Source organism: Mesoplodon densirostris, chromosome 10, assembly GCF_025265405.1.
Source record: "Mesoplodon densirostris isolate mMesDen1 chromosome 10, mMesDen1 primary haplotype, whole genome shotgun sequence".
Classification (NCBI taxonomy): Eukaryota; Metazoa; Chordata; class Mammalia; order Artiodactyla; family Ziphiidae; genus Mesoplodon; species Mesoplodon densirostris.
In genome coordinates, this window is record NC_082670.1 from 70,228,192 (window position 1) to 70,337,646 (window position 109,455).

General features: G+C 51.5%; 5 protein-coding genes and 2 long non-coding RNA genes across 30 annotated transcripts; 4 read left to right on the forward strand and 3 right to left on the reverse strand.

Annotated features, from left to right (window-relative positions):
- Positions 1-17,766: 17,766 nt before the first annotated feature.
- Positions 17,767-28,551, forward strand: LOC132496751 (uncharacterized). The gene is made up of 4 exons (XR_009533528.1): positions 17,767-17,844; positions 19,902-27,704; positions 27,900-28,059; positions 28,203-28,551. It is a non-coding gene; the product is annotated as an uncharacterized LOC132496751 (long non-coding RNA).
- PLXNB1 (plexin B1) lies at positions 19,222-48,179 on the reverse strand. 21 transcript variants are annotated; one of them, XM_060109213.1, is made up of 39 exons: positions 48,030-48,178; positions 47,797-47,909; positions 41,209-41,259; positions 39,023-39,981; positions 38,111-38,293; positions 37,704-37,832; positions 37,477-37,577; positions 37,049-37,181; positions 36,644-36,800; positions 36,229-36,337; positions 36,044-36,152; positions 34,948-35,628; positions 34,623-34,745; positions 34,309-34,431; positions 33,923-34,016; positions 33,665-33,837; positions 33,368-33,519; positions 31,475-31,580; positions 31,162-31,298; positions 30,679-30,855; positions 30,281-30,452; positions 29,850-30,092; positions 29,004-29,180; positions 28,778-28,926; positions 28,183-28,283; positions 27,870-28,087; positions 27,555-27,733; positions 27,336-27,402; positions 26,974-27,120; positions 25,993-26,161; positions 25,610-25,713; positions 25,451-25,535; positions 25,045-25,217; positions 24,738-24,898; positions 24,500-24,647; positions 22,563-22,627; positions 22,346-22,421; positions 21,275-21,349; positions 19,222-19,977 (listed from the first exon to the last, which is right to left on the reverse strand). In XM_060109213.1, exons 1-39 carry the CDS (start codon positions 48,122-48,124, stop codon positions 19,873-19,875), a joined length of 6,519 nt encoding a protein of 2,172 aa, XP_059965196.1. In that variant the 5' UTR covers positions 48,125-48,178; the 3' UTR covers positions 19,222-19,872. The 21 variants fall into 21 exon arrangements, with proteins under 21 accessions (XP_059965196.1, XP_059965195.1, XP_059965185.1 ...); XM_060109212.1 differs by having other exon boundaries at positions 25,045-25,229; XM_060109202.1 differs by having other exon boundaries at positions 22,346-22,627; positions 25,045-25,229; positions 37,049-37,175; positions 48,030-48,179.
- Positions 48,180-48,255: 76 nt separating this feature from the next.
- On the reverse strand, positions 48,256-56,468 carry CCDC51 (coiled-coil domain containing 51). Of its 3 annotated transcripts, none has more exons than XM_060110989.1 (5): positions 56,247-56,468; positions 55,852-55,909; positions 50,980-51,299; positions 49,769-49,933; positions 48,256-49,216 (listed from the first exon to the last, which is right to left on the reverse strand). In XM_060110989.1, exons 3-5 carry the CDS (start codon positions 51,289-51,291, stop codon positions 48,461-48,463), a joined length of 1,233 nt encoding a protein of 410 aa, XP_059966972.1. In that variant the 5' UTR covers positions 51,292-51,299; positions 55,852-55,909; positions 56,247-56,468; the 3' UTR covers positions 48,256-48,460. The 3 variants fall into 3 exon arrangements, with proteins under 3 accessions (XP_059966972.1, XP_059966974.1, XP_059966973.1); XM_060110991.1 differs by having other exon boundaries at positions 50,980-51,178; positions 56,247-56,467; XM_060110990.1 differs by lacking the exon at positions 55,852-55,909.
- LOC132497636 (uncharacterized) lies at positions 56,375-58,529 on the forward strand. The gene is made up of 4 exons (XR_009533623.1): positions 56,375-56,481; positions 56,591-56,646; positions 56,729-56,816; positions 58,312-58,529. It is a non-coding gene; the product is annotated as an uncharacterized LOC132497636 (long non-coding RNA).
- A 3,436-nt stretch (positions 58,530-61,965) lies between these two features.
- ATRIP (ATR interacting protein) lies at positions 61,966-78,324 on the forward strand. Its single transcript, XM_060111248.1, has 13 exons — positions 61,966-62,262; positions 64,099-64,229; positions 64,911-65,081; positions 66,663-66,781; positions 68,171-68,328; positions 69,586-69,681; positions 69,999-70,128; positions 70,318-71,007; positions 76,340-76,476; positions 76,634-76,725; positions 77,200-77,280; positions 77,500-77,752; positions 78,166-78,324. The coding sequence occupies exons 1-13, from the start codon at positions 62,016-62,018 to the stop codon at positions 78,231-78,233; spliced, it is 2,373 nt and encodes a 790-aa protein (XP_059967231.1). The 5' UTR covers positions 61,966-62,015; the 3' UTR covers positions 78,234-78,324.
- A 69-nt stretch (positions 78,325-78,393) lies between these two features.
- Positions 78,394-80,299, forward strand: TREX1 (three prime repair exonuclease 1). The gene is made up of 2 exons (XM_060111249.1): positions 78,394-78,964; positions 79,275-80,299. Exon 2 carries the CDS (start codon positions 79,296-79,298, stop codon positions 80,238-80,240), a length of 945 nt encoding a protein of 314 aa, XP_059967232.1. The 5' UTR covers positions 78,394-78,964; positions 79,275-79,295; the 3' UTR covers positions 80,241-80,299.
- A 224-nt stretch (positions 80,300-80,523) lies between these two features.
- On the reverse strand, positions 80,524-100,848 carry SHISA5 (shisa family member 5). 2 transcript variants are annotated; one of them, XM_060111250.1, is made up of 6 exons: positions 100,657-100,848; positions 97,080-97,236; positions 88,485-88,568; positions 82,157-82,272; positions 81,794-82,006; positions 80,524-81,712 (listed from the first exon to the last, which is right to left on the reverse strand). In XM_060111250.1, the coding sequence occupies exons 1-6, from the start codon at positions 100,793-100,795 to the stop codon at positions 81,633-81,635; spliced, it is 789 nt and encodes a 262-aa protein (XP_059967233.1). In that variant the 5' UTR covers positions 100,796-100,848; the 3' UTR covers positions 80,524-81,632. The 2 variants fall into 2 exon arrangements, with proteins under 2 accessions (XP_059967233.1, XP_059967234.1); XM_060111251.1 differs by lacking the exons at positions 88,485-88,568; positions 97,080-97,236; positions 100,657-100,848 and adding an exon at positions 83,667-83,769.
- Positions 100,849-109,455: the final 8,607 nt, after the last annotated feature.

Below are 109,455 nucleotides of genomic sequence, written 5' to 3' on the forward strand. Positions count from 1 at the left end.
GGCACGGAACCTCCACACTGTTCTCCATAGTGCCTGCGACCAGTCTCCATTCCCAGCAACAGCGCTGGAGGATCCCTTTTCTCCATGCCCTCTCCCGCAGTCATTCTTTGTAGACTTTTGATGAAGGCCATTGTCACTGGTGCGAGGTGATACCTCATTGTACTTTCTTTTTTTTTTTTTTTTTTTTTTGCGGTACGTGGGCCTCTCACTGTTGTGGCCTCTCCCATTGCGGAGCACAAGCTCCGGATGCACAGGCTCAGCGGCCATGGCTCACGGGCCTAGCTCCGCGGCATGTGGGATCTTCCCGGACCGGGGCACGAACCCGTGTCCCCTGCATCGGCAGGGTCTCATTTGCTGGCACATCCTGCCCAGCTCCCCGATAGTTTGGCCTTTGGACCCAAGACTGCTCACGCTCCAGGCATGTGATACCACTCTGGTCACCGAGGCCTGCCCAGAATATAGTAGACACTTCTTTTCTTTTTCTTGTCTTTAATTGAATTTTTATCTTATATTTGAGTATAGAGGATTTCCAATGTTTTGTTTGTTTTTGGTGTGCAGCACCTTGATTCAGTTATACCCATACGTGTGTCTGTTGTTTTGTGGATCTTTTTCCCACATATATCAAGGTTATTGCAGAGTGTCCCCGTGCTGTACAATAGGTCCGTGTTGATATATCTAGTTTACCTATCTTAGTGTGTATATGTTAATATTAGCCTCCCAATTTATACCTCGTCACCTCCTCAACTTTCCCTTTTTTTTTTTTTAACTTTCCCTTTTTTTAACCATAATTTGTTTTCTATGTCTGTGAATTTGTTTGTTTTGTAAATTAATTCATTTTATTTCAGTTTTTAGATACCACCTCTATGTGATATTATGTGATATTTTTCTTTCTGTTTCTGCCTCACTTCACTTAGTATGATAATGTCCAGGTCCTTCCATGTTGCTGCAAATGGCATGATTTCATTTTTTTTCCAGCTGATTAATCTTCCACTGTATACGTGTACTACATCTTTATCAATTCATCTGTCAGTGGACATTTTGGTGGTTCCTGTGTCTTGGCTATTTTACATTGTGTTGCAGTAAACGTTGGGGGCATCGGTGTTTTGGAGTGATGGTTTTCTCCAGGTATATGCCCAGGAATGGGACTGCCAGATCATATGGTAGCTCTCTTTTTAATTCTTTAAAGAACCTTCATAATGTTCCTTATCGTGGCAGTACCAATTTTCTTCCCCACCAACAGCTTAGGAGGGTTCCCATTTCCCCATGCCCCCTCTGGCATTTAATGTTTGTAGAGTTTTGGATAATGGCCATCTTTCTAGTGTTATGTGATATCTCATTGTTGTTTTATTTTGCATGTCTCTTACAGCACTTTGAACACCCTTTCATATGCCTGTGTCTATCTCTATGTCTCTTTTGGAGAAATGTCTAATAGGTCTTCTGCCCATTTTTTGATTGAGTTGCTGTTTGGTTTTTTTTGCTTGTTTTTTTGGTTTGTTTTTGTTTGTTTGTTTGTTTGTTTTTGCAGTACGCGGGCCTCTCACTGCTGCGGCCTCTCCCGCTGCGGAGCACAGGCTCCGGACACGCAGGCTCAGCGGCCATGGCTCACGGGCCCAGCCGCTCCGCGGCATGTGGGATCCTCCCAGACCAGGGCACGAACCCGTGTCCCCTGCATCGGCAGGTGGACCCTCAACCACTGCACCACCAGGGAAGCCCTTTGGTTTGTTTTTAATTGAGCTGTATGTGCTATTTGTAAATTTTTGATATTAATCCTTTGTGTTTGAATCGTTTTCAAATATTTTCTCCCATTCTGTGGGTTTTGAATTTAATTCGGTCCCATTTGATTTTTTTGTTGTTGTTGTTTCCATTAATGTAGGAGATGGATCAAAAACCTTATTGCTGTGATTTCTTTCAGTGTTCTGAGTATGTTTTCCTCTACAAGTTTTATAGTATCTCGTCTTACATCTAGGTTTTTAATCTATTTTATTTTTTTTGTATGGTGTTAAAGAAATTCTGATTTCATCGTTTTACATGTAGCTGTCTTGTTTTCTCATCACAAATTATTGAAGATACTGTCATGTCTCCATTGTATATTCTTGCCTTCTTTTCCTAGATACATAGACCATACGTGCATGAGTTTATTTTTGGGCTTCCTATCCTATTCCATTGATGTACATTTCTGTTTTTGTGGCAGTAGTATACCCTCTTGATTACTTTAGCTTTGTAGTATTGTTGAAGTCAAGGACCCTGATTCCTCCAGCTCCCTGTTTTTTTCTGAGGATTGCTTTGGAAATTCTGGGCATTTTGTGGCTCCATGTAAATTTTAGGATTATTTGTTCTAGTTTTCTGAAAAATGTTATGGGTAATTTGATAGGGATCGAATTAAGTCTGTAGATGGTTTGGGTAGTATGGAAATTTTAACAGTATTCAATCTTCCAATTGAAGAGTATGGGATATCTGTCCATTCCTTTGAATCATCTTCAGTTTACAGTGTTTTATACTTCTCAGTATCTAAGTGTTTCACCTCCTTGATCAAGTTTTTCCTAAGTACTTTTGAATGCAATTTTTTTTTTTTTTTTTTTTTTTTGCGGTATGCGGGCCTCTCACTGCTGTGGCCTCTCCCGTTGCGGAGCACAGGCTCCGGACGCGCAGGCTCATCGGCCATGGCTCACGGGCCCAGCCGCTCCACGGCATGTGGAATCTTCCCGGACCGGGGCACGAACACGTGTCCCCTGCCTCGGCAGGTGGACTCTCAACCACTGCGCCACCAGGGAAGCCCTGAATGCAATTTTAAAAGGGAATTTTTTTTTACTTTTTCTTTCTGATATTTTATTTTTAGTGTAAAAAAAATGCATTAGATTTCTGTATGTTAATCTTGTATCCTACTACCTTAATGAATTTGTTTATCAGATCTAATTGTTTTTGCAAGGAGTCTTCTGGGTTTTCTATATAGCATATCATGTCATTTTCATATAATGAAAATTTTACCTCTTCCCTTTTAATTTGGATACCTTTTATTTTTTTCTTATCTGATTGCTAAGGCTAGGGGTTCTACTACTATGTTGAATAGAAGTGGTTAGAGTGAGCATATTTGTCCTGTTCCAGCTTTTAGGCAGAAGACTTTCAGGTTTTCACCACTGAAATATGTTGTATTATGAATATTACGTTGGCTGTGGGTTTGTCCTAAATGTCTTTTATTATGCTGAGATATGTTCCCTCTATACCCACTTTGGTGAGTTTTTATCATGAATGGATGAATTTTATCAAATACATTTTGTGTCTATTGAGATAATCATGTGGTTTCTGTCTTTTCTTTTGTTGATGTGGTGTATCACTTTGATTGCTTTGCGTTTGTTGACACTGGGATGGATCCAACTTGATCATGGTGTATGATCATTTTTATGTGTTGTTGGATTTGTTTTGCTAATTTTTGTTTAGGATTTTTGCAGCTATATTCATCAAAGATATTGGCCAGTAATATTCTTTTTTGATAGTGTCTTTGTCTTGTTGTGGTATCAGGGTGATTGTGGCTTAATAGAATGACTTTGTCTGTGTTCCCTCCTCTTCAATCTTTTTGAAGAGTTTGCTAAAGATCAGTATAAGTTCTTCTTCGTATGTTTGATAGGATTTCCCAGTGAAGCCATCTAGTCCTGGACTTTTGTTTGAAGGGAGTTTTTAAAATTACGGATTCTGTTTCACTTCTAGTGATTGGTCTGTTCAAATTATCTATTCTTTTTTTTAAAAATAAATTTATTTATTTATGTATTTATTTAATTTTTGGCTGCATTGGGTCTTTGCTGCTGCACACGGGTTTTCTCTAGTTGCTGAGAGTGGGGGCTACTCTTTGTTGCGGTGTGCGGACTTCTCATTGCAGCAGCTTCTCTTGTTGCAGAGCACGGGCTCTAGGTGCACAGGCTCAGTAGTTGTGGTGCATGGGCTTAGTTGCTCCAGGGCCTGTGGGATCTTCCTGGACCAGGGCTTGAACCCATGTACCCTGCATTGGTAGGCGGATTCTTAACCACTGTGCCACCAGGGAAGCCCCTATCTATTTCTTCTTGATTTAGTTTTGGCGGGCTGTATATTTCTAGAAACTTGCGCATTTCTTCTAGGTTTTCCAATCTGTTGGCATATTACTGTTCATAGTATTTTCTTACAATTTTTTTTGTTTGTTTTGTATCTGAGGTGTTGGTTGTTATTTCTCCTCTTTCATTTCTTATTTTGTTTATTTCAGTCCTCTCTCTTTCCTTCTTTGTTAGCCTGGCCAGAAGCTTGTTACCTTTTTTTATCCTTTCCAAAGACAAGCTCTTGGTTTTATTGATTTTTTATTGTTTTTTAGGTCTATTTTATTTATTTCCTCTCTGATCTTTACTATTTCCTTCCTTCTGCTGACTTTAGGTTTTGTTTGTTCTACTTTTACTAATTCTTTTCTTTTAGGTGGTAGGTTAGGTTGTTTATGTTAGGTTTTTCTCATTTTTTGAGGAAGGCCTATAATGCTATGAACTCCCCTCTAAGAACTACTTTTGCCGCATCCCACAGATTTTGTATGGTTGTGTTCTCATTGTCAGTTGTCTCAAGGTATTTTTAAATTTCCTCTGGTTTCATCGTTGACCCATTGGTTTTTTAGTAGCATGTTGTTTAGTCTCCATGTAATCCTTTTTTTCCTCCTTTCTCTTTCTGTGGTTGATTTCTAGTTTCATGCTGTTGTCGTTAGAAAAGGTGCTTGAAATAATTTCTATCCTCTTAAATTTGTTGAGGCTTGTTTTGTCACCTAGTAGGTGGTCTGTCCTAGTGCACTTGAAAAGACTGTGTATTCTAGTTTTTTGGATGTATTGTCCTGAAACTATCAATTAACTCTAACAGTTCTCTTGTGTCATTTAGCGTCTCTGTTGCCTTATTTTTTTATATATAAATTTATTTATTTATTTTTATTTTTGGCTGAGTTGGGTCTTCGTTACTGTGCAAGGGCTTTCTCTAGTTGGGGCGAGTGGGGGCCACTCTTCATTGCGGTGTGCAGGCCTCTCACTGTCGTGGCCTTTCTTGTTGTGGAGCACAGGCTCCAGACACGCAGGCTCAGTAGTTGTGGCTCATGTGCCCAGTTGCTCCATGGCATGTGGGATCTTCCCAGACCAGGGCTCAAACCCATGTCCCCTGCATTGGCAGGCAGATTCTCAACCACTGTGCCACCAGGGAAGCCCTCTGTTGCCTTATTGATTTTCTATCTGGAGGATTTCTCTGCTGATGTCAGTGGGATGTTATGGTCTCCTACTATTATTGTATTCCCGTCAATGTCTCCCTTTATGTCTGTTACTGTTTGTTTTATGAATTTAGGTGCTCCTATATTGGGTGCATATATGTTAATGAGTGTAATACCCTCTTCTTTTATTGATCCTTTTTTATCATTATATAATGTCCTTCGTTATCTTTTTTTATGGCCTTTGTTTCAAGGTCTATTTTGTCTGGCATGATTATTGCAACCCCCAGTTTCTTGCCATTTCCATTTGCATGAAATATCTTTTTCCATCCCCTCACTTTCAATCTACCTGTCTCCTTTGCCCTAAAGTGGGTCTCTTGTAGGAAGCATATTGTAGGTTCTTGTTTTATTATCCAATCCACCACTCTATGTTTTTTAATCAGAGCATTTAGTCCATTGAGATTTGAGGTAATTATTGATAGGTATGTATTTATTGCCATTTTAAACCTTGTTTTCTAGTTGATGTATTTCTTTTCTTTTTCTTGTTTTTCCTTTTGTGATTTGATAGCTTTCTTTTGTATTACACTTGAGTTCTCTTCTTTTTTCGTGTTTGTGCATCTACTGTAGGTTTTTGATTTGTGGTTACCCTGGTTTTCGACTATGTTAACTCATTACTTTATGTACTTGCCTTAGACTGATAGTCATATAAGCTCAAACACAGTCTAAAAAAATCTATATTTTCTTACTTCCCTCCCCCACATTTTATGATTTTGATTCATTGTTTTACATCTTTGTGTTTATCCTTTTGCGGTTTATTGTAGTTATAAATCATTTTCATAATCTTTGATTTTTTTAAATTTAGGTACTGGCTTATTTAAGTGATCTACAATCCTTTAATATATTTGCTTTTCCTATTGTGATTTTTCCTTTCCTATCGGTTCTTGCTTCTTTTCTATTTAGAGAAGACCTTTCAATATTTCTTTTAGGATAGGTTTAGTATTGCTGTATTCTTTTAGTTTTTGCTTGTCTGAGAAATTATTTATCTCTCCTTCTATTCTAAATGATAATCTTGCTGGGTAGAGTATTGTAGGTTACAGGTTTTTCCCTTTTAGGACTTTGAATATATCTTGCCACTCCCTTCTGGCCTGCAACGGTTCTGTAGAGAAATCAGCTGATAACCCTATGGGGGTTTCCTTGTAACTAACTCTTTGTATTTCTCTTGCTGCCTTTAGAATCCTCTCTTTATCTTTAATTTGCCATTTTAATCATAACATATCTTGGTGTGGGTCTGTTTGGGTTCATCTTGTTTGTGACCCTCTGTGCTTCCTGTACCTGGATATCTCTTTCCTTCTTTAGGTTTGGGAAGATTTTAGCCATAATTTCTTCAAATCCACTTTTGATCCCCTTTTCACTTTCTTCTCCTTCTGGGATCCCAATTATGATTGGCACATTTTACATTATCCCATAGGTCTTGTATGTTGCTTTCATTTTTTAATTTGTCTTTGCTCTTCTGATTGATTTCTATTGTTTTTTCCAGAACACTTATTGATTTTTCTGCATTATTTAGTTTGCTGTTTATTGCCTTTAGCTTGGTTTTCATGTAGGCAATTGAGTTGTCTAATTTTGATTGGCTCCTCTTTACAGTTTCTACCTCCTTATTATAGGAACTGCATTTCTATTGATAGCCTTTCTTAATTCCTTCAGCATTTTTATTGCCTCCCTTTTGAACTTGAGGTCTAATAGACTGGAGAAATCTGTTTCATTGTTCTTTCAGGGGATTTTTCTTGTTCTTTTAATTGGGAGTGGTTTCTCTGCTGCTTCATCTTCTGACTCTATGAATTTAGGAGAAATAGTTATCTACTGTGGTCTTAGAGGGCTATTTTTATGTGGGAGTGTCCCTGTGTAGCCTGCATGAGTCTAATGTGTTTGATATGAGGGGTGTCCTTGGTATGGATGCCTGCCATATATTTCTTAAGGGTGTGCTAGCCATTTATCCCCTTGATAGGGTGTGTGATTGTTGTTGTGGTGACCAGAGCTTGCACAGGATATTGGGTGCGGGCAACTCTTTGTTCTGTGGTTGTCACAGCCCTCTCGGGGGTAGGGTTTTCTCCCCAGTTGTTGGCATAGAAGCCCCCAGATCTGGTTCTAAACTGTAGTTTGAGGTAGGTAGGCAGGACTGGAGCACTCCCATTGGGAAAGGAGCCATGAGTACTCCCCTGCAGGAGCTCTCCACCAGGGAGTGCGCTCTGAGATGTTGCCTGTCACCCAGAGTCCACACTCACAAAGTACACTCTTGTTGGCATGCCCTCAGCCCCACCTCAGCTGTGGGAAAGCTGGCAAGGACGTCCCTTGGGCACTATGCTCACAAAGCTGCCAGGGTAAATCCCCAGAAGCAAGCATCCACCGGGAATAGGCTCAGATTGCTGCCCCGTCTCCACGTGTGGACAACCCACCTTGCGTGCTCCCAGAGCTCAGAGGCAGAGCTGTGCCCACTGTGAGCAGAATGAGTCTGCTGTGGTGGGCCCCGCCCCTCCCTTCATGCATGCTTTTGACAACGTGGCTCCTATGGCGGACCCAGGCTCTGTTGTGCGCACACCCCTAGTTGTGACCCAGACCATTCTCCAGGCCCTTCAGGCTGTCTCCACGCAGCCAGACCTAGTCCTCACACTGGGTCTGTCCCTTGAAGCCTGAGTTTCAGCACCCAGCCCGTGCGCTCCAGCAGACATGCATCTCAGGCTGGGGAGTGCAGCGAGGGGGCCAGGACCTGTGGGTTGGTCTCTCTGTCCTGCCTGCAGGAATCCAGCTGCTGCACTCTCCTCTGAGGCTCCCTGTCTGTCTGGGCTGATCTCCCAGCTGGTGAAGAGGGAATATTCCCCCTTTCACAGCTCCCTCCCAGGAGCACAGGTCCCATCCCCAATTCTTTTTCTTTTTTCCTTTTGTCCTACCGGTTACATGGTGGTCTTTCTTGCAGCTTTGATTGTATGAGATCTTCTGCCAGTGTTCTGTAGGTATTCTGTGAGAACTGATCCACATGTAGATGTACTTTTGATGTCTTTGTGGGAAGAGGTAAGCCCCGTGTCCTTCTATTCTGCTATCTTGATCCAATAAATTCTTACTATATCAGTAAGTGAAATCATGGAAGGATAACTGGAACCAGCACAGTGCAGAAGAGTCACAGTGAGGGTGAGAGTGTGAAGTCAGATATTAGAAAAAGAGCACCAAAGAGGGGAAAGTGTAGAAGAGGGCATGTCAGGAGTGGAGAGCTGAAGAAGTGAATTTGATGGAAATGTGTGAGGAGGGAGTAAAAAAGGAAATACAACAAGAAGAGATTTTTTTCACAGTTAAAATGAAATGAGACACAAAGTGAGGTGGCTGTAGCTAAGATTAAAAGCAATGCAGGAGTAAATGATAAGAAGGAAGAGTTGATTCAAAGAAATAGAGGTGGGGGAAGGAATTTTGTGATAGAAAATATGCTAAGGTGAGGGAAGCCAGAGGAGACAAAAATAATAGAACAGCATCAGAAAAGGAATGTGAGAGGAAATGGGTGTGTAGTCACGGAGGCAAAAAGACAAGACAGGAGGAGGCCTTTGTAAGGAAATTCAGCCAGTTTACTGATAAGCAGGCACACGTGGATGGAAAACAGGGCAAGGAAAAGAGATTTTTAAGGAAAAGAGAGGGATGTGCAGCAGCTGGCCCTGCAGTGATGCATTAAGTAGACCTGATGACATTAACGTATGAGACAAGAAGTGAGAACAGGCGCATTAAACTGAACCTCCATAATTTCCAAGCATAGGAAAAGCTGGAAATGGGAACAGAGCAAAGTGAGTTCAGAGCCTAGGACAACCTAAGGAAAGAAAGCAATGGATGGTAAGAATACGGGCGGAGAGAGGGGCAGGCTCAGAAGAAGGACAGAGGAGGGGGGACAGGACAGGAGCTGAGCAATAAGGAATCAATGTCAAGCAAAGACAATATAGCGACCTCTCCACCTTTGCTGTTGGCTGGTGCTGCTCAGGCAGTTGACATGCATTGGGTGATTTCGGCCTCTAGAGGCCGGTCTTTGGGAGGAGAGGCAAAAGCCCCCACCATGGTCAGGCACGTGGGTGGAGGCAGAGCTGGTTGAACCTGGGGGTTCTGACGACAGCAACGTTGACCAAATTGCTATATAACCCCTCAGAAAGTATCTAAGACAATTAGAATAAATAGAGGTCAGAGAGCAAAGGTGGAACAATTTACAAAGTTGCAAGAGTAGGATGGCTTTAGAAAACAGGAAAAGAAATACAAAGAATGCAATGATCTTAGTAGGAAAAGAGAAGAATGTTTAAGGTAGTGAGAGAATAAAAATTGACATGGGTTAAACAAAGAGAACAATGAGAAAAATAGAAAGTAAGATAATACGTGAGAAAGATGACAGAGAATACTCAAATGGAAGGAGAATGAAAAGAACATTTTCAAAGGTTTTGAAAGAGAAATGAGAGAAGGGGCTTCCCCAGAAGTGTATCCCCACATCTCCAGCTCAGGCCTGAGAAGAGAGACTTGGCTGGCTGGTGTCCCTGAAGCTGAGAATGCTATGGAGAGTGATCACATGGTCCAGGGGACAGGAGGGCGACCTCATCCCACAGTGGGATGTGATTATCATGTCACCCAAAGTGGATCTTACCAGATCATGGTAAGGTCTCTAACATTGCGTCAAATTAGCCTATGGTGAATTAGCCTGCCAAAAAGCCTATTGTGAAATATAGAAGCTAATTACATTTTGGGGACACCACCTTTTCCAGATGTGCATGTTGTGTGAATGAAAACTCTGTGATATAAACTCAGGATGTAAGTCTACTCTGTTGAAATAATACGTTACAAGTCAACTTGATGAAATACAATATAAAATTTTAAAAAATGATTAACTTCTGCAAATATATGAACTATTTAAAGGAAAATGAAATAGATTCTAGAATGGCATTTAAATATCTACCACAATTATTTAAGGGAATATTCATTTATGGTATACATATAGGTATAACTAAATCACTTTGCTGTACAGCAGAAATTAACACAACATTGTAAATCAACTACAGTAAGAAAATTGCACAAGGAGAATATTCGTGTATGTGGATAATGACAGAAAAATGTAAACAAGATAATATTAGAGTGGGCAATCCATAAGTTTGTCGACTTATTCTTTTTTAATAAATTTATTTATTTTATATTTTATTTTTGGCTGCGTTGGGTCTTCGTTGCTGCACGCAAGCTTTCTCTAGTTGCGGCAAGCAGGGGCTACTCTTCATTGTGGTGTGCGGGCTTCTCATTGCAGTGGCTTCTCTTGTTGCCTAGCATGGGCTCTAGGTGCTCTGGCTTCAGTAGTTGTGGCTCACAGGCTCTATGGTGCAGGCTCAGTAGTTGTGGCATGCAGGCTTAGTTGTTCCGTGGCATGTGGGATCTTCCCAGATCAGGGCTCGAACCCATGTCCCCTGTATTGGCAGGCGGATTCTTAACCACTGCACCACCAGGGAAGTCCCGATACTGTAGTTTTTAAACTATAGTTGATTTACAATGTTCTGTTAGTTTCAGGTGTACAGCAAAGTGATTCAGTTATATATGTGTGTATATATATATATATATGTATAAATATGTGTATACATATATAAACACACACTTTTTCTGACTCTTTTCCATTTATTAGAAGATATTGAATATGGTTTCCTGTGCTATACAGTAGGCCCTTGTTCTTTTTTATATATATAGTAGTGTATATATTTTAATCCCAAACTCCTAATTTATACGCCTTCCCCTTTCCCCTTTGGTAACCATAAGTTTGTTTTTGATGTCTGTGAATCTACGTCTGTTTTGTTAAAGAGTTCATTTGTATCACTGTTTTCAATTCCACATATAAGTGATATCCTAGGATATTTGTCTTTCTCTGACTTACTTGACTTAGTGTGATCATCTCCAGGTCCATCCATATTGCTACAAATGGCATGATTTCATTCTTTTTTATGGCTGAGTAATATTCCATTGTGTGTGTGGGGGGGGGAGAGAGAGAGATGTCATCTTCTATATCCATTCATCTGTTGATAAACATTTAGGTAGTTAGGTCGCTTCCATGTCTGCACTATTGTAAACAGTGCTGCCACGAATGTTGGGGTGCATGTATCTTTTCCAATTAGAGTTTTCCTCTTTTCTGAACATATGACCAGGAGTGGGATTGCTAGATCATATGGTAGTTCTAATTTTACTTTTTTTTTTTTTTTTTTTTTTTGCATTACCCGGGCCTCTCACTGTTGCAGCCTCTCCCGTTGTGGAGCACAGGCTCCGGACGTGCAGGCTCAGAGGCCATGGCTCACGGGCCTAGCCTCTCCACGGCATGTGGGATCTTCCCAGACCGGGGCACGAACCCATGTCCCCTGCATCGGCAGGTGGACTCTCAACCACTGCGCCACCAGGGAAGCCCCTAATTTTACATTTTAAGGAACCTCCATACTGTTCTCTATTGTGGCCATTACCAATTACATTCCCACCAACAGGGTAGGAGGGTTCACTTTAATGATATTGTATCATTAATTAAAAGAAACAATGGAGGTTAAAAACTCATTCAAATAAATTTATATAATACTCTTACCAGAATATTGCTTTCAGGAGAATTAACATTTTTCTTTCTTGATGTTGTAAAATGTACCTTAGATTAATTGACATAAACTTGATAAGTAGAATAAAATGAAATATTTTAAAACCATAATTTTACGAAATTGAGTTATTTGTAGCAAGGTGGATGGACCTAGAGACTGTCATACAGAGTGAAGTAAGTCAGAAAGAGAAAACAAATACCATATGCTAACATATACATATGGAATCTAAAAAAAAAAAAAAAAAAAGTTCTGAAGAACCTCGGGGCAGGACAGGAATAAAGGAATAAAGATGCAGACATAGAGAATGGACTTGAAGACATGGGAGGGGGAAGGGTAAGCCGGGACGAAGTGAGAGAGTGGCATGGACATATATACACTACCAAATGTAAAATAGATAGCTAGTGGGAAGCAGCCGCATAGCACAGGGAGCAGCTTATGCTTTGTGACCACCTACAGGGGTGATATAGGGAGGGTGGGAGGGAGACGCAAGAGGGAGGAGATATGGGGATGTATGTATATGTATAGCTGATTCACTTTGTTATACAGCAGAAATTAACACACCAGTATAAAGCAATTATACTCCAATAAAGATGTTAAAAAAATAAAACAAAATAAAAACCATAGTTTTAAAAGTAGTAAAGTCTGTTAATATGGAAACGAATATGTTTCCGGAGTTACAATGACTTCTAAAAAGAAAAGAAACTGTAGAAAATGTGTGACTTACTGATAGAAGGACAAAACCATTCACTCAGAAGCCCAGCTTTTAACTGTACCTTAGTAACTCCTTAAAGGAAATTATTACTTGATAATTTACACAATAGATGTTGAAAGGTATTCAAATAGACTTTAAGGGAGTAAGTATTACTAGAGATAAAATGTTCAAAATGATAAAATGATCAAAACACAAAGATATACAAATTGTAAATATTTATAACTCGCTTCGAATATGTGAACCAAAACTTGACAGAAATAAAGGAGAAATGCATGAAGCTACTGAAGGGGTGAGGAGTAGATAGGAAACCACAGGACTGAATGAAGTACACGGAGATGGTGGAAGAAGCAAGAAGCACAGAAGGACCTGCACTGGGCCACCCAAAACCCAGGAAACTGCTCCAGTAATGGAGACAGGAAAGCACAGGGGCCCAGACCACATGCACGAGCCTGAGCACAGGTACACTCATAGGGAAATGGTAAGCGTGGAGGAGAAGGAGGTGAGGCAGTAAATGGTATCTGCCCTCCTGAAGCCACTACAAGAGGTAAAGTTTACACCACCATGTTAAAAAAAAAAAAAAAAAGGACATGAAAAGATCTTCAGCATCCCTAATTCTTAGAAAAATGCACACCAAAACGACAACAAGGTATGATCCGGCACTAGTCATCATAAAGTCTACAAACAGTAAATGCTGGAGAGGGCGTGGAGAAAAGAAAACCCTCCTCTGCTGCTGCTGGGAATGGAAATGGCTACCAGCCACTATGGAGGACACTATGGAGGTTTTATAAAACACTAAAAATAGAGCGATTATAAGATCTGGCAGTCCCACTCCTGGGTGTATGCCGGGAGAAAACCATCCTTCGAAAAGACACCTGCAGACTTCCCTGGTGGCGCAGTGGTTAAGAATCCGCCTGACAATACAGGGCACACGGGTTCGATCCCTGGTCCGGGTAGATCCTACATGCTGCAGAGCACCTAAGCCCATGCACCACCAACTACTGAGCCTGCACTCTAGAGCCTGCAAGCCACAACTACTGAGCCTGAGCACCCAGAGCCCGTGCTCTGCAACAAGAGAAGGCACCGCAGTGAGAAGCCCACGCACTGCAATGAAGCCCCAATGCAGCTAAAAATAAATAAATAACATAAAAAAAGAGAGATAGAAAATTAACCCTTTAAAAAGAAGAAAAAGACACCCGCACCCAACATTCACTGCAGCACTATTTAAAATACCCGAAGCATGGAAGCACCCAAAATGTCCATCGACATAGGTATGGCTACACAAGATATGCTACATATATAAAATGGAATATTTCTCAACCCCAAGAAAGAATGAAATCACGCCATTTGCAGCAACATGGATGGACCTAGAGATGATCCCACTAAGTCACACAGAGAAAGACAAATATCATATATCACTTATAGGTGCAAACTAAAACTTGATACCAATGAACTAATTAACCAAACAGACTCCCAGACGTAGAAAACTAACTTAGCGTGACCAAAGGCAAAGTTGGGGTGGGGGAGAGATAAGTTAGGAGGTTTGGATTAAAACATACACCCTAATATGTGGGATAATCAACAAGGACCTACTAGACGGCAAAGAGAACTCTCCTCAACACTCTCTAATAACCTGGAATGGGAACAGAATCCGAAAAGGAATAGAAACATGTATAACTGAATCAGGTTGCTGTACACCTCAAACAAACACAGCATTGTAAGATACAAATTACATTAGAAGAGAAAAATGAAAACAAGTGCCTACTCTAGTCCCCTCAGGCCTCAGCTGCCTGGGCTGGTGTCACATCCCTGGAACCTGAGCAGGCCTGGGTCCCAAGGCTGGACTGTCGTGGGGCTGAGGGAGCTAGCGGCAAGGTGCCAGCAAGTGAGCCCCCCTTGTACCTGGAGTGCCTGGTCCCCTCTGGGTAGGACCACAGTCTCCAGATCCAGGTGGACCCTCCTCCAGCTACACCAAGCCTATGGCACCCCCAAAAAAGATGGACACTCTGGACTGAAAGAGCTTTGAAAGTCTCCCTGTCTCCCCATCTCCTGGTGGGGGGGTTTCCACTTCCAGCCTCCTTCCTTAGAGTCTCTCCAACTACCTAGGACATCACCCTCAGCACAGCACTTTTGCAGGGGTTGGGATTTGACTGGGAGGGTGAAGGGTAAGGGGGAAGAAGTAAAGAGGCACAAGCCCTCGTGTGTTTCTTCTGGCACTTTGCACTCTGATTTACAACCCAGGAACATGACTTTTGCTAGGCTCAGGTTGCCCGAGTTACCAGAGTCGGGCATGAAGAAATGCTGCCGCCTTGTGGCCGTTTTCCGTAACAACAACCTTAAAACCAGTACTTAGGGGAACTTAATATTCACAAGGCCTGTGGGGCTCTAAATGACCCCTGCCTTCGAGAGATATCGCGCGATAAGTAATAGAAAAAGAATTCAAAACAGGGCCGACTTTCAGAAGCCAGTTTCAAGAGGTAAAATTTTATTCACATTAAAAAAAAAACCACATGAAATGATCCTCGGCATCGCTAATTGTTAGAGAAATGCAAATCAAACCGACAACGAGGTATCATCGAGCACCAATCACCACAAAGTCTACAAACAATAAATGCTGGAGAGGGCGTGGAGAAAAGACATCCCTCCTCCGCTGCTGCTGGGAATGGAAATGGCTACCAGCCACTATGGAGAACACTATGGAGGTTTTATAAAACACTAAAAATAGAGCAATTATGAGATCCGGCAATCCCACCCCTGGGTGTCTGCCCGGAGAAAACCATCCTTCGAAAAGATATCTGCACCCCAACGTTCATTGCAGCACTATTTACAATACCCAAAGCATGGGAGCACCCAAAATGTCCATCGACATAGGTATGGCTACACAAGATGTGCTACATATATACAATGGAATATTTCTCAACCCTAAGAAAGAATGAAATTATGCCATTTGCAGCAACATGGATGGACCTGGAGAGGATCCCACTAAGTCAAGTAGGTCACACAGAGAAAGACGAATATTATATGATGTCACTTATAGGTGCAATCTAAAACATGATACCAATGAACTAATTAACCAAACAGAAACAGACTCCCAGACTTAGAAAACTAACTTATCATGACCAAAGGGGGAAAGTTCGGGTGGGGGGAGCGATAAGTTAGGAGGTTGGGATTAAAACATAAACCCTAATACATACACACACACACACACACACACACACACACACACACACACGATAATCAAGAAGGACCCACTGCATAGCACAGGGAATTCTACTTGATAATCTGTCCTAATCTATAAGAGAAAAGAATCTGAAAAATAATGGATATACAAATATGTATAATGAATCATTTGTTGTATACCTGAAACTAGCACAACATTGTATATCAACTATACTCCGATAACATTTTGAAATTAAAAAAATAAGTAAGCTTAAACGCTTTTGTACAGCAAAACATCCATAAACGAAACAAGACACCATATGGTTTTGGAGAAAATATTTGCATATGATGGAAATTTGAGGGATTAATTCCCAAAATATACAAAGAACTCATATAGCTCAACATCAAAAAAACAAAACAACCCAATTAAAAAATATGCAGAAGACTTAAGTAACATTTCTCCAAGGAAGGCATCCTGATTACCAACAGGCACATGAAAAGATGGCCAACATCACTAATTATTAGAGAAATACAAATCAAATCCACAATTGATGTATCACCTCATACTCGTCAGAATGACCATCGCCAAAAATTCTACGAATAGGGACTTCCCTTGTGGTCCAGTGCTAAAGAATCTGCCTTACAATGCAGGAGACGCAGGTTCGACCCCTGGTCAGGGAACTAGGATCCCACATGCCTCGGGGCAACTAAGCCCTCGCGCCACAACTACTAAGCTTGTGCACCTCAACTAGAGCCTGCGTGCAGCAAACTACAGAACCCACATGCTCTGGAACCCACGCACCATAATTACAGAGCCCACACACCCTGGAGCCTGCACGCCACAACTAGAGAAAACCTGCACGCCACAACTAGAGAAAAGCTCACGCACCACATGATCCTGCATGCCTCAGTGAAGATCCCGCGTGCCGCAACTAAGACCCGACACAGCCAAAAATAAATAAATAAATAAATAATAAATCTTCTTAAAAAGTCTACAAATAATAAATGCTAGAGGGGGTGTGAGGAAAAGAGAACCCTCCCGTACTCTTGGTGGAAATGTAAACTGGTGCAGCCACTATGGGGAATGGTATGGAGGTTCCTTAAAAAAGTAAAATAGAGTTACCATATTTTCCAGCAATCCCACTCCTAGGCACACATCCAGAAAAGATGAAAACTCTAATTCAAAAAGATACACCCACCCCAGTGTTCACAGCAGCACTATTTACAATAACCAAGAAATATCCATGAACAGATGAATAGATAAAGAACATGTGGTATACGTATACAATGGAATATTACTCAGCCATGAAAAAGAATAAAATAATGCCATTTGCAGCAACATGGATGGACCCAGAGATTATCATGCTGAGAGAAGTGAGTCAGACAAAGACAAATATCATACATCGCTTATATGTGGAATCTAAAAAAGTGATACAAATCAACTTATTTACAAAACTGAAATAGACTCTAGACATAGAAAACAAACTTACGGTTACCAAAGAGGAAAGGAGGGAGGGATAAATTAGGAATTGGGGATTAACGGATGCATACTACTACATATAAAATAAACTAAAAGGACTTACGGTATAGCGCAGGCAACTATATTTAGTATCTTGCAATAACCTATAATGGAAAGAATCTGAAAAATATATATATATCAATCACTTTGCTGTACACCTGAAACACTGTAAGTCAACTATACTTCACTAAAAAAAAAAAGATACGGAGCTCCTGGTCCTCTAACTGGACAATTACTCCGATATTTAAGTTGGTGAAAGTTCACTTAATGAAGCAAGTCACTCCCTAATCTCCTTAAGGTGTCCCCAGTGATGAGAAACGAAGGTCCTTTGCATACTAACAAGTTTATGGGTAATGTAGTAGGTGAGCGCACTTTTTGCAGTCTTGATCAGAATAAAGAGATTGATCAACCTGAATGACAAATGTCCTACACTGACATTGTGGCCAAGACCCAATTAGAATCCTTAAGTTATGTCAGGTTTAGAATCTCCACTCGCAGCTGTGGTGTTTGAATGAAGACTTAGAAGTTCCTGTCTTACTGCACAGGTTTGTGTTCTTTGTATCTTTTATTAGAACAGCATTCTGTTGAGGGCTGAGACATGAAAGTGAATGACTCGGAACATGTTCAATACTCACAGCTGCCAGGTGTGCAGGTACATGGTTTTCCTCTCCCCAGAGCCCTCACCTACCCCGTTATAGGCCTCCTAGGACCTGTAGGAGCCTGGGCCCTGAACAGAGGCATGAGTCTGTCACGGCCCCTGTGGTGCCAACCAGGCTCCCTCCCTCCCTCTCTGGGCCTGCTTGACGTCCACCCCAAAGTGAATTCCCCATTAGCCCTGCTCCCTGAGACTGTCACAATGGGGGATCAACTCCATGGTTTGGCCAGATGAAGGAGTCAGACCCGTTCTGAGCCACTACAAAGACCTGGCAGGAGCATGCATTTGAAGTACTAAAGCTCACACACCGGAATGACAGTGCCTGACTGCTGGCTGACCTGTCTCTGACTGTGGTCTGGACATCAGGCAGAAATGAGGAGGGAAGGACCTTAGAGCAGAGAATAGCTGTGGTGACTACAGTGGGCATGGACACACCAATGTGGCTCCTGCCATCTTAGGGACGAGGACCTTGAGAAGGCATTATTTAGGGCCATAAGAGGGAGGGAAGAGGAGTCTTCCTGGACTCATATCAGCCTGTGTCTCTTCAAACCCCCAGTGAAGACCCCTAAGTTGGGAGGTGGGGCCTCTGTGTCAGAGGGGAAGGAAGGCTAGGGGGTCTCTGGGCTATAAGCAGAGAGCCATGGGGGAGAACCTTGTGAGGACCTGAAGGCTGGAGGGCCATGGACTCACCTCTGTTCAGTAGTCTGGCCTCCTATGGAGGCCAAGGGTGGTCTCAGTCAAGGGGGCATCAACCCCCAGCCGTGTAGACCCAGCCAGCAATACAAGATCCAGCTGAGACAGTCTCGAAGCTCACCTCCAGCTACAAATCAGGAAACCCAAACAAGGTGGCCTTCACGCAGGCAGACAGTTGGGTTATCTGCGCCCAAAATACCTTGACTTAGAAGACAACCCAGTAACCAGAAGCCCCTCAGAACAGCGCAGGCTACAGGGGTTCAGGGCGTCTAGAAACTACCGAGGAAAAGGGCCCCAAGATCCACTCCGCCTGGAGCAGTGATGCCATCCTTTCCCAGTTCCTTTCACAACAAATGCAACAGGAATGGAGAAATTTGAACACTCAAATTGCCGATAAGGCAGACCTGCTTGAAGAAACCAGAGATCCCTGCACCTTGGGTTTCAGGCCCCCCAGCCCCATCCTGGATGGGGTTCTCACTTCCTTCACAGCAGCTTTGACTCCAGCGAGCCCTGCGCAGGAGTCAAGGAGAACCCAGCCAGCCCTGTGATCTGGAGCATTCTGTGGGCGTCATGAGACCTCCCGGAGGCTGCAGATCCCATCTCCCCATGGTGCCTGCCAGACACAGCTGCCACCCTCCAGCTAAGGGAGCGCTGGGCCAAGCCCACATCTCAGACGCCAGACAGTGTGTTATCCTTTAATGAAGAGCCAGGTCAGTAGGGCCACCATTCTCCCCGAGGCCCCCCTGCAGCAGACACCCCTCACTCCTGGCTGCCTCGGTGGCAGGGTGGCCCTGAAGCAGCCAGCCCTGCTGAGAGGTCAGTTTGCAGTGGCCTAGGAAAGGCATTCATCTCTCGGACCTAGGAACATGGCAGCAGCAACATGGCCAGAGGCAGCTAACGAGGTCAGGGATGGTGGAGGAGGAGGGCGGGACAGGAAGTGGGGGCTCTCCTCCTTCCTCTCTGAATCCCCTGGGATAAAGGCCAGTGTTCAGGAGCAGTACAGTCTCCCCAGGGAGAGTGGCCCTTCCAGCCACTCTCTGGAAGCCCTTAGTCCCCAGTTTCCCTCAGACTAACATCACACAGAAAGTAGCCCGCAGGGTCACTGGCCTCAGGGTCACCACTCCATCAGCCTCAAGGCCCCAGGCCTGCGAGATGAGTCCAGCAGGGCCCAGGCCAGAGCCACCAGGAGACTTGGAGCCACCTTCCACTAACTCCGCTGGGCAGGCACTACAGGCATCTAAGAAGGTGGTCTCTCCCTCGTGGTTCCGGGGCTGCCCAGGCCGGGCTGCCCAGGCGGGGCTGAGGCACAGCAGGCCAGGGCTCTCCAAGTCCCTACAGATCTGTGACCTTGTTTTCTACAGCCGCTGCGATCTGCTGGAGCCGATAGCCCAGCTGCATCTTCTGGGCCGTGCCATCTTCCTCCAGGGCAGTGATGATCTGAAATACAGAGACCAACTCAGCAAGGGGAGACCGTCAGCCTGCCGTCTGCCTTTGCCACAGACTTCAATAGCCTCCACAGCTACCGCAGCAGGTGTGGGTAGGGGCCCGAGAAACCCTGTGAGCTGCCGCACTCACTTCCTCAGGGCCCCCCTCAGGGAGGGAATGATGACAGCAGAGTCACTGTGGGGTTTTAAGGATTAGTGAGGTAGGGAATGAAGTACTTTACTCAGTGCCTAGCACTCACGGTAATGCATATCGCCTCCGCGGTAAAATCGTTTTGAGTGGAGGCCAACTTCACCCACCATGCTGGTCTTCTCCGCCACAAACCCCCTGGAAGCCCTGCTCCACCCATCCTGGCTCCCCCGCCCACCAGGCAACAAGCAGTTCCTAAATTCCTACATGCTGGGTGCTGGACAAGGAGCAGGAACCCGGCAGTGCTGACAGGTACGATCCCTGCCCTCATGGGGCTCACTGGAGGGGAGACAGGTATTGAACAAACACGGACAACTACATAACCACAAGGGGGGCTGCCACAGAGGGAAGGGTGGGAACAGGAGGGGCTCACCGGCCACGCCTCCACAAGGGGACAGCTGTGTCACACGGCCCTGCCTCCCCCACACCAGCACCCACACCGCTTGGAGCAAGGCACCTGGACTTCACGCTTGCGCATCAGTCCTGTGTCAAATGCCTGTCCTCACTCCAGGCCTGAGCCATGAGGCAGGGCCCTCATCTCTCAACAGCAATGGCCACATCCCTGGGGCCACGCAAACACCAGGTTGACTGGTGGGCGCTCTGATCCTGAGGCCCAGCCCAGGAATCCCCCAGAAAGCCCCCTTACCGGCTCTGTTGTGCCCTCATCTGCCCCAGACCCTCCTCTCTGGCAGCGCATGCAGCCCAGCCAGGCTCACCGCCCCCAGAGATGGCCCGCACAGCACACTGCCACATGTGGTCTCAGGTAGGGCTCAGAGCGAGCGCCAGGTCGGGGCACAGGTGGCCACTGTGTGTCCCTCCCAGCACATCCTGCACACCATCTCCAGGCCCTGGTAGATCCCCAGCCATCCATCACCACCACCATGCCCAGGAGCCTGGCTGAGGAGCCCGGATGGGAAGGGCAGCAGCAGGTAAGAGCCGGGCCACTACCAGGAAGCACACCTGAAGAACAAACACTTCCCGAGCCCAGGGCTCAGCCCCCCTCCACCACTCTGTGCCTGGGGGAGACCCAAAGGCCCCACACTTGCGTCACAGAGCCAGTCACACCCTCACATCATCCTGACCATGCCCAGGTTCTGCCCACCTGGTCATAGTATTTGTTGATATACTTGTAGAGTTCGTGCAGGGCCACTCGCACCCCCAGGTCTCCAGAGTAGTTCTAGGGAGGAGAGACAAGAGGTTACAGAGATAGGGGGTGCTGCCAGCCACCAGAGGAGGCCCAGGACCCCAGGCAAGGCGAGTGGGGAAAAGGGGGCTGGGAGGTAGAGGAAGGAACAGGGCCCTGCATTGGGAAGCAGAGCCCCTCCACAGACAGGGGATGCCAAGCTAGACGTGCTAAGCTGGGGACGGGATAGGACCAAAGGGCCTCCTTGGTGGAGAGACCCTGGATCTGTAGTTTCACCATGGCCTGGGGTCTCCCCTGGGGCTCGGCTTCTCTCCCCCTCCAGGCTCCAGCTGGGACCCTCTGGCATCCCAGGCGATCGCAGAGCGAGGCAGAGTAGGTGCTGCTCACAGGCTGTGACCCAGCATTTTCCTGAAGTCACACCCAGGCCCCTCCATGGGGACATCTCTGAACCTCAACCTCCTTTTCAGGACAATGGAGTTGATGTCACCTAACTTGTAGAGCTTTCATGGGAATCAAATGAGAAGTGATCAAAGCCCCCACGCACGGCAACACCCCAAAACTATAGCTGCTGTTGTTATTGTGGTTGTGGTCATCATCATCATGGTTTCAGATTTACATTGTTTATATATAAATTCCCTGGACTGGACTGTTTGGAGGCTGTTGTAGGAGTAGGTGGGGGCATGTCTATTGTGCCAAGGACAGCAGAGCAGTAGGAAGACGTGGACAGGCTGACCCAGGCAGTCCTGGGGCTGAATCCCCGCCACCTTGCTGCCTTGGAACTATGGTCCACAGACCCCGAGGGGCTGCAGACATCTAAACACCTGGCTTCGTCAGGCCAGGTGGCAGCTGCCAGGACAAGGCCCCTGCTGCTCTCTGATGAGACACTGGGAGCCTTGGTCTTTTACAGAGGCAGCGGGAACACTGTGTTGAGGCCCCCAGGGCTTCCCTGCAAAGGAGCAGTGTGAAGGGGGCAGGACCCTTGTGGCAGAAGGCCTATGCCCAACCCAAGAAGCAGAAGGAGGGCCATACCCGGGACAGCTCGGCCAGGATGGAGTTCATCTCTTGATCACTGGCCGGGATGGTCTGTCTGATGTCTGCGTAGTACCTGCCAGAGATCATGGGTCCGGCAGCCGCTGGGGAAACAAACCCCTCTTCACCCCACCAGGCCCACCCCTGGGCCTCAGCTGTAAACACCCACCAGTCTGTCCACCCATTATCCCCCCGATGCAATCCCTTTCTCTCGTACCTTTCCACCATCCGTTTGTACCGGGGAATATCCCGAGCATACAGAAGTTTGTTGATGGGAGAGTCCTGGGTGCCAGCAGGTGAACAGTGAAAGGAAAAGAAGGATGAGAGCTCCTGTTAGGGTGACCAGCTGTCCCAATTTTCCCAGCACTGTTTCAGTTTTAAAACTAAGTCCTGAATTGCAGGAAACCTCCTCAGTCCCAGACAACCTGGATGGTTGGTCACCCCACCTCATTCCTTCTGTCACCCCTCCCCCAATGTCCCATCTCTGCTGTCACCACCTTGAGCTTCCCCCCATCTCACTCCAAGGTCATCTCTCAGCTCCACGTGCCTCCACCCGGACCTGGCAGGGAACTGGCATGCAGGGTAGGAAGGGTGCAGTGCCGTGTGGAGCCCTAATACTGCTTCTCCAAGTCCTGTTCATTCCCCATGTAATCATTTTAAAAACCAGGAAACTAACCCCGAAATTTAATTAAATTGCCCCAGACCACCTCACTCCTGTGTGGCTGAGCTGGGATTTGAAGCAGCTCTCTCAGACCAGGGCCCACAGTCTAACACAGCCAGATACATCCTGTACCACCGAGCTGGGCTCCAATCCCAGCTCTGTCCCAGTGGCCGTGGGCAGCACACTTCCATCCTCTGGACCTGCCGCCTCACGCTACAGCTGCTGGGAGGGTGAGGCAAGACTGCACTGCCCCGTGAGCAAGGGCGTGAGCGCTGGGCCTGAGGCAGGATGCCTGCTTCTCAGCAACTCTCCATGGGTGGCCCTTGGCATCTGGGTTTGCACTATTCCTGAGCTACCCAGGAAGCATTTGCAGTGCTGCTGGGAAGGGGAAGCAGTGTGAAGATGAGGCAGAAGAACCCAGCTACCATACAGCACACACCCTGGAGGTGACCCCTGGGTCCTGGTGTGGCTCTGTGGTTCTCAGCTCATCGCAGGCAGAGTAATGAGAGCAGGCAGAGCAAAAATGGCTTCCAAAAGACAGCACTACAGAGTAGAACTTTCCATCTTGTTTCCCCATGGAGATCTAGAGCTAGATCTCTCAAAAGGTCCCAGGCCCAGGGGTCGAGGCTAAGCAGAGTCCATTCTCATGCAGAGCCACGACAGCCCTGCCTGCTGGGTGCCTGAGCAGTGGTGGTGGTGACCCCGTATCTGTCACAGCACTCTCTGGGTCCTGACCACTGTGACAACATACCTCCCCCTCTCTCTGCCACCAGGCAGCCCTGACCACCTCTCCTCCACGCTTCCCAGCTCCCCCGTCAGCACATCCCTCCTCGCCTGGCCCTCCCCTGGCTTCTGCTCCCTGTACTGCAAGGGCTGGCAGACACTTCCACTGCCCTTGGGAATCAAATCTCTGAGGCAGCCTGGAGCTGCTCTGCAATTGTAGAATCCATGGGCTCACCTCCTGCAAGTCTCAGCTCGCCACCGCCAGAGGCCCAGGACACGTAAGGAACCCCTCCCTCTTCCTCACCCCCATATCCAACCCACAGCTTCTGCCTGCCCAGCTTGAACCTGGCCACCGCTCGTCCCAGGGACAACACAGCTTCCTCTCTGGACTCCAGGCTCCAGTCCATCCACTGCACGATTGCCAGGAGGCTCCACCTAACTCAGCTCTGACCACCCCCTTTGCCGTCGGGGTGAGCCCTCGCCAAGTAGCCCTGGCCTCCTGCCGCACCGCCAGCACTCTTTGCTCCACTTAACCCTGTGAATCAGCACACGTGCCCCCTGCCCTTGCTCATCCCTGAAGGCTGAGGCACGGCCACCTCCTAGGGAGCCCAGGGACAAAGCCTGGCCCCAGGCCTGCGGTCAAAGGCCTCGCATATCCTCCTCCTTGACATCCTCAAGAAAGCCTGGAGTCTGTGCACCACAGCACTCTCCATCCCCAGCCACGCTGCCCCACCCACCCAGACCCTCCCGGTCCACCCCAGCCAGCTCACCCGGCCCAGCTTGTGGTCAGCCAGGGTGCAGGCATCCATGAAGGTCTGTGCAATGACCAGGAACACTGCATCCATGTTGTCAGATGTCTGCACGTCGAACACAAACTGCGGGTTTTTTATGATATTGATCCAGAACCTCAGCGGCAAGCTGCGGGCGGGGCAGGTGTGGCCAGTGAGTGTGCTGGGGAGACAGTAGAGAAGACCCCGCACATGCTAGGCCCGCCCGCACCACCCCCACCTGTTGGTCTTCCATATATGGACAGTGTCCTGGTCCGAGATGCCATGCTGCTGGGCCTGCTCGTCCAGCAGGTCAAAGAAGTACTTCACAGCAAGCGGCACGGGACGGCTGGTGCTGAGAATCACCTGGAACAGGTCATCCACAAACTTTTGCAGGGTGCCCTGCGGAGGAGGGGAAGCACAAGAGATGCAGTCAGCAAGGGGACCTCAGCCCAGCCCAGCCTCAGATGCCTCGTGACACCAGGCCTGTGCGAGCCCCACACACCCCCAAATCCCACTACCTGTCTCGTCCCTGCCCCCAGCCCCACCTTCATGGACAGCAGGCGGGTCAGGTAGATCTCAGGGATGGCCTTGGCTCGCTCCCGCTCCCCGCCCCGGAGGCTGCCCCTCCGAGGCCTGGGCGGCTCCGGCTCCTCGCTTGGCTTCACCAGGTGCCAGGGCCGGATGCCCCCCTCGTCCACATCTTCCAGCATTGGGGTCCCTGTACCAAGACCTTACAGCTTGTCACCCCTCATCAGGTGCCCCCTGCCCTAGACCCCCGGGGTCCTGCCAAAACCTGGGAGTGGGGGCACCTGATTAAGGGCTTCTCTGGGTGGAAGGGAAGTAGACACAAGCCCACCCTGAGGTCCAGAGGACCTTCCCCCGTTATTGGAGACTGGGCAAAGCAAGGGTAGAGGACTGCGATGGCAGGGGCGGGGCAGGGTAAATACTCACTCTCTCCAGGGACGTAATCCTGGCTTTCCCGGAGGACGTGCTTGGTGAGGCAGGGGACGAGGGCCACAGTTGCTCCGTCTGGGACCTGTGGACCACAGTTGGTGACCCTTCCACCAGCCCACCCCACCACAGCCCTCCCCCAGCTCCCACCCCTCCCACCTTGTAATGCTGCAGGGTGTTCAGGCGCCTCCACAGACCCTGGACCTCAGAAGTCACGTCCTCATCAGAAAGAATGAGATGCCCGGCCACCCCAGACCGCCACTCTGCAAGGACAAGGTGGGCTTGGTCCAGGGCTTTCAGGATACCCTCCCTGCAGTGGAACCTGTACCCTCTTCTACATGGACACTGGCCCCTCCATCAGGGGCAACCTCACCCAACTTCTCTGAAGTCCAGAAACAGGGGCCCCTCACCAGGTGACAGGTCATCCCTATAGAGGTGTTCCAGAGCCCACATCCCCTGAGTGATAAGCTGACCCCGCAGAGCTGGTATAGGGCCAGCCTAGCCCTGGGGGTCCCCAGACCACCCTTCCCCTCTGCCCTCACCGACGTCCAGGGTGCGGGGGTCTGGCCGCTGGGCGAGAGGCACTCCTTTATAAAGCTGGTCCAACATCTTTTCCTTGGCCTGGGAGATGGTGTCACAGTCCAGGACCTTCACGGGCACGCCCTGGGCTTCTCCCGCTCCAGGCCCCACAGCCAGTAGTGCATTCAAGGTCTGTGCACGATACATAGGAGCGGTCAGGGCTCACGCCACGTGTGGGATGACCGAGATGCAAGGCCAAGGCCAGGGACAACCCATAAGGAAGCCACTGCCTCTGACCTCCAAGCACCAAACAATCACTCCTTGCCTCTTCACCCTCCTGCCTCCTCAGGGACAGCAGCTCCCTCCACTCTGTGGCCCCAGCACCTGGCACAGTGCACTAGTGTCTGCTGGGTGAATGGCAGAAAAAATGGGAGAGCACAAGTTCCTCTGAACTCTGATCCTCAGGCTCCTGGTGCAGACAGTTAGGCTGAGGCACCTGAGGAAGCCCTCATAGGAAGTGGGGTCTCCACTAGCCAGAGGAGCAGGCCTGGCGGAGCCTGAATGGGATTTTCCCAAAGGAACTCCACGTGGGCCACGAAGGGGAAAGTTTCCCAGAGGGAAACAATGGGCAGGTCTGCCAGGGTGACTCCCAGCTTGGTGGGCACAACCATGCCCCTGGCAGGATGCTGAGACCATGATCAGGCAGACACTCAGGCCCTGACACAGCATGGACCCGGATGGGCCCCGGGCAGGGTTGGCTGCTCCCTAGACTCTGTATGTGGCCACCCTGACCCCACCCCAAACCTGGGGAACCTCTGAGGTCCTATCTTCAAGGTCTGGTCCTCAAGCCTCTATCCTGCAGCCAGCTGGAGGTTAGGCTGGCTCAAACCAGATGCAGACACCCACACAATCGTACGTGGTCACCCTCCTCACCTTCATGGGAGACTAACTCACCAGCAGGTTCTCTCTCTCTCCCCCTCTCTCCCTGTCTCTCCCCCGCTCACCAGGGGACGGTACTCCACGTCCTCTCGGAGCAGGCGGTTGTCATTCAGGGTGTATTTGGCTTTGCCAGTCACGCTGTCTACCGGCCCCTTGTCCACTTGATGCTTAATTCCACGGAAAAGCATGTACAGAGGCTCCCCTACCGAGTCCTGGGTGAGTGGCGGGCAGTTAGGACGCTCGGGGCAGGGGACAAGCATGGGACGGAGGTGCTGGGGAAGGGGACAGGATGCAGGCCGCAGAAGGCTTAAGGTGACTGAGGACATGCCGGGCAGGGGTGCCCAAGCTGTGCTGGGGCAAGAAGTTGTGTGGTTCAGAGTCCTGACTCTCCCTGGAGGGGAGCCCCACCCACCTCTGCCTCACTCACCCTCACGAAAGTGTAGAGGCAGATCGACATCCAGTTGGTGAGCAGCTTCTCCACCACGGTCTCTGTCCTGGGATGACAGGAAAGAGGGGGCAGAGTCAGCAGGCGGGGACCCAGGGCTTTCTGTTCTTCAGACCCCAGGCCCCAGAGGGCCTGACTCAGGTCTTGGCTCCAGCTGTCCACGGCCGCCTGGCCCCCGTGGCGTCTGACGGGCATACAGACCTGCGCAGCATCAGCTTGGGGTTCTTGGCCACATACTGGGCCACCAGGTCACTGAGCAGGGTGCGCAGGATGTCGGTGAAGTACTCAAGCTTCCCATGCAGTGCCACGGTGAGCAGAGATGCCACGTAGGCGCGGTCCCGAGCTGAGAAGGTGCGCTGGCTCTCCAGGGTGTGGATGAACTGGCACCAGGGAGAGGGGACGGGTGGGCGGGGAGGGCAGATTCAGAAACGGAGGGACTGAGGAGGGATGGGGCTGGAGGGTAGGGGGACCCCCTCCCCACCCCTGGAGGGCCCAGATAGGGGGCAGGGCCGGCACCTTGATGAGGAAGAGCTTGCTGTTAAGCAGGTTGGAGAGCTGCCCCAGCCCTTGTTCCACAGTGGGCCGCCTGCTCTCAGGCACGCCCAAGTCCCGGTGCAAGGGCGACTCCTGGTGCCCAGGGAAGAAGACCCTCTCGGCATACACCTTGTAGTCGAGGAAGGGGATGCCGCTGCCCAGAAGGTCACTGGTAAGATCGGTCATCTCGGTCATAAGGTCTGTTGAGCAGAAGCAGCCAGGTTTGGGCGCAGATCCAAGGTGGTGGGAACAGGCTTGGGCAGAGCCCTGGAGCGTGGGGTCTTCACAGCCTCACCTGTGAACTCCTTCTTACAGCGGTCCCGCACGCTGCTCTCCAGGTTCTCCAGCTGGATCTGCACCTTCTTATAGTCCCTCAGAGCCTGCTTGCTCTTCCTCCTGCTCAGCACCAAGGTCAGGGCAGGGAAGGCCAGAGGAGGCCCGAGCCCTTGCTGGGTCCCACCGGGCCCAGGCCTGCCCAGGCCAGCACAGTCTAACCCCGCCATGCCCAGCCAAGTCAGGGCCTAGTCAGAATAATTCAGCCTGTCCCATCCCAGGCAAGTCACACCCACCCACGACTCATCTAGCCCAGCCTAGCCCAGGGATCAGCAAACTATAACACGGCCATATCTGGCCCCTGGCCTGTTTTTGTAAATAAAGATTTGTTGGAACACAGCCATGCTCATGTGTTTATATGTTGTCCGTGGCTGCCGCTGGGCTATAATAGCAGAGCTGAGTCACTGCCACCAAGACCGCCTGGCCCACAAAGCCTGAAATAGTTACTCTCCTGCCCTTTATAGGAAGTGTTTGCCTATCCCTGGTCTAGTCTGCCCCTTCCCAATCCAGCCACACCCTGCTACCTGCCCAACCCAGCCACATCTGGCTGCACCCACCTGTACATGAGGACAATGATGATGACACCCAGAGCCAGAAGAGAGGTGCCCACCCCCAAGCCCACCTGGGCTGCCATGGGAAAAGCCACAGGGCTCTCGCCATCGTACTGCACGTGGCCCAGGGAGAAGCGTAGGTTCCCCATCTGCACCTGCACAGGGAGCCACCTGTGAGCAAGAGGTCAGCGCACGCCCGATGCCTGCCCCAGCCCAGAGCCTGCCCACTGACCGTGAACTCAGGCAAAGCGTCAGGCATCTCCCGGAGGGCATGGTGCCGGTGTAGGGGCTGCTCCACAGGGGGCTCGCAGTACAGGTGGTGCCGGGTCAGCGTCTTCACCATGCAGGGGCCGTCCCCTATCATGGCCACCACCTCCTCCTTGGACATTGCAAGGTCCAGATTCTCCCCCTGGAACATGGGGTCACTGATCGATCATTCAGAACTCTTCCTTAAGGGGAGGAGCTGATGGTCACTCAGATCCTATCTCCCCAAATGTGGGACGGATGGTCCTGAGACCCACCCCCAGGAGCAGGGCTGATGGTGCCTCAGCACCTCTTGTCCTGCACATGGGGTGACAGCCCCATGGATGTTTCCCAAGCTGCCCCCTGACCCTTTTCTGCCCCTCCCTATCCTTCTTTCTTGAGTCTTAACTTCTCCAGAGCTAAAAATCTGGAGAATATAAAGCTGTCCCCAAATCCTACCCAGTGACCTAACAAAGCAGAGCCCCTGCTACTGCGTGTCAGTACACACGCCAAGTATTTGTCCACATGAGACAGGCTGCCAAATGAGCATCAGCCAGGCGCCACTGTGTACCTCGCCGCCACTGCGTGTGCCGAACTATTTACACATATCGTTACTCAGACACCTGCCATGGAGTGTGTCAGAACCCAGACCACAGGACCTAAGCCCCAGCCAGGTGTGTCGGGCTAGGCAGCCTGCCGCCAGCCCCCTCAGCACTCGCCATGTCCATCCACTGGCCCTTGCTTTGCTGTCATGCCCCCTCTGCCACACACAGCTGTACCATCCGGCAAAGTCGAAGGGTCTTGGGGCCCTGCCAGATCCCACTAGGAGCAGTACCTCCACAGAGAGCACACTCCCAGGCTTGTGCCGGAATGGTGCGGTGGGGTCCTCGGGGTTGAGCGGCTGCAGAGTGGGGTCGGCCTCATAGGAGAAGGGTGTGGGGTTCAGTGTTGCAAAGTCAAAGACCAGGTTGTCAAGGATGAATTCCACACGGACCCAGGGGTCCTCAGGCAGGCCTGGGAGGGCCGGCGTGCGGCACGTGATGAGCTGGGAGGAGTTCACGTGGCAAGGCTCCTCAAACTAGGGCAGAGGGAGGGAGGACAGGGAGGGCCCGCTGAGGGTGCACAAGGGGGGGGGGTCCAGCAAAGATGGGGACACAGCCTCCACTGGTACCCACCACCCACGGCTGTCTAGGGGTGGGGGGGATGAGGGGCAAGGTGGGCGATGGCTAGCCCAGTGCAGGCAGGGGATGCCCACGGGGGTCCTACGTGAAGGCCGCCACAGGAGGCTCCGGGGGAGCACGCCGTCTCTGGGATCACGCGGCGCCTCCACCCAAGGCCCTGGCCTGGCCCTGGCGCTCTCGTGGCCACAGTCACTCGGATTCTTGGTGTCTGTACCACGTCCAAATTCTGGCCACGGACCCATATCTCACGTCCTCCACTGAAAACACAGCCCATGAGCCACTTATGGCTTATGTGAACAAGGCTTTAAAGCACAGCCCAGTCCCTGATGTTAGGTCAGCTCCAACCCAAAGCCCCACGGCCCCTCTCCCCACCAGCAGCATGGGAGTCGAAGCCCCCGACAAAGAGCCCTACAAACCCCCATATACTGGAGCTGCAAAGACCTCCCAACCGCAGGCCATGCAGCCATGCCCTCAGCCCAGCACCTGAGGAAGCTCTTGGCGGGGCCAGCAGAGGTGACATTGGGGTCTGATGTGTACTCAAAATGGCTGTGATGAAGCCTCCGCTCAGCGGCCCCAAACCACACAGCCACGGGGAGTGTGGCAGGCGTGGGGTGTGGGCTGGTCTCACACCGCAGCTGCTCCGCCTGCTGCTCCAGCAGCCTGAGAAGGGAGGGAGAAGTGGCAGGCAGGCCCGACTGGGCCAGAGGGGCACAGGAAGGGGGAAGGGGTGATTCCAGGACACGGGACCCACTCGGGCCGCAGCTCACTTCCCTTCAGTGCTGATTGCAGTCTCCACAAGTGACCCTGGAGGCTGCACTCCCACGAAAGCCCCAGCTTCGAGAGGGGCCGGCCGCTTTCTGATGGAGCAGACTTGGCCCTCCCCCTTTCTGCTCTCCCTAGTATCCCACCCCTCCATCTTCTCCCTGGAGCTCAAGGATTTTTGCAGAATGAGGAAGCGGCCCTCACAGGTGACAAGGCTGGTCTCCAACTACCACTCGGATGTCCTCCAGCCGCCCGGTCAGAAGCTTGGAGCCGTGCAGGGTGAGGCTGGTGCCCCCGGCTCTGGGGCCTCGGGCTGGGAAGACGGAATGCACTTTTGGGTCCTGTGGGAAGGGGTCAGGGAGAAATAGACAGGCATCAGGCCAGGAACAGGGAGGCAGGGGGAGCAGACAAGGAGGCCCTGGGGTAGGGAGCCCCAGGGAGGCGAACCAATGGGCTGGGAGGAGCCACCTAAGGGGATGGCCCATGGGTAGCTGGTGGGGACTCAACTGTCAGGCACCTGGTAGGCAAAGTCATGCTCTGAGACGCCGCGTCCTCTTCCTGGCACCTCCACCGTCACAGCGCCTGCCACCTCCTCCCCGCTGGCCCCAGTGATACACACAAGGCTGTGGGCACAGGGCAAGCTGGGGTGCTGGGCCACACTAAGGGCCCCTCAAACTGACCCGGCCACCCCCTCCCTGCCCCACTACATCAGGTGTTCTCCCTGGATCCCGAGATTGACAGAGATCCTCTTGCTTTGGAAGGAATTTCTTAACGACTCACCAGGAGGCTTTGGCCTCTGAGAATTAATATCTGTGGTTCAATCATTCAAGTCCAACCCCAGAGCCCCGTGACAATGAGAATTTCTCTCTCTGTGGGGCACCAGCCCTGGTAAGGCTGGTGGCAGGGGTGGGTTGCCGAGCTAATGAGTGGGCCTAACCGGCCACCATCACCGTGGGCACAGCACCAGTTACAAGGTGGTGGAAACTTGATTTCCTCATGAAAAAATGTTCCCGAAAGCCTCTAGTCAGGTCTGGGGATGGACGTGAAGGGAAAGTGAGCAATCTAAGAAATGCTGGTTCTTAGCCAGGAAACAGAAGCTTGGGGCAAATTAATCTCCAGAATGTGAAGCCTGCAGTGGTTCAACTCTTTGTGACATTGTCACGGTCACTGCAAACACCCCCAGAAAACAGAACAAGCAAAGTGTGAACTACCCGGGAGAGGCTTCAGCTGGAATGTATTTTAACCACTTTATAAATCAGTTCAGAAAGTACTTTAGTCTCATGGTTCTAGAATCATTAACACTCACCGAAAGTTCTCAGTCATAATACATTCAGGGGGGAAACAACATGCTCTAGCAGAGTCTTGTTGAAAATAAGACTGCGGGGTACTTGCCTGGTGGTGCAGTGGTTAAGAATCCGCCTGCCAATGCAGGGGACATGGGTTCAAGCTCTCATCCGGGAAGATCCCACATGCCGCAGAGCAACTAAGCCTGTGCTGAGCCTGCACTCTAGAGCCCGCAAGCCACAACTACTGAGCCCGCATGCCACAACTACTGAAGCCTGCGCGCCTACAGCCCAAGCTCCGCAACAAGAGAAGCCACCGCAATGAGAAGCCCGCGCACCGCAACAAAGGGCAGCCCCAGCTTGCCGCAACTAGAGAAAGCCTGCGTGTAGCAACAAAGACCCAACGCAGCCAAAAATAAATAAATAAATACATTTTTTAAAAGAAAGAAAATAAGACTGTGGGACCCCAACACGGGCCTACAGATCCAGACCTCTGCAGGAAGTGGAGGGAGGTGGTCTAAGGATCTGCTCTGGGGGGTTTTGGACCAACTCTCCAGGTAACCCTGACATTTGGCGGGTTGGAGACCTGCTGCTTGTGGATGTCTCCTTCGCTGTGTTCTGCGTGTGCACATTTGGGACCCTGCAACTGCCAGCCTTGTAAGCCACAAGCCCTGGGAAGGTGGGAGGGGTCCCAGGGACTGGACAGAGGGGCCTGACACTCAGCAGGTGTGTCACAAGTCTATCCCCGTGAGGAGCCTGCCCAGGGCAGTGCCTGGGGAAGAAGGGTCAGCAGGTGGGAAGGTCAGCCGCGGAGCACAGCTGTCTGGGATCCGAGGAGCCTGCTACCGCAACTATGCCCGAGGTCCCCGGGTGAGCACACCTAGGCAGTGCCAGGAAGCAGAGCCTCCTGTCAGCTCTGAGCAGTGACTAGACCCAGGCCAGAAACCTGCAGGTCTGTGCACAAAGCCAAGGCCTTGATAGTAACCCCAGCCCTGAGACACTGTGATCAGAACCAAGGAAAGGGGGAGGGGGAGGGCAGACGAGTAGTGGGTGGATGGCCCTAAGCAGGAAAGCCAGCCGTGAAGCCCACGGGGTGCCCCCTGCTCCTGTCAGTCCAGCCCACTCACCTGCTGGACACCTCGTACTCCTGAGCGTCCACAGCACAGGGCACTCCAGCCACCCTGACCGTGTCCTGCACGTCCTGCACATGTTGGCCCAGGTTGGAGCCCCTGATGGTGACACGGGTGCCTCCGTCTACAGGCCCAGTCAGTGGCTCCACCTGTTCCAGGACAAGGACGGCTCACCTCCACTCACCTGTTGACCTTTGGCAGTCTGGAGAGACAGCCCCAGCCTCCCACCTTTTGGGCCCCTGAACCCACAGCACCCCGAACCCCTTGAAGGGATGCTCCAGCATTTCAACACACCGAGTGGATGAGGGGTGCTGGGCACTGGGTGACCACAGCCTCAGCCTCGCCACAGGCCTCCCGGGCCACGCAGCGTGGATGCTCCCCCTTGCACCACACACAGCCGTACTGGGGCATGGCAGTTTGGCAGCGGCTGCAGTCCTCGTGTCCCACGGAACAATCATAAAGCACCACTGGGGGTGGAGAGACGAATGTGAGAGGCAGGTCAGGAAGAGCCCTGTTGCCACCAGCCAGTCCCAGCAGCCCCGGGTCACTCACCGTGCAGCCCATCCACACTGTCCACACGTAGATGGCCGGCCCGACGCAGAAATAGCCCCACGCGGAGCTCTGGCTGCAGAGCCTCATAGCTGAGCTGGAGAAATGGGAGTGGGGTCAGAGCCCAGGGTTAGGGGAGGCGTCAGGCCTGGGGAGACGGTGGTCAGAGAAAGGACCAAAATGACTCATGGGAACACAAAGCCAGCGGCCAGAGCTGGGATACAGGACCCCATGGGGCACAAGGTCAGAGGTCAGAGCCGGGATACTAGTACTCCCTCGGGGTCAGTCAGTCAGAGAATGGGCTGGGATGAGTGCGGTGCAGCCAGCTAAGCTCGGTAGCCAGCCTGTGGCCAGCACACCCTTGCCCACCCAGGACTCAGGATCTGTACCTGGTGCTGCTGGCAGGTGACGTGGCACCGGGTATCTGGAGGCAGCTCACATTCGACCCGGGCCTCAACCACCACCTCGTGGCCCTCCAGCTCCATCACACACTCATGGTCTCCTGGGCTGTCCTGGGGACAGAGGACACGGCTACAGGGACAGCTTCAGAAGCCAGGCCTGGTGAGCCCCACAGGGCCCCAGCACAGTCCCTGGGTTGGGATTGAGACCTGAGGCCGTGCCCTCCCCTGCTCCCCGGGACTCGCGCATAGTTTGCCAACAGCCAAGGAGGCCACAGCAACAGCTGCAAAGAGGACACACTCACCTGGAAGAGGCGCAGGTTCCTGCCCAGCAGTCGCACTTCTCGCTGCACGTGGACTGGCATCAGGCTGGAGCCCTGCACGCTCTCCACACAAGGGCAGGAGCCTGCCCCCAAGGTCGTCTCCTCCTGCAGGCACCAAGCGCCAGGCAGTCTATGGAGCCCACCTACCGCCTCATCCCTTTCCCAGGCAGAACCCCGGGGCCAGGCCAGCGTGAGGCAGCGGACGCCCCCCTCCCCTCCATCCTTCCCCTGCAGAATCGCGAGGTGGCCAAGAGGCTGCATCTGTCCCGATCCCCTCCCGAGGCCTCCTTCCTGGGCCGGGTCTCACCAGCTCCCAGAGCCCAGGGGTGTCGTACTGGTAGTCAAGGCTGGACAGGAGGATGAGGGGGGCGGGAGGGCCCTCGTGCTCAGCAGAGTCTCCATCACCTGAGAGGAGGGTGGAAGTGGAGAAGGCGGGCGTGTCACCCCCCGTCCACTCGTCCGCCTCGGGCAGCTCGCCGCCTTCTCTCATGAGCCAGTCCAGAGCAGGCTTCGTGGAGCCAGCGGCCCCTGGGAAAGTGGTGGCGGGAGCCGTGCCGGGGGGCTGGTCCAGGGGTACTGCAGAGGGGAGAGCCTCAGGGCCAGGCTCTGCAAGGGCGGGGGGCAGTGCTGCTGCATCTGAGGGCGATGGGTGGGAGGCCAAGAGGTCCTCGGCGGTGGCCATGGGTCCGAAGGCCGTGGGGGCAGGGACAGCGGTTCCAGGCCTCTGGCGGGGGCTGGGAGGAGGAGGGGCCTCGTGGAGAGGTGAGCCCGTGGAAGCAGAGGCAGGTGTGGGGCCAGGACCTGCCCACGGCCCCAGGGGGCTGAGCAGGGAAGGCCTGGCCCCAGGGTGGACATCCAAGGCTGTGGCTGTGGAAGGAGTGTCCACGGGAAGGGCGTCAGGAGCCGGGGGGACCGTGGCCCTGGGGGCTGTGGGTGGGAAGGAGGTGGGTGCGTCTCTTGCAGGAGGGGCTGGGGAGAGGGGCGGGCTCTGAAGGGGGAGGCAGAGAAAGACAGGGAGGGCCACTCAGCAGGCAGGTGCGGGAGCGGGCAGCAGGCAGGCAAAGGGTGTGTTAAGAGGAAAGGAGACCAAGGAAAAGAGAAACAAAAACAGCCCATTAATTCTCCAGAGGGGAAGGGGAGGGCGCGCTCTAGGGGCGTCTATGGCATCTGTGCCAAGGTGGGGCACAAGGCCAAACCTCCCCTCCTCTCAGCTACAAACGTCCTCTCCTGAAACAGGTGGGACGTTGACAGCCGTCCTCCAGTGAGTCCGTCACACACAGCAGCTCAGGTGCTCACGACAGAGCACCCGGGGCAGGCAGACACACAGACCCCGGGCTATGAGAGAAACCCTCACAATAGGGAGCCCGAACCCCCCCTGGGGCCTGGTCAGGAGTTGGGCTCACCTGTCGGCTGACCACCATGGGCCCAGCATCACACGAGGCCTTGTGCGTGCACAGGTGCTGCCAGACGCACCAGTTACACCCCCAGAGACTTCTCACACAGGCCTGGCACCTGCACAGAGCACAGCCATGGGGTGGGGATCGCCACGGGGCAGCCCAGGGGCTGGGGGTCAGGGTGAGGAACTCACTGTGCAGATGGGCGGAGCAAGGTGACAGCCAGGCAATCATAGAAGGAGAGGGAAGCCTCAGCAATCACGACGGCGCCAAATCTGAGCTCCAGGCTCACGGAGACGTGGTCTGCAAAGGGAGGAGTAGGCTGGGCTGAGGAGCAGGAAGGGGCCCTCAGACCCCGAGCTGACGTCCCAGACCACACAGGGTGAGTTTAGCACTCCGACCAGGAAGGGGTGCCCAGGGTCGGGAACACAGTCCACAGGGTAGAAAACAGGGACTTTAGGGGTTGGGGACCAGAGGGGGGCCTCAGAGAAAGGCATGGCTTCAGGACCCTTTGCCTGGATTCACACCTCATCCTGATCACACCCCTTGGAGCAAGATGGGAGGAGAGTGGGGCTCCCAGGCCCTGGGCTGGCTCCTTCTCTCACCCACCGGCTTCTCTTGGCAGCTCTGGAGCCTCACTAGGGTCTGGGGAGGGGCACATCACACCAGAACTGGTCAGCAGGGCAGGACTCTGGTATTCCCCAAAGTGGCAGGAATAAGACTCCCCTGGCCACAGGGGTGGCAGATCAGGTACCGACAAGAAAACCTGCGAAGAGAGGCCAGGACACGCTGTTGGAGCCACTGGGCAACAGATCAGGGCTCCGTTTACAGGCTACCAGCAGCCACCAGCCCCCAGTGATCACAAATACCCTCCAGCCTGGGTTAGTAACAGATGAAGAAAGCGAAGCCCCAAGAGAAGCGACTTGGGCAAGGCCATATGGTATTTAAAATCCAAGGTTGCGACCCATCACCAGAGCTCCCCCCAGCCAGGGCTCCGCCTGCTCTGGTCTTCACCTCCCTCCTCTCCTCACGGCTGATGTTAGCAGGACTCAAGGTTGCCACTCGCAGACAGCCCACCTCAGGCTGGAAGCTCCACAGCCACCGCTCTAAGCCCTGGCCCCGAGAGCACTCAGAATGGCGACTGCACCTGGGCAAGAATAACCCGTGTCCACCTGTGACCCTCACGGGGCCACTGGCAGTTCATGGGGCAGGGACACCTACAATCCTAGGGACCTGGGCAGGATCCTCAAGTGGGCCACGACATGCCTGGCAAGTCAGGGTGGAGGATAGGGGTGAGGGTAGGGCATTGGGGCACCCAGGGGTCAAGGGTTGAGAGTCAAGGGCCAAGGACCAGGAACACTGGACAGGGTAGAAGAATTGAGGGCATGAGGCTGGGGTTGGGGTGGGGCTGGGGAAGGGGCCAGGGTCGGGGGAGCGCTGACCTGCCGAGGAGCACACACCACCCACAGTATGGGTCCCTGTGAGCCAGGCAAGATGCACAGTCCAGGTGCTGAGCACAGGAGGCCACGGGAACCTTGAGAAGCTACAGCAGCAAAGAGGACTTGAGGTCAACAATCCAAGCACCAGTGGCTCCCCACATATGGGCCCCCAGCTCCCCTGAGGCCCCTCCCAGCAGTCATGCCCTCCCTGGCTGGCGCATGGCACTCACCGTGCTCTGGGTCATGACATATAGGTGCTCGAAGGCCCCATCAAAGATGAGGTCTCTGCTCACCGCAGACCCGTGCTGGATGATCCGTGTGGAGTACGGGTGGCCATCACTCCCTGGGCCCAAGTAGACCTGAGATCAGAGACCACAAGGTCTGAGGCCCAAGGCCCTCCCCTCTCGCCCCAGTGAAATAATTTACAGGTAGAATTTCCTCCTAGAGAGTACAGGTCACACCACCTAGCCCCAGAAAGAGAAGCACAGGTCATCTCTCCCAGCCAGGGCCAGGGGCACATCACATATCACACATCGCAGCCCCAGGGGTCTCAGGCGTAGCTCTGCCCAGCCTGGGTCCCCAGCAGCCTGTCGCCTCCAGATCCTGGGGCAGGGCCCAGTACCTCCTGTGGACTCACCTTATGCAGCTGCCCTTGGCTGTCACCCAGGAAAGCAATGGTGTGTCCATCTTCCACAGTGATCGCCACGGCTGTTAGCTGAACCCCTGGCCACTCCAGAACTGGTGTGGCTTCCAGGGGGACACGGCTGGCCATGGGGCTGGGCGTGTGGTCTGAGCCACAAGGGTAAGCATCCAGGGTGTCCTGCAGGCAGCAAGAAGCACAAATAAGGCCCTCCCTGGATAATGTCCCCTGGCCCCTCCTCCCTGGACAACCCCACCCCTTCTCCCAGCGTCTCTGCCAGCTCTTGGCTCTCCCACAGCTGCATTCTTAGCCTTGCCTCAGTGGCTTACCTCCACAGTCTGCAGCGGCTCTGTCCCCCTCTTTTGATCCCCACATGTCTGGGGCCCCTCTTTCTCCCATCCCTGGCCTGGGGGCTGCTTCCTCCAGTTCATGCACTCAGCCTTCTCCTGGACCACTTTTCCAAAGCCTCTCCAGCTTGCATTCTCCTCTCCAGGTCTACTAACCTGGGTCTCCTCCCACCTCTCACTGACTCAGTCCCCCTATATGTGGCTTCTACCCTTTTCATCCATCCTGAGACTAGAGTCAAACAAGTCTCAACCTCACCTGCCTCTCTCGCTCAAGAACCTAAAACAATAGATTCCATCCCCCCTACATTCTGGGTCCCTGCCCCATTCCCAAGAACCTCAAATGCCCTTTCAGTCCACCTACACAAATGCCATCCCTTCAGCACCTGGTCCAAACCCACCCCTGCACAGCTGGCTCTCTGTCCCCCTGAATGCCACTCTTACCATAAGGTACCCCTCCATTGCCCAGACACAAAGGAATCACTTAACATCCGTTGACCTGATCAGTAAATGCCTGGCCAATGGCCTCAGAGACAGGGAAGGGCTGGGCGGTGCCAGGACTCACCACCGGCAGCTGAGCACAGTCGGAATTGACATCATACTCAATGTAGGCCACCTCGGCCCCATCCTCAGCGTGGCCCTCCCGAGTGTAGCAGGCATCGCGTGTGCGATTAGCAAGGCGATCCACCTCATCCAGGGGGAAGGCACAGAGGGCAGAGGCTCCAGATGCCCCGGCAGCTGCCAACGGGGGCCGGCCCACAGTGGGGGGAGCGGCCGAGGAGAAGGCTGCAAAGAGCACCTCCCCCCGGGCCACCTCCGCGGACATGGCGACAGCCGCAGCCTGGATCAGCCCGTAGCGGGCCCCCTGACAGGCCAGAGGCAACTCCACGTAGGAGTAGTAGTGCTGGTCCCGGAGGCAGACACGGGACACATAGGCACGGAAAGCTCGAGACTGAGCCTGCAGGTCCCGCCGGAGAAACAGAAAGTAGGCACTGGCCCCGCGTGCAAAGGCGCTCACAAAGTGGTGGCTGTACTCGGAGAGGCGGCCCACAGCTAGTTTGGCCGTCTCCTCGTAGGAGAAGGCAGCCTGGGGGTCCAGTGGCCTTAAGGCGCGGGTAGTGATGGGAGGGATGCCACCCCCCACACCCCTGCTGGTGTAGCCCCGCCCCACAAAGAGGAGGGGCTCCCCAGCCGAGCCCTGGGCCACCAGTCCCACCGTGGTGACGGCAGGGTCGTTGGCGGCCACATACTGGGTGTCCCCAGGTCGCTCTGGCCGCAGCAACAGCTGCCCGAGCTGCCCCAGGCGGCGCTGCTCACAGACCCCCTGGTGCACACTGCCACACACCACCAGGGCCCCGGGGCTCACCAGGAGCAGCTGGTTCGGGTTGTTGGTGGGCTGGGCCTGAGGGCACTCATCAGGCGTCACAGGTGGCAGACAGTCCCTGCTGTCTAGCACAGGGCCAGTGGACACAGTGGCCTCCAGCTGCAGTTCAGGGCTCAGCTGGAACAGGAAGTTGGTGGCCCCTAGGTAGAGGGTGCCTGAGGTGGGATCCCGCGCCAGGTGCTGCAGATGCGTACCATTGGGAGTGAAAGCAGTCGGTGGAGGGGGCTGGAGGGTGAGGACCCACCCGGCCCAGAGTGCCTGGAGAAGAGCTGGGCCGAGGGCAGGCATGGTCACCTGGTAGGGAGAGAGGTTGAGCGGGGCTCATGTGGCCACCTGAGCACCGTGGGACCACTGGTGAGGAGTAGGACTGTGACACTGCCAAGACGCCCCTCCTAACTCAGGGAAGGGGGAGCAGGGAGGACCAGGCTTAGATGGCACTGTGGTTAGGATGACCCCAGGACCACACACTAGCAAGGGGTCAGGAGACATTTTCCTGGAAACTTCAACACTGCCCATTCGCTGTAAGCACTACTCTCAGGAGACCTGCACCCCACACCCCTCACCCTGCCCTGCCCTATGTCATAACAGGGTCCAAGGGTGAGAGGCTAAAGGGGCAGAGACATGGGAAACATCCCATTCCCAGGGACTAGGGCCTGGAAGGGGCAGGAGAGCAAGGGATGGGAAGAAGGGACCCAGAACCCCAAAGAGAGAAAGGCACCCTCTGCATGGATGTCAGTCTCCTGGGCAGAAAAAGGGAGGGCAAGGTCTCATAGGCCACCTGCATGTTAGAGTGGGGTAAGAATTGGATGAAGGGCCTTTCAGGCTAGGAATCCAGAAGGGTAATAACCACAGAACCAAAGGGCCAGAGAGATGGGGGTGGTTAAGGCTGCCAGGGAGGGCGTCCCTGGTGGCTCATTGGTTAAGAATCCGCCTACCAATGCAGGGGACGCGGGTTCGAGCCCTGGTCCGGGAAGATCCCACAGGCCACAGAGCAACTAAGCCCGTGCGCCACAACGACTGAGCCTGCGCTCTAGAGCCCGCAAGCCACAACTACTGAGCCCACGTGCCACAACTACTGAAGCCCGCGTGCCTAGAGCCCGTGCTCCGCAACAAGAGAAGCCACTGCAATGAGAAGCCTGCGCACCCGCAACTAAGAGTAGCCCCCGCTCTCCGCAACTAGAGAAAGCCCGCATACAGCAATGAAGAGCAAACACAGCCAAGATAAATAAATAAAATAAATAATTTTTTTTAAAAAAAGGCTGCCAGGGATAGGGCCTAAAAGGCTAGCTAGACCCCACCTTGGAGAGCCCTCAGCAGAGGTGGGAGTCACACTGCTCCCAGACACCTAGGTGTGAGGTCAGGCTCACCTGGCAAGGCCAGCTGGATCAGGAGACAACAGCAAGCCCCGTGTGAGTCACCTAGCCAGGGAGAGAGCAGAGCATGAAGCTGGGGGCTGCACTGCAGGCATGTGGGCTCCCCACCACGGCGGCAGCAGAAAGGTACCTCTCCCGGCTGCCCAGTCTGCTGGTGGAGCTGGGCCCAGCCTGGCCCTCGGCCACCAAACACATTCCACAGGGACGCCTCCTCAGAGCCCACAGAGAGGGGGAGGGCAGCAGAACCAAGCACCCTCAGGGCCTGGGAAAGGGCAGCTAGGAAGGAGCTGCACGGCTGGCAGGGCCCAGTCAGGCCCCCACTTTAGTCCTGTGCCCACTGCAGCCCGTTCTCGGCACTCTCCCATCCTCACCCTCTGCCCAAACTCTGCCCTATCAGGGTACCCTGGTACATACCCTCCACACAGGCCCAGGGCTAGCCTAGCCCAAAACCATCACCAGCACATAAGCAGACACATGCTCGCACACACCAAGAAGCATACATACCACCCACCCTGGATGCACACACCCACACACAAACACATGGGTGCGAGCACACACACAGATGCATGCACATACAGCCTGTGCATACCGCACGGAGACACATACCCAGAAACACAGGCAAACGTCCCACACAGACACGCTACCCACCTGCACAAAGACACGTCCACAGAGAAAAACTCTTTACACAAAGAAACATGCACTCCACACAGGCACATCACATGCACCCACCCACCCAAGACATACACACCACCACCCACTTTCAGACCCCACACACACAGACTCACGCACACTTCCCTGGTTTGGGCCCTAAGTCCTAGAGGGCTGCAGAAGCCAGGCCATCTCTTGCTATCTCCTCTCCTGCAGGTCAGAGCAGAGCAGGGCTGGAGGGTGGGGGGCAGAGGGGGTTGTCCTAAAGGAAGTCACCATACTAGATGTGCCCCACATCCCCAGGACCTTTGCAGACCTTGAGTGCCTGCTCTCCTCACAGACCCCTCCTTGCAGGCTCCACCTGAAGCCAGGTGAGACCAGCCACCTCTCCCAGACCTGGATGGTCTCCAGCCAGGAGCACCAAGATTGGTAAAGCGCAGGGGACAGGCCATGCATCCCAAGCTGAGACACTTCCCCTACTTGCCTGTGCCCAGGCGGCATGGCCCAGCCCCTCCCACTACCCAGCTGCCAGTCTGCCTGTTCACTCTGTTCGCAGAGCTTCCCAGGGTCCAGGTTGGCTCCTTCCAGCCAAGGCTCCCGGCAGGGTGCTCCTGAGGCTGGCCCAGAGTGAGCAGGGCTGGGCGTAAGGCTTGGAGGAGGGTCCAGCAGCCTGGTGGAAGCAGAGTACTGTGGCCACGGCCTGGCTGGGCAGTGCTCCCAAAATAGCTTGGGGGTTTCCATTTTTAGTGTGCAGAGAACAGGGCAGCTCTATGGGAGCAGGAACAAGGCAGCCTCTGTTTGCCACTGAGGGGGTAGGAGGAGGGGGCCGGCAGGGAGAGTCGTGAACCCGGCGAGAAGCCCAGGACTGTGGCAAGGCCAGGCTTCCCAGGAGCCCCCCACCTTGTTTCCAAGGGATGGGGGGAGAAAGTTTCTTCCTCTGGGAAGACAGAGTCTGCCTGAGGATGGGCAGAGGCCATCTCCCATGCTCAGCCACTGCTCAGTCCCTCCTACCACCTCCCGCCTAGGGATGCGCCTTGGGCAGAGGGTCTGACCCATCATTCGCTTACAAACATTTGCTCAGCGCCTACTTCAAGCCAAAGTTCTCCAGCCCTCAAGGGGCAGCAACCAGGACAATCCCTAAATGTAAAATCACAGCTGGGTCGAGAGGCCCACAGGAAGCGGATGGGCAGGATCAGAACAGCTCCTGGCAAGGCCACATAGGATACTGGAGGCCGACTCACGCTGGGAAAAGTGTCAGGCTTCTTCAATCACTGCCACAGGGCCGAGCAACCCTCGCCCTTCCCCACATACCATGGGTAGGAGGAGGACAAAAAGAAGAAGGGCACATATTTCACTTAACCTCTGCCACCGGCCATAGGGCAGCTCCCAGCCCCTCCAACTTACCCCCTCCCACCTCAGGGGAACTTCAAGCGATGTATCGGAGTACATCCCTCCTTCCAGAGTTTTTGGGGCACCCCAGTGCCTGGAGTATAAAGGTCAAGCCCTCCAGTCCACATGTTCTCCTGTGCGATCCATGCCAGCGCTCCCCCGCACATGCTCTTCGTTCCTGCCAGCCTGAACTGCAGGCTGTTTCACACTCCTCCGTGCCCACTCCCTCTCTATCCCATGAACTCTGGTGCCCAACCATCACCTCCCAGGGAAGCCTTCCCTGTCCCCCCAGGCTCCTGAGGAGCCCACTGCACGTGGCCGGTGGACATCCCCAGCCACCACCCTGGTGTATATTGCAGCTCTGCCTTGGGCTCTCTAAGCTTCAGGTTTCCCATCTGGAGAATGGGAGGCGGGACTGCTCTGACCATTAAACGTCATATGGTATGTGCCTGGCATTAGAGGCACCAACCAAGGCCACTCTTCTCCTTGTTCCACGCTCCCACTCTTGAAGCTCCTTAAAGGCAGGGAATGTGACTTTTGATTCAGAGGCCCCAGTAACCAGGACAGACGTTAGCACAGAGCAGGTGCTCCCTACATGTTGAAAGAACCCTCATTTCACAGCCAAGAAAACCCAGCCAACAGTGGAGATATGGAGCCCACAACCCTCTCCAAGCCACTTGGCTTCTTGAAGGACGACACAGGGTCAGCCCCACTTTTATTAATGACCAGGCCAGAGCAGACTGAAAAGGCTGGTTTGGAGCTGGGCCTCAGGTCCCCAACTTACACAGCTAGGATCTCTTGCCCACTCCCCAGATCTCAAACCCCAGCCAGGGTCACAGCCAAAGCCTAGCTCTTCTGGGCCCACCTTTCTCTGGACCGCTTCAGCAGGGCCCAAGGCTGCCTAACTTCTGTCTGCAAAGAGCAAGCACCTCTCCCCGCCCTCCTGAGGCTGTCCTCACCAACCAAGAGGGCTTATAAACTCTGCCCTTCAAACTGGGAGAGGGTTCATATCCCAGCCCTCATTTACCGAGTCGCGGGGATTAGTGGGAAACCGGCCTTTCCTTTCTGCCCTCGCTCTGCTCCCAGGGTCCACCCAAGAGAAGTTACTAATTGACAGCGCAGGAGTGCACAGTGCTTACCCTGTTGTTTGTGTTGAGGTGGGGTGGGAGTGAGGGTCCACCATTTACCGGTGAGGACTCAAGGAGTGCTCATCAATCACCCACCGTCCGTATACGGCGGGTGGGGGGCTGGGGCTTCCCCTCTGGGGGTGCGTGGCAGGGGGATCACAGGCTGCCTTTTGTCAGTCGCGCCGAGCGCAGCCTGGAAGGGCTGTTACTACGAAGGGGAAGCCTCGACCTCCCCGTCAACTCTTCCCCGACCCTCCTCCCTCCTCCCCGACCAGGGCAAGGACCCCACCAGTGGTCCTGGGAGGGCGGGGAAGAGGCCGGCCGGTCCCGGGCTGAGGCGGCGGCGGCGGCGGCGTTGGCGAGGAGGGGGCGCGGAGGAGCAGCTCCACCTCCTCTGTCTCCCAATCGCGTTACAGGCGGAGCCGCCAGAGTTTCCCTTCGCGCGGAGAAGTATGGTCCCAACTCTCAGGACCGAAGCCGACCACCACTCACACGGGCTGCCCGGGCTCGGCGGCATCGAAGCTCCAGGCCCTTCCATCCCGAGGATGCGCCGCCTCGCCCCGGTCCCACCGCCCCGGCCCCGGGCCCCGCACTCACCACCCGGCCGGGCCCCGCAGGACTAGCACGCCGAGGCGGGCGCCGGCCGTTCCGGGCTCGAGATCTGCGCGCGCGGCGGCGGCGGCGGCCTCCCCAAACCGCCCCCCCCACCGCCGGAGGTGGGTCTGGCGGAGCCGCAGCTGTTACCCGGAGACCGAGGGGCGGAAAACTGCGGCCGCTGCCCGCCCCTCCCGCCGCGGCGCTGCCACCGCTGGGAACAAAGGAGACAAAGCCGCGTCGGCCGGGCCCGGCTCCGCTCCTTACCCCCCCTCGCCCGCCGGGCCGCCCTCCCCCCACCCGCCGCCCAGGCCAGGCCGGAAGCAGCCGGGAGAGCCAGGCGCGCGGCCCCGAGCCGCCCGGGACCCCGCATTCCAGCCCGCCCGGCTCTGCACTTGCCGAGGGCGGGGGACTACACCCCTCCTTCGCGGGGTCGGGGAGGGTGGGCGGCGGGGGCGGGCTGCAACACGGCGGTAGCCAGGGCAACGCGGACGACGGCGGGAGGAGGGTGAGGAGCGGGAGCCCCAAGGACCGGCTGCCCCACCCCGCCCAGTCCCGCCGGGCCTCACCTGCGCGCCGCGCTGGAACCGGAATTGGGAGCCCTCCGGGATGGGAGGTGCCGGACCGGGGGTCGCGCGCTGCACCCCAGGTGTGGTGGTACTGCGCCCCGGCCTCTGCCTGTCTACCAGCCTGCCAGCGCCGGGTGGGACCCACCCCCCTCACCTGCCCCGCCTGTTTGCTAACCACCACCCACGCTGTGCGGCGCCGCGAGCTCCCTCTTACCTGTTCAATACCTGGCTCCTGTGGTCGTCCTCCTCCAACTTGGAACTCCTAGGCGCCTTGTTTCTCCCCCCCGCACCAGGACTCCCAAACAGCCGGCCTCTCCTTCCGGCCCCCACCTCTGGCTGTGCGGGAAGAGCGCAGGCTGTGGGGTTGGGCCTGGGCTTGCGCCATCACTAAGCCAAGTAACCTGACCCCTGCCCCCCAAACACACACGCCTATTTGCTGACCGCCAAGTGGAGGTGATACCACACCTAGCCCGGCTGTTAAAGGAGGGCACACCGCTGCAAAAGTGCACAAGCAAGGGCACATTTCCTTCCAGACCTGTACCTGGGCCCGCCCCAAGCTGAAAAGCCTTGGGCAAGTCTGGACTCCCTCACCTGCAAATGCTTGGGCCTTCCAAGGGAGGAACACTTGGGTTCTCTCCTGAGGCCCAGGTGTGCCCTCTGCTGGGCCCTTCACACCTTGCCCTGCCCACTGCAAAAACTCAGGAGCCAGGACCTAGCCCATCCTATTAGGACTTCTGGAGAGCTTTGGCTCATGGCCATTGGGACAGCCTCTTGGGAGGCAAAATTAGTCACACAGAGATCACTCTGGAAGCCCCCAGAGCCTCCACAGGCTTGGGGGAGCCTCAATCAGAAGGTTCTGGTCATCCACACTGGCTGCTGTCAGAAGAGCTAAATCACAGGCACCCTCTTCCCACCTGCCACCCATCAAGAGTCTCATCATTCTCATATACCCGACTCTGCCTTCCAAATTCTCCCTCCCCAACTCCTCGGCTCGCTCCCCTCCCTCCACCCTCTCTTCCAACACCTGGGTCCAGGACTCAGCACCTTGTCCGCACCAGGATGGCACCCCTTCCCTGGTTCCCTCATTCCTGGCCTCTGGACATCAGAGTGGCCCTCTGGGTCCTCCACTTCATTCTCTAACTTTATGCTCCACAACTCCCCAACACCCATCACCACCTCAGCCAAGCTGGTGTGCCTCAAGGCCCTCACCCACCTTGCCTCTCCTGGCTGTGCAGCTTGTGGGGGGGGCCCCTCCATGTGCCTGGAATCCTCTCTCCCCAGACCCATTCACTCAAGTGCACACCCTTTAGGACCTACGCCACCCCAGAGGGGGACCTAGGACTTCCAAACCCCACAACACCCCTCACCTATACACAGACAAGTCACCTCCTACCCATCAGGAGGGTGAACATCCCAAGTGCAGAGGTCATTTCATCCCACGCCCTCCTGGGGAATCCATTACAAAAAGAAAACAATGCCGTGGACAGAGTGACCAAATGATCAAGGGACCAGGGGCTCAGAGGTTCACATCACCCATGGGGCCACCTGGGCCATGCCTACTGCCCAGGCCTGAGCACAGGCTCCCAAAAGGGAGGGCATCTCATGGAAGCACTTCTGGCTCCACAGGCCTCTGCTGTGAGTCAGCTCTGCCCAGCCCACGGAAGCCCCTACCTGCAGACCGTGCACACAACCTCAGTGCACCCTGAAAGGAGGGTGGGTTCCCCAGACCCACAGTGCAAGCCGAGTGCCTCCCCACTGCTCCTGTTTAGTCAAGGACACACAAGGCCACCCATGGCCATTTATCCCAGGAGGTCAAAGGTTGCTGTTCTCCACTGAAAAGGAAGAGGTAAAGGGTTCTCATGGCCGTCTGCCTCCATGCCCCCCCAACTGCACCTCCCACCACCTCTGGGAGGTCCCTCCCCATCACTGCCTCACCATTCACACTGCTGGTGGGCTGAGCTCTGCCCAAGGCTGTAGAGGTCATCCCTAGGCTGTGTGTGGGATGACACCAGCCCGAGTGGTGCTGCCCAAAGCATTCTCTGCACCAGGAAACCAGACTGGCCGTCAATCCCTGTAATTATGTCCCCAGCAATATTTACCAACCATTCCCCCAATCTCTCTTCCCTGCTCTCCTCTGATCATTCCTCCAGTGTTAGAAACAGGAAGTTCTCCCCAACATGGCAGAGAAAGTGATCGAGAAGAGGGGCAGTAACCATGGTCACCAATGGGTGGGAAGCAGGCTAGGTTTTACTCACTGGAAATCATGGGCCACGTGACACAGGAGAGCTGGGCAAGTGGAGGACAGGCCAGGAAATCCAAAATGAAAATCCAGGCCTCAAGCGGTAAGTACATCCAAAATGATCCTGAACTGTGGGCAAGACCAAGAGATGAGAGAGGAACTAAAAGGGGGCGATTACCCTACTTCCAGGCCAACCCTCGAGTCCCAAATCTCAATTTTCAATGGACAAAACTCAGTCTAACAAATTACTTTAAATAGGGCTTCCCTGGTGGCACAATGGTTGAGAATCCCCCTGCCGATGCAGGGCACACGGGTTCGTGCCCCGGTCCGGGAAGATCCCACATGCCACGGAGCGGCTGGGCCCGTGAGCCATGGCCGCTGAGCCTGCGTGTCCGGAGCCTGTGCTCCGCAACGGGAGAGGCCACAAGAGTGAGAGGTCTGCGTACCGAAAAAAAAAAAAAAAATTACTTTAAGACAAACTTAAAGACAGTTTAATTGGACATTAGCACAAATTTTCGATAGTTAATGTAAATGAGTGTTGCCTAAAAAGCAAAGTATGTCTGCTGGTGAGCCACAGACTCAGGCTGAGGTTGAGTGCACCCCTGAAGGCTCACTTCATTGCTTCATTCTCTAACTAAATCCACATCCATACCTCCTCCCTCTGGAGGTGGGTCCAGGGGCTAGCTGGCCCTGAACAGCATATACAGCACAGGCAGGATGGCCACAAATGTCATGCAGGTGACCAATGTGCCATAGATGGTGTTCCTGTTGACCTGGGCTTCTAGCCTCTGCTCCATGTCCGACAGCCCCAAGATCATGGTCCCCTGTTCCAGCAAGGACCCAGACAGGGCCCCATCTGCCGGCTCCACCAGGCCTGGGTGCGCTGCAGCCTTTGCAAGCTGAAGCACCCCAGCCACTTGGCTCAAAGTCTCTTCCAGGCCATCAAGCTGCTCTCGTAAACCCTCTAGACATGAATGGACCTGCCTGGAATGGCTGAGCTGCTCTCTCAAGGCAGCTGAAAGGACATCTGTGTCTCTGTCTCGGGTGGGGGAAGTACCTGCCTGGGACAAAGAGCTCTGCCCAGGCCCAGCTTGCACCAGGCCCCTCAGGTCTGCCATGAGGTCATGGAGGTCCCTCTGCTGGAGGGAGTAGCTGGACGCCTGTTCTCGGATGGCTTCCTGGAGGCTCACAGGCCCCTTCTGAGCCTCCAGAAGCAAGACCTTCAGCTCCTGTAGCCGCACACGGTTCACGTAGGTGGAGCCAGCCACACCAATCAAGGCCCCCAGGACTGACCCAATGAGGGACCAGTTCTTGGTCCTCTCAGCCCGAGTGCGCTCCTTCTCATGACTTTCCCGCACAGCTGCAGAGAAGAGGGAGAATTTCTCTCGCTCGGAGTCTTCGGCACGCAGATAGGTCATACGAAGCCTCTTCTCCTCCTGCAGAAGCAAAGCTGTCATATAGCAGCAACCTGGCCCAGCAGCCGCTAGCAGATGTCCCACTACCATGTCCCTGGGGCTCAGCTTCACGCCTGGCACACATTACATGTTCCATAAACACGCTGAATGAGTAAAGGATGAGTAATGGTAGCATAAGCCTGGTTAGGAGGGAGGAGAAAAGGAACTGGGGGTGGTCAAGGTGAGTGGCACAATCCTCCCCAAGTGGTCTTGGGTCTGGCCAGACATGCAGTGGTGTCTACAGAATGTGTCTAACAGAAGGGAAGTGTCCGGCGCTCTCTGGGCCAGACCCCTGCATGGTGCTCCCTCCTCAGTAATCTGGGGTCCAGATTATACAGTCCTGGACCACTGATCCCAGTATTCCAGGAGGAAGTGTGTGGAGAAGCTCTGGAAGCCTGGGGCCCAGTCCCTCCACAGAGGCTTCTGGTTTACCTCCTCACCAGGTGTCTGACCCTCTAACTAGTCAGGGCTCCCACCTCGCCCCTCCATGACCTGCCAGGCTAGGGTCCCTCTCCAGATGAGGAAGGTGCCTACCTGCAACATCCTGTGCTCCAGAGTAGCCAGTTCCAGGTACTGGTTATCGTCTCTGGAGATGCGGTCCAAGCGGTCCCTCACCTCCTTCAGCTTGGCCTGCTGACCTTCCAAGTCCTCCCGAGCCTCCCGGACAAGCCCTCGAGCCACCATGAACACTTTCTCTGCCTGCAGAGAGAACAACAGAGGCCATTTGCCCCTTCTCTCCATGCCCACACAGCCTCGGCTCCATTCCCAACCAGACTGGGCTGAGAAGAGGTCAGTGGGGTGTCAGTACAAAGGGTGGAAAGAGAGTCCCTCAGACACATAATCCTGGCTCACCCAGTGGTCCTCAAAGTGTAGCCCCGGGCCCTGCCCATCAGAACCACCGGATTTGTCCATTTAAGTGGAAATAACATGCCCCTGAGAAACCTGAAAATAGCTAAAGATGCATACAATCTGTGTCCACCAAACCCAGCTGACTCTAATCTGACAAAACAGAGCAAGGACCTTATGTTCTTAATCGGCTTCACGTGTGTTACCTTAGCCACAACCTCCCAACGACGCCAAACGCCATGACAGGCATTGCCCTGGCCTCCATTCAAGAGACGGAGAAACCCCGCCTCAGCCAAAGTGATGGCCTCCAAGGGGAGAGACAGCATTGTGCCTCAAAACCTCCGGCTAAACCCCAGGTTCTTCCCACCCCACTACACTGGTCTGCGCCTAGGTGGGAGAGGGAACAGAGATGGGGGAACACATTTCCACTGCCACAAAGGACTTGACAACCAGAGGCAGCTCTTCCTACCACACAGTCTGATGTTCCCCAGTGCCTCTACTTTCACGAGGGATGCTTTAATCACACATGGGGCTTTAAGGACACTGTAATGCAGCAACCCTCCAGGTAACTCTCACCACCAACCCCCAAGCAGTCAATGAAGGAAGTGTTTGCTGTCCTCACAGAAACGATGTTAATGGCCCGGGACTCACTGGTACATAGCATACACAACAACTTGTTTTCATGGGGGAGAGGAGGGCCCTTCACCCCGGTAGTACCAAAGCCAGGCTGTCATGTGAGAAACGAGTCAGATCCCTCTCCTAGTGGTATGTGTTCAAGAAAAGGCAAATCTGGACATGGCCTCCCAGCACCTGTGGCTGGTAATTTACTTGTTAGGAGCCTCCAGGCCACATTGCCCAGGTCAGAGGGCAGGGCCAACCACCCCAGCTCCCCTCCTCACCTCAGTCACGTTTCCCTGGGCCTCTCGAACCTCATTGAGTCCAACAAACTCTTCATATCTGTCCCACCAAGTCTTGGCCATGGAGGATGCTCGTTGCTGAATGCTGTGCCCCAGGGCTCCTCCCAGCGCTGTGAGGCGGTGGTACAGCCCGAGGGCCACCTCCTCAGGTCTTTTCTCTCTGGGCTGGCTGGGGCCTGGGCTGCAGAGAGTCCTGGTCATAAAGAGGTCCCTTCCAGGGAGGCCTCTCCGCACCAGAACGGGAGACACACCCACGACGTGCCGCATGGCCAACGCAGGGCTGCACCCTGTCATCGGGAGATCTGTGGGGGGATGCCAGAGAGATCAGCTCACAGCCGAGAAAGGCTGGGCTTAAGTCAGATCTCAGGTCCTAGGGACAGTTCTGAACTGAACAGTTTCCATTAGAAAGTCCAAACTGCGCACCACTCTGTTGGGCCCAGAGGTGGCAGCCACCAGGGTCAGGCTTCAGCAGGTGCCCCCGGACAATGGAGCATGTCAGGGAAGAGCATATTTAGGAGCTCAGGCTTTCCATCTCTTTCCATGACGCCACATGAACCAGATCCTCCCATTCCACCCACGTTCCCACAACCCCAGGTCTCTGTTGTGATCTGTATGAGAATCCTGGTGTCCCGTTTTCTGATAATCTCAAAGAAAATTCTTAAACCTGCATTGTGTCCATTCTAACAGAGCCCCACAGAGATTCACAAAGACTCCTAGGGAAACTGTGGAACTGACTGAGGGGATTTGGGGGAAAGATTTCTATAAATGACTATCAAAACCACCTTCCCAGACTCCCTGAGGGCTGCCTCAACCCTGGGGAAGCAGTTTCGCTTCTGTTCTGGGACACAGGTCGTTCATATCCCAAGGCAGAAAACTCTCTCCTCAGCTCTCCTCTGAAAAGACAATTCCAGGGGAAAACAAAGCAAAACAAAACAACCCAGATTTCTTCATAGAGGACAGCTTTTTTAGGTTCACACCAACTTTCCTTCTGCCCTTCAAGCCCAGACATTCCTGGTGACCAACTCCCAGTCTCACATTTCTCACTTTCCGTAAGCTTTCTTCCTTCTTTCCAACCTCAGTAACTGCCCAACAGGTTAAGTTTCTTTCTTCTTTCCCTTTTCAACCTTGCTTTGATGTTTGGGCCCCAACAATCCTACTTCTCTGTTACCTGAACAGCACAGGGAGTCTCCCATTATCCAGTCAGGCCTTGCCTGAGCCCAGGAGCAGCAGTGAATTCCGAGGACCCCAAAGAGAGGGCCAGGTGACCCATGCTCCCGGGGCAAACCTGGGCCAGAGCACCCTGGTCTGGCCAAACCAACCCTGCCCCAAGTACTGACTCTGGCTGTCAGAGTGACACCTGGTAGCCAAAAGACCAGGCCAGAGAGAGAGAGAGGTAAGCAAAGGGAGCGGGGGACAGGAAGACAGACTAGAAGAGCTCCAGTTACAAAGAAAGGACCTCCCTGATGTAAGGCGATGAGCATCCCAGCCTCCTCCCCACGGTGCCATGCTTGGAGAAGCTCAGACCCTCTTGAAAACAAAGTTGCTTGGGTAGGGGCATGCCTCCTGGCAAAAGCCTTGAGCTGAGCGCCACAGAAGGGGACATCTCTGTGACAGTGGTTCCAAGCTGGTGCTGCACCCAAACCCCTGTGCCCCTTGCCTAAGGCCCAAGGGAGCACACGCCACCCATGGCCCAGCAGTCAGGCCAGCCTCCTAGGCCTCAAGGCCAGTGACCACTGCACACAAGCTGTGGCCTCACAGCAATCCTGCAGGTGTACCTCTCATCAAAGCAGAGCACCTGCCCTCCTCAGCAACGCTCAGCAGAAAGGTGTCCCCTTGCCCATCACTACTTCTTCAGCCCTCTTCTCTCTTGATCCCACTCGACCACCAAGGTTGCTCTCCTGAAGCCCTGCAAAACTTCCACCTTGTCAGATCCAGCAGGTGCTACTCAGATTTCTTCTCCAATACCTCTGCAGCTTTCAACACCGTCTCATTTTGAAATCACCACCCCCCTCAGATTCCTCCGACCTTCTCAGCCTCCTTTCCTGGCTCCTCCTCTATCAGCAGCCCAATCTTGGACCCCAGGAAGGTCATTCATCCCTGGCACAGAAGACAGCTACAGCCTCCTATGCAGTCATGGCTTCCTCCCCTGCCCCTCACAGCCGTTCTTCACGTGGCAAACAGAGGCTCTGTTACCTCCTAAGTCAGATTACATCCCTCGGTGCAAAACCCCCTGACAGCTCCCCTGTCACCTGGCATGCACACCAGTCCTGCCATTGGCCAACAAGCCCCGGTCCTCTCAGCCCTCATCCCCTTCCTTCTCTCCATCCCCGTACGTACTCCACTCCAGCATCCTCACCACGCTAAGCACAATCCTGCCACAGGGTCTGTGCCCTGCCATGTCCTCTGCCTGGACCGCTCTTCCTCCACAAGTCCAGTCATCTCACAATTACGTCCTTGTTCATATATCACCTCTTGATAAGGCCTTTCCTGACCACTCCCTCCTTGACCACCTTACCTGCTTTCTTTTCCTCCATCAGACACACATATTGCCTTCTTCATGTATTGCCTCGCCCCTCCCTAGAACATAAGCTTGGAGACAGCAGAGACTTGGCTTCGTGAGGGGACACACCAATGAATCCCAAGTTGTTCCCCCACTCTAGTCCCTCCTCTCAGCCTCCCATCCAGCCTGTCTCCTGGCTCCTCCCCACTTAGATGTCTCACAGGCCCATCAACCAGCAAAGGGAAGATGCTCCTGGCACAGAGACAAAGTGGAACAGTGCTTGAAGTTGTCTAAAATCTGAAGGGTGACCTGTGCAGCAGAGAGGAGAGTGGGTGGAGAGGCTGGACAGGTGGACAGAGGCCAAAATGAGCCCTGGGCCAAGTTCAGGACGCTGCCCCTCCACATCCATTCTCCTACTCCATCCAGATGACTATCTCCTACCAACTGCCCTTTTCACAAACCTCCATCACCAGTACCTCATCCTTACTTGTATAGCTGATGGTTTGCTTCATTTTTCACCAAGAAAATATTTTAAAATTGGAAGAGAACTTCCATAAACTCCTACCACACCTTCCCACCTGCCAGTGTCTGTCTCATCCCCACCTTCTCTTGTTCCTCAGGATGAATAATTCCTGCTCTAGGAAAGGCCAAGCTGTGCCCCAGGTCCCATATCCTCTCCCCTCCTCAGACACTGGTCCCATATCCTCTCCCCTCCTCAGGCACTCATTGATTTGACACCCCCTCCAGCAACTGCCCAACTTCTCTGCTCCTCTTTACTCCTTGACAAAGTGCCTGCACTAGCTGTCTCCAGTTCCTCTTCTCCCATTCTCATTCAGCCCCCCTCTGTTCTGGCCTTCACACCCACCAGGCCACTTGAACTGCTCCTGTCCAGGTCATGTCCACGTGGCTAAACCCAATGATCAGTTCCATCCTCATCCTGCTTGCCTTGTCAGCAGCCTGTGCCTCGTGATAGCTCCCTCCTTCTTGAACCACCTTCTCCTCTTGGCTTCCAGTCCCCACTCCCTTCCACAACCTCTCCACACAGTGCCCCAGGGCTCTGTCCTCAGGCTCCTCTCTTATCCAGTCCTATGGCTTGAAAAATCATCTACAAAAAAGCTCTAAACTTGATTGTAGGGATAGCTGCACAACACTGTAAATATACTAAAACCACTGAATGGTATACATTAAGTAGATGAATTGTGTGGTATGTAAATCATATCTCAATAAAGCTATTACTAAAAAACAAACAGAATTCTCTGGCAGTCCAGTGGTTAAGACTTGGCGCTTTCACTGCCAGGGCCGGGTTCAATCCCTGGTAAGGGAACTAAGATCCTGCAAGCCACGTGGCGTGGCCAAAAATAAATAAAACCCAAACAAACTATAATCGGACCTCTCCAGCCCACACCTCTCCTCTGAATTCCAGGCTCATTTATCGAACTGCTCACTCCATGTCTCTGCTTGGAAGGCTGATGGGGATCTTATCTTCCTCTCCCAAACTTGCCTTTCCCACAGCCTTCTCCATCTTGGTTGATGGAAACCAGTCAGGCCCAAACTCTCATATCATCCCTGACTCTGCTTTCTCTCCCTCCTCACATCCAATCCATTAACAAATGCCACCTCCACCTCTGAAACTAAATCCAGAATCCCTCTTCCTCTTGCCCCTGCCACTGTTATCACCTGGTCCCAACGACCGATATCTTTTGTCTGGATTATCCTAAGAGCCTCTGACAGGTCTCCCTGCTTCTACTCTAGCCCCTACTGTCAACAGAGCAGGCAGTGGTGCTTTCAAAACACGGTCAGACCATGTCTCTCTCTGCTCAAAGCCTGCAACGGTTCCCCATTTCTCTCAAGGTAAAAGCCAAAATCCTTTCCATGACCTACAGGGCATCCACCTCCTGGCTCTCATTCTTCTCTCCTCTCACCAGTCTCCTTTTCCTCACTCTGCTCCAGTCACATGGACCTTTTCCCCTGGTTTTTTTGAGATAAAATTGACACACAACATTGTAAAAGTTTAAGGTGTACAATGTGATGACTTGACAAATGTATACACTGCTAAATGTTTACCATAACAAAGTTAGCTAACATATCTTTCACTTCATATAATTCCCATATAATTCCCAGCTTCTTTATGTTGCTGGAACATGCTAGGCTATTCCCACCTCAGGGGCTTCACACCACCTGTTTGCTATCTGTACTGCTTGCTCCCTTCTCTTTTTCAAGTCCTGCTCAAATGTCATAGCTGTCCACTCCCACCCCAGGACGCCTTAACCACTTTCTCTGCTTTATTTTTCCCCAGGCACATATCACATGACCCGTGGTATGCATTTCACTTATTTACTTATAGTCTCACCCACCAGAACGGCAGCTCTGCCGGGGCAGGCACTGTTTTGTTCACTGCTGCATCCTCAGTGCCTAAAATACACACATATAGCACACACTCAACAAAAATGTAGTGGATGAATTTGCAAAATATCGCACCCCGGGCTCTATTATAAAACCCCAACTCCTTCCGGTGGCCTCCAAAGCTCTAGAACCAGGTGGTCTAGCCCCCGCCCGTTTCTGCTGCCTCCCTCGCAACTCCCACCAGCCACACTGTAAGGAATGCGCCGAGCTTCAAGGCCTTTGCACAAGCCCTTCCCTCTACTTGCAGTCCTTTCCCCGTGCACGGTCCCATGCTTAGCGCTTGCGGTTAAAAACCGCTCGCGGCTTCTGGATCCTCCCCGGGCAGGACACCCCACCTCCCCAGTACCTGGTGGGCTTTGCGCCGGAGCCGCAACCCCAAAGGTGCGCCAGTCACTCAGTTGATCTCTGACCCTTTAGTGCCCGCCTCCGGACCGCTTCCGGCAGCGGGAGCGCAACTTCCGAACCAGGAGCCAATCTGCGGGCCCGCATGGAGGTATAGGCTCAGTGGGTGGGACGGGGAGCTCCGCATCCGGTGGCAGGGTCCGGGGAAGGGGCGGCAGGCGCCATGTCTGGCCGTGAAGGTAAGTGTGCGGGGACGATGGGGTGGGGTGGGGTGGGGTGGGGTGGGGCGGGGCGGAGAGGGACGGGACCCGGCGGGGGCCAGGCTGAGCGTGCTCGTGTCGCACGCAGGTGGCAAGAAGAAGCCCCTGAAGCAGCCCAAGAAGCAAGCCAAGGAGATGGACGAGGTGAGGGCTGGCGCAGAGGCGTGGGCGGGCGCGGAGGGTCTGAGAAATCCGCCGGGAGTGAACCCGCTCTCCCTCTCCGTAGGAAGATAAAGCATTCAAGCAGAAACAGAAGGAGGAGCAAAGGAAACTCGAGGAGCTAAAAGCGAAGGCCGCGGGGAAAGGCCCCCTGGGTAAGTGAGGGCGGGTTAGAGCTCAAGCCGGACAAACGCCTGAGCATCAGTCTGGATACGGGCCCGAGCATGTCCGTGTCCTGCCTCGTTGGTGAGTTGCGAGGTCTCTGTTGCTGGTGTCCGCTGCAGTGGACGGCCCTAGCCAGGCTTGGTTTCGCAGCAGCGGGAGAGGGGGCGGGAATCAGACCCAGTATGGGCTTCTCTTGCTTAGGGAAGTGGCAGAAATGGAACTACAGAAATTTATATATCTCAGACACAAGTTGGTAAAGTTGAGTTTCCAGATATCCTCTACAGTTTCTTGCTCCAAATTCGTATTCCACATTACTGTTTGTTTCACTGCTGCTTTGTTGCTTGTAACATTTCTTAATTTACTAATCGTTAAAACTCTAGCAAAATACTTTTGCATCCTGAGTCTTTTCACTGCTGGATGCGCCTAGTCTAATGGATAAACTCCAAGTCTATTGGCATACTATTGTGCTATATGTTTTTTAACTTAATTCTCTACCATTCTGTCTCTTTTTTGCCTTTTGCCTTTGTGTAAGAGGAATTGATTACATATCAAAAGTTTTTTTAAAACCCATCAGTCATTGTACTTTGTGCTTCTTAAATCCTGTTTACATTCATCAAAATAGGATTATTTTCTCAACAGTTATCTATACCCTATTGGATCACTGAGCCACCCTAGGGACAATGAAGGCTGGGATGGTGGGAGTGTCATTCAGGGTTTCCCAAGACCTCTATTCTAGTGGGTTTGAGTCATTTTTGTGTACCCACACAGCGCTGAGATTCCTTTTTGGAATGTTGTGAGGTATCTTGCACCTTCCCGTAATCTGTGATTATGTATGGGGAGAAGGCCAACCCTTAGTGAAATCCTGTACTACTTGTTTCTTATTGAGCATCATCTACCTTTTTTTTTAAAGGTTTATTTTGTCACAGCCCTTTAGGACTTTCATTTCTATATTAGGCATACTTAATTCTATAATTGTTTGTTAAATTACCTACCATGTGCCAAATACAGTCATTTGCAAATTGGGTAAAATAAAGGTAGTGAGTAAATCAGATCCCAGGATCATAATATAGAAGGTGATATGGTGTGACATGACACTTAAGAGTATGGACTTGGAAGTCAGGCTACCCAGCTTGGAATCCTGGCTTTGTTGCATACCAGTTTATAACTTTGAACAACACCTAACACTGAGACTTTGTTATCGGTAAAATGGGTTGATAGGGGATGAGGATTAAGTGAGCCAGTCTGAAATACACAACACACTTGAGATCCAGACCAGTGCACAGCCATTACTCGTGCCCTGCCTCATTCTCATTCTACTTTTGCCCAGAATAGATAATACTGAGAAAGCCCTGTGCATGCTTGTGTCCAAAAAAATGCCCAGTACAAAGAGCTGGACCTTATTAGGATCCTTACCAGGCCCCTGGGTCTTCAACCATAGAACTCTCTTTTTCCCTGAATGAGACTTTTTTTTTTTTCCTTTTGCAGCCACAGGTGGAATTAAGAAATCTGGCAAAAAGTAAGCTGTTCCTTGTGCCTGAGGCAATGATGATCCTTAGTTCCATTCCTGTTTAAACATCTGGATTAAACACCTGGATTCCCTGCCATAACATCTGTTGCCACCTATAGCTAGAATGAAATGTTGTCTTGGAAACTATTGTACATTTAAGAATAAACTTTTGTAAAAAAAAAAAAAAAAATCATACAGTGGTTCATCTTGTCTTTAGTTCTTCTCAGCCATTTCTACCTTAGCTATGAGATCCGCGCGTAAACCCAGCCCAGAATCCTGCCAAAGTGTGTTCTTAAGTTCTTGTTCTATCCTGAATTCTGTACCACCTGGAATTAAACCAACTCATTTGAAATGGCTGTTGTTTTCTGGGTGGCTGTATACCCAACAGTATATATTACATGAGATTAGTGGAAGAATTTGTACTTTGGGAAGAAAATCTATCTTTCTGTTATGACATCCACATTACTGTTTGTTATAATGGGGTTGTTCATCTGTTCATGTCAGGAGTCTTGCTTGTGCAAGCCGGGCATGCACCAGTGAACAATTCCTCTTGCCAAGGAACTTCTCTTCTCTATTGTTGGAGGGGAGCAGGACAAATACATATGATATGTGTTATGAAGGGAAAAAAGACTGGAGAAAGGAGAGATTCCTAAAAGTCTGTAAGAACTAAGCTTACTCTGAAGCCCCCAGGTCTGCATTTCCACTAGGGCTTCAGAAAGGTCCTTGCTAGGTTCCCATCTCTTATACTCTACGTTCAACCCATCAGCAGAATTAAATCTGAACCCTTCATATTTACTCTTATACCACCGGACCTTCATTCTGACCCTAAAATCCCTCACCTAAATTATTGTAGTCACATCCAAATTTGTCTTCCTGCCCCTACCCTTGCTTCCATACAGTCTAATCCTTATTCAGGACCCAGAGTGATCTCTAAACCATAAAGTTACATTTTGTCTCTCCCTGGCTGAGAATTCTTCAGTGGCTTCTTAGTGCAAAAAAAACACAAGTCCCTACAATGACCAGTGAGGCACTAAGGGATCTGGATGCCACTCCCTACCCTCTGGTATCTAGCATTCACCGTCCTGATCCACAGTGGCCTACGTTCCAATCAAGCTCCTGCCTCACTGTTATAACCAACTGGAAACTCCCTTTAGAGTACTGAAATGTCACATTAGTGAGCTCTTTGCTGACTAGTGGCAGTCCCAGTGTCTCTTCTCCCTGTTTCCTTTTTCCATCCTGACATTTGTTATCTACCACTTTTGACTCCAGGAAGAGTAAATTCCTGGAGGACAGAGACCATAATGTGTGCTAAATGCATATGTATTGAAACAATTTAGAGGCACAAGTCTAGATTTCCTCTCTAGGCCCTTGATACAACTATGGGAATAATGCTAATAACACTTAGCTTTCTCTGAGAATGTGTTTTCAAAAAGGGCTCTAGAACTAGTCTGAGATTTTGCTGAGTCAAAACTGGAAAAGGTTTTGATAGATTGAAGCCTGTATTATCATTATAATGTACTTGATATTAGTAGAAAAAGAAAAACAGCCCCCTTTGCTTCTCTCCCGGAAAGTTGCACAGCCAGCAGCATCTTCTTTGGACTTTAGGGATTCCCTGTTGGACCTTGCCAGCTCGCACCCATCCCTGTGCTACTGAGAATAACCCTTCAGAGAGCCAGTGCCAGCACACCACCCCTGAGATTAAGCTACAGCTTTTATCTGGTGGAACCTAGTCAGCATTAACAAATGGAAGTATAATCCTGTCTCTTTACGGGACCAGAGTCTTGGAGCAATTAAGACAAGCATTCATCATTTGGGCAGCTGTCTGAGGGAACCTACCAATTACCTCAAAAAACTAAAGCCAGGTATTCAAGACCCTCTAGGCCCTGACAACCATCTCCCTTTTATTTACTGCCTTCACAAACATTCATAGGACACTCACAGGCCAAGTTTGGCACTGAGCATTCAAGGATGAAAAGTTTTGCCCCAGTTACTCTCCAACACCCTGTTCCTGCTAACTGTCCTGCACATGACTGCTGCCCGGTAAAATCCTGTCAGCCACTCAAGTCCAGCTTGAATCCTTGCTCCTCTCTTAAAGCCTTACCTTCTCTCTCTGCCATCGATAATTCCTACCTGGCACTTGGGTGGCGTCCATTTCAGTGTTCTTGTCTGAGTAGTCTTGGTGCCATCCTCCTTGGTAACTTTTTTTTTTATTATTATTTATTTATTTTTGGTTGCATTGGGTCTGTTGCTGTGCGCGGGCTTTCTCTAGTTGCGGCAAGCGGGGGCTACTCTTCGTTGCGGTGCACGGGCTTCTTATTGCGGTGGCTTCTCTTGTTGTGGAGCACAGGCTCTAGGTGCATGAGCTTCAGTAGTTGTGGCATGCGGGCTCAGTAGTTGTGGCTTGTGGGCTCTGTAGAGCGCAGGCTGGGCCCTATAGAGCGCAGGCTCAGTAGTTGCGGCACACGGGCTTAGTTGCTCCACGGCATGTGGGATCTTCCCGGACCAAGGCGCGAACCTGTGTCCCCTGTATTGGCAGGCAGGTTCTTAACCACTACGCCACCAGGGAAGCCCTCCTTGGTAACTCTTTTTTTTTTTTTTTTTTTTTTTTTTTTTTGCGGTACGCGGGCCTCTCACTGTCGTGGCCTCTCCCGTTGCAGAGCATAGGCTCCGGACGTGCAGGCTCCGCGGCCATAGCTCACAGGCCCAGCCGCTCCACGGCATGTGGGATCCTCCCGGACGGGGGCACGAACCCGTGTCCCCTGCATCGGCAGGCGGACTCTCAACCACTGTGCCACCAGGTAAGTCCCCTCCTTTGTAACTCTTGATAACTTCCACTCAACCTGTAGGACAGCCCAGGTGCTACTTCCAGGGGGCCTTCCTTAACTTCCTGAGTTTCATTCATTTCTAACCTATGACCGTCGCTTGGGACAAAAACACTCAAGAGCTCTCAGAGAAATGAATGAATATTAACAGCCTGAGCAGTTAGTTCCCACCCCCTCCAACACAGGCACACCATTCTCAGGATCACCCCTTCTCAGACCTTTCTTTCTCCAGACCTACCTCAAAGGTACACATTCAAAACATTTACTGTTCTCAAAGATGTGTGCTCACAACAGCTCTATTCATAACTCCTCGCCCAGTCCCACTCTCCCAGACTCCTCCCCAAGAGAGCCTTGGGGTATATGAGAAATGGGTCTGGCTGGAGAACAGCGAGCTCACAAAGACCAAACCCCTGAATGCTCCCTGACTCAATTCACATGTGCACGTGTGAAAATCAGGGCGAACTCCTCCAAGCCCAGCTGTGTACCCTAAGTGATGCCAGAGAGCGGGCGCAGAGCCACCTGCGCGGTGGGGCTGGTGAGTTAGCCCAGGTAACTCGGTTCTCTCCTCTTAGACCACCCTCCTACTGGGGTCCCAGCCATCGGCACGAAAGCGCCAGGCAGGATGGTGCCCAGAAGGGCTGGGAGCGACCGAAATCCGCAGGCGCCCAGTTGAGCACCGCGGCGCGGTCTGATTACGTCATTCATCCGCCCCCACCGACTGGCAGGTGATTGGCCTGTTGGCTCGGGGGCGTGGCCCCAGCGGCTGAGGCGAGCGGCGGCGCGCTAGCGGTTGGTCCAGCCCTCCGGCCTCGAGGTTACAGGCTACACTCGGTGCCTTTGGATACCGGCTGGCGGCAGGCATGGCTGGAATCCCCGCGCCAGGCAGCAGGAGGCGGAGCGGGCCCCCGGCACCCAGTCCTGGCCCGCCGCCCAGCACCCAGCACCCTCCGAGCAAGCGGGCCCGGGGCTTCCTCGCGGCCGCCCCCCCAGACCCAGAAGACCCATTCGGCGCGCACGGGGATTTCACCGCCGACGACCTGGAGGAGCTCGACACCCTCGCGTCACAGGCCCTGAGCCAGTGCCCGAACGCGGCTCCGGACGTGTCCAGTGAGTGCGCCTTTTCCCCGAGGGTGGTGCAGACCTCGCTAGACCCACTAGGTGGCTGTGGCTTAAGAACCCCACGACCGCTGTTCCGGTGTCTTGCACTCACACTGCCACTTCACCTTTTAAAAATATAGGAACAGTTTGATTTAAGCAGCGGCGTGTCCCAAAAGGTCCTTTGATTTGGGAGAGAAATGTATCAGTAGTGTCAAACAGCCGATTTGGAATACCGAAAGCTAGGTTAACATTTTACTTTAGTTTCTATACTTTGGACCACTAAGAGTCTTAGTTCTTAACAGAGATCCTTGCAACACGACTACCACCACCATCAGAATCATCACTACCTACACATGGGGACCCATCCTTATGACAGGTTTGGGAGGCTTTAGATCCAAGGAAGACCACCTCTTCCCTTGGGCCGCGTGAGCATAAGAGGGGCCTGGCAGAGGCAAGAGATAAAAGAGACTCATTCTTTTATACAACCAATAAATCGTACTTAGGTGCCCAAACTTTAGGAGCTGCAGACACTTAGCAATAAACAAAAGACAAAAAGCCCCCTCCTTCATGGAGCTTACCCTCATTCTAGTGAAGTCTTGTGGGGCTCCCAGGAAGAGAAATCTCTACTTGGATGTCTTACATGAATCTTATATTCCACACAATCATTTCCTGGAAGCCCCGTCATCCACCAGCACCTCCAGCATGGTGCCTGGCAAAGCATTCAAAAAACACTCAGAACATTTGATGACCAAATGTTCTGCATGGCAATGACTAGCACCACTCTCCATCATGTAGCACAAGGCACACAACAGCTCCCTTTCCTTGACCATGGATCTGATCCCTTTCCAAATCCTGTAACTTTACCTTCTTAATCCATCCTCTCTGCATCATCTCTGCCATCTCCCTGATCTGTGTTACCATCACCCCTTCCCGGACAACAGTCTACTAAATTGTTCCCACATTTCCAGTTATGACTCAAGTCAGACTTTATACCACAGCCAGAGTGATCTTTTCAAAACTAGAATCTCTGTGTCACACACAGATACACGTGAACATCCCTACTGAAAGCCTTTAATGACTTCACACTACTTCTAGTATAAAGATCAAAATCCTTAACATGGCCAGCAGGACCCAGCATGGCCTGTCCCTTTGCCTCTCCTTCTGTGGGTTCTAGCCACACTAACCTTCCTTCATTCCTTGAATTCTCCCTGCTTCCTTACAATACAGAAACTGCACATTGCTGTTTCTTACACACTGAGCGTTCTTTCCATCTAGTCCCCATCGCCACTCATCTGGTTAGTTCCTGCTTGTTCTTCAGCTCTCCATTCAGTCATCACTTACCTGGGGAAGCCTTCTTCTATTCATCCCGTTGGATCAAAGCCCCTATTATAGGCTTTTCTATATTTGCTCTTCTCTGCAGCTCTTATAACAGTTGAAATTTTACATTTATTCTTGTGTTTTTGAGTGCCATGTAAGCTCCATGAGTGTAAGGACTGTATCCATTTTGCTCACCATTGTACCTTTCTTTAGAGGCTAAAGCCTGGCATATTTTAGGTGCTCAGTAAATATCGTTGAATAATAGATCACTGAGTTCTGACCAGTGAGATTCCCACAGCACCTTTCAGCCTTTAGATGAGACTCTTAAAACTGGGTGAAGAATGGGGAGAGGGTGGCAGGTTCTGTTATTTCCTGAGGATTGATTCATGGTCTTATATTGGAAAATACCTATAGTGCTTACTAGATCTTTCTCTAATTTGCTTTCAAAAATGATTGTTTTCAGCATTGTCTGGCTAACGTGGGAAAATGTTGGGTCCTAAAAAGTATACGGGAACTGTTTTTTTACAGATGTTCATAAGGTCCCCAGATTAGATGGGATGTCAAAAAATCCTGCAAGGAAAGACAGAGAAAGTGTTCCAGTTAAAGATAATTTTGAATTAGAGTTACTTCAGGCACAGTACAAAGAGCTTAAAGAAAAGGTAAGTGATTTAACTTGTGGCTTTTGTAGTTAATTCATTCACCTATGCGTGTGTTATAAAGCATTATACAATCAAATATATAAAAGTTTTAAAACAAGGGTCCAGATTCATCCCCATGAATTGGGGGAAAGAAAGCCAGAAAATTTTGCTTGAAACTAAATCCTGAGATTCCTAACAACCAGGGCAAGAAAGGAAACACTGTAAACCATATACAAAAAGAGATACAAACTTTCTGTTATAGCACTGAGATAAATTTATAGCCTATGTCTTATATAAGAAACAACATCATAATGGTTGCTATTTTCATTAGCAGTTTTGCAAAAAAGCAAACATTCTTCATATGACTATCTGTAGGTCCCTAGAAAAACCAAGAACATAATGTAGAATTTTAGTTCTGTGAAGTGTGTGACCCAAATTGTTTAATACCTCTTAGAGCCTATAGAATCTGCATGCAGAAGTGACAAGTGTGTCCTTAAGCTATCTTGCTGAATATCCACTGTCCCAGGAATGGGCCTAGCAGATCATGGTGATGTCTGATTGGTACAGATATGTTTTGAGCACTAATTGGTCTGTTGGACATGTTTTAAATGTGTTTCTTCATCTCCCCAGCTACATGTTGATACATGTACATATATAATTTTCCCTTACAAACTTTTCACAACATCAATTTGGGATTTACAGATGAAGGCAATGGAAGAAGAAGTGCTCATTAAAAGTGGAGAAATTAAAATTTTACGGGACTCACTGCATCAGACAGAATCCATTCTAGAGGAACAGAGAAGATCACATTTCCTTCTTGAGCAAGAGAAAACTCAAGCACTCAGTGACAAAGAAAAAGAATTCTCCAAAAAGGTGACCCAGAGCATTTGTTTTGCTTGTATGGACATCAGCTTTGCCTGCTCAATGAGTTCCTTTAGAAGCAATGACTAAAGTTGCTTATAGATCTTCCAGGAAGATTTCAACAGTTGTTTGTCTTAAATACTTTTGCTACCAACTAATTGCATGTACTTTTCTCCAGGCTCTGAGGTTTGGAAAAGGACTTAGATGAAACTCTGCTTTGCTGTGGCAGTCTGAGTTACTAGCTCACACTTTGCAGAAACAGCTAAAATTAGTGGGTTTTTTGTTGTGTTTTTTGTTTTGTTTTGTTTTTTTGGCAGATCAGAAACTCAGTTGACCTAGCTTAGGCCAAAAGAAAATGTATTGGCTTCCATAACTAGGTCTGGGAAAACAGGTGTGCTGGGGCCTCAAAAGACTCAAGATTTGCCACGACTCATCTTTATTCTCTGTACTATTGATAGGCTCCATGCTTATGGTAGAGGATGTGTTCTCCAGGGGCTCCTGGGCTCATATTTCATAGCTCCAGAGCAGACTGAAGACTTAGGGTTCCTTATCTCCAAGTTTTAAAACTCTGGAGAAGGCTCTAATTGGTCTAACCTGAGTCAGGTGCCTGCCTCTGAACTAGTCACTGTAACCAAAGAGATAATAGCTCCCATTCAAATCACATATTCAAAGGTAGGAAAATGATGTTTCTTAAGGGAGGGAGATACTGTTCTGGGGAGAAAAACAGTGGGTGTCCAGTATATACCACTTTCCTTCACTTCCCAAGGCTTCAAACTCAAGGACATGGGCCTTATTCTGCCATTACTTCATTCAGCAAACTTGGCAGTCTTTAAAGAAGCACTGACCTGTGCCCAAGACTAACAGCAGTAGTTGCCTTTCCATATACATGATGAAGAGCAAAGGGTTTGCAATCAGACAAACCAGAGTTTGAATCTAGGCTTTATCACAATCAAGCAGTGACCTCAGGGTGATGACTTATGCTCTATGACTCATTTCCCTTATCTGTTCCAGAAAATAACCAGAAGGGCTGTCGTGAGACTTAAATGGTCCTGCCCTTGTGTCTGGTGCTGTGCCTGGGGAATGGCAGCAGTTACCATTGGCCAGAACAGCAGGTCTCCCCACACTGTACAAGGTTTTGGTAAAACTCTTCTAATTACTCAGCTCAGACCTCAGGAAGACTTGGATTGTGCACCACTATATTCACTAAAAGGTCTACATGTTACCGTGAGATATGGTACCTTGTCAAGCTCTGTGCTGGGCATTTTACATTCACCATTCTTACTTAATCCCCCCAACCAGGAAGACAGGTATTTATGTTACAGATAAGCTGGAGTTCAGAGAGGCTGAGTAAATGGTATTTGAACCCTCACAAACTACCCAGCTATAGTTCAGATCAAAATATCTTTCTAGAATACCATGTCATCTTTCAGGAAGAAGGTTAAAGCTTGATATTTTAGTTCATTTATGCCACAGCAGACTTTTATACTATCTCTCATTGCTTGTTTTTCCTTTACTATCTTGAGATTTTGAAGCCCAGAGCTGTTTCTGTATATGTGATGAGGCCTCTGTAAGTATGCTTCTTTTGTCTTCCAGCTCCAGTCATTGCAGTCTGAACTCCAGTTTAAAGATGCAGAGATGAATGAATTAAGGACAAAGCTTCAAAGCAGTGAACGAGCTAATAAACTAGCTGCTCCCTCCATTTCCCATGTCAGGTAATGATGGTGCTAGAGGGAGAATACAGTTTTGTATCGTTTAGTAAAAAGTCTGAATAACAATGTCAGGCTAGTCCTGAACAAAGGTCGTTTAGACTCTGCCACCGGGGCATAGATGCTCTTTCCTGAAGGCCTCAAAGATAGTTTGGATGAGACTAGAATGGTTTGGGGCATCATAGCATAAAGGCCCCGCACTCTAGAAGTGCTTCCTCCCTGTAGACTTTATAAACACAACACAACTCCTCGGGATGAAAAGAGGCTGGAAAGATGCTCTCCAAACTTTTGGAGTGGACCAGTCTTCATTTTTATGTAATTTGTTTCAAATAAATGATTTTGCCCCAACTGTATTTCAGTCCCAGCTGCTTGGAATATTTTTTCTCATTTGCTGTCCAGCAGTCCCCACCTTTGCTGCAGATGTGATCAGCTTGTTAATGGTCCGTCCTGTCCCCTGCCTGACAAAGAAGTCTGGCACACTGTCAGGATCAGCCTTGAAATTTGAACAGTGTGGGTCAGGTTGTCTTTTTCTGGTATTCAACATTCTGCTGCCTTTGCTTATAATGGGCAGGGTGTGAAACTGAACTTTTCTTGCCTTGCGTAGCCCAGGTAAGACAGGAGAGCAGAGGGAGTCCATCCTCACCTCTTCACACTAACAGGAGGGCCTCAGCATTGTCTGATCCAATCAGAGGGTTAAGACTGCTTCTCTAACATAAAGACCCTGGCAACAAGGCACTGGCTCAGTTTCCAAGTTGCAAGACACAATACACCTTTTTCTAGACCCTCTTTCTCCTGAAAATCTTTTCATTCAGTCCCTGACTATTATAAAAGAGGTTGTTCCAAACTAGTGGTTACCAGGCGGGGGAGACGAAATGGGAAAGAGGCAATATAGAGGGATAGGGGAGTAAGAGCTCTAAACTATTAAGTATAAAATAAACTACAAGGATATATTGTACAACAAAGGGAATATAGCCAATATTTTATAATAACTATAAATGGAGTATAACCTTTAAAAATTATGAATCACTATAGCATTTGCTTATAACTTATATAACATTGTATAGCAACTATATTTCAATTTAAAAAAAAGAGGTTGCAAACTGAAAAGATGTTTTGGTGGAATTGGAAATAGTAATGGAGTTATGGCCAATACTTTTGGGTGATTGGAAGAAGGTGGAAGCAAATGAAAGATGTTTTTTTTCAACAATTTGAATCAAAATGCCTTGAATTTTGCATTGCTGTCCTGACAAAGAATAACAAACCTGTAATAGATAAAACTTTTGGTCAAATCACCTAGACAGGAAAAGTTTAAAGTTTGTTAGAAGTTTTATAACCAGGTATTTTACATGGTGTTAGCAGAATCATTACTTTGCTTTCATAGTTAACTTTTTCCAGTCCTAGGAAAAGCCCTTCTGTGGTTATAAAGCCAGAAGCGTGTTCTCCACAACTTGGAAAACAATCTTTCCCTACAAAGGAGTCTTTTAGTGCTAACATGTCCCTTCCCCACCCCTGCCAGACCGATCCAGGATATAAGTCCCTGATGGGCAAAGAGGGTAAGTCAGTCTATCCATCATCTATTGCTCTATATCAGACTACTCACAGACTTGAGCCTTGAAACATTTGAGTATTTATTTTCTCCTCATTTCTGTGGGTCAGCAGTTCTGACAGCACAGTGGGGATGGTTTGTCTCTGCGGGCACTGAAGGCTTGTAGGGGGCTGGAGGATCTATTTCAAGGTGGCTCACTCACATGTCTGGCAGTGGAATTCCTTTCCACATGTGGGCCTTTCCTCAGGGCTACTTGGCTGATCTCATAACCTGGTAGATGGCTTCCTCTAGAGCTAGCAAACCCAGAGAGATAGGTGGAGGCTATCCTTTTTATGGCCTAGCCTCAAAAGTCACATAGCATCACTTCTGCCACATTCTGTTTGTTAGAAGTGAGTCATTGAGTCTGGGCCATGTTCAAGGGGAAGAAAACTAGGCTGCACCCTTTGAGGAGAAGTGTGTCAAAGAATTTGCAGGCATATTTTAAAACCTCCAGTCAGCATCCATTGCCATGCCAGAAACACAGCTAGTATGCAGGAACATGCGCTCCTTTCATCGCCCAGCTGAGTCCAGACTGAGGGAATGCTACTGCTTTCTAGAGAGACAATCTAGCATTAGTAGGTTTTCACTCTGAGACTGTGCTATGCCAGTTTATCTTACAATTCAGATACATTGCCTTTCTCCTACCATCAACACTTTCAAGTCATTAGCATCACGCCACCCCTGAGAACTACAGCTACTCACATTTTTGACATTTAGCAACTTCAGGAGCAGTTATCAGGTAGCGTTATGAGCAGGCAGTGGAGCCCACCAGCCTGGCCGAGAGTCCCAGTCACATTGCTTACTGGCTTGTATGATTTGAGCAAGTCCCTTAACCTCTGTGCCTCAGTTTTCCCATATGTAAAACAGAGCCAATGATAACACCTCCTGGTTGGGTTGCTGTGAGGAACAAGAGAGCTAGCATGTATAAAACTCTTAGAACAGTGTCTGGCACATAATAAGAATCATATAAAATGCTTTTATGTTATTGCCTGATTTTGAAGTGGGGCAAACAATTTAATTTTCTTTTCCTTTCCTTTCCTTATGCAAGTTCCTGTTTTATATGAGGAAGGCAAAGATGTGAATGTTCTTGAGTTGCTTTGGCTCTTGTTTTGATCCAAAGTTGAAGAAGTAGAACAATGTATGTTTTAAACTCATTACATTTAAGTTTCTGATACACTTGTGCTTTTGTGTTCCAGTTTTGATTAACATATTATCTGTTATTCAGAGAATAAGACCCACAGTCTGGGAGATGACCCGATAAAGCAAGAACAGTCCCAGAAAAGTCTTATTGACAGCTGGATGCAGAGATCAAACACTCAAGGTACCAGAATACCTGCTCCTTCTGCAGGAAGCCTTCCTGGGTCCGATCATCCTCTGTGATGCTGCAGTGGAATTGCCTAGGGAACTGTCCTGGGCTCAGTCAGCACCCCAGGCAGTGCTTTAGAGGGTCCAAGGGAGTAGTAGTCTGTGGCTTAAGCAGAAGACTATAAAATGGAAGGGGCCAAGAGCAAGTATGCCTCCGAGCCTTCAGTACCCACAGGCATCTCAAGGGAAGTTAGTGGCAGTTTAGAGGATAGTTGGCATCATAGAAAAGCACTCTCGTGTCAGAACCTTCTACAGTCACCTTGTCTTCTGCAGGCTCCATTTTGATAAACCTTCTCCTGAAGCAGCCTTTGATCCCAGGGTCATCCCTAGGCCTGTGCCACCTCCTGAGCAGTTGTTCTGAGGCTCCTACCGGCACCCTGTTCCAGCTACCCGGACTTGGCAGGTAAGCATAAGACTCCTAAAAAGCTTGTTTGGAGGAAGTTTACAGGAAGCAAGTCCCTATCTGGTCCTGACCGGCCTAGGAGGTCTGCTCTGGGCAGGAAAACTAGAGAATTTAGCAGGCAGGTTGTTTGGGTCCCTTGACCTTATCTCCCTTTCACACTTGTGTGTTTTCTTTTGTGTCTGTTGCTAGTACCTTGACTGGGATTTCAAGCCTGAGGACCACAGATTCTTGTGATGGGTCATTTCCCCTCTTGGCCCTGAGAGAAGCACAGAACCTGGCACTTACTGGACTGAATCTGGTGGCCAGGAATGAAGGCTCCTGTGACAGAGACCCAGCAGAGGGAGGCGGAAGGGCCTTCCCACTCTGCCAGCTTCCTGGAGCTGTGCACCTCCTCCCCCTGGTACAGTTCTTTATCGGCTTACACTGCCAGGCTCTGCAGGATTTGGCAGCAGCCAAGAGAAGCGGAGCGCCTGCGGACTCACCGACACATCCCTCCTGTGTGAGCTCTGGGGTAGAGGCCAGCCCCGAGGACTCACTTTGCAACCTGGAAGACTTCTCTGTGGCTTCACTAAGTGTTCTTCAGCACCTGGTGTGCCACAGCGGAGCAGTCATTTGTCTGTTACTATCAGGAGCAGGCGCCGATTCTGCTGCTAGGGAAGGAGACCAGAGCCTGGTTGACGGACATGGTCGTGGGGATGTGACCTCAGCCCCAGGGGGGCTTGCCGGTGACCAAGGCCAGCATCCACTATTGAAGATGCTTCTTCAACTTTTGGCTTTCTCTTCTGCAGCAACAGGTCACCTTAAAGCCAGTGTCCTCAGCCAGTGCCTTAAGGTTTTGGTGAAATTAGCTGAAAATGCTTCCTTTGATTTCCTGCCCAGGTATAATGCAGCATGGGAGTCATGATTCCTTGTGGGTCTTACCCGGCCTCTTGAGGTCTGTCCTGAGGCCCCTGTACTTGTTCCCATCTTGACTCGTCCATACTGCTCAGCTCTAAGCCTTGGTTTAGGTTCTTAGCTAGAGTTCTCAAGTGATGGGAAGTGGGGCCGGGAGTTAGAAGAACCAAGGAAGTGGTTTATTTGGCTTAGTTCTGCCTCTGGATAGTAGGTAAGCGAAAGACACGTGATAAAAGAAGGCTGCTAGTCACTATGGAAGAGTGTCCTGCCCCCGAAACAGACAAAGGCTGAACCAAGAGGCCTTTGAACCTGGGACATGGATCAGGTGAAGACCAGATTTCACAGCCACATTGAAGTTTAGTTTGGTGGGGTTCCCTGAAGAAGCAGAGGGTGTGTGGAGGGTCTGCAGCTACAAGCTGACCTTGCTGGGTATCTGCCCATCATCGTGGTGTCCACCACTGGCATGAGCCACAGGTTACTTGCTCTTAAGGTTTGTTGCGGAACACTGTTGTCATAAATTCCTAGCTTGGGATTCCAGACCCTCAACACTGGGAAGGTAAACACCACCCAGCCAATCCCCTCATCCTGTAATCCCATCTCCCCCTCAGCATCCCACCAAGAGGCCAGTTCCTCTGTTGGTTGTATCTTAAGCCTTTTTGTCTCTGAACTCAGAATACCTGTTTGCTAAAAACACTCCTGGATCCTGGTTTCCATATGAATATATTCTGGCTTGTCTGGTGCATCCTAAAGGTGGTGCTCAGAGCTAGACACAGTGTACTACAGAGTAATGTGAGCAGCAAGGTAGGCACGTTACCATCACCCAGGTGCCTGGCAGGGGGCCCAGCTCATGGTGGCTGATTGCTTCTTTTTTTTAATTATTATTATTTTTGAGTCTTCTCTTTCCTTTTATTTTTTTTAATTCCATAGTGCTTTACAGTTTTCAAAAATTTCACACACGATTTCGTATAATCCCATAACAATGCTTTTTTAAAAATCCCCTACCCCTATATTGCCCTTCCTTCCCTCTCCCCACTGGTAACCACTAGTTTGTTTTCTGTGTCTGTGAGCCTGTTTCTTTTTTGTTTTATTCACTAGTTTGCTGTATTTTTTAGATTCCACATACAATATCATACAGTATTTGCCTTTCTGACTTATTTCACTTAGTATAATGCCCTCCAAGGCCATCCATGTTGCTGCAAATGGCAAAATTTTGTTCTTTTTTATGGCTGAGTAGTATTCCATTGTGTGTGTGCGTGCGTGTACATGTACCACATCTTCTTTATCCATTCATCTGTTGATGGACACTTAGGTTGCTTCCATACCTTGGCAATTGTAGATGACGCTGCTATGAACATTGGGGTGCATGTTTCTTTTCAAAGTAGTGTTTTCGGTTTTTTTCAGATATATACCCAGGAGTGAAATTGCTGGGTCACATGGTACTTCTAATTTTTTGAGAAACCCCTATACTGTTTTCCACAGTGGCTGCACCAATTTACATTTCGCCAACAGTGTAGGATGGTTCCCTTTTCTTCACATTTGTAGTGTTCTTTTTGATGATAGCCATTCTGACTGGTGTGAGGTGATATCTCATTGTGGTTTTGATTTGCATTTCCCTGATGATGAGTGATATTGAGTATCTTTTCACGTGCCTATTGGCCATCTGGATGTCCTCTTTGGAAAAATGTCTTTTCAGTTCTGCCCATTTTTTGATTGGGTTGTTTGTTTGATGTTGAGTTGTATGAGCTGTTTGTGTATGTTGGATATTAACCCCTTATCCGTCATATCGTTTGCAGTTATCTTCTCCCATTCAACAGGTTGTGTTTTCATTTTGTCAATGGTTTCCTTTGTTGTGCAAAAGGTTTTAAATTTAATTAGGTCCCATTTGTTTATTTTAATTTTGTTTCCTTTGCTTTAGGACATGGATCCAAAAAAAAAAAATTGCTGCTATTTATGTCAAAGAGTGTTCTGCCTGTGTTTTCCTCTAGGAGTTTGATAGTAGCTGGTCTTCCCTTTAGGTCTTTAACCCATTTTGAGTTTATTTCTGTATATGGTGTTAGAGAATGTTCTAATTTCATTGTCTTACAAGAAGCTGTCCAGTTTTCCCAGCACCACTTATTGAAGAGACTGTCTTTTCTCCACTGTATAGTCTTGCCTCCTTTGTTACAGATTAAATGACCTTAGGTATGTAGGTTTATTTCTGGGCTCTCTATTCAGTTCCATTGATCTGTGTGTCTGTCTTTGCACCAGTACCATACTGTTTTGACTACTGTAGCTTTGTAGTATAGTCTGAAGTCAGGGAGTATGATTCCTCCAGCTCTGTTATTTTTCAAGATTATTTTGGCTGTTTCAGGGTCTTTCATGTTTCCGTATAAATTTAAAATTTTATTCTAGGTTCTGTGAAAAATGCCATTGGTAACTTGATAACAATTGCACTGAATCTGTAGATTGTCTTGGGTAGTATAGCCATTTTGACAGTATTGATTCTTCCAATCCAAGAACAGGATATATCTTTCCGTTTATATTGTCTTCAATTTCTTTCATCAGTGTCTAATAGTTTTTGAAGTACAGGCCTTCTGCCTCCTTAGGTAGGTTTATTCTTAGGTGTTTTATTCTTTTTGATGCAATGGTAAATGGGATTGTTTCCTTAATTTCTCTTTCTGATAGCTCATTGCTAGTGTATAGAAATGCAACAGATTTCCGTGTATTAATTTTGTATCCTCCAACTTTACCAAATTCATTGATGAGCTCTAGTAGTTTTCTGGTGGCATCTGTAGGATTTATGTATAGTATAATGTCATCTGCAGACAGTGACATTTTTATTTCTTCCTTGCCAATTTGGATTCCTTTTTATTTCTTTTTCTTCTGATCGCTGTAGTTAGGACTTCCAAAACTATGTTGAATGAAAGTGGTGAGAGTGATCATCCTTGTCTTCTTCCTGATCTTAGAGGAAATGCTTTCAGCTTTTCATCAATAAGTATGATTTTTTTAAAATTTTATTTATTTATTTATTTGGGCTGCATTGGGTCTTATTTGTGGTATGTGAGATCTTCGTTGAGGCATGCGAGATCTTTAGTTGCAACGCATGGTCTCTTCATTGTGGCAGGCGGGCTTCTCTCTAGTTGTGGCGTGTGGGTTTTCTCTTCTCTAGTTGTGCGTGCAGGGTCCAGAGCGTGTGGACTCTGTAGTTATGGCGCACAGGCTCCAGAGTGTGTGGGCTCTGTAGTTTGCAGCATGTGGGCTCTCTGAGGCGCACGAGCTTAGTTGCCCCGAGGCACGTGGGATCTTAGTTCCGCGACCAGGGATCGAACCTGCATCCCCTGCTTTGGAAGGTGGATTCTTTACCACTGGACCACCAGGAAAGTCCCTACCAATGAGTATGATGTTAGCTGTGGGTTTTTCATATATGGCCTTCATTATGTTGAGGTATGTTCCCTCTATGCCTACTTTCTGGAGTTTTTTTCTTAAACGGATGTTGAACTTTGTCAAAAGCTTTTTCTGCATCTATTGAGATGACCACATGGTTTTTATTCTTCAGTTTGTTAATGTGGTGTATCACATTGATTGATATGTGGATATTGAAAAATCTTTGCATCCCTGTTTCTTATTTTTTAAATGAATGAATTCCAGGAACCACATTTTTAGCAGTTCTCTTGGTAGATATATCATCATTCTATTCCTGTTGAGCTTGTCCACAATAACATCAAAAAACAGCCATTTAATGGGTGCTTACTGCAGGCCAGACACAGATGCCTTCTGTTCACTAGCTTGGGTGGCACCCTCAGAGCCCTGTGTCTTCACGCCCAGCACAGAGCCTGGCTCACTGTGAGCACTCAGTGTTTGTTGAATGAATAAACCCCATGTTGTCTTGTCTGAAACTTGTCTGAAACCCCAGAGGGAGTATGCTAGATCAGCCAGTTAGACTCCTGAATCATTGTTCTTGATCACTGTCTGATGCCACCTCCCACGCAGTGCTTCTCTGAATTCCTTCATGCTTGCAGGCTGAACCCCATTACCACACAGCTTCATGTTCACCTTGAAGTAAAAGCCAGGGACAGGTGCTACCAAGGCTCCATAGCAGTACGTGATACAACACGAGCAGCCAGGCAGGCTGTGATCTCCTATGAAAGGCACCACTGCCCGCCCAGGCTGGAGGGCACCTCATCCCCTCAGACTCTTGTCTTCCCACTGCATCTGTTTTACGGGTAGGTCCAGCGTAGCTCCCCAGGTACTGGCATGGCAGGCGCTTTTAAACAAAAAGTTGTCATCCCCAGCTCAGCCAGGGCAGCATGACTTATTTATTGTGCGTTTAGGGGCTGTGCCAAAAAAAAATTTTTTTTCATTTAAAAAGGCGGCTCCGATGCTGTCAAAAATAATTTGAAAACTACTGTGTTGTGTATAAAGATGGATTTTTTTAGTTTCAGGGGCCACTTCTGGCCTAATAATGAAATTAGGTAGTAACCGGTTAAATTCCAGTTTCCCACAAAGTTCCACATTCCCTGGTGACTAGAAACATTCAGCTTGTCTCTCATACAGGATTTGCTCTAAAATGAGTTCGCCCCAAATAGACCTTGCTTCCTAATGGTGTACAAGGAATATTGTTAACCCTTGGTGCCATGTGCATGAAAAGGGACATACCCGCAGAACTGCCCCTCCCCCCACCCACGAGGCTGTGTGGGTTGAGCAAAAAGTGCTTGTCTTTGGACTTGGTTCCTTGGTAATGAATGCGCCATCCCTTTGCCCCCAAGACCAGGGGGAGAGTACCCAAGCCCCTCACCCTGCACACCCTGAGTGCGTACCTTCTCATACGTGGCAGCAGAGGAGCTGGTATTTCCCGACACGTGGGGAAAATGAAGTCTTCCTTGCCCAGCGAGTGGTCTCATAAGATCCAACCATAGCCAAGTCCACATTGTCACTGCTGACGCCTGGCCAGTCCTCTGGTGGTGGGCACAGGACATTTCTCTCACACTCAAGTTGAACCTGCCTCCCTGTTTGGGAGCAGAGGCAGGAAGGAGCCCAAGAGTAGTGTGGAGGCCGGCACCCGAGGTCCAGGGGGGCACCTCGTATTTGCTGGGTGGCACTGTGCCAGGTAAGGGCCTGTCATCTCTAAGCCACAGCAGTCCCACAGTGAAGGGTAGTACCCACTCGTTCACCTGAAACACGTATCAGCAAGTAGGGTGGCATTTGAACCCAGGTCTGTCTGAATCAAGTCTCCTTTTTACTGGCCTCTTCAACTTCCTGTTGCCTACCGTGAAAAGGTGAGGGTGACTCATGGGATTGGGCTGGAGGTGTCACGTCTCTCTGGGGCCCTGTGTTTCAGGTTCCAGTGCGTGTTCCGGGTGCTGCCACAGTGCCTGCGCCCAGAGACACCCCTGCCTAGTGTGCTGCTGACTACTGAGCTCCTGTCCCTCCTCGTGGACCACGAGAAGCTTGCACCTCAGCTCTGCTCCCACCCGGGTAAAGCAGGCCGGGGGCGCGCATCCGGACTCCTGCAGCTTGGAGGAAGGGTGGTGGTAGGGGCAGGTCCGGGGCCGCCTGAGGGCTTCTGCAGCTTGTACCTCAGGCACTGGGTGAGAAGGCGGATCCTGAGTGAGCGGTGGGGTGTCCTTTCCAGAAGGCTGCCTCCTGCTGCTGCTGTACATGTACATCACATCGAGGCCTGACAAAGCCGCCTCAGAGACACAGTGGCTTCAGCTGGAACAAGAGGTAAAGACACCAGAGCCCCTTTTGTGCTGCTCACCGCCCCACCCCACCCCACCCCACCCCACCCCACCCCACCTCACTCCATCCCACGTAAGAGCCACTCGTCTCCTTCCTCTGGGAATTAAAGGAAGCTTTAATTCGTTTTGGTAACGCGTTGAGCCACTAGCAAGGTCAACTCATTTGGGGGACTCCACACTACACAGATACAGTACAGTCGGAGCCCAGGGTATCCTGGGACTTGGCAAGGTTGCCTGGTGGCTGGAGGTGGGCACAGAGGCAGGTGGGTCAGTGGTGAGACACAGGTGTTGGTCCTGAGTGTCTCCTGGGAAGCTCCCAAAACACTACCACCTCTTGGATCCCATTAGTGCAGACAAGCAGTTGCTGAGGCAACTGGAGCTCTTGTAGAAGCCTGAGAAAGCCCTCACTGTGACCAGGGCCTCACTGTGCCGTGGATGGGACAGTCTGTTCTTGTTCTAGGCTGTGTGGCTCCTGGCTAAGCTTGCTGTGCAGAGCCCCTCCTCCCCAGTCACTGGTTCCAGCTGCCAGTGCAACGTGGAGGTGAGTGCCAGGGGCAGGCAGGGGCCGACAGTGGGCAGCTCTGCTGGTGGATGACAGGGCCCTGTGAAAGCATCCCATGCTCCTTCACCAGGACTAGACCCTGGTACCACTGCTCAGAACCTTCCTCACCCGGGTGGCTAGGAAAGATGCTGCCCAGCTAAGCAGGTTGTCAGGGTGCAGGGACCACCTGACCTGACCTCAGCCTGTGCCCTCCCCCAGGTGGTCAGAGCACTCACGGTGATGCTGCACAGACAATGGCTGACAGTGCGGAGGGCAGGGGGGCCCCCGAGGACTGACCAGCAGAAGCGGACGGTGCGGTGTCTGCGAGATACAGTGCTGCTGCTGCACAGTCTGTCCCAAAAGGACAAGCTTTTCACTGTGCACTGCGTGGAGGTCCTGCATCAGTACGACCAGGTGATGCCAGGGGTCAGCATGCTGATTCGAGGGCTTCCTGACGTGACAGGCTGTGAAGGTGAGCCTGTAGGAGGGCCCCTCCCTGCCCCAGCCCACATGTGGAGTTTGCCCTGAAGTTCGTGGACAAATCAGACTACCTGGCCTTAGGTCAGCAGCACTCCATCCACACAGCCTTTGCCGGCACTGGGGCCATTCTTTTTTCTTCCCTGTCCAGTTCTTCTCTCAGCGTATCAGCCTGCCTTTTGCTCATATCTACTGAGTCGGCCTGGCAGAGCCACGGTTTTTCCAGAAACATCCCTGTCTGAATTGCCTTTGTATTATTTTGCTTGCAGTAGCTGAGGGAGCAAGGCCTGGGCATGGAAGGGACTGCTTAGTTCCTGTGGGCCTGGTGGGGAGGAGAGGTGGGACCTCCCCCAGTCCCAGCACCTTCAGGCAGGACTTCACCACAGAACCCACTTGTTTTTGGCTCAGAGGCAGCCCTGGATGATCTCTGTGCCGCGGAGGCTGATGTGGACGACCCCGAGATGGACTGTGGCTGAGGCCTGTGAGCATCGAGCCACACGGTGGCACCAGCACCACTACGTTCCTTACCTCATCCCCGGATTAAAAGCAGTGACTGGCTGTTAGAGAAAAGGCCAGCCTTACGTTTCCTGAGTCTGATCTGTCTCGGCTAAGTGGGAGGGACAGAGCAGGAGGGGGACCCAGGGAAGGCTGGGATCCTTCTTCCTGTTCCTGGCCGGCAGCCCCATGGTAGGAAGGAGCCCTGCCTTGCCCTGCCCTGCCTGTGGAGTTGTCCTGAGTCATCACTTTCGCCTGAGGCCATGGGAAGAAACCATTGTGTGGCAGGGAAGAAGGTGGCCCTCAGCCCAGGCCTAAACCAGGGAGGCCTGGGAAAATGGGGCCAAGGGGTACCCACCCTTGGCAAAATGGCCACGGCAGGGGCTCCCAGCAGGCTCCAGTCCTGGAGCTAGCCTGCCCCATAGCCCTGTCCTCCTGGTGTGAGGGCGTGAGGGCCCTGGTGCGTTGTGCCAGCCAGCAGGCCCACAGTGAGAGGTCTGAGAAGGCCTTTGGGGATAGCACTGTGGGTGCCTGGGGAGGGACAGGTGTTGGCAGGAGGGACAGCCCAGGCAGGCTGACAAGCGGGGCGGGCCTTGCTCACACCAGCCGCTGGGCGGGCTCAGGCTGAGTTTCACTTCCCGCCACTGCTGCCAGCAGCAAGAACCAGCTGGAGAGCGTGCACCCTGAGTCATTGCTGCCTGCCTGCTACTCGGTAAGTGAGGACCCCCAAGGGGAAGGGGTAGGGTGGGAGGGCCATGGGTACCTGCCCCACCAACCCCCACTGGACTAAGCGGGCACTAGGGGGAGGAGCCAAGCCTTCCCCTGAACAGAAAACAGTGTGCTGGTCCCACTAAGAAAGCCACCCCACCCTCCCTGGCTTCCTGCCCTGGAAATGGGTCCTGGAGCTCAGCAACAGTTTCTGCCCGTGCAGGGAAGGCCAGAGGGGTGCTCCTGTCCCACTTGCCTTACCTCTTATCACTGGGCACTCACACATCCACCCCCCACCCCATGCTCCTCCCCAGGCTCAGCGGCAGATACCCACCATGGGCTCGCAGGCCTTGCCCCCGGGTCCTGTGCAGACCCTCATCTTCTTGGACCTGGAGGCCACTGGCCTGCCCTTCTCCCAGCCCAAGGTCACAGAGCTATGCCTGCTGGCCATCCACAGATGGGCCCTGGAGAGACTTCCCACCCCTCAGGGGCCTCCTTCAACAGTGCCCCCACCACCCCGGGTGCTGGACAAGCTCTCCCTGTGTGTGGCTCCGGGGAAGGCCTGTAGCCCTGCAGCCAGTGAGATCACAGGCCTGAGCACAGCTATGCTGGCTGCACACGGGCGTCAATGCTTCGATGCTAACCTGGCAAACATGCTCCGAGCCTTCCTGCAGCGCCAGCCACAGCCCTGGTGCCTTCTGGCACACAACGGTGACCGCTACGACTTCCCCCTGCTCCAGGCAGAGCTGGCTGTGCTGGGCCTTGCCAGTGCTCTGGAGGGCGCCTTCTGTGTGGATAGCATTGCTGCCCTGAAGGCCCTGGAGCAAGCTGACAGCCCCTCAAAGCACGGCCCAAGGAAGAGCTACAGCCTGGGCAGCATCTACATGCGCCTGTACGGGCAGGCCCCACCAGACTCACACACAGCCGAGGGTGACGTCCTAGCCCTTCTCAGCATCTGTCAGTGGAGGCCACAGGCCCTGCTGCGGTGGGTAGACGCTCACGCCAGGCCCTTCAGCACCGTCAAGCCGATGTACGTGGTCACAGCCTCGACTGGAACCAGCCCAAGGCCATCTGCTGCTACGGCCACTGTACCCCTGGCCAGCGCCAGGGGCACCAGCCCCAACTGTGGTGGGAACAGGAACCCTAAGCCCCTTTCCCCAGCGAAGAGCCCTGGAGCCCCACCCAGGGAGGGGCTGCTGGCCCCACTGGGCCTGCTGGCCTTCCTGACCTTGGCAGTAGCCACGCTGTATAGGCTGTCCTTGGCCATACCCGGGCAGTAAGCCAAGAAGGAAATTCTGACTAATAAAGACCCTCCACAGCACCGAGTGATCACTCACCTCTACCCACCGTGGCAGCCTGAGAGCCTCCCGCACTTCTGCCCACACTGAGACACCTGGGGCCGGGGGCACAGGAAGTGGCAGTCTTTGTCCATCACCCTCCCTAGCAGGATGGTCAGACGTCTGAGCCCAATACAAGTAGGGAAAACAAGGAACTTCAAATACTGGGTGGAAATGATACCTAGTCTAAAACCCAACCCCAGCAGCCAAGAAAGGAGACAGCAGCTCCAAATAGTTGGATTTATTATAAACAAGGGTGCAGACCCTAGACTCCAAAACACATCAACAGGTGCAAAGCTACTATGTGGTGAGACGTTAAGGGAGGGATAGGGAACACCGAGGTATGTGTCTGGGCCAGAGCAGCCACCAAGGGTTCCCGCCACCTTTAGTCTAGACGACACCTTGGCCCAGGCGTCCCCACTGCCAAGACAAACTGTGGCCTGGGGTACAGGAGCTGGAAAGCCTGTGAGGCTGGTGCTGGGGAAGCAGGGACTATCAGACATCAGAGTTCCTCTGCTCTCGGGGGCAGTTTTCCTCCAGGACCCAGGGGTTTCAGCCTCACAGCAACTATTACACACATTTTGAAACAGAAAACAGGCAAAATACTTAGCTAAAAGTAAAACAAAAACACTGCAGGGAGGACACCTGAGTGTGTAGGTGGACAGAGGCCACCCTGCCCACTTAAGGTGGTGGCCAGAGCCAACCAGGGCAGCCAGAACCGAGGATAAATGTGGCCCTCCAGGTGGTCCCAGGAAGGATGCAAGAACACAGACCAGGCAGACAGCTCTCAGGGGAGGGTGGGGCTCTGCCTGAGGTGTTTTGATATCAGGAGGCTGCCCACCCTCCACTGGGCATGGCACAGGCTCAGGAGCTATGGGAAAGGGTTGAGACCCACCTGTAGCCAGTTCCCAAGCCTCACCCACCCGCCTGCATCATGGCTCGGGTTCTTCAAAGACAAGCCTGGGGACAAGCCATGGCCTTGAGCAATGGCTAGCCATTCTGCAGAAACCGGAACACGTGTGCATCCTGCCGGCAAAAGTCTGTACTATCCTAGTGTGACAAGCCCCACTTGCTCTCCCTGGGGTGGTCTGGAAAAGAACTGTTCTTTGAATTTTGCTTGAGATTTCAGGAAGCATAATTTCGAGTGAGGAAGGCAACAAAGTGTGGTCCCAGCAACTCTGGCAAGGACTGTTCCCAGCCCCTCATTGGCATCACAAGAAGCCTCATGTACAAACAGGACACACACACCACGCACAGGGAGAAAAGGACCGTGCCTGCATACCCATTCACACACACATGACAGATCAAGTGGCAGCCAGAGATGCAAGGTTGTGCTCAGGGGGCTGCCTTCGGGGGGTCCATGTAGGCTGGATTGTAAGGAGGCTGGCTGGCAGGGTAGGGCATGGCTGCACCTCCTGAAAATAGAGAGGACACTGGTTGGCCGTGGGCATGGCTGCAGGGGGTCAGGCACAGTTGGAGTCAGTAGGGATACTCACCAGCCACTGTCTCATGGTAGGCAGGGGGGCCCATGGGCTGGGCCAGGTAGGGTGGTGGGTACTGCATGGGGTATTGCGCTGCTGGCATCCCTGGCTGGGGGGGCATGGAGTGGTAGCCCTGGTACGTTGGTCCAGGGTAGCTGGGCGGCATACTTGGAGCTTGCGAGTAAGGGGTGTGCACTACTGTGGTGGCCGTGGTGGTAGTCACGACCGCTGAAAAGAGAGTCCCAGTTAGGACCCTCAGGCCTGCCACCCCTCCCTCCAGCTCAGCTCCGTCAAGCCCCTGGTAAACCACGCCCACCACCGGGGTCGGCACCCTCACACAAGGGGTCACAGTGGGGCAGGTGGGCTGAGGATGCTTACGACGCGGTCGGCAACACATCTTGTACAAATAGCAGCAGGAGCAGGTGAAGCAGATGATGATGGTGACAACGGAGAGCACAAAGATGGTCAGTCCGACGGCCACAGTCGTTCCAAACCTGCCAAAAAGCCAGTCAAGGCCCAGGGCCTCTCTCCCCTACCCAGGACCAGCAGTCCACACCACACCCATTCCCAAGGTGCACCCCTCTTGCCAGAGGAGACTCTGGGCAACACAGATAGAGCAACCTCTGGGGTATGTAGCTTGAGCCTGTTTCAGCCTCAGGTGTTTCCTCAAGTGTAAAATGGGGTTGACTGAGAGTCCATGTGAGGCCCCTCGCCCGGGGTGGGGGGCCCTGGCCACACCCTCAGGAGCATGGGAGAGAGTTCTTCAGGTGCCTCCCCCATATACACATCTTGTCTACCCCCACCGAGCCAGCGGCAGATGCCCATCGAGTACACGCCACAAGCCAAGCACTGTGTGGCTTGAACCAAAAACTCAGAGGTGGGCGAGACAGACCAACTCATGGCCTCTGGGAGCCCACAGATTATTAGAGGAGGCAGGTGTTGAAGGGAAAATGACTCAGGAAGCACAGGTAACGAAAACGGGGAGAAGTTCCAGGAAAGGGAAGAATGGTGTGGCCAGGACAGTGAAGAGAGGCACGCAGCGAGCCCAGGGTAGGGCTGCTGGCCCCCGGAGTGACGGTGAGCTTGCTGGGTGCCAAGCACTGTGCCAGGTGTCCACATACACCCTCGCTCTGACCAGAAGGGCAGATGGGTAAACTAAGAGCCAGGCGGGGCTGGAGGGGCCCTGCCTTCTGGAAGAGGCCGCCTCCCTGCCCACGCAGGCCCCTCAGCAAGGACCAGGACCAAGTGGAGAGCCCGCCCCCCGAGAACGCAGGCCATGGGTGGGAAGTTCACCAAAGCCGACCTTCAAGGGCACAGCCACAGCCCCAAGCTGTCCTCCCTTCTTCCCCGAGGCCAAGCAGTGTTCCAGTAAAAGGCAACAGCACCAAGCACATCAAAACATGGAAGGGGCTTGGTGAGCTTTAGGCATTCGCCTCCCCTGAGGCCTGGGGGAAGTCTGGGCACCCCCCTTTGCCCCACCTTGGGTGGAGGGTCTTCCATCTCACAGCCCAGATGGGCAGGACAAGCTCAGCAAGGCCCGGCGCACAGCTTTGGGACAGACTAAGGACAGACCCTTCACACTCCAGACTCAAAATACCTGACTGCGTTCATAAAATAGGAGCCATCGGCCACTGTGAGGCCCAGAACAAGGCCCCAAGACAGGACCGTCAGGAGGTACCTTCCTGCCTAACCAGGGGAGCCTGTCACTGCTCCTCACCCACAGGCTCCTCCCAGACCCTCCACTGACCCAGGGATGTAGACACGCACACCCATGTTCACACGCAATCAATAGCACTCAACTGTAGGGCCACCACCACCGATCTCTAATCTCTCTCTTTCTCTCTCTTCTGTCTCTGTCTCTGACACACAGTATGGCGCCCAAGCTCACCCCATGTTAGCCTCCACCTTCACTCAGGGGCCTCCTGCACCCCCGGACTTCCCCTTTCCATTATGAGGCCACTCGGTTTCAATCTCCTCCCCTTTCCAGGAAAAGTAAAGCAAATCTCCTCGGCCCTCCCCTACGCCTGACGTCAGAGGCAGGAAGGAGAGATGCGGGGCCTCTTAAAGACACAGTGGGCTGGCGGGCGCCCCAGCTGCTCCCAGCTGCGCTCCAAACTGGGGCCAGGAGTGGGGAGGGAAGTGCTCGGCTGTCTTCCCAGCTGTCTTCCCGGAGCTGCCTCCCCAGCCCTGCCTGCCCTGGCCCAGCTTCTCTACCCCACTGTCCAGGAGAGCACTACCACGGGGTCTAAGACATGCCCCGCCTAGGGTCCCCAAACCACGCTCCTGCTCCGCCCAGCTCAGCCAGCCAGCCCTGTTCCAGCAGTCCCCTCGATGGGCTCCTTCAGCCATTTAAGCCCACCAGCAGACCCGGGGGCCCGCCGGCCCATCCCCTCAGCTCCTCCTCTCCCACCAACATGCTCCAAGCCACAAACCTGCCTGAACCTGAACCTGCCTCACCAGGAAGATGCAGATGCCTCCCCAAGTCCCCTTGGCCACCCTGTCAGGTCTTATCTTGTCACTCCTGCTTGAAAGCCTAGTATGGCTCCTGTAGCTCCTGGGGTCACACAGGAATTTGCTTTATAATTTACTTGTTAAACTTTGTGTGATGTGTATCTGTATGTTTCTCTCTCTGTCTCTGTGTGTGTGTGTGTGTGTATATATATATATATATATATACATACATATATAATAGTTGATAATAAAAGGAAAAAAATCTAGGATTTGTCTCATCAGATAGTAACACTTACAATAGGCAAATGTTAATCTTAATTAAAAGTCTAAATAAGATAAAACTTGTGTGGCCTGGGACTCCCACCCTCCCTCCTGTGTGCTCCAGCCACATCACCCACCTTTTCAGCTTTTGAAAGCACCATGCTGTGTCCTACCTCAGGGCCTTTGCACACGCAATTCCTCCTGCCCAACTGCCCCATCTGCTCTTCTCTTCCTCCCACCCCTACACAATTAATTCTTGGTCCCTTTTCAGACCTCAGCTCAAAACATCACTTCCTCAGGGACACCTTCCCTGACCATGCAGATGAGGTCAGGCTCCTCGATAAGTGCTCTTACAAATCAAATTCTTGTCTACCTCAGTTTATAAACACACACTCCTTTGTGTGAGCGTTTGATTAATGTGCATCTTACCTCCAGCCTGTGGATTCATGGATGCACAGACTGCACCAGCTCTGGACCATCACTGTATCTCCAGTGCCTGGCCATACAGGAAGTGCTCAATAAGTATTTAACAAACGAATAAATTCACTCAGGGACCCCATGGGCAGCACCTAGTAGACAGCAAGGCACATTGCCCTGAGGAACAGCAATATTTGAGGGGTGGTTGCAGAGTGGGGCAGGGGCCTGTGGCCACAACAGCCCACAACACTAATGGAAGCACACCTCTGAGAGGAAGGAATGGGGCTTCCCAAGGCTGAGGTTACCTCCCAGATCAAGGAGCCCAAAGGCCAAGTTCAGAAGGCAGAGTTGGCCTAGGCAGGAAGGGACAGAAGGCCAGGGGAACAAGAGCCCAGGCAAGGAGCTTGCAGCGGGGCTGACTGGGACGGTCCCTAGGAGGCCAAAGACTTCCAACGCCCAGACACCGAGAGGGACACCAGCACTGTCACCGCGATGCTGGCCAGGCAGCAGGCGGCCGTGACACAGGGGGCGAGAGAGCTGCGGAAAGAGCGCGGTGGGGGCTGAGGACCGACACAGGTTGGCGATGCCCACACCTCACCTAGTGGACCCCCCTGCCCTCCCCCTGCACCAGCACAGCAGAGTCACGCAGAGGGTCAGCAGTGACCCGCCTGGAGCCTGGAGCCAGCAGTTCCGCCACTTGGGTGCTTCAAGACACACCATTCCTGCCTGATCGTCCTGTGAGTGAAAGGAGCTAGGAAGGGACAATGAAATCAGGACCCAAAAGAACCATGACAGGGAACCAAGGAAGCTCTGGGGAGGGAACCAGCCACTGACCATCAACAGGGCAGGACAGGAGTCACCTGCCAAAGTGGGGAGTGGGTGGAAGACCCACAGGTAACATGGCCACACCATGGGGAGCATGGAGCCCAGGCCATGACAGGCAGATGTGGTCTCATCTGCATCGCTGTGCTCTGAACTGGTGCCTCGTTCTTGGAGAACCCAAGGAGTCACCCAGAGGAAGAGCGGGCATAGGGGGGTGAAGTCCAAGAATGAAGGGGGAGGGGTCGGAGGTGGGGAGGGGGCAGAGCTGGCACAGGCCCCTTCAGCACATAAGGTCTTTCCCCTGTCAAGCGTCCCCCGAGTTTCCAACCAGGGCTGGACCCCACCAAGGAACCAATGCTCCAATGGACAAACAACAGTGCCCTTGGCCAAGGGGGCATCACACGAATGCTCACCCGAAAGGATGTCTCCTTGGGGCCCAGAGGGGCGACCACCTGGGGGCATCCACAGGAGACGTGTCACTTATGAGCCCATCCCTCCACCCTCCCAGCACCTGCTCCTGGAGCCCTAAACCTTTGTAAGGCAGGTGCTGTGTGCCACACTGGGGCTCTGCTCAGAAGCAGAGGAGAGGTGGGGCAGGATGGGGTGGGGGCCAAGGGGGCTGAGCAGCATCTGCACTCCCAGCAAATGGGCAAGATGGCCTGGTGGGGAGGCAGCGGGGCACTCGCACCTCTGCACCTGCAGGAGGTGTGGGGAGATGCTCCTGAGCTGGCCCCGGGAAGCCACTTCTCCTCTGCCTCCTGGGGGACCTTGTTCTGCGGTGTGGAACCCATATTTCTCACACAGTGCTCAGTACTCACTCACAAGCCAGGCCACCTTCCACGTTCCTTCCCCCTCTCTGAACCCTCTCCAGCTCCTCCTGCAGCTGACCCTCAACACGCTCAATCCCACCCAAATCCGAGCCCTTCACCCGAAACCTACACCTCCTCTGTCCTGTATCCCCCCATGCAGGGCAGAGAGCAGGACACCACACCGCGGCCCCTTCCCTGGCCACCTTCCTAGCAAGCAGCCTCACCTCACCTCACCCCGCCAGCCCAGCCTCTCTCTGGCCTACAACACCTGGACCAGGAAGCCATAGTCCAGGCTCCCCACCAGCTGCTGACATCCTCCGGGGAGCAGCCAGAGTGGTCTTCATCCTAAAACACCATTCAGACCCCAGCACTGCCCAGAGTCCTCCATGGTGCCTGCCCAGGACGAGGCCCACACTGGCTGGACGTCAGACCCCCATGTGGGGCCAACTGAAAGCCCACAGCCTCAGGCCTCAGCAACGGGGTGCTCCCTGCATGTAGAGGGAGTGGCGCTTCCAGGTCTCAGTCTCTGACCAACATAGGGAACAGGTCAGCGGGCACAGAGGGAGGACGCCCAGCCACGGTTGCCTAGGAGCAAAGCAGCACCTCTTCCCCTCCCCCACTCACAGGAGCCCTGCCCCAATGCCTCTGCAGCCAAAGAGGCCCACACTCACCCAGGCCCACAGGGCAAGATGGGACAGGACAAGAACCTGGACCCCACTACACAGGCCCAGAGCCCAAAGTCTCTTCCTCCAAAGGGGCAACCAGGCCTAGGTGGACCTTCTCAGAGGGGCTTCTAGATCCACCGAGGTAGAGGGCAGATGGCACGTGGAACAGACTCCGCCAGGAAAACACACAAGCAGCTGCATGCCCATTCCACCCATGCGAAACGTGCATCACAACACCCGTCATGGTGGCAACAAGACAGGGCAGGAACCTGGCCAAGGGGACTGGAGTTTGGGCGATTGGGGTATTCCCCGGGCCCCTGAAGGGAAGGCCCTGACAATAACCACGACCCACAAACCCTGACACAGACTGTGCATCATCAGTTATTCCTGCATATTTACTACACAATACTCACCCCATCACTCTGCACCCCGCACCATCATTGCCCCCATCACTTTCACCACTGCCACCATTACCCCAACACCAATACCCACCACCAGCATCCTTATCACATCTCCCTGTCACTGTCCCCCATCACCACCATCACCTCCTACCATCATACACCTGCCTGTCACCCCATTACATAGCCCCACCATAGCCCCCATTACCATCAGCCTCTACACCATCAACACGCACTACTCCCCCATTACCACACACCCACCACCATCTACCATCACCCTATCCTGGACCAGGAAGCCAGATGGGATAGGGATGCTGGTGGAGGGTATTGGTGTTGGGGTAATGGTGGCCGTGGTGACAGTGATGTGGGCAATGGTGGTGCGGGGTGCAGAGTGATGGGGTGAGTATTGTGGGGTAAAGATGCCGGGATAACTGATGAGGCACCGTCTCTGTGTCAGGGTTTGTGGGTTGTGGTTACTGTCAGGGCCTCTCCCCACCACCACTGCACCCAGCACCACCACACACTCAGCATTGCAGCCCCCATCATCTCATCCCTGCCACCACTGCTGCATCACTATCGCCTTTTGCCACTATCATCCCCATCACCTACACCCATAGGTCACCTGTGCCCACACCATCACCTAGGTCAGTATGAACACCCACACCTGGCCTTTCCATCGTGAACCCCCAACCACAGTCTCCCCCATCCTGGCACAATGATGAAGACACCCAACACAAGGATCAAAGATCCTGGAGGTCAGATATGGTGACAGCTTCTCTGGGGCTCTAGCCCAAGGACTCTGCCATCCCAGTCCCCACAGCCCTCCTGAGCCCCCTTGTCACCTCTTCCAGGAAGATGTACCCAGACTGCAGGTTTTACTTACCCAGACATGGGGTCGATGTCCAGGCTAGAGCGGAACTTCAGTGGCGAGCCCAGCTGTTCTGGTGGTTCCACATTGGTGGGGACGCTGCAAAGAGGAAACCTCACAATTAACACGCCTGCACCCCACCCAGCACACCGAGAACGAACAAACACTACCTTAGCACACACACAGAACATGCACGAAAGCCAACCCCATACTGGGCCAGAGAATTAGCCCTGGGGGCCTCTGGAGGACGGATATCAAACACACCAAGATCTCAGGCTACAAAGCCACACGTCCTTCTAAAGTGTACATGGAACATTCTCTAGGACAGACCACATGTGAGGCCACAAAACCAGTCTCAAGAGATCTGAAAAGACAGTTATCATACAAAGTATCTTCAACCACAATGGGATGAAGTTATAGATCAGTAACAAAAGACACACGCCACAAAGCTAAAGAAAAAAATCCTAAAAAAAAAACCCTCAAACCTTGGGAAACTAACATATTACAGCAACAACAACAACAAAAGAACTGTGGCTTAAATAAGAAATCATAGAGGAAATTAAGAAATCTGTAAAACTGAATAATAATAAAAATACCACTGGTCAAAATTTGTGAAACACAGCTGAAGGGTTCTTAGAGGGAAATTATAGCTTTAATACTGAGATGGTAGTAAACTGAAGAAGATGGGGAAAATGTAATAGAACGAACCTCCCAAACAAGAAGGGAATTAATAAAGATAAGTGCAGGGCTTCCCTGGTGGCGCAGTGGTTGAGAGTCCGCCTGCCGATGCAGGGGACACGGGTTCGTGCCCCGATCCCGGAAGATCCCACATGCCGCGGAGCGGCTGGGCCCGCGAGCCATGGCCGCGGAGCCTGTGTGTCCGGAGCCTGTGCTCCGCAACGGGAGAGGCCACAGCAGTGAGAGGCCCGCGTACAGCAAAAAAAAAAAAAAAAAAAAAGATAAGTGCAAAAATAAAAGAGAATAGCAGCCATGGAAAATAATAGAGAAGATTAACAGAACCAAAGCTGGTGGACCTCTGGCAAGGCTAATCAAGAAAAGGAGAAAAGACGCAAAAAGATAAAAATACAGAATGAACAGAGGTAAACTATAGACACAACAGAGATTTTAAAAATAATAACTGTCTGGGAATTCCCTGGTGGTCCAGTGATTAGGACTTGGCGCTCTCACTGCCGAGGCCTGGGTCCAATCCCTGGTCAGGGAACTAAGATCCCACAAGCCTCATGGTGCGGCCCCCCTCCCCAAAATGATAATAACTGTTTGAATTGAACAAACCACCTGTGAAAAGGCATTTTTGAAACAAATGGAGGCAACTGAAGACAGACTAGTACAGAAAGCTATTAATGAACTGCTGTTAATTGTGCCAAGTGTGTTCCTGATATACGATTATATTTCTTTCTAAAGGACTCACTTCTGCAGATAACTAACATTTAAGGAGAAACTTTTATGCCTGGGATGGGTTTTAAAATAATCCAGAAAACAAAAGTAGTGGGAGGTATATGGAACACTAACGTCAGAGTATTGATAACTATGGGAGCAGGTGATGGATATATGGATGTATTATTCTCTCTGCTTTTGTATGTATTTGAAAATTCTCAAAATAAATTCTCAAAAAATTAACAAAATAAAATTCAAGAAGCAAACAAAAAAATGCAAGAGCATTAGGAACAACTATACCGTACTAAATCTGAAGGACAAGTAAAGCTGAGAAGAAAATATTTTTTAAAAATTCAGTGTGTGTGCTTTGGCAAGCAATAACAAGAGTAAAGCACACCAAGCTGGGATGCAGGGAGGGCGGGGGGAGTGTGTGGCTGGGAAGAGACTTCCATGGAGGTGGGCCTGGCATCTGAAGTCCCTTTTCTCCTGGGGGCATTAGGCTATTGCAGAGGGGCAGCTGAGAGCAGCATTTCTGAAAGCCTCAAGTGGTAGAAATTATATCCAGAGGCCAGCAGGTGGGCAAGCCCTGATGATTCCCACTCACATGGGCTGGGTCCTGAAAAGCAAGGAGAAACTCAGCAAGAGTTTCTCAGCTCAGCTCTGCAATTAGGCCAAGGTGACCTTAGAGTGCTCAGTCCCCGGCAAAAGCAATATCAATCCTCCCTGGAGGAAGTCCTAAGGTCCAAATGTCTACAATCAATTTTGCAAATGCAATGTTTGGCACACAACTGAAGATTTTCAGGAACACTAGGACACTAGACAACATGACTAGAAAACAACAGAAACAACTGACAATAGAAATATCCACAGGGGCTTCAAATATTGAAGTTATCACACCCTGACATTAAAACAAAACATACTTTGGGCTTCCCTGGTGGCGCAGTGGTTGAGAGTCCGCCTGCCGATGCAGGGGACACGGGTTCGTGCCCCGGTCCCGGAAGATCCCACATGCCGCGGAGCGGCTGGGCCCGCGAGCCATGGCCGCGGAGCCTGTGTGTCCGGAGCCTGTGCTCCGCAACGGGAGAGGCCACAGCAGTGAGAGGCCCGCGTACAGCAAAAAAAAAAAAAAAAAAAAAAAAAAAAAAAAAAAAAAACATACTTTAAGATAACTAATAAGAACCTGCTTTATAAAAATGAAATTAAATTAAATTTAAAAACAAATACTTTGGGACTTCCCTGGTGGCACAGTGGATAAGACTCCGCACTCCCAATGCAGGAGGCCCTCATCAGGGAACTAGATCCCACATGCATGCTACAACTAAGAGTTCACATGCCACAACTAAGGAGCCCATGTGTCGCAAATGAGAAGCCCACATGCCACAACTAAGGAGCCCACCTGCTGCAACTAAGGAGCCAGCGAGCTGCAACTAAGTAGCCCACCTGCCACAACTAAGACCCAGTGCAGCCAAATAAGTAAATAAATATTAAAAAACAAAACAAAACAGACTTTGTTCAAGGAGATGAAAGGAAAAAAATTAAGCAGTTTAGGAGAACTTGAAATATAAAAAAGAAACAAAAATTCTAGAACTAAAAAATTACACAAAAAAATAATAATTTATGGGCTTCCCTGGTGGTGCAGTGGTTGAGAGTCCGCCTGCTGATGCAGGGGACGCGGGTTCGTGCCCCGGTCCGGGAAGATCCCACATGCCATGGAGCGGCTGGGCCCGTGAGCCATGGCCGCTAAGCCTGCGCGTCTGGAGCCTGTGCTCCACAACAGGAGAGGCCACAACAGTGAGAGGCCCGCGTACCGCAAAAAATATATATAATAATAATAATAATAATAATAATTTATTAGACACAGTGCAAGATATAATTAAACAACTGGAGGATAGGCCCAAACAAATATACGTACACTAAAAAAGCATGGAGACACAAAAAGATGGTAAATGTAAATACAAAAGAGAGTAGGTGAAATATGGAATACAGTTTACAAAAGGTCTTACATATGTGTAATTAGAGTCCTAGAGGGAGAAGTGTGAGAATGGGGCAGAAGCAATATTTAAAAAGATGATGACTGGAGTTACTCAGTTTTCCTGGATATCTCCCATAAATGCAGGAGATATGCATGCTATTAAAATTGTTTGTTTTTCTCCTAGCAAAAACAAAAACAAAAAAAACAAGCCAAAAATTCCAGAAGTACTGTGAACCCCAAGCAGCAAAAATTCAAAGAAAACCACACTAAGGCACATCATAGTAAAACTGCTGAAAACCAAATACAAAGAGGAAAAACTTAAAAATTAGTCAGGGAAAAGATATGTTGCTTGCAAAGGAGCAATAATAAAGCCATCAGCTGATTTCTCAACAGAAACAACAGACATCAGGAGTTAATGGAATGAGCGAACTTCCCTTTTGGTCCAGTGGTTAAGACTCTGCCTTCCTAATGCAGAAGGCCTGGTCAGGGAACTACATCCCATATGCCACAACTAAAGATCCTACACACCACAATAAAGACCCGACGCAGCCAAATAAATAAATAAATATTAAAAAAAAAAAAAGAAGACAATGGAATGAAATCTTCAAAGTGCTGAACTTTGGGGCTTCCCTGGTGGTGCAGTGGTTAAGAATCCACCTGCCAATGCAGGGGACATGGGTTTGAGCCATGGTCCAGGAAGATCCCACATGCCATAGAGCAACTAAGCCCGTGTGCCACAACTACTGAGCCTCCGCTCTAGAGCCCGTGAGCCACAACTACTGAGCCTGCACGCCTAGAGCCCGTGCTCCACAACAGGAGAGGCCACCATAATGAGAAGCCCACAGACTGCCACGAAGAGTAGCCCCCACTCACCACAACTAGAGAAAGCCCGTGCGCAACAACGAAGACCCAACGCAGCCAAAAATAAATAAATTACTTAATTATTTAAAAAATCACTTAGACAGGGGCTTCCCTGGTGGCACAGTGGTTGAGAATCTGCCTGCCAATGTTGCGGAGCAACTGGGCCCGTGAGCCACAACTACTGAGCCTGCGCGTCTGGAGCCTGTGCTCCGCGACAAGAGAGGCCGCGATAGTGAGAGGCCCGCGCACCGCAATGAAGAGTGGCCCCCACTTGCCGCAACTAGAGAAAGCCCTTGCACAGAAACGAAGACCCAACACAGCTATAAATAAATAAATAAATAAATAAATTTTTTTAAAAAAATCACTTAGACAATATTGAAGAATATCAAAGCTTATTATAAAGACACAGTAATTGAGTCTGCTTTAGCCCAGGGATAGACAAACAGACCAATGTAACATAATAGAGAGCCTAGAGACAGCCACGCATATGTGGACACTCAATCTGTAACAAACTTGGCACTGTAGAATGATAGAAAAAAAGGATAGTTTTCTCAATAAGTGGTGCTGGGTCAACTGAATACCCAAATTAAAAAATGAAATTTGATCTCTACTTACATGCACTACTACTACTAGGCATACTTAAAAGAAATCCATATACATGTGCACCAAAAGATATGTACAAGGATGCTCAAAGAAGCATTATTTGTTATAGCAGAAGGAAGGAAGGAAGGAAGGAAGGAAGGGAGGAAGGGAGGGAGGGAAGGAAGAAACAATCCAGTTGTCCATCAACATTAAAATGGATCAACTGTGGTATAAAACTTAACATACACCAATGGAAATGAACAGACAACACAACATGGATGAAACTCACATGTTGAGAGAAAGAAACCAGATAGGAAATAGATGTATGATGTCATGTGTATGTCTCTGTGTGTGTGTAACACGTATAGCAGTTTAATGGTTACCTATGGGGATAACAGAGGGAATACTGATTGGTAAGTAACATGAGGGGGCTTCTGGGATGCTGTGATGTGCTAATTCTTGCCCTGGATAGGTGGTGGTTACGTGGATGTGGATGTGTTTACTCTGCAGTAATTCACTGAACTGTATGCTTTATATTTGTATACTTTTATGTATGTATGATATATACTGCCCCCAACCCCAATAAAAAAACTAAACTATAGAACTTAGGGATGCATGTTTGGGTATTACAGCTCTAAAGAAAAGCAAGGCTATATAAAAGTTAGAATTATCACTATCTTAGTGGGATGAGAGGAGAGACAGTGATTGGGAGTAAGCTCAACAGGACTTCTGATATCTTGACCTGCATAGTGATCATGCAGATATTTGCTTTGTGATAAATCACTGAGTTGTACATTTATTTTAATGCAGTTTTCTGTATGTGAATTATATGTTACAACATAACAGAACAAAAACCAATCTCAAGGAATGAGTTTAACAGCAGATTAGACACTTGAAGAATTGAATGAACTGAAAGTTTAGAAGACATTATCCAGAATGCATCAGAGAGATGAAAATATGGAAGAGAGACTAGGAGATGTGGACACTGGAGGAGAAGATGCAGCATGTATAAATGGAGTCCCAGAAGGAAAGGAGACGGAGGAAGGGCAATACTTAAAGAATAGCAGAGTATTTTCTAGAACTCATGAAAGACATTAAACCACAGACTTAAGAAGCTCAAACATAACATCATAAATTTTTAAAAATCTATACCTAGATATATCATAGTGTAACTGAAGAATACCAAAGACAAGAAAAGAAAAATCTTAAAAAGATGTCATAAGGAAAAAAAAAGATTTCTTTTAAATGATGGACAACTGACTATTGAGCTGATGTCTCAACAGAGATAATGGAAGTCAGAGAAAATAACCATCAACTTAAGTCCTTCTCAGATATTCTTTAAGAATGAGATCAACATAATTTACCATATTAACAGAATAAAAATAGAAAAATCATCCAATTATCTCTAAAGATGCAGGAAAAATATCTGACAAAATTCAAGATCCCTTCATGATTAAAACTCCAAGCAAACTGGGAACAGAAGGGAACTTCCTCAACCCAATAAAGGACACCTATGAAAAAGCTACAGCTAGCATCATACCTAATAGTGAATGCTTTCTCCCTAAAATTGAGAACAAGACAGGGATGTCTGTTCTCACCATTTCTATTCATCATTGTACTGAATGTTCTGGCCAGTGTGATGAGACAAGAAAAAATAAAAGTATACAGATTGAAAAGAAGTAAATATGGGACTTCCCTGGTGGTGCAGTGGTTAAGAATCTGCCTGCTAATTCAGGGGACACGGGTTCAAGCCCTGGTCCGAGAAGATCCCACATGCCTCAGAGCAACTAAGCCCGTGGGCCACAACTACTGAGCCTGCGGTCTAGAGCCCACAAGCCACAGCTACTGAGCCCACATGCCACAACTACTGAAGCCCATGTGCCTAGAGCCCATGCTTCACAACAAGAGAAGCCACCGCAATGAGAAGCCCGCGCACCTCAAAGAGCAGCCCCCACTCGCCGCAACTAAAGAAAGCTCACATGAAGCAACAAAGACCCAATGCAGACAATAAAAAAATAAATAGGGCCTCCCTGGTGGCGCAGTGGTTGAGAGTCCGCCTGCCGATGCAGGGGATACGGGTTCGTGCCCCGGTCTGGGAGGATCCCATATGCCGCGGAGCGGCTGGGCCCGTGAGCCATGGCTGCTGGGCCTGCGCGTCCGGAGCCTGTGCTCCGCAACGGGAGAGGCCACAACAGTGAGAGGCCCACATACCGCAAAAAGAAAAAATAAATAAATAAATAAATAAATAAAAGAAAAAGAAGTAAACAGTAGAAGAAAAAAATGGAATGAAAACAAACCAAAACAATACAGTAAGTGAAAAAGAAAGAAATATAGAACAGGAAAGACAAATATAAAGCACAAAACAAGATAGCAAATATTGAATGTAATCCTAGAAATAGCAATAATTACATTAAACTTAAATGGAATAAATCCTCCTGTTTTTTAAAGCTACCAGAATAAATTTTTTTAAAAAAAAGAAAGAAGAGGGCTTCCCTGGTGGCGCAGTGGTTGAGAGTCCGCCTGCCAATGCAGGGGACACGGGTTCGTGCCCCGGTCTGGGAAGATCCCACATGCTGTGGAGCGGCTGGGCCCGTGAGCCATGGCCGCTGAGCCTGCACGTCCGGAGCCTGTGCTCCTCAACGGGAGAGGCCACAACAGTGAGAGGCCCGCATACCGCAAAAAAAAAAAAAAAAAAGAAAGAAGACATTTATAAAATGTAAAAACAGCAAAATGGCAACAGTAAAACGGTAGAATATGATCCATCAGGTATACAGCCTGGTGTCGCCATTCCCCAGAGAAATTGCAACTCCTTAGTCAGTAACTACATGCATCTCTCTGACCTGGCAATTTGCTCCACTGTACTTGGCAAGAAATTCTCACATGGCTCTGTAAAGGAGGAAGTATATGAGGATGCCCATCGCAGTTATCTATGATAGCAAGTTTTGGACTCACACTACAAAGAATACATGGCAGTGATGGGCACAGGCCAGATGTACACACAGCAATGTGGATGGGTCTTACAAACACTGCACTGACTGCAAAAAGTAAGAGGGTTCACTGTGCCCACAGAATATAAACTTTGCAATACAAATAATCGAAAGAATACAACAGACTGACTGGTTGCCTACAGAATAAGAGGGGAATGGAATGGTCATGGGAGATTAAAATAACATGGTGTAAGATGGTGGAGGGCTGGTCTTGCCCAGACCAATGATGGTCACCTGCCATGAGCTGAGCAGTAATGACTACCTCAACCCTCTATACCTGTGGCCAAACACAAACGAAACACCCAATGTGGCAAAGGGAGACACACACAGGGTCCTAGAACCTTGGTTCCAGCCTATGAAACAGTGTAAACCCAAGATGCAGTGTAAATCCACGGGCCATGGCAAGAGGACATAGGCATGGCCCACAGTTGGCTACACGCCCATGCACTATGCCCTCCAGGGTCCACAAGATGATACCTGCACAAATCACATACAACCCCCAACCAGGTGCACGCACACACTGCGGGGTACACTCATGCCAAGGTGTCCACCCTGAGGACACGTTGGTACAAGTACACACCCAGGGTTGAGCCACAGGGCCTGCTGAGGCCACCAAACCCTGAGAAACCTGCTCAGCCCTCGAGAGTCGGGGAGAGAGGAACAAGGGACTACCTGAGCAGGGTCTGGGGAGTCTAGCCCAGGACAAGGACTCACCAGTCCCCCACCCTCAGTGATCTGCCACCATCTCGAGAGGGCTGAGAGGAAAGAGGGGCAGGCTCAGGCTGCCTACCTTGTGACCTCCAATGCACCCACCTGGCCTCCGGAACACCACACTCTTCCTCATTCCACACAAATTTCTTCAGCACATCAGAGCAGCAGTACTGGTCATAACAGGTGCCACAGCAGAAATCAGGACAGAACTTGGGGAAGAGGTTGCGTCCAGGGGAAACCATACACACCTCACTGTGGGCTGGAACAGAGAAACACACCGTTCATCTGTGGCCATGGGGCCAGGCCTCAGCCCTGTCCCAGCCAATACAGCCCCTTCCCCAGCAAGGCCAGCATGCCAGGCCATCTCTGAGCCATCCCACTCATTGGCTACCTCTGGCCACTGCCCCAACCAGCCTTGCCCTCTCCCCTGGGCCACAGCAGAGGTGCCAACCTGGGCTCCCTCCCTCTCCCACCAGTCCACTTGCCCTCCAGATGGGACAGTGAACTTTCTACGTGTGAGTCTGACTGAGCCACTCCCCACTCTCAGGCCATGGGATCAAGCCCAGAGTCCACAAAGCAGGGTCCAGACTACAAAGGACCTTGAAGGTCACCCCATTCTCTGCCCGTATTCTACCTGTTTCCCATCCTCCACCTTCAAATCTACCTACCCATCAAGGCCTTACTCCAGGCTCCCTCCTACAGAAGCCATCCAAGCCCAGCAGTCCCAGCTGCTGGGGACCAGGCACTGGACTGACTCGTTCTTTTTTTTTTTTTTTTTTGGCCACACTGCGCGGCATGCGGGATCTTAGTTCCCCCCTACATTGGGAGTGCAAAGTGGACTGACCCGTTCTTTTTTTTCTTTTTTTAATATTTTTTTAATTAATTTATTTTATTTACTATTTTTTATTTTTGGTTGCATTGGGTCTTTGTTGCTGTGCAGGGGCTTTCTCTAGTTGTGGTGAGCGGGGGCTACTCTTCGCTGTGGTGTGCGGGCTTACTGTGGTGCCTTCTCTTGTGGAGCACGGGCTACGGAAGCACGGGCTTCAGTAGTTGTGGCTCGAGGGTTCTAGAGTGCAGGCTCAGTAGTTGTGGCGCACGGGCTTGGTTGCTCGGCGGCATGTGGGATCTTCCCGGACCAGGGCTCGAGCCTGTGTCCCCTGCATTGGCAGGTGGGCTCTTAACCACTGTGCTACCAAGGGAGCCCAGACTGACCCATTCTTAATCCTCACTCCCTGTCCCTACTGCTCAGCCGCAGCAGCCTCAGCCCCTGCTGGACACTACGACTTCAGGAGCCGGCCCTCACAGACTATAGCTTTACAGCAGGCTGCCTCCTGACCAATTCACCATTGGCCACAGTCACTCCCACCACAGAAGTGTCCATGAGGTACTTAGCCCTGGGCTGGGCCTGCAGTAGGCACCTAGGAAATGTTTGTGCCCTCAGAGGCCAGGGCTCTGAGGCAATGGCACCATGTGGAGCCCCAGAACCATCACAAGGCTCTTAGCCAGAGGTGGGATCTAAGTATACCTGGCTGACAAGTGTGGAAAATGACCACAAAGTCTGCAAACTTCCAGGAAGATGTTGCAGCCAAATGTTCCCACGCATCCTTTGGCTACATTAGCACAGATCTAGTGCCCACCAGCAGGACAGAATGGTCCTGGATTCTGCCTAGACAGGCCCCAGATGCAACACCCAGTCCAGTAAGGCCCAGATGACTATGGTAGGCTGGGGATAGTCCTGATAAACCCTGAGGTAGAAAGTCATGGCACAGCACTGGGACTCTAAAGACCCAGCCTGGTCACGCCCCCAGGGCAGTGGGCAGTGTCTAGAGACCTAGCCTGGTTGGTATATTGAAAGGGAAAATTTGTCACCCCTAAATATTCCTCTTTGGGGACTTCCCTGGCAGTCCACTGTTAAGACTTCACCTTCCAATGCAGGGGTGTGGGTTCGATCCCTGATCGGGGAACTAAGATCCTACAGGCCTCGAGGCCAAAAAACCAAAACACAAAACAGAAGCAATATTGTAACAAATTCAATAAAGACTTTAAAATTGGTCCACATCCGAATAAATAAATAAATAAATAAATATTCCTCTTTGGCCTAAGGATTATTTTAAGCAGATTATTTTTAAGAAACTGCAGACATAGGAGAAGCTCTGAAAACTAAGAAGTTACCCTTTTGTAATAGAAATTTGTAAGTATAAAGGAAATCTCCATTTGTAAGGGTATCTCCCTCGCTGTACTAGGAAGAGGGGGATGACCTTATCTCTAGAATCCATGCTGAAGGCATAGATTTAAAGCTGCATAACAACCTTACCCTTTTCCTGGTAACTTCCCATAACTGACCCCCAATATCCTCTTTTGCCTTTAGTTCAAGATGGTATTTAAGGTGAGGGCTTCCACCATTTGGGGGAGTTACTCAGTTTTCCTGTGTCTCTCTCATGTACACAGGAGGTATGCATGTTGTTAAAATTTGTTTTTCTCCTGTTAATCTGTCTTACATCAATTTAATTATTAGACCAGTCAAAGAACCTAAAAGGCAAGAAGGGAACATTTTTGCTCCCCCACAGTATCATGCACCCTGGGGCCACTGGCAGAGCAAGGTCCAAAGACAGAGGCACTGACTGACGACCTTGAGAAGGGACAACTAGGAACGGGGTGGTTGGTGGGGGAGATGCTTTATTCCTGGCAGCTCCACGCAGAACCCTGCTCTGGGCAAAGCTGCAGGGCAGAGGATGGGACCGCCAACAGGCCCAACGTAGCCAGGTGTCCACCTGCCAGCAGGTACACTCAGCATGGCCCATGCTACTGGGAGGCTCGGGCAACCTACCTCCAGCAGGGCCATTACAGCCTTTACAGCCACAGCCCAGCCCAAGCGTCTAAGCTGGGCCTGAAGACACACACAGGTGAGTCTGTTTGAGCCAAAAGCCCATGACAACAAATGTTCTGATGCCCAGACGCTCTGAACCAGGCTGTCCAGACCTCACTGTACCAGAGAACAGGGCTCTACCTTCTCACTTTCCCAGGTCCTCCAGATTTGTCCCAGTCCCAAGGAAATAAAGTCCTTCCCTTGGAGGAAACCACGCACCCCAGGAGGATTTTTGGCTTCCTATGGAGGCGGATGGGGGCAGTGCGCTCTTCCAATCCCTACCCCTGAAAGGCCCCCAGCCTGGCTTCCGCCGTCTGTGATTCATCCGTCTACAATCAACACACACAGTTAGTGTGTCTCCTCCAACCCTGGGGGCCAGCTTCAGCAGTCTCCAGGAATACCAGGGCCATGGAGGCAGAGTGTGGAGGCTCCCAGCCAATAAACAGAGGCTGAGGGAAGGCCTCTGATGGAGGGGCCAGGCCTCCCTGCTGCCACCATGCCCCGCTAAGGCCAGGCAGGGAATCCTACCCACCACCCCCTTGGAACACTAAAGGACAGACACCGCCCCCCTCCCCATTCTACGACAGAACAATGATGGCAGCTGCCTGGGGTCTGGGCAGTGTCAGTGCTGACGGGAGGGAGGCTGGAGTGGAGGAGAGACCAGTCGTGGGGTCCGCTAACTGCCTCGAAGTTATTAGGGCCCGTCTGGGGTCACTGCGGGGACGGCGCTGCCCGGGCTCCTACCAGGGACGGCGCGGACGTGGCCACCCCCCATGCCTGCCGGGATAAACTCCCCCACCCGCCAAGACTCACCACCCGGAGGCGCTGGTAGCAGCAACAGCAACAGCAGCAGGATCCGAGGCGCTGGGGCCGGCGCGGCCATGGCTGAGCGGGTGGGCGGACGGACTGACGGTCGTAGCGCGGCCGCAACCTCAGCGACCCGTGCGGCCATCCGCTTCCTCGCCTCGCCTCGCCTCGCCTCGCCTCGCCCCGCCCCGGCCCGGCCCGGCCCGGCCCGGCCCGGCCCGGCCCGGCCCTGCCCAGCCGTTCCGGGAACCCCGCCCGGGAAGGAGAGGAGGGGAGGGGGAGGGCGAGGGAGGGGAAGCGCACGCCCCTCCCAGCCTCGGGGCTAGGCACGGTCCGGTGTCGGCCCGTCGGGACCCGCTCTCAGACACAGGCGACCACCGAAGTTGACTTCGGCTCTTGGGGCCCTGTCCGCCCCCAACCCCAGTCCCCACCCTGGGGCCCGGAGGGGGTCTCTGAGGGGATCTGCTTCCTAGCACTTGAGTGCCTGTTGGGTCCTGCTGGCAGGCCGGACACAGCCCCTCCCGGCTCCTGGGGTTCCTCACTTGCCCCGGGCATCCTCACTCCCCGGGAGGTACCCAAGGACCAAGTGGGGTGGCTCGGGGACAGCGCCCAGAGCAGACCTCCGCACACAGTAGGCCCCTAACAGATGCTTTCCCTTCTGAAAGCCTAGTTCGGAGGCTTCCAGGGACCCCATCTCTGAGGACACACTATCACCCTGCCTCCTGCCATGACACCCCTACCCCCGTTGTCACTCTACCCTGAGTCCAGGCAGGCTCACCCCTGCCTCAGGGCAAGTCTGGCTCCCATGGCCTGGTCTGAGGGAAAGGAACTGGCAGTTCCCAGACACACATTAGACCATCACCTGGCTCAGGATTGGGCCAGCAGGATTGGGCCATCCTTGTCTGCTGCCAGAGCAGGGTTCTCACAAGGCACCCTGAGATGCGGCCACGACTAACAGGCCTCCCTGCCCCCTCACTGTGTGTCAGGGCATAAGGGAGCAGGGCCCTATGGGGACTTCCCTGGACAGACCCCTCCCCCATATCCTCTGCTGTAGCTCCTCTCAGAAGTACCTAATCAGAAGTATCTGATGCACATTTCCTGAGTTGTTTTATAGATGCTAAAACTACCACCAAATGGAAGAAATTAACTACTTGATGATCATGAGCGCCTAGCCCCAGGATTGATAATGTTAACACCTGTGACATGGCCCTGTTACTTCACCATCAACCAATCAGAGAATTGTGCACATGCTGATCACATACCCTGTGACTCTCCTCCTTCACCTGGCCTTTAAAAACACTTTGTTGAAACCCATGGGGAGTTGGGGTGTTTTTTAAAACAGTTTTAAAAATATATATTTATTTTTGGCTGCATTGTGTCTTAGTTGTGGCACACAGGCTTCTCTCTAGTTGTGGTGTGGGCTCAGTAGTTGTGGCACATGGGCTTAGTTGCTCTGTGGCATGTGGGATCTTAGTTCCCCAATCAGGGATTGAACCCATGTCCCCTGCATTGGAGGGCGGATTCTTAACCACTGGACCACCAGGGAAGTCCCACTTGGGGTGTTTTGAGCACTAGCTGCCCTGGACTCCTTGCCTGGCACCCTGCAATAAATGCTGCACTTTCCTTCACCACAGTCAGTAGACTGGCTTTACTGCACTCAAGTCAGCAGACCCAAGTTTGGTTCTCAGTAACGAGTCCCCGCAGAGTCAGGGATGGGGAGCTGGACTACTGTCTTAGTCCCTTGGGGCGGCTATAAAAAAACATCATAGATTCAGTTATAAATGACAAACATTTATTTCTCTCAGTTCTGTAGATTGGGAAATCCAAAATCAAGGTATCAGCTCATCTGTGTCCATTTAGAACCTACTTCCTACCTAGTTCACAGATGACTTCTTTTCCCTGTGTTCTCAGGTGGCAGAAGAGGCAAAGGAGCTCACTGGGGCCTCTTTTATGAGTGCACCAATCCCATTCATGAGGGCTCCACCCTCATGGTCTAGTCACTTCCCCAAGGCACCAACTCCAAATACCAACACCTTGGGAGTCAGCAGTTAAACATGTGAATCTGGGGGGACACAAATATCCAGTCTATGGCAAGCATTCTTTTTTTGCCCAGGGTTTCTGACCTGCCGCCCACTCTGCACCTGCCACAGTTAAACTCATTACACTCAAGGCAGAAAACATGAAGTATCACACTAACCAGGTCCCTGAGCCAGTGTGTACATCCGGCATGCCACCACATTTCTCACCTGAGGGCGGGGGCTTCACGTAACAAGGAGTGAGGCCCAAGGAGACAACTCGGGATGTCCTCAGTGCAGGTCCCCAGACCTAGGAGTTTAGGGTCCTCCTCTGGGCCTGGGTCCTCTATGGTCCCCCTCACCACTGGCCAGAGGGACTCAAGACTCAGCATGCTGTGCTGGGCACACTGTGGGGACAGAGGGGTGACTGCCCCCAGGCAGGATGAGGGCCCCTCCCTGACACAGCCCAGCTTCGTCCCAACTGGCTGCCTCTGCCCCCTCAGCTCCACAGTCTGAAGCTGAACACTGCCCAGGCCCCCCTTCCCCACGCACAGCGGCCACCACACACTCCCCTCCATGTCCACCTCGCCAGCCACCTTCTGAGGCCTGTTCCACACCATGGGTGCCCTGCCTTCCGCCTCCCACAGATTTGGTTTCTCTTCATAACTCAGTCCCTGCCCCCAGTCAAACTCCTAAGAGTTGTCCATTGTTTTCTTCTAATTTTTACTGGGGGACTTCCCTGGCTGTCCAATGGTTAAGACTCCACGCTTCCACCGCAGGGGGTGCAGGTTCAATTCCTGGTCAGGGAACTAGGATGCCGCATGCCACATGGCCTAAATAAATAAATAAATAAATAAATAAATAAATAAATAAATGTGTATTGGAGTATAGTTGATTTACAATGTTGTGTTAGTTTCAGGTGTACAGCAAAGTGAATCAGTTATACATATATCCACTTTTTTTTAGATCCTTTTCCCATATAGGCCATTACAGCTAAGAGTTGTCCTTTCTCACCTCCCATCACCTGCCTTTGGCCTCTCATCCCCATCTAGGGGCTTCTGTCCTGGCCTAGTCCTCCCTGACCTTTTCAGTATTGGGTTCCCTCATGCCCCCTCATCTTCCCACACCTCAAAGACACCCATGTTAAACCTTCATGGTTGAGCATAGTGGCGGCTCCAGGACCCACCCAGAGCTGTGCATGTGCAGGAGGGGGTGAGGCCAGGAACACCCAGCAGCTTGGAAGTCACAGCCACACATCCAGCATGCATGTGCCCATGTGTGTGTTCCGGGGGGGGGGAAGGGGGGGGCAGGAACGGGCAGGGGTCCTTGTGAACAAGGCCTGTGAAGCTGGAAACTGTCACTTCCACAGGTTGCCCGAGGAAATCTGCTTCTCCCGGACAGAAACCAATCTCCCTGTGCCAAACTTCGGGGTCTCAACAAGACTGAGGAGTCCCACGTCCATGTAAGGACCCAGACCAGCTGGACTAGCTCAGCAAAACAATGCCAGGCCACAGGTGAGGGGCCGGCAGCTGGGGACCTTTGTGCTTGGCTCCGCCCCCTCAGACAAACTTTCTTATCAGCCCCCGCCCCACCCCCTTTCATTCCAGTAGGTGCCCTCCCCTCCTGCTTGAGGCAGACCCTACCTTAAATTGTGCCCCTTCCCCATCTGGCCTACCTGAAAGGCTCACACTTTATCTCAGGGCACAGCCCCCTGTGCCTCTTGTTGTCCTGTCCCAGGCCGGTGGCACCTCAGGCCGTCCCCTATGTCCTCACCCTCTCCCTCTGTATTTCTCCCTCACACTGCCTGCTGATGTCCTGGACCATCTGTTTGTCACCTACCTTACCTCTCACCCACACCTCTCCCCTGGCCCTCCCCACTGCTCACATGCTCACCACCCACCAGCATCCCAAGGCACAGTGGACCCTGCCCTGCCCTCCCTCCCAGCCCTTTTGGCTTCCGAGAGTCTGCACCCATCCACCACCATACTTGCCCTGAGGACTCCCAGAACTCCATCCCCAAAGACCTCCTCAGCTTCCATGGGCAACTCACTGTCCCCAAACCTCTGTCCCCATCTCTGCCTGGTCACCCAGGCATGCTGCCCAACTCTCTCCACGCTCTGTCACTTTCACCTCCAGAACATTCTTTTACCCACCACTGACCCAGCTCTGAACTCACCTGCTCCCCCCAATGCTTCCTGTGTGGATCTCCCTAGAGTACAAATCAGTCACATACCCTCGCTCTAAACCCTGCAATGGCTCCCTGTATCTCTTAAGACAAAGTCCTGATTTCAGTCCCATAGCACTGAATGGGGCTCCTTGTGCTTCCTTGCTCTCAGCACACACCACATGCATTCCGCCACCCTCTCTGGCTCCCAACTTAAACACCTCCTCCTCCAGGAAGCCTCTCAAGATGCCAAGTCTGGGTTAGGGCTCCACTCAGTGTTCCCACAACCCTTGTGACCCCCCAGCCCAGCACCAAACCTTGGGTTATGTGGGTGCCTTCTGCTACTTTGTGGGCTAAGTGAGGCTGGGACTATGTTTTCTGTATCCAACACAGGGCCATGCACACAGCAGGTGCTAGATAATAACTGGAAAAGGAAATAAAGGATCTCCTTTAGCCCATTGACCACTTTCCCCTGAGCACCAGCCCGGAAACTACTCCCCCTGGGGGATGGGCTGCCTCAGCCTCCCCAGTCCCCTCTGTGGGTTCCACCCACCCCCACTCCCACTGCCCTAGCACGCATTATGCTGGACTATAGCTGTCTGTGCATCTACCTCCCTACCAACCACATCAACCTTAGTGCTGATGCCCATAGTAGATGCATGTCCAGGCCCGTCTTCTACTTTTCCCTCCACATCCACCCCCTATCCCACTCTGTCCTGGGGTTCCCTCTTTCTCTTTCTCCCTCCTCATAGTCAGTCGTCAGGCTAAGTCAACAGAAGGCAGTTAAGTTGCAGGAGATCCGTCAGAGGGTGGGAGGAGACTGCATGAATGGCGCTGTTCCTACCCTATTCCTACCCCAAAGCTCCTGTGGGCCTTCAGACACACCAGACCCCACCGCCAACACCACCCGCTCCACCCTCACAGCCACAGCTTAGCCTGTCCCTCCATTCAGGGCCATAACGCTGAGAAATTGAGGTTTTTATCTTGAGAGCCCCTGGGAGTGACTGATATAAGAGATCCCTCTGGTAGACAGATTACAGTAGAAACTGAACAGGAGTGGGGGTCGGGGGTTGGGTCCCTTCCCCTCCTGGGCCTTGACCCTGTGGGTTGTGGACAGGGAATGTTGCCTGACTTTTCTGTAAACAAAGAATGTTGCCAGCTATCCCAGTTCTACAAGAATCAAGCCATTAGCCACTGCAGCAACCCACGGATGGTGCACCTGAGGGGAATTCAGGATGGAGAAAAACAGGAAGCGTTCTGTGCTTTGGATACTGACCCTAGATAGTTAAGATGCATATCAAAGGAATAATTTCAATGAACCCAGGTCCTTGCATGTTCCTATACATAGAAAAACATTAACTTGAGATGTCTGTTCTTTGTGGTTAGTAATCTTGATGTTCAACTACATATTTTTGTTTTTGTTCTTCCCACAAAAAACTCCTGTAGATCCTGGCTCCTCCCTTATCTCTTCAGAGCAAGTCCTCAGAGCTTTCTGAGAGGCTATCTTCTGGGCTTTAGTCCTCAGTAAGGTCCCACACAACTTTTAGGTTGTGCATTTTTCTTCAGTCCACAAGGCCTAGGGAAGGAAAGTGCTCCCAATGTTAGCCCCAGGTGCTGCCACCCGAATTCACCCACAGCTCTGTAAACGGCCCTTTTATCGGACTCTCCTCAAAAACGCAGTGTTAATAATGACTATTTTCTGGGACTGCCCTGGTGGCTCAGTGGATAAGACTGCGTTCCCAGTGCAGGGGTCCCAGGTTCGATCCCTAGTCAGGGAACTAGATCCCACATGCATGCCGCAACTAAGAGTTTGCATGCCACAACTAAGGAGCCAGCGAGCCGCAACTAAGGAGCCCACCTACTGCAACTAAGACCCAGTGCAACCAAATAAATAAATATTTTTTAAAAAGACTATTTTCTGCTGGGACCTTTATGTGGCAGTCAAGCTGCATATGGGAACTCTGCATGGGGCCAAAGCAATACCGAATGATGCTCAGAAAGCCCAGTGTCCCGCGGTGTGGGTGGCAGGGTATGGGTGGCATCAGCCTAGGACTGACCCACAGGGCCAGGAGCATGAGAGCTAAGTAGAGCACAGCTCTCCTGCCATTCCTCTTCACCAGCACCTGGGCTCCCTTCCTCCATTTCAGAAGGCAGAAATGCCAGACATCCACTTCCCAGCTTCCTTTGCCCGAGGTCCAGCCAATCAGATGTACCCTCCTTGGAATCAGATGTACCTTCCCTAGAGTCAGACATACCTTCCCTGGAGTGTGCCTAGCAGGCTGGTGACCAGAGCCTCTGCAGTGGTGGGGGTCACGGCAGCCGGGTAGCAGCATGCAGTGTCTGCCAAAGCAGAACTGTAACTTGGGCATGGCCTCTTTGTCTTGTCCTCCTGTGTCCTTGGTGGTTCTGGGAGCTACACAAGTTCATTTGCATAAATTCCATTTCTGATTATGTTGAGCAGAGTCAGTTTCCTCCAACTGATAAAGTTGTCAGCAGGTGACCAGGGAAATGGGGGGTGCATCCAGAGTGGACGTTTGCCTGGCTGGAGTTAAAGGCAGTGGAAATCCGGCCAGGATGAAGGGAAAGCCTTTGGCAACCCCAGCAGGCTGAGGAGACAGAGCTAGCTAGTACAGCCATGCCTCAGGAAGATTCACTCATTCATTCAAAATAAATGTTGGACTGAATTTATCAGGGACAACTCACCTTTTCCCTGAGTCCCTGGAGACGACCCAGAACATAGTCCTTCACCAAGGCCCTAGGAAGTTCATCGCTGAGAAGTTTCCATTTGCCAGGCCTGCTGTAACAAAGTACCACACCCTGAGTGGCTCAAACAACAGAAACTTACTGTCTCATAGTTCTGGAGGCTGGAAGCTTGAAGCCAGGATGTCAGCAGGATTCAAGCTGTCTCTGAAGTTGCTAGGGAATTTTGGATTAGGGGCGCACCCTACTCCAGTATGACTTCATCTTAATTTATGACACCTGCAACCACCCTATTTCCACATAAGGTCACATTATGAGGTACCGGGGGTTAGGTCTTCAATGTATTAATTTGGGGGACACAATTTGACCCATAAGTACCATAGTCACGGCTGTCCACGGGTCAGAGATTCTGGTTGGAGACACTATAGTTGAAATGCCTCCTTGATTTCAATGCAGATACCAGGATCTTTGGCAGGAGCACCAGGCCCCTAAGACAAAAACTGATGGGGAAGCCAGCAGAGCCCTACTGGATGTGTATGACAAAAGAACTAGAGGGGTGACCACCAGAGACCTGACTGCAGAGGATAGGATCTCTCACCAATTTTCCAGATAAGATCAGTTCACAAACCCAGGGGCCCTTGAAGGAAGTGGGGTGGGTGCCCTTTAAGGTGAGCCCTGTGAAGACAGCCCAGCTTCATGCTGGTACTTTCCCCACAGCCCTTCCCAAAGAGACCTGTGGCCATTAGCCAGGGTTTGACAGATACCACTTGTGGTCTACCCCATTTTCCACTTTTAATAGAACAGTTTTTGTTTAAACAACAATGTGCCCAGTCCCAGGGGATGAATAATGATTGGTCTAAACCAAACATGGCAACTCGCCTTTACAGGTGATAATTATATTTTATTAATATATAATATACAATCATATTATAAATATAATTCAAATGTTGCTGAAACCTATGCCTTTGTAACAATATTTCATTCTATCCAAATATCCTCTGATCCTACCTGATGGCCACTGTTTCCTAGCAACCCAAAATGCTACAAAATTCTTCAACCTAACCATATATAATCGCTCTTTCTAGGTTGTGGTAGAACAGTGAACCTGAAGAAAAATTCTATAGTGTTATATTTCATTCCTTCTGTTGTGGCTTTACTGTTAAAATCTGCAAAACCTTCTTCAGAAAGTGCAAGGAAGCCTCTAAGGAGGTCAGGTATCCACTCCAGGAGCTCTATGCCCGGAGACAGGGTGGGGACCATTCAGCGGTCCCCCAACCTCACGTACCAGGAAGACAGTCATAGCTGATATCACTCTGAGCCTGGGGATGAAGCCCAAGGGGTTCCTGTCATCCACTGTGACACAGCCACCCTCTGCCCTGACACACTAGGAAAGGCAAATGCCAGCAATGTTATGTCCATGGAGGAAAACCCTTGCAACACCCCAGCCCCAGGGCAGGTGTGGAAAGTCCAACAAAATTCTGAGGCATGGGGAGAAGGGATAAATTAGAAGCTTGGGATTAACATATACATACTACTATATATAAAACAGATGACAAGGACCTACTGTATAGTACAGGGAACTCTACTCAATATTCTGTGATCACCTATATGGGAAAGAATCTGAAAAAGAATGAATACATGTATACATATAACTGAATCACTATGCTGTACACCTGAAACTAACACAACATTGTAAATCAACTATACTCCAATAGGACACGGGTTCGAGCCCTGGTCCGGGAAGATCCCACACGCCGTGGAGCAACTAAGCCCGTGCACCACAACTACTAAGCTTGTGTTCTAGAGCCCGCGAGCCACAACTACTGAGCCCAAGAGCCACAACTACTGAGCCCACGTGCCACAACTACTGAAGCCCGTGCGCCTAGAGCCCATGCTCTGCACCAAGAGAAGCCATGGCACTGAGAA

Coding starts and splice junctions, on each gene's coding strand:
- PLXNB1 (XM_060109201.1), bottom strand. CDS start 48,124: ATGTGGGATCTTCCCGGACCGGGGCACGAACCCGTGTGCCCTGCATCG. Junction 33,520..33,664: donor CAGCACCCCTCATCCACTCG/GTGTGTTGAAAT, acceptor GTCCTGGAACAG/GTGGAGCCACTGACTGGGCC. Junction 27,734..27,869: donor GCAAGCTCTTCCTCATCAAG/GTGCCGGCCCTG, acceptor CCCTGGTGCCAG/TTCATCCACACCCTGGAGAG.
- CCDC51 (XM_060110990.1), bottom strand. CDS start 51,291: ATGACAGGGTGCAGCCCTGCGTTGGCCATGCGGCACGTCGTGGGTGTG. Junction 49,934..50,979: donor CCCAGGGAAACGTGACTGAG/GTGAGGAGGGGA, acceptor TTCTCTCTGCAG/GCAGAGAAAGTGTTCATGGT. Junction 49,217..49,768: donor TGGAGCACAGGATGTTGCAG/GTAGGCACCTTC, acceptor TTGCTTCTGCAG/GAGGAGAAGAGGCTTCGTAT.
- ATRIP (XM_060111248.1), top strand. CDS start 62,016: ATGGCTGGAATCCCCGCGCCAGGCAGCAGGAGGCGGAGCGGGCCCCCG. Junction 76,477..76,633: donor TCAGCTCTGCTCCCACCCGG/GTAAAGCAGGCC, acceptor TGTCCTTTCCAG/AAGGCTGCCTCCTGCTGCTG. Junction 77,753..78,165: donor TGACGTGACAGGCTGTGAAG/GTGAGCCTGTAG, acceptor TTTTTGGCTCAG/AGGCAGCCCTGGATGATCTC.
- TREX1 (XM_060111249.1), top strand. CDS start 79,296: ATGGGCTCGCAGGCCTTGCCCCCGGGTCCTGTGCAGACCCTCATCTTC.
- SHISA5 (XM_060111250.1), bottom strand. CDS start 100,795: ATGGCCGCACGGGTCGCTGAGGTTGCGGCCGCGCTACGACCGTCAGTC. Junction 88,569..97,079: donor TGTGGTGTTCCGGAGGCCAG/GTGGGTGCATTG, acceptor TCCTCTTTGCAG/CGTCCCCACCAATGTGGAAC. Junction 82,007..82,156: donor GATGTGTTGCCGACCGCGTC/GTAAGCATCCTC, acceptor CTCTCTTTTCAG/CGGTCGTGACTACCACCACG.